The following is a 114,176-nucleotide window of genomic DNA, read 5'->3' as shown; positions in this document are numbered from 1 at the left end:
GTCATGTACATATGTGAGAGTTGGACCTTTATTTTTGGGGGCTCCAAAATCCCTGCAGATGGTGACTGCAGCCATGAAATTAAGACGCTTGATCCTTGGAAGGAAAGTTATGACCAACCTAGACAGCATATTAAGCAGAGACATTACTTTGCCAACAAAGGTCCATCTAGTCAAGGCTATGGTATTTCCAGTAGTCATGTATGGATGTGAGAGTTAGACTGTGAAGAAGGCTGAGTACCAAAGAATTGATGCTTTTGAACTGTGATGTTGGAGAAGACTCTTGAGAGTCCCTTGGACTGCAAGGAGATCCAACCAGTCCATCCTAAAGGAAATTAGTCTTGAATATTCATTGGAAGGACTGATGCTGAAGTTGAAACTCCAATACTTTGGCCATCTGATGCGAGGAACTGATTCATTTGAAAAGACCGTGATGCTGGGGAAGACTGAAGGCAGGAGGAGAAGGGTCAATAGAGGATGAGAAGGCTGGATGGCATCACTGACTCGATCGACATGAGTCTGAGTAAACTCTGGGAGTTGGTGATGGACAGGGAAGCCTGGAGTGCTGCAGTCCATGGGGTCACAAAGAGTCAGACACGACTGAGCGACTGAACTGAATTGAATATGCTCATCATATTAGAGAATCATAGCACTGACATTCCCTGTCTTTAGGGTATTTGAGAGCTAGACAAATTAGCCAGTCGCTCTATTTTTTCTTCTCTCTTAATAGATATATGAATGTTTTCATTTAGCCCTTATATCAAAATGTTGTCTATCAAGAAAGATAGACGTTTGACTGGATTTTGTCTTATTCACTTTAAATCTAAACTTATTAGTCATCGAAAGCAGGGACATCCGGCCCTGTAATGTCTGAGAACATCGACCTAATGGATCACTTCCTATTTATCATAAATTACAGATTCACCATCAGTCATCCCCAATTCTGAGATCCAAAGAGCTCTGAAAAGGAGAGCGTGCCATTGAGTGCACTTGATGGCAAAGGCTGGCCCCACGTGGGCTACTTTGGTAATCTATATTTATCCTACTGTGGTGTAAACAGCCCACATTTCACTGTGGGAATATTGATCTGTTTGCTTCCAGGAGTCACCCTGAACCCAGGTGGGCTGGCCTCATACATGTCATGTATACAAACCACCTTTCTAAAAATCAAACACCTCCTTCATTCTTAAACACACATGCTTAGTAAAGGACTGCCGAGCTTATTTTTCTTCTGGTTCTTTTCTAAACTATAGATATCTTGCCATCATTTAAAATGGATTTTATTTTTGGTTGCCCTGGGGTCTTTGTTTCTGGGTGGGCTATCCCTAGTTGCGGAGCACAGGTTCTAGGTGGACGGGTTTCGGTAGTTGCAGCGTGTGGGCGCAGGAGTTTCGGCTCTCAGGCTCTAGAGCATGGGCTTAAATGCTTCATGACACGTGGGATCTTCCTGCACCGGGGATTTAACCCGGGTCCCTGGCATTGGCAGGCAGCTTCTTACCCAGTGCACCACCTGGGAAGTCCTACCATAATTTTTAATTAGACATTATAGGTACAGATGAGTTAGTCTGTGCATGAATTTCATTTCCTGGTAATAAAAGGAATATATTTTAAAATCTATTATTTTTAAAGGGGGTACTGGATTGAATAGATTTTATATCTATTATTACAGTCAATTGAAATTATATCACTAAGCCAGTGATTCCCAAAGTATGGTCTGCAGACCCCTGGGAGTCTCTGAGCTCCTTTCATGAGCTCTGCAGGATCAAAACTGCTTGCATCAGAATATTAAGATGTGTTACTCTTTTAAAAATTTATTTGAAAAAAAAAAAAAACTTTATTTGGCTGTGCCAGGTCTTAGCAGCATGTGGGAGTCTAGTTGCCTGACCAGAGTTCAAACTCAGGTCCCCTGTATTGGGAGTGTGGAGCCTTAGCCACTGGATCACCAGGGAAGTCCCCTGGCCTTATGCTACTTCCCGCTATAAGGTAAAGTTTTCCAGAGGCTATGTGATACTTGATTATGTCATTGGTCTGATATTAACATGCAGTGTATTTATCACTGCTACTTTCCAATCAATAAATAAATCTTTAAAAAATTTATCAGTTTAGGGGCTTCCCTGGTCATCCAGTGACTGGGACTCTGTGCTCCCAGTGCAGTACAGGGGGCCCGGGTTCAACTCCTGGTTGGGGAACTAGATCCCACTTGTCACACTGAGACCCAGTGCAGCCAAATAAATAAATAAGAATGTTTAAGAATGATCAGCTTAGATTCATATATGGTAAATTGGAAGAGCTGTCCTGTAGTGTGCTGATGCCAGCTCTTACTGGCTCGGGAGAGTGAACTGTTTAATTTCTGATCGTATGTGCCAATTGTTAAATCTTTGGTAGCATGAAATGAGCCCGGGTTTGGAGAATTTACACCACAGAGACATTATATCACGGATTTTTTTTTTTTTCAGAGAGCTGGATGAACATCACACCATATTGTATATTACCCACACAAACAAAGACTCTTCAGGATCCTGGAGATTTCCCAGGCAATCCAGTGGTTAAGATTCCCATGCTCCCAATGCAGGGGGCACCCATTTGATCCCTGATCAGGGAACTGAAATCCTGTATATTGCCCAGTGTAGCTAAAATAAACAAATAAAGAGATGTTGTAAAAATGATTCTTCTTTCCTCAATAGTTTTTAAGAATATAAAGGCATTCTGAGACCAAATCATATTAGAACCAGTCCTCTCAGATCAGATCAAACGAAAAAGCAATCAAGCCCTAATCTAAGCCTGACGCGCCCCCTGGTGGATGTGATGATATACACACCCAAACATACACACCTAAAAAGTGTGTGTGTGTCTGCTTGGTTGTGAAATAGCAATGTACAGGTAAAGATCACACTGATAACGTATTTTAACGCTTTCCATTTATTTTTACAACTGTATTTATTATCTTTGGACGCTCTGGGTCTTCCTTGTGGTGCGCGTGCGTCTCGTTGCTGTGGTGTCTCGAGTTGCAGAGCATGTGCTGTAGGGTGCGCGGGTTTCAGTGGTTGCAGCTCGTGAGCTTTGTAGTTTCAGCTCCCAGGCTCAATAGTTGCCGCCCCCGGGCTTAGTTGCCCCGTGGCCGTGGCATCTTCCTGGACCAGGGATCCAACCCATGGTTCCTGCATTGGCAGGCAGATTCTTAACCACTGGACCACCAGGGAAATTCGGTCTTCACTCTTTTGAAGCTTACAGGCCAGTTATTTTGTAGAACATCCCTTGTTTTTGGGGTTGTCTGATGTTTGCTCATCATTCACTCCAGCATACATATCTCTGGTAGGAACACTACAGAAGGGATTGTTTTCTTATTGTGTCCTTTCCTGGGACACATGATTCTGATTTATATCATTATCCATGAAATTAACTTTGATTACTTTTAATGATTTGAGCCTGTCAATATCTCTTGTTCTTGTATTGTTTAGTCGCTAAGTTGTATCTGACTCTTTTGTGACCCCATGAGCTGTAGCCCACCAGGCTCCTCTGTCCATGGGATTTCCCAGGCAAGAATACTGGAGTGGATTGCCACTTCCTTCCCCTAGGGGATCTTCCTGACCCGGGGATGGAACCTGTGTCTTCTGCACTGACAGGCAGATTCTTTACCGCTGAGCCACCAGGGAAGCCCACCAGGGAAGAATGCTGCTGAGTCACTTCAGTCGTGTCAGACTCTGTGCGACCCCATAGATGGCAGCCCATCAGGCTCCCCTGTCCCTGGGATTCCCCAGGCAAGAACACTGGAATGGGTTGCCATTTCCTTCTCCAATGCATGAAAGTGAAAAGTGAAAGTGAAGTCGCTCAGTCGTGTCCGACCCTCAGCGACCCCATGGACTGCAGCCTACTAGGCTCCTCCGTCCATGGGATTCTCCAGGCAAGAGTACTGGAGTGGGGTGCCCCTTGTGTATAATAATGGCACTTTTCCCGCTGTGTTCTGTGCGTCCACCAGGTGGCGCATAGCATTCCTTCAAATTACAGTGTCGACAGCCATTCATCGCCCATACTGCTTAGATCCATCCATCCACGAGTCACAAAAATAGTAATCATGTAATCCTGCCCTTTATCCCAACCTTTTTTTGTTTGGATTACTTCTATGAAGAAAAAAATTCTTTCTCCACTAATTGTATGTCCTGAGGTCCAGGTCTTATGTGAAAGGCAAAACAAATACTTGATTTTTTTTTTTTTTGACCAATTCTCATAATACTGACCTGGTTCCCTGATCCTGTAACAGGAAGAGGGCTTGTCCTTTTCTTTCCTGTCCATGGAGGGAAAAAGTGTTAGAAGACAAAGTTCAACTGAGTTCATTTTAAAGATCTTATTGGTTTTATTCAAATACTCATGAGCTGGGTAGTATCCAGTTTAGCAGATGGAGAAGGGTACTGGGTGCTGTCATAAATCCTGTCTGTTCTCATAAGAGACACAAGTCCTTTACACCCCAAAGGCATAAGGGCTGTCAGTATAGATATTAACCTTCATTCCTCCGCCCTTAAGGCAATTTGAATGAAAGTCATTCATTCACCTTTCTGAACTCATTTATCAGGACCTACTATGGGGCTTCCCTGGTGGCACAGTGGTAAAGAATCCACCAGCCAGTGCAGGAGACGCTGGTTCAATCCCTGGGTTGGGAAGATTCCCTGGAGAAGGAAATGGCAACCCACTCCAGTATTCTTGCCTGGAGAATCCCATGAACAGAGGAGCCTGGGGGACTACAGTCCACGGGGTCGCAAAAGAGTCAGACATGACTAAGCGACTGAGCACAGCATCAGATCAGATCAGATCAGTTGCTCAGTTGTGTCCGACTCTTTGCGACCCCATGAATCGCAGCACGCCAGGCCTCCCTGTCCATCACCAACTCCTGGAGTTCACTGAGACTCACGTCCATCGAGTCAGTGATGCCATCCAGCCATCTCATCCTCTGTCATCCCCTTCTCCTCCTGCCCCCAATCCCTCCCAACGTCAGAGTCTTTTCCAATGAGTCAACTCTTCGAATCAGGTGGCCAAAGTACTGGAGTTTCAGCTTCAGCATCATTCCCTCCAAAGCAATCCCAGGGCTGATCTCCTTCAGAATGGACTGGTTGGATCTCCTTGCAGTCCAAGGGACTCTCAAGAGTCTTCTCCAACACCACAGTTCAAAAGCATCAATTCTTCAGCGCTCAGCCTTCTTCACAGTCCAACTCTCACATCCATACATGACCACAGGAAAAACCATAGCCTTGACTAGATGGACCTTTGTTGGCAAAATAATGTCTCTACTTTTGAATATGCTATCTAGGTTGGTCATAACTTTCCTTCCAAGGAGTAAGCGTCTTTTAATTTCATGGCTGCAGTCACCATCTGTAGTGATTTTGGAGCCCAGAAAAATAAAGTCTGACACTGTTTCCACTGTTTCCCCATCTATTTCCCATGAAGTGGTGGGACCGGATGCCATGATCTTCGTTTTCTGAATGTTGAGCTTTAAGCCAACTTTTTCACTCTCCACTTTCACTTTCATCAAGAGGCTTTTGAGTTCCTCTTCACTTTCTGCCATAAGGGTGGTGTCATCTGCATATCTGAGGTTATTGATATTTCTCCCGGCAATCTTGATTCCAACTTGTGTTTCTCCCAGTCCAGCGTTTCTCATGATGTACTCTGCATATAAGTTAAATAAACAGGGTGACAATATACAGCATTGATCAACTCCTTTTCCTATTCGGAACCAGTCTGTTGTTCCATGTCCAGTTCTAACTGTTGCTTCCTGACCTGCATACAAATTTCTCAAGAGGCAGATCAGGTGGTCTGGTATTCCCATCTCTTTCAGAATTTTCCACAGTTTATTGTGATCCACACAGTCAAAGGCTTTGCAGAGTCAATAAAACAGAAATAGATGTTTTTCTGGAACTCTCTTGCTTTTTCCATGATCCAGCGGATGTTGGCAATTTGATCTCTGGTTCCTCTGCCTTTTCTAAAACCATCTTGAACATCAGGAAGTTCACGGTTCACATATTGCTGAAGCCTGGCTTGGAGAATTTTGAGCGTTTCTTTACTATCGTGTGAGATGAGTGCAATTGTGCGGTAGTTTGAGCATTCTTTGGCATTGCCTTTCTTTGGCACTGCCCTACTTTGGGATTGGAGCACAGCATGGGGCTTACTATTCAAGCGGTTGTGTTAATTACGGGTAGGGTGTCCCGCCTAGAAAATCCCGTACTCTTCTTGGAGCTAAGAACATTGGACATGAAAAGTAAGATCAACTTGGAGAAGAGGGATTTCTGATCAATCTAATCTGGGACAAGATAATAATCTAATATCGCGGCACCATTTGGGGATGTCCAATCAGGGGGTAAAGGAAGCAGGGCATCAGGGTTAAGGTTTGACAGGGGTGTATGGTGATGTGAGCGGCAGACAGTAGGTCTGTAGAGACATGAGAGGTTCTGTGTGTTCTCATTAAACGATCGGTCTTCACAGCCTGAGGGACTCAAAACCAAATCATAGATGGCATAGAAGTTTGGGAGTTGCACACACAGCACGTAAGGAGCATGTGCTCAAGGACAGGAATCCCTCCCTCAGAAGCACGAATTCTGCTTCTAAAAATATGAACTGGTTGACATCATGAATTACTAGAGAAATGCAACTATAATGAGGTACCACCTCACACTGCTCAGAATGGCCATGATTTAGTCTAAAAACAATAAATCCTGGAGAGTGTGTGGGGAAAAGGGAACCCTTCTACACTGTTGGTGGGAATGTAAGCTGGTGCAGCCACTATGGAAAACAGCATGGAGGCTCCTCCGAAAATGAAAAATAGAACTACCATGTGATCCAGCAGTCGCACTCCTGGGCATATATATTCAGAGAAGACTACAATTCAAAAAGATGCAGGCACCCCTCTGTTCATAGCAGCACTATTCGCGATAGCCAAGAAATGGAAGCTATCTAAATGCCCATCAGGGGATGAAGGGATAAAGACGTGGCGCATACATACAATGGAGTACTACTCAGCCGTAAAATGGAATGAAATCATGCCACTTGCAGCAACATGGATGCAGCTAGAGATTATGGTACAAAGTGAAATAAATCAGAAAGAGAAACACAAATACTGTGTGATATCACTTATACATGGAGTCTAAAATTCGACACAAAGGAACCTATTTACATAACAGAAACAGACTCAGACGTGTGGTTGCTAAGTGGGAGAGGGGGCTGCGGAGGGATGGAATGGAGTTTGTGATGAACAGATGCAAACTGGTATATACAGACTGGACAAGCAACAGAGTCCTGCTGTAAATCACAGGGAAACATTCAATATCCTGTAATCAACCATCATGGGAAAGAATATATATGTGTGTGAATCACTTTGCTGTAGAGCAGAAATCAACACAACATTGTAAATCAACTCTACTGCAATAAAAATGATTAAAAATAGAAAATATACGGAAAAAAAAAAAAGAAGGAAATTTCTGGGTCATACATTGACACACAAACAGAAGTATTCAAAGGCCTTTGTAAGTCCTAAAAGCCAGGTGCCTTTCTCTGGGTCATGCTCCTCCCCCCAGTTTCTCCTCCTGCATATCTGACACTCTCTCTGTCCTCATGTAAGGCCACCTCCTGTAAGTTTCCTGGGAGACGTTCTCTGTGGCCAGATAAAAAACAACAGTAGATGCTGCCAGGAGGACGATTTAGTCCATTCATTCTTGGGGCAAAGGGAAATCCAGCGAGGAAGCAGGTGAAATGGGAACTGAGCATCATCCTGGCTTCCACATCCAGGAGCCCGGCTCTGCCATCCTGGACTTGGAGCTGGGGGAAGGACATGGTGGGGCTTATTCAGGGGTGGCTGTGACCAGGGCTGGCCTGCCTTTCCCAGATGGGCTGGGCCAGCGGGGTTGGAGGCTCTTGGAGGGATTCAGGGGGCCTGGGGACTGTTCCAGCCTGTATCACCGACTAGCATGGGACCTCACCTCAGTATCTTGCTTGAATCCAGGGATCAGGTTGAGAGAATTCAATAAATGGCCAATTGATTTCATATTTACCGTCCAGAAACCCAGCATCTTTTACACACAGCAGAGGCAGAGTCCCAACAGCTGAGCTAGCTTCCGTTCAGCATCCTCACAAAGCTGGGCTCAGGAGCAGAAGTCAGAGCCATCCGCACACAGAGAGGGTGGGCACCCAGGTGGGCAAGAGGCAGGAGACAGATGGACAGTGTGAACAGCTGGAGTTGGTTCCCTGTGAACAGAAACTCGACAGCAGCAGGAGCAAGAGAGTAGCAGGGCCCTGCCCAGATAAGAGACAAAAGACCTCGTATTCCTCATCCTCAAAGTCAATGACACATGCGCAGAAAGGCCAAAAGGGAGGGGGTGTCACCTATTAGTAAGTGATGTCCTCCTACCCACAGCCATTTTCACCAGAATCCGCATTGGCTAAGAGATGCACGTGAACACACGGGAGCAAGATGATTGGCCAAAGGAGACCCGGGAGAAACGCCCCACACTAGTGATTCAGACCACCCTGAGGGTGCAGCTGTCTTTGAGCCCTCCCACTTGTCTATCCACACACACTCTTAACTCCTCTCAGTAAACACGCGACTTGCTTCACATCTCTCTCTCTCTATGTGGAAATTTATTTCTACACAGCTGATGGTCCTGGGCCTTGTCACTGACCCCTGGTCCCTGGTGGGCTAGTGGTTGGGATTTGGTGCTCTCGTTGCGGTGGTCGGGTAAACTCCGGGACTTGGTGGTGGACAGGGAGGCCTGGCGTGCTGCAGTCCATGGGGTCGCGAAGAGTCGGACACGACTGAGTGACTGAACTGAACTGAACTGACTCCAGTCTCGGGCGGGGAACTGAAATCCTGCCTCAAGCCGCTGCAGATCAGGCAGAAGGAGGTGGGGGGTCTCTGAGGGAGCTGGCAGTGGCACTGGATAGCGCCACGTGTAATGGCTTTTACGACACTCGAGAAGGAACAGAAGCAGGATGCCAGCCCGAAGCCTCATCCCTGTCGAATCAGGGCTCTCAGAGTCCATCGAGCCCTGGCCTGGCCCCCCGCTGCCCTCCCAACAGCACAGCCTCTGAGTCTCCCCTGCGATGTCGGGGTCCCCCTCCTCTGTCCCACCGCAGGGCCTGACTCAGCGGCCCTGAGACACTAGACTCCAGGCCGGGGCGTGGGGGGCTGGGCTCCTCCCTCCTCAGTGATGCTAGCCTCGCTGGCCTCCGCGCGGGGCTCCTCTCCCTCACCTCCGCTGGGATCCGGGTCTGGCCTCACGCCCCTTTCTGATCGCGCTAACCAGGTTTGCATTGCTCCAGGAAACTCCTGGTAACACTGAGGACCAAAGAGAGGAACCCCTTCATGGGAACACGACATGACGGGGCAGGGATTCTCAGGAAAAGAGGAGGCGATTCCCCCAAACCTTCCCTATTCCCAAGTGTAATAACAACTCTGTGTAGTGACTCACGGAGGGAAATAGATATTACATCATTATGCGGCTCACATACAGCCACAGAGAAAAGTGCATGAACCAACATAGCAGAGGACTCTGCTCAGAGCATTTTCTCTGCTGTTCTAGTCTATTCTTATTCACGGAAAACATTAATACTGTTTATGCCCAAGTGAACCGGTTTTACATCCTACCCAAAACTGTCCCAGTTTTTCTTAATTGGGTCCGTCAGGTCTCAGTTGCGGCGCGTAGGATCTTCGTTGCGTTCCATGAGATCTTCCGCGGCAGCCACACGGACTCTCTAGTTGCGGCGTGTGGGCTCAGGAGTTGTGGCGCTGGGGCTTAGTTGCTCCCAAGTATGTGGGATCTTAGTTCCCCAACCAGGGATCAAACCTGATTCCCTACCTTACAAAGCGGATTCTTTTTTAAAAAATAATTTTATGTATTTATTTTTGGCTGTGCTGGGTCTTCGCTGCTGCGCGGGCTTTTTCCTAGTTGCAGAGAGCCTTGGAGCACTCTCTAGGTGTGGTGCAGGGGCTTCTCAATGCGGTGGATTGTCTTGTTGCAGAGCAGTTTCCAGGGCATGCGGATTTCAGCAGTTGCAGTTCGTGGCAACAACTTAGTAGTTGCTCTTCCCAGGCTCTAGAGCATAGGCTCAATAGTTGTGGCGCTCAGGCTTAGTTGCTCTGTGGCATGTGGGATCTTCCCGGATCAGGAATTGAACCCCGGGTCTCCTACATTGGTAGGTGGATTCTTTACCACTACCCCATCAGGGAAGTCCCTACCCCAATCTCTTCCTTGGGAAATAGAGTTCCCTGTTCACTTTGAAATGAACTAATCACACCTGAAACTAACACCACATGGTAAATCGATGATACTTCAATTAACATTTAAAAATTAAATTTTAAAAATGTTAATGAAAAAAAGTTAAAAGTTTCTAGTTCAGAGGTGTTGTTACAGGTCATCTCTGGGGGGGCGGGGGTCTGACATGAATTCAACACTTGCAGCCCTGCCAGAGATGAGTCGGATCCCATTCACTGTAAAAGTCCTATTTGTCATCATTTGTCACTTGAGTAGCTTTTTTTTTCTGTCGTTGTGACTGCTGCTTCTGCTGATTCACAATATCGGAAGGAGGAAGGGATCTGGCCTGACCATCAGGTGTGGTAAGTGGTCGCCTGTGTTACATGGAGCAGGGACCAGCCTGTGACAATGACATCTGCAGGGAGAATAAATAGCATGATCAGATATCAAAGGTTGGGGCCCTCTGGCCCTGGGGAGTCCCGGTCTCACCTCCTAACGGGCACGCTGCATACCTGACATTGTTTCAGAAAATATGTTCCACCAAGTTCCTGCCCGCTCCCTAGTAGGGGATCCCTGAGGCCAGATGGCGATAAAATTTCCTACAACCCAGGAGGAAGTTCAATCTTTTTACACTCAGGTACTGAGGGGAAGTCCCTGACTCTGCAGATTACTGGTACATTCCAGAAGCACTGCTGGGGTTTGTTCAGGAATCCCTGAACGCAGGGCCTCCTCGCAGTTTCCCAGGGGCTGGGCTTGAGGCTGATGGAGTTTCCCTGGTTGGTATTTGGGGTGTCTGGGACCAGTCTGGACTGTGTCTCTGACCTGCAGTGGGGCCTTATGCCAGGGTCTTCCTTACTTCCAGGGAACTGAGGTGAGAGATAACAACCAATGAGGCTTCCAGCATCTCTTGTTTCCCATGGTTTTCTGAGCATCCTTTGCCAGTGGGAGTACCTAAGACCATGGTGGTGATGAGGCAGCCGTGGTTCCTATCTTCCCGGAGCTCTGAGTCCAGTAGAGATCCCAGACTCATCCCCAGGTGACAGGCAACTTGTTTGGGGACTGTTGCTGTTTTTTTAAATGTAATTCATTTTATTTTTTAGTGCACTGGATCTTCGCTGCTCCCTGGACTTTCCTCTACTTGTGACGAGCGGGGGCTACTCTCCAGTTTCGGTGCGTGCCCTTCTCATTGCAGTGGCGTCTCTCGTTGTGGGGCATGGGCTCTAGGGCTTGCAGGCTCAGCAGATGTGGCACTCGGGCTCAGTTGCCTTGAGGTACATGGGATCTTAGATTCCAGACCAGAGATCAAACCTGTGTCCCCTGCATTGGCAGGTGAATTCTTAACCACTGGACCATCAGGGAAGTCCCTGTGTTTGGGGACTGTGGATGTGGGCTTTCAGTTGCCTCTGCTGCCCTCTGGGCCGATGACTGCCCAGGAATGGTCCTGGATGACAGAACAACACTCAGGCACCGCTGTATTTAAAATAGTGCTTATGTTTCCCCTAAACAACAGCAACAGGCCTCACCCAAGGAGGTTCAGTGCCATGTGAAGCGAGTATGAACAGTGACTTTGACTTTGTTCTTGGGTCCAGGAGCTGGGGTCAGAGTGAGGTTTGTTTGTTTTTTTAAATTTTTATTTGTTTTGGGTTGTGCTGGGTCTCTGTTCCTGTGCCAGCATTTCTCTTGTTGCAGAGCCCTAGCTCTAGGGCACTTGGGTTCAGTAGTTGAGACTTGCTGGCCCCTGAGCAGAGGCTCAATAGTTGCAGCCCACGGGTTCAGTTGCTCCCAGGCATGTGGAATCTTCCCGGATCAGAGATGGAACCGTGTCTACTGCATTAGCAGGTGGATTCTTTACCACTGAGCCACCAGAGAAGCTCCACAGTGAGGTTCTTGAATATGGGCTGGGGTCGAGGGTTTGACTTTCCTTCTGCCCCCAAGAAAAGGAGAGCATGGTCTCCCCAGAAATGCCTTGGAGGTGAAGCTCAAAAGCTGTCAGAGTCACACAAATATAGAGAACAGACTTGGGAGTTTGGGGTTACCAGATGCAAACTCGCACATACAGGATGGATAAGCAACAAGGTCCTGCTGTATAGCACAGGGAACTATATCCAATATCCTGCGATAAATCATAATGGAAAAAATATGAAAAAAAATGTTTATATATGTACAATGAATCACTTGGCTGTACAGCAGAAATGAACACAACATTGCAAATCAACTATACTTCAACAAAATAAAATAAAAATAAAAAGCTGCTTGGACTTCCCTGGTGGCTCAGTAGTAAAGAATCTGCCTGCCAATGCAGGAGACACAAGTTCGATCCCTGGATCACGAAGATCCCACAGGCCATGGAGCAACTAAGCCCGGGTGACGCAATTATTGAGCCTGTGCTCTGGAGCTGGGAATCACAACTACAGAAGCCCTCCCACGTTAGAGCCTGGGCTCCGAAACAGGAGAAGACACCGCAGTGAGAAGCCTGAGCACTGAAACTAGAGAGTAACCCCCGCTCGCCACAGCTAGAGAGGGGCCCACGCAGCAACAAAGAACCCAGCCCAACAAATAAATAAATAAAATCTTTTTTTTTTTTTAAAGCTGTCAGAGTCAAACATGAGAAACTGGGCCCTCCTCTCATGCAAGGTATTGCCTATAAATGGTCTATTTGGCCCTTTGAAAAAAGCGTAGAAGTTCAAACCCAGGGCTCTCTGACTCCAAAGCCTCAACACTTTGGGGGCTGGTGTCCTCCATGTCTATGGAGCCCTGGTCGGGCCCCCCACAGCCTCTCTGAGTACAGCCTCTCAGACCCACCCCTGCTGCCCTGATTTCCTCCCACTTGTCCACCCAGGAACTGACTCAGCCACCCGGAGAGACCAGGCTCTGAACTCCGGATGCCGGCAGGAGTGGCCCCTCAGTCTGAGAGACGCCAACTCCAAGCCCGCCCTGGGCAATTGGCTTCTCTTGGGAACTGGCCCGTGTCCACACCAACCTCAACCCTCCTTTTGGTAGAAACACCACGCTAGGTGCCAAGCCTACCAGGCTGGGTGCCAAACACCTGGGGTGGACGACGTGAGAGCTGAGCCCATTTTTCCGAAAGACACAACGGGACAGCAGGTCGCCGGAACTTTGGAAAGCAGCAGGCAAGCCTGTGCCTGGAGATTTCTGATCTCTTGTGTGTTTATTAATCTCTGTATGTGACTCACTGGGAAAAATAGATATTACTTCCTTTAGTTACACACAGTCCAAAAATATGTGATTACCAAGTATTTGTGAAGATTCTCTGCCATGCACACTCTCCTATCTTCCATGAATTTTGTCTTCATTTTATTTTATTTTTTTTTTTCAGTGCCATTCTCCCAAATCTTCCCACCCTCTCCCTCTCCCACAGAGTCCATAAGCCTGTTCTATACATCAGTGTCTCTTTTGCTGTCTCGTATACAGGGTTATCGTTACCATCTTTCTAAATTCCATATATATGCGTTAGTATACTGTATTGGTGTTTGTCCTTCTGGCTTACTTCACTCTGTATAATAGGCTCCAGTTTCATCCACCTCATTAAAACTGATTCAAATGTATTCTTTTTAATGGCTGTCTTCATTTTAAAAGCTTTTTAGCTTTCCTGGTGGCCCAGTGAATAAGAATGCGCCTGCCAATGCAGACGACACAAGTTCGATCCCTGGTCTGGGAAGATCCCACATATCATGGGACAATTAAGCCTGTTCACCACAGCTACTGAACCTGCGCTCTAGAGCCCATGTGCCGCAACTATGGAGCCCAGGTGCCCAAACTACCGAAGCTCGAACCCCGTAGAGCCTGCACACTGTACCTACCGTGGGCCTAGAGCCACCTCAGTGAGACACCCACATGCTGCAGAGAAGAGTAGCCCCGCTTGCCACAACTGAAGAAACAGCCCACGCAGCAGTGAAGCCCAGCACAACCAAAAGTAAATAATAAAATAAAAATTCTCTTTTAAAAAGCCCTAAATGGAAGAGTTAAAACTAGCCAAGTCTTAGAGAAAACAACGGAGTAAGTGTTGTTTTGGATTTGAAAATCGTTTCTTAGATATGACACCAAAAGCGAAGAGGCAAAGGGGAAAAAAAACATACAGGCTATACTGGACTTTCAAAAAAGTTTAAACTTCTGTGTATCAAAGGATACTGTCGAGAAAGTGAAAATGCAACTCACAGAATAGGAGAACATATTTGCACATCACAAATCTAATAAAGATCTGAAAGGTAATCTCTAGAATACATTCAGACTTGTAACTGAAAATCAAGGGCTTTCCTGGTGGCTCAGTGGTAAAGAATCCACCTGCCAATGCAGGAGACACAGGTTTGATCCCTAGTCTCGGAAGATCCCACTGCCTTGGAGCAACTAAGCCCATGCTCCACAATTATGGACCTGTGCTCTAGAAACCGGGAGCCACAACCGCTGAAGCCCAAGAGCCCTAAAGCCTGTGCTCTGCAACAAAAGAATCCACCGTGATGAGCAGCCCCTGCATGGCAACTAGAGAGTTGGCTTTCCACAGCTAGAGAAAAGCCCAAGCAGCAGTGAAGATCCAGCATGGCCAAAAATAAATACACTTAATTCTCTAAAAACCGAAAAGTAAAAAGATTTGAATGCAGATGTTGTCAGTCCAGGGAACACAAGGAACTGTCCACAACGCTGGTGCTGACCAATCTCTTTCATTGTTCTGTTGCTGGAACGATACTTTCCCTGAGTAGCTTCACTTTACAGTGTGATTTAGATTCCCACCTGCGCGTGCAGAGTGAAGGCTGGTGTGGTTTGCCTCAATCTGAAACCCTTGATCTGTTTGGTTCCAGACGAAACTCATTCCCTTCTCACTGAGAATCAAACGCACAACTAGGCCTGATTCTCAAGTGTCTTTCTTGACAACAAAGCCACAAAAAACTGTGAAAAGTGCTCAGGAGAAGATATCCAAGGTGCTATCAGGATGTCATGACGTTACAGACCTCATCCTCTGAATTGAGGGACATCTCAGGAGGGTGGCATTTAAACTGAAATCTGGGGGCCGAACGGAAGGCACGTGAAGAGAGTCGGGAGAGGGTCTGACAGAAACCATCATGTATGAACCCTGGAACTTGGGGATGTAGGGAACACATAGGAGGTGGGAAGAGAGTGGTGAGGCATACAACTGAGGAAATAGCTGTTGAGCCCTGGTAGACATCTGGGTTGTAATCAGGCTTCCCTGGTGGCTCTGACAGTAAAGCATCTGCCTGCAATTCAGGAGACTGGGGCTTGATCCCTGGATCGGGAAGATCCCTTGAAGGAGGGAATGGCAACCCACTCCAGTATTCTTGCCTGGAGAATCCTACCGGGGTCCAGCCCTGGTTGGATCCATGGATTCCCTCTGGAGGACGGCGTTGGCGAAAGGATAGATAAAAGGAGAAAGAGAGAATTTTGCAGTTAAGAAAATAGAGGAGAGAAAAGAGGCTGATATTCCTTGGTTTACGCAGAAAGCCAATAAAGCCCCAGCACAGGACTTGCTCTGTTCACGTAGGCCGCAGGCGTCCTCTTGAATCGCGGAAGGTGCCCCACCTTAGGCACCTTGTCGAGTGGGTCTTAGAAGCCCAGGCAGGAAAGTGAACGCAGAGAGCCCCTGCGCTCCATGGAATCAGCCTGAATAGGAAAAGGAAAGAGAAAGAACAACATGGGGAGACCAAGCTTCGGTGAGCAAGGCCCACACTTTATTTTCCAAAGTAGTTTTTATACCTTAAGTTGTGCATAGAGGATAACGGGGGAAGGGGTAGAGTCATGCAAGGTCAGCAGTCCTTGATCCTTATCGAAGCCAGGCTTTCTTTCTGCAAACTTATCATATGTAAAAGTTTTAGATGATTCACATCATCTTTTGGCCAGGAGGCCTGTTAACATTTTATGACCCTTTCTTCAGAAAACTTATTTTTCTCTAAAGGTGATTATTCTAAAGTCAGGCGCCACCCTCCGAAAGCATTAGATAAAGTTGCATTCCTACAGGGCAAAAGTGTGGTGGGCTACAACAAGAAAAGAATTAACTCAAGGGTCCAAGATTACAAACATTAAAGTTACTACTTACATTTCTATACACCAACTATATTAATCAATACACTCCCAGGGACACAGTAGGTAAGGGATATGGAAACTTTGCAGCAAGCATTAGCTCAACAAAGAAATCCTCTACTAGTTCTATTTTAACAATTTTAACTCTGAGAAGCTCTGCATTGTTAGAATATCTTAAGCTTCCTGTGCCTCTGGTGGTTGGGAGACTGTGAATCTGAACAAACCTGTCAGGCAAGCTAGAAAGTCATCAGAGGGGTTTGAATTGAAACACTCCTATTATGCCCAGGAGACTTATTAACCAGAGTTTTAAGTTGATTTTCTTACAGAGAAAGGTGGTCGGGGATAGCCCCCCCGTTAATGTCAGAGGAGTTGGTGAAAGTTGTGAAATAGTAAAACAGACAGATTTTGGTTTGGGGGTAGATGCTCAGGCAGGCCCAGAGGGGTACCCCTTGAGTTCTGGCTCGCCTTGCCCACCAGATCTCTCCCACATGACCTTGTCATGGGTGGAGACTCTCGTGCTGGCTCCCGGCAGAATCCCATGGACAGAGGAACCTGGCGGGCTACAGTCCATGGGGTTACAAAGAATCGGACCCAACTAAAAAACTAACACACACACACACACACACATGCACACACACACATGCGCACGCACGCACACACACACACAAGGAGTTATAATAAGCCGAGGGCAATGGGGAACCATGAGGAATGTGCAAGAAGGACACTTGGCACCTCCGCCCTTCACTGAGGGCCTCCTTGTCTGCAGAGGCTGGGAAGCATCAGTCCACCTTTCCCACAAGCCCTGGTGGCTGGGGTTCCTGATGTATCTGCAGCCCTGGGCATCACAGTCATGCAGTCATCAGGTGTTTCCCCAGCAGCAACCGTGAGTTTAGGCAACAGCTCTGAGATCTGGATCCTAGATCAATGCAAGGAGACACAGCCTAGAGCCTCTTCCTCCAGCCACTCCTAAGACACATAAGCTCTTAATCGACTATATCATTTGGAGGATCTAACCAGGGCTGGGTCAAGCCAAACCATCCATTCTTTGGTCACCTGAAGTCACGTTGCAGGGAGCAGGGATCTGTTTGTGTGATCCCAGGGATAGAGTTGTGTAAAGGAGGGACACAACCTCCCCATCAGCCAGCAGAGGAGGGACCTCGTGGATCTGGGGAGTCCCAGCCCCTCCTCCTGCATACCTGACATTCCTTCCACACACATGTAAGTCCACCTCATTCCTGCCTGTTTCCTGGGACGGGCTCCCTAAGGCCAGATGGAAATAACACCCAGATACTGCCAGGTAGAAGACCTAGTCTATTTATTCCTGGGGCAATCGGAAAGCCAGTGGGGAACCGGTGAGAGCAGGAACTGACAGCAAACCCCTGGTATCACACCCAGGGAGCCGGCTCTGCCAGCCGCAGCCAGGACACTTGGGAACCGTCACCTGGGGCTTCCCCAGGGTGGCCTATGAGCAGAGTCTGCTTGTCCTTCCTAGATGGGCTGGGCCAGGGGTGTTCAGAGGCCCCTGGGCTGGGGCTCAGGAGCCCTGGGATCTAGTCCAGTCTGAGTCACTGACCAACAGTTGGACCTTGGGTCAGTGTCTTGCTTGGCTTCAAGAAACAGAATGACAGAATGAGACAAATAGTTGTGTGAAGTCAGGATCTTACACTTGTTGCCAAGACAGCTAGAACTTTCTTTAGCCGTAAGTAGAGGCAGGTCCCAACACCTAGTGATGGCATCAGCCAACACAGGCCGGGTGCCCTCACAGTCACCTCCGACGTGGACGGTGACTTCCCGTGTGTCTTGGTGGCAAAGATTCTTCCTGCTAATGCAGGAGACACGGGTTCGATCCCTGGGTTGGGAAGATCCCCTGGAGAAGGAAATGGCAGCCCACTCCCATATTCTTGCCTGGAGAATCCCATGGACAGAGGAGCCTGGCAGGCTACGGTCCATGAGGCCACAAAGAGTCAAACATGACTGAGCGTGCACACACATGCAGGAGACACAGCCGTCCCAGACAGTGAGTTCTTATGGTGGGCACAGTAGGATGGGGTTCCCTGAGGAGGCTGGCGGTAGGATGGGACAGAAGTTTTTGCAAAGGCTTTTTTGGTACCTTGAGAAGGGGCCGAGGCAAAATGTGAACCCAGGGCTATCTTATCCCAAAGACTCAGCGCTGCTGAGTTAATGGCTGTGGATCCCCGGAGTTGGGAAGATCCCCTGGAGGAGGGCATGGCAACCCACTCCCGTATTCTTGCCTGGAGGACCCCATGGACAGAGGAGCCTGGCGGGCTGCAGTCCATGTGGTCGAGAAGAGTGGAACACGACTGAAGCGACTGAGGACGCACGCACGTGTCCACAGGTCTCAGAAGCGACACTGCTCTTTGGGCAGCATCCGGGCTCCGCACCTCTGTGCTGACCTCCTTTCACCCTCCTGTTCTTCAGTGACTCAGCTCCAGGCCCAGGAGTGAGGTCTGGGCTCGTCTCTCTTCAGAAACAGAACCCCAACCCTGCCCTAGAAAACATGCCTTCTGCCACATCCTGGCTGCTATCCAGGCATCGACAGCACCCCAGATACTCACAGAGGCAACTGTCCTCCTGGAGCGATTCCAGGAAGAGCATGGAATCAAGGTCAGGAGCAATGTGCTGCTCCAAACTCTAGAACATGACTTGACAACTAGCATTGGGCAAAGGAGGATCCACCCTTGCTTCAAGCCTCCTCCATTCATGACTTTATTAACCAACACCTGCAACTTGCCAGAAAACAGACATTACATCACTACATGGGTTCCAACATTCCTGAATGCGAGTTGCAGTACACAGCATTTAATTGTGAAATAATTAATAAGATTCTGTGTAATTAGCAGAGACGTGGATTGGTCTCAAGATCTTCATACAGATTGAAGTCAAAAGAGGAAAACAAGTATTGTGTATGTGTGGAATCTAGAAAAATGGTACAAGTGATCTTATTTGCAAAGCAGAAACAGAGACACAGAAAACCATGCATGGATGCCCAAGGGGAAAGAGGCGGGCATGGGATGAATCGGGAGATTGGGACTGGCATATATACACTATTGATACTGTGCTTAAAATAGACAGCTAATGAGAGCCTGATGTATAGCCCAGGAAACTCTGTGATGACCTAAATGGGAAAGAAATCCAAAAAAGAGGGGATATATGGAAACATATAGCTGATTCACTTTGCTGTACAGCAGAAACTAACATGACATTTTAAAATAATTTTTTTTAAAACCTGGAAAAAAGATTCTTTGCAGCACATACTAATCCATTCCTTAATCTATATTTTCTTCAATTAAAAAATGATGTAGCCGATGCCCAGCTTGAGTGGTTGTCTAACCTACTAAAATGTTGCAGTCCACAGTTGGGAAATACTCAGAGACTGCAGAAACCCCCAAACTCCAAGGGGCGACGTGGGGCTGGGAGGGGAGCATGCTGTACCCTGCCCCCTCTTCTGCTGTTGTTCAGTCGCTCAGTCTTGTCCGACTCTTTAAGACCCCAAGGACTGCAGCACCCCAGGCTTCCCTGTCCATCACCATCTCCTGGAGCTTGCTCAAACTGATGTCCATTGAGTCAGTGATGCCATCCAACCATCTCATCCTCTGTTACCCACTTCTCCTCCCACCTTCAATCTTTCCCAGCATCAGGGTCTTTTCCAATGAGTTGGCTCTTTGCAGCAGGTAGCCTAAGTATTGGAGCTTCAGCCTCAGCATCAGTCCCTCCAATAAATATTCAGCGTTGATTTCCTTTAGGATTGACTGGTGTGATCTCCTTGCTCTCCAAGGGACTCCCAAGAGTGCTCTCCAAGGGACTCCCAAGAGTCCTCTCCAGCACCACAGTTTGAAAGCATCAATGGGAAAAAGAAAACATTTAGAACTCTGGTCACTGCACAGGTATTTTTGCTGTAGCAGGATCTTCCCTGAGCTCCTAACTCCGGTCTCAACCTTCCTGTCCAGCCTCCCCAGAGCAGACCTGGGGAGACAGATATTCGTAGACACAGATCTGAATACTCTCCTTCCATGCTCAGGACATGGACATGGTGCTCAGTGCACTGAGGATAAAGTCCTGAGTCCTCAATGCTCACAAGGGACTGACCCTGCCCCTCTCCCACTCGCTCCAGCTCCCTCGTCTGTCTTCCACACTCTCTGGGGCTCAGCCTTCCTAAAATACAGTTCAGCCTCATCCTTGAAATATTAGCTCACATATCCCCTCTTCCAGGAATCCCTCCCTGAACACTCAAGGCATCTCATGACCTCCCACTCTAATCTGGGCTCCCACAGCCACTGAGTTTTTACCCAAACCTGACCTCTCTGAGTCATCATGGTCTTAAAGATGGTCTGTAGCCCTCTCTGATGCTACTGAGTAATCACTGCACCTGTAGCAGCCTCTAACTCAGGGCTTGCCACACAGCTCATTCTCAGTGAATCTTTATTGCCAGGCTCTTAAATGTGTCTGTCATCTATTTTAGACTAAAAAAATAAGGGTCGGGCTTCCCTGGTGGCTCAGTGACAAAGAGGCGGGAAGAAAAGCCACTGCGATGAGAAGCCTGTGTCCCGCAACTAGAGAGCAGCCCCTGCTCCCCTCAACTAGAGAAAAACCCGCACGTGGCAACGAAGACCCAGCATTGCCAAAAATAAATAAATAAATAAAATTATTTTTTTTAAAGTCCAGAAAGTAGAAGACTTAGAGGATCTGATGGGAAAGCTGGCGAGTGGATTCATCTTGGGAGAGTGGGAAGGACCCCAAGGATCCCTATTTGCAAAAGAGGCTGCAGTGTCCGGGGTGAGAGGGAGGCTCTGGTGGGGAGGGGGAGGAGGGGGCCCCATGGGTCTCCTCCTGGCTCTCAAAGAATTGACATCATGTTTGACAGTGACGTGACCAAGCTCACATCTGAAACCTGTTGCTGCCCCAGGGCCCCAGCGTGTCTCTGCAGGCCTGGCAGGAAGACAGGAGAGCTGATGAGAGCAGGAGCTTCTTTCTGGGGCAGGTGGGGGCGGGGCTTCGGCGGCATAGTATAAAACCAGCTGCTGGGATCTGCTACACTTCCTTCCACTCCACCGCAGCCAATCCAGAGCCATGACTCCACGACGCTGCATCCTGGGTAAGAAGGACCAAATCCCGACTCTCTTGGAGCCCAAATCCAAAATCAGCCTCAACACCATCCTCGCTTCAATCCATCACTCCTCGTCCCTAGCCCCCAGCCAGACAAGGGACTCCATCATGGCAGTACCCCTGCCACATCCCCAAGGGCGTGCTGCCTGCTCAGTCGCTCAGTCATGTCCAGCTCGTTGGGACCCCATGGACTGTAGCTCTCCAGGCTCCTCTGTTCATGGGATTCTCCAGGCAAGAATACAGGAGTGGGTTGCCATTTCCTTCTCCAGGGGATCTTCCTGACTTAGGGATTGAACCTGTGCCTCCTGCATTGGGTGCTGCTGCTGCTAAGTCGCTTCAGTGGTGTCCGACTCTGTGCGACCCCATAGATGGCAGCCCATCCCTGGGATTCTCCAGGCAAGAACACTGGAGTGGATTGCCATTTCCATCTCCAGTGCATGAAAGTGACAAGTGAAAGTGAAATCGCTCAGTCGTGTCTGACTCTTAGCGACCCCATGGACTGCAGCCCACCAGGCTCCTCCATCCATGGGATTTGGCAGGAGTGTTCTTTATCCCTGAACCACTTGGGAAGACCAAGAGCAGCCCCATCCATGTCCCTGATCAATTTCCAAACTCATGCCCAATGCTGTACATTATGACAGTCTCCCACCCCAAATCCTGGCATCTAAATTTTAATATTGGTCATGGACATAACACAACACCAGTGTTAGCTCAGCTGCCTTTAACGCTTGACTCCAGCTGAGCCTCCTGCTCTGAACTCTTCCCTCCCAGGGAACACCCACATCCCTCAGAACCCCAAACCCATTTCTCTGAGTCCTGCCTGCCTCCTCTCAACTTCCACAGACCCATAATCCGCAGACACCTAACACAGGTCTGTTCCTAAGCTTTCCCTGAGCCTTGGTCAGGACAGACACCCCCTCGGACCCCCCCTCCTCTAGGTTGGGCTCCAGTGGCTGCCCCATCCACTTTTGAGGCCAAGCATCATCCCTTTTTCTCCCACAGCTGTCTTGGCCGCTGTCTGCATCCTTTTGCTTCTCTGTTCACATGCTGCCCCAGGTGAGCCCAGGAGGGACGCGGACGCTGGGGGGTGGGGTGCCGCTCCCAGAAGACCCCAGCCCAGGACTTGCCCACCCCGCTGCCAGGGTGACACCACCTCTGTTTCCTCCAGTGTCCCCCACAGGCACTCAGCTGTTGCTGTGCCAGTCACAAGAGCGATGCGGGGACCAGTTCTACGACCCCCGGCAGGACTGTTGCTGTGACGATGCCGTGGTACCCTTGGGCAGGACCCGGAAGTGTGGGAACTGCACCTTTAGGGTCTGCTTCGAGCAGTGCTGCCCGTGGTTGGTCAACAGGCCCCAGGAGTCCTTCGTGGTGAAGGTGAAAGGTCAAAATTGTTACTCGGCTGTATCCTCAGACGATCGGGTTTGTGGCAGGTGAGGTTCTGTGCCTTCCAAGGGAGGAGGGGGCACGGAGGAAAGGGGGGCCTGCATACTGGTTCTATGACTCATCGCCCCCCACCGAGTGCTTTTCTGGGTCCTTCCGTCCCCATCCACCTACTCTATTCCATCCACCAAAGACCCTGATGCTGGGAGGGATTGAGGGCAGGAGGAGAAGGGGACGACAGAGGATGAGATGGCTGGATGGCATCCATCACCAACTCAATGGACATGGGTTTGGGTGGACTCTGGGAGTTGGTGATGGACAGGGAGGCCTGGCGTGCTGCAGTTCATGGGGTGGCAAAGAGTTGGACACGACTGAGCGACTGAACTGAACTGAACTCTCTGTTGCTTCTTTCTCCTTTCGTTTTTATTTCTATTTCATCCTCTTCGTTGGTCAGCTTGTGTTTCTCTTTTCTACTCCTCTGCCCATAATCTATCCATCCCTCCCTCTGCATCCATCTCTCTCTTGCTCCCCCGCTCTCTCTGTCTCTCTTCAGTGTTGGCTGATCAGAGGTCAGTTGGATGCTGTGTCCTGAATGAGCCTGGAGAGATGTGTTGTCCCCTTAGATCTGGGACATGGAGTGGGTTTTAGAGGGATAGGAGACACTCAGATTCAATCCCTCCCTCCTTATTCTGTCTCCTTTGTAACAGTCATCCTAAGTCTATCCTGAGTAGGGAGACTGGTCCCCTTTCTGTGACCATGGACAATCGTGAGAGGTTACTTTGCTGTTGGATGTCCCCAGGACCCTGACCTCTCACAATGACCCCTGTGACTAATACCGTGAGGGATGATCAATCCCCAGGCTGGACCTGGGGACCCTTAATGAGATCCGTGATTCCCCTTGGCATTTTCTCCACCAGGAGCAAACCAGGAGGCACTCTGTGAATTCTGCAACCTTACATATTCTATCATGGCGGGATCGATGCAAACGGAGTCCTTTCTCCACTTCCAAAGGTGGCAAGATAACACCCACTTTTCCACTTAAGAACAAGTTTCAAGTTACCATGACCTCCTGGTTGCACTGAATAAAAATTCCATTTCAATCACAAGTCTCCGCTTTCTTGCACTGATCTCGACAGGGTGTGGCACAAGGTGGGGGACGCGACTCACAGGCAGGGAGGGACGGGGTCTTCGGCGCGGAGCCCGAGTCTGGACTGGTCTCTCCCTCCCAACCCCCCAACCAAGGAGGGAGGGTGGGTCGGCGCGCCCCCTGGCGGGCACTGGGCCCAGCGCGGGGCGGGGCGCTTCTGAGGGTGGACCAGGAGGCAGAAAGAAAAGTCTCCCCTTTCTTGGAAATCCACCCCGGGGCTGGACTTTGTACCGGCCCAGAGATTGTGGTGTGGGGGTTGGAACTCTCAAAAAGGAAGAATTTGCTTGTCTCCAAAAAGGATTTCCTAGAAAGAAATCAAAATTTGCGCCTTTACAAGATTCTGGAAACGGAGGTATCTGAACTTAGTAAGGCAGAGCACAGGCAAAGGTCAGAGTGGTCGATTGGTAAGACATTCCTCCTCTGGAGTCAGCTCTGCTCAGAGAAGGGCCTGGAAACTTCTGGAATGTTTGGACCTTTAACCGAAGGTCATTTCAGCCCAGGCCTCTCTAACGGCCACAACCAGTGACACCAGCCTTCCACAAAGGTTTAGAACAGAAAGTTGGGGAGAGGGCTGATTGTCGGAGGCCCGTTTGGGGGCACACCCAATTCAGGGACAAAAGGTATCACTTTATTCTGTGTAATTCTGATATAAAATTGTTTTATATCAATATAAAATTAACACATAAGAAAATAATTTCCATGTCTTTCACAACTCAAAAAGTACACTACAGAAGTCTGGGTCCAGGAAGGGACGGGACTGGCCCGTGAAGTAAGTGCAAGGAGAGAGGAAGGAGTTTGGTTCCAGGGTGGGGAGGTGGGTTTGGACACCCTTTCAAGTCATTCTTCACCAGAACGTTCCAGAAGGGGGCTGGGTGCAGATGTGGCTGGGGCCTTCTCTGGTAGTCCAGTGGTGAAGACTCCACCATGTGTAAAATTGATAGCTAGTGGGAACCTGGTGTAGAGCCCAGGGAGCTCAGCTCTGTACTCTGTGATGACCCAGAGGGGTGGGATGGGGGGATGGAAGGGAAGGCCAGGAGAGAGGGGATACATGTATGCATAGAGCTGATTCACTTCTTTGTACAGCAGAAGATGACACAACATTATAAAGCAATTATACTCCAATAAAAATAAACAGAACAGAGACTAGAATAGAACTAAGCAGGCTTCCCTGATGGCTCAGAGGTTAAAGCGTCTACTTCCAATGCAGGAGGCCCAGGTTCGATCCCTGGGTCAGGAAGATCCCCTGGAGAAGGAAATGGCAACCCACTCCAGTATTCTTGTCTCGAGAATCCCATGGATGGAGGACCCTGGTAGGCTACAGTCCATGGGGTCGCAAAGAGTCGGACACGACTGAGGGACTTTACTTTCACTTTCTAAAAATAAATATAAATAAAATGAAGTGAAAAAAAAGAAAAAGACTCCTCCATGCTTCTACTGCAAGAGGCACCATGCCATCTCTGGTCAGGGAATAAGACACTGCTGCTGCTGTTGCTAAGTCGCTTCAGTCATGTCCGACTCTGTGTGACCCCATAGACAGCAGCCCACCAGGCTCCCCCATCCCTGGGATTCTCCAAGCAAGAACACTGGAGTGGGCTGCCATTTCCTTCTCCAATGCGTGAAAGTGAAAAGTGAAAGTGAAGACGCTCAGTTGTGTCCGACTCTTCGCAACCCCATGGACTGCAGCCTACCAGGCTCCTCCGTCCATGGGATTTTCCAGGCAAGAGTACTGGAGTGGGGTGCCATTGTCTTCTCCTGAATAAGACATTACACACCACAAAAAGTAATTAATTATGAAAATAAAAATAAAGAGAAGATCAGGAGGTGGGGCTGCAAATGAGGGGGTAGGAATGTGGGACAGGGCTGTGGGGGTGGGGCACTCAGAGTCTAGCCCTGTGAGTGGACCCCAGACTCCATTCAAACATGGGAACCAGAGCTCAGTCTAGGAGATCAAGGGCCAGGCAGCACAGGTTCGTAGGTGAGACGCTCTGGGAACTTCAGGTTGAAATCTTGCCTCCAAGTGTCCCTCAACTTTTCCTCTTTGTTCTACCCTTTCCCTGTCCTTCCCAGTTGCCTCTTTTCTCAGTCTATGGCCTCAGGATTCAGATCCACCCATTTTCTCCTCACCAGCAGACTCCAGTTTCACTTACTATAATGTTGACACAGAGCTTCCCAGGTGGCTCAGGGGTAAAGCATGCTCCCGCCAATGCAGGAGACGCAGGTGCAATCCCTGCATTTTGAAGGAATCAGGAAGATCCCCTGGAGAAGGAAATGGCAACCCATGCCAGTATTCTTGCCTGGGAAACCCCAGGGATGAGGAGCCTGGTGGGGTCGCAAAGAATTGGATATGACTTAGTGACTAAGCAATGGTGTTGACAATCCCTTCTGGGTGAGATTCTGGAGGAGGGAGCTGGGTGGGGAGACTGGTTCTAGATTCTCTTGCTCCTTTACTGGAGGAGGAGGCGGTAGAGGAGGGGCTTTGAAAATCGCCTCTGCTTGGGATAGGAGGACCGTCCCCATCATCTCTGAGGTGCCGTGGGACCCCCTCCACAGACACCACCAACTCAGCACAGAGACACTTGGCCCAGAATGAGAAAAGTTCTAGTGTCTGTGTGACCTCCAGTCCTGGCATGGGACTTGAAGCGGCCTTGGTTGGTGCATTTCTGGGTCTACTGGGGCCTTGACGAAGATTGCGGCAGAGTCACCCCCTTGGAGAGCTTGTGGAATGATGAGCTCATCATGTTTGAGGGAAGATTCCCATTTCTGGGAGATGGAGGTGACCATCGGAGAGATGGTGCAGGGAAAAAACTGACTATTCTCATCCTCCATTCTCTACCCGGTCACCATGACTGGATTGTTCATGGGCTCCTCTCACTAAACCTCTTGAAAAATGTCCATTGGTGTGGAAAGTGCCTTCCAATATATTAAGTATTTTATTAAAAATTCCACACCTGTAGGGGCTTCCCTGGTGGTCCAGTGGTTGAGTCCAAGCTTCCAATGCAGAGGTCCCAGGTTGGATCCCTGGTCAGGGAACTAGATCCCACATGCCGAAAGTAAAGATCCCGAGTGCTGCGACCAAGACCTGGTGCACCAAATAAATACAATTTTTTTTAATTAAAGGAAAAAACAAACAAAAAACACAAAAGCCTTTCCTGGCTCAAAGGAACAGAGCCCCTTGGAGAAATGACTGATCTGGGAGCTGAGGCAGGGAAAGCACAACCTAGGCTGAAACATTTGGGGCCAGAAAGTGTGAAAGGGAGTAGACAGAGAGTGACAGGGACTTGTCAAAAGGACCTTGCCCCACAGTTTCTCATCACACATGGCCCAAAGCTGGCTCCAGGTGCTTGCTCTTCACTCCGCACCCCATCAGGAGATGCGCGTGCGGCGGCCTTGGCGGGCTGGGCGATCCTCGGTACCCATCTCAGCAGACCAGCGCCTCCATTGCGCGAAGGTGGCTCTCATGCAAACCCCTGACTCACACACCTAGACTCCTTGTTCCGCATTTCCAGACGGGTCGGGTGTGTGGCCAGCCTCACCACTGACCTCACGCATTCGCTTCATATACTTTGGTCCTGGTCCAGCGCTTGGAATCCCCCAACCCACGTCCACTAGTACAACTCACGCGGGGTGCACGGGGCACACTCCACCCCAGTCCCGACCACATACCTGGTCGCTGTGGGGCAGAGCAGGGAGGGAGAGCAGTTATGTCACGGGAGAGACAGGCCCCCAGGGAAATCACAAAACAGGACTCCTTCGAGGCTAAGTGACCCACCTGAGACTAAGGGAGAAAACGCGCGGCGACGCGTGTGGACAAACAGGGTCGGCGCGCCCTCTGGCGGCGAAAGTGGGGACACGCGGGGAAGGATGCTCCATCTCCCACAATGCCAAGAACAATCCCCAGGTTAGAGCTGAAGGTGAAATGAAACTGTATTTCATCCAAGTGAAATACAGTGTACCAGGCTTTTCAGAAGTAGTTATTCGTTTCCTTACTTACTGTCTGTCTTCCCCACATGAACGTGAGTGCTGGAAAGTCCTGTTTTGCTCACAGCTGAATTCCTAGCACCTACAACAGGTAAGTGGGACACACAGCGGGTGCTTAGTAAGTTATATGGACTGGAATTAACAATTTTGCCCTTGGATTCAGGCTTGAGTCTGACTCCGCAGGGCAAGGCATCCCCAGGAGCTAAAATGTGCCCGAGTCCCCATTTCTGGACATGGTCTGGGACCTCGAAGCCCCCGAATTTGCTGAACAAGTAGCTCAGCCTTTTTCTGAAACTTGGGCATGGGCCTGTTCCCTGAGTCAGTGATGTTAGGGGATCGGGAGTGCACCTCTAAACCTGAGGAAACCGCTCTATCTCTGGGGCTGTGGACAGAGCAGGGGCAAGCTGGTGGGGTGCACAGGTGGCCCCCATGGTGGGATGGGGGAAGGGCATTTAGAAAAGAAGAGGGATGGTCTTCAAGTTAGGAGTGGAGGGGCCTCCTGTCTGAAAGTCTCCATGTTCCTGGGTAGAATTCCAAGCTGTCAGGGAATTCTAAATTCCAGTGGGATCTTCCAGCCTCCAGTTCCTCCCCATTCCTGCAGGATGGGGAGCTGGGAGCACCTGTGAATGGAGGTTGCTTGAATAGCCCAGGTAAGGGGAGAAGACGCATATAGGGAGTCCTGAATGGGGAGGAGGGAGGTGTGAAAGGAGAGAAGTCCCCTCCCCCAGTAAAAAGGAACTAAAAGCAAGTGTTTATCACATGAGTATCGCAAATTACTGGAAGACTGACAGGGGGTACCCTCACGATCCAATAAATGTGAGAGAAAGCTGCCCCCCTTCCCCCACCTTATCTCCCCAGAGTGAACCTAGGACTTTGGCAGAAAAGAAAGTCCACTTTGAAATCACACCACCCAGAGTCGTTTGATAGGGACTGTCACTTTGCACGTATCTTTCTGTTTTCTTTTTTGGAGGTGTCTTTGTGAAGAGGGTAGATCATATTTTGTTTAGCAGCTGTTTGCTTGGTGTAAAACTTTGAAAAACTATTTATTGGGACTTCCATGGTGGTCCAGTGGTTAAGAATCTGCCTTCCGATGTAAGAGACGTGGGTTTGATCCCTTGGTTGGGGGACTAAGATCCCACATGTTGTGGAGCAACTAAACCCTATACCACAATGAAGATCCCATGGAAGACCCAATGCAACCAAATAAATCAACATATTTTAAAATATTTATTTATTTTGGCTGCACCAGGTCTTGGCTGTGGCACCTAAGATCTTCACTGCAGCACCCATGTGGGATCTAGTTCCCTGACCAAGGATGGAACCCGGATCCCCTGCATTGGGATTGTGGAGTCTTACCCACTGGACCACCAGGGAAGTTCTGGGTGTATAACTTTTAAATCTTTAGCAATAGGGTGTGTAGGCCTCCATCTGTACTCTATTAACCATCGTGTGAGAGGCAGCCCCAGTGTTTACAACAGCCCTGTGAGGGAGGGACTGTTGTGAAGTCCATTTCACAGAGGGAGAAAGTGAGGGTGACTCAACCTGTGATATTCATATGCGTTTATTGCCAACTGTGTGCTTAGAACTTAGGATATAATGGTGTGTGAGAGGGGGAAATGATAGCCCATTTTTTACCTTTAAATGGGGCAAAAGTACATCCTGTACTTCTGGGGACAATCTCGTGTTTGCCCACTGATGCAACGTAAATATTAAGGGCTCCCTCATTCACTCTGAGGTGTCATGGTTTGGACAATAAATTATATGATGGCCCTTCTTAGAGACCGCACTGTATGGGAGAAACAAAGATTAAAGAATGAAACAGGGAGGTTTATAACTCCAGTTGTGACAAATACAGAGATGGAAATAGTGTGGGGAAAGTAAAATAGCAGGGTTTGTCTTCGTCCAAGATATCAGAAAGGCAGTGTCAGTCTGAGAAGGCGATGCTGAAGGACTAGTAAGTGACAATTAGGATGGAGCAGGTGAGCGGGGAACATTCCACGCTTGGGAACATCGAGGGAAACGTAAAGACGCTGCTTTGTGTTTTAATTTTTTTTTTCACATCTACACAGTGTTTTTATTTTTATTCAAACTATAAGCAAACAGCAAAATTAACACAATATTCACCAACTCCAGACCCGTTTTCTTTTTTAAACCAAAGTGTGATCAATTTAACAAGCACAGACTTTCAGATTCTGATAACCTCTTACCCAGCCCTGCTGCTCGTCTAGATGGCCAGGCTTTAACAGCAAAGCAATTTCTTCTACGGAGCTTTTTCCAGTATTGCTCTTTAAAGGAGCCACAGTGGGACACTGACACGCAGTAACCAGCCTGAGACGTGGGGGGTTAGTGGACATGCTGGCCCCTGGTTGTCTTGGTGAGACAGAGCCGTGAAAACACATGCCAGTAGGTACCTTCACACACAATTCTGTGCTCAGGCTCACAAAGGCAGAGACAGTCAATCTCTTTTTTGTTTTCAACCTCCCTTAAAGACTCTTTGAAGTTCTGTTCTAATACTGCAGACCTGGTCTTTTTACCAGAATTTTTTTTCTTCTTTAAAGTCTGGGTTGTTGTTCGTCTATTAACATTTGGATAAACTGCATCACAGTACCAAAGAATCCCCCACCAAAACGGAGTTCAAATTTGATCAAAACATAACCCCCCTAAAATTATACAATACAGGCAGAAGGAAAGAAAAGTCACCCTAAATCTAAATCTGACCACTCAGGGCTTAGGCAGAGAAATGGGGGAAAATCTACATGCATCACTAAACTGAAACACTGTCTGGGAACTCTGGGACAGTGTCCATCTCCTCTACTTCCCAGACAGCTGCTCGTAGAGCTTGGGCACATAATCATCCCATTTGGCCTGGTAACACGTGCCGGCCACTGGGGCCCCAAGCTCGTACTTTTTGCGGAAAGAGGCCACCTTGAATTTGCCACGGTGGTCTCCAGATCGGTTGCTGAGAATGGGCTCATCACACTTCAGTGGTCCTTTCTGCTCATAAACCAGCCAGACGTAGCAGTGCAGGCCTGTGCCCTTGGGAGGCCCAGAGCCCACATAATCGGAGAGAACCGTGCCACTGCTGATGTTGTTGCCCTTCATGTTGACCACCAGGAAATGGTGCCATTCCCTGTATTTGGGGTCCTTCCCGCTGGGAGCATCCGGATCTGTCAAGACCAAGGTGTACAATTTACCTAGATCAAGGCCATCCCATGTAGTGCTGGTGGGCCAGTTTTTAACCTGGGTGGGTGTCAGCACTTTGCCCAGTTCGTCGATCTCCGCCCCGCCATATTCGACCTGCAGCGGGTGCTGCGGCCGCTCATCCATTTCCTGCAGGCTCAGAGGCCCGGGCCACTTGCTGAGGTCCACCGGCATCACGGAGCCGAGCGGGTCAGATAGCAGAGAAAGTGGCTTGTGGACTCCTGCTTTGTGTTTTAAACTTGTTCTTGCTAGAATTACCATTTATTGGACTTCTATCATTGTTGCTATAACAAAAAAACAAGTATTTTTTATTAACTGCAAGAAAATCTCGAGGGGATTTCAGTTCAGTTCAGTCACTCAGTCGTGTCCGACTCTTTGCGACCCCATGAATCACAGCACGCCAGGCCTCCCTGTCCATCATCAACTCCCGGAGTTCACCCAAACTCACGTCCATCGAGTCGGTGATGCCATCCAGCCATCTCATCCTCTGTCATCCCCTTCTCCTTCTGCCCCCAATCCCTCCCAGCATCAGAATCTTTTCCAATGAGTCAACTCTTCGCATGAGGTGGCCAAAGTATTGGAGTTTCAGCTTCAGCATCAGTCCTTCCAAAGAAATCCCAGGACTGACTTCCTTCAGAATGGGCTGGTTGGATCTCCTTGCAGTCCAAGGGACTCTCAAGAGTCTTCTCCAACACCACAGTTCAAAAGCATCAATTCTTCGGCGCTCAGCTTTCTTCTCAGTCCAACTCTCACATCCATACAGGAGCACTGGAAAAACCATAGCCTTGACTAGACAGACCTTTGTTGGCAAAGTAATGTCTCTGCTTTTGAATATGCTATCTAGGTTGGTCATAACTTTCCTTCCAAGGAGTAAGCGTCTTTTCATTTCATGGCTGCAATCACTATCTGCAGTGATTTTGGAGCCCACAAAAATAAAGTCTGACACTGTTTCCACTGCTTCTCCATCTATTTCCCATGAAGTGATGGGACCAGATGCCGTGATCTTAGTTTTCTGAATGTTGAGCTTTAAGCCAACTTTTTCACTCTCCTCTTTCACTTTCATCAAGAGGCTTTTTAGTGCCTCTTCATTTTCTGCCATAAGGGTGGTGTCATCTGCATATCTGAGGTTATTGATATTTCTCTCGGCAATCTTGATTGCAGCTTGTACTTCTTCCAGCCCAGCATTTCTCATGATGTACTCTGCATAGAAGTTAAATAAGCAAGGTAACAATATACAGCCTTGACGAACTCCTTTTCCCATTTGGAACCAGTCTGTTGTTCCATATCCAGTTCGAGGGGGTTTATACCAGCTGAATTAAGTATTTTAAAAAATTAAACAACAGCTGATGAATTAAATATTTTAAAAATTCAGCTTCCTAAAACATAGCGAATAAATCTAATTTCAGCCTATCAAAAAAGTACTCAAGTAATACTTTATATAAAATAGGTAACCAACAAAGCCCTACTGTGTTGTACAGGGAACTATACTCAATATTTTGTAATAATTTATAAGGGAAAAGAATCTGAAAAAGAATATCAATACATATATATGTAAATATGTGTGTGACTGAATCACTTTGCTGCACACCTGAAACTAATACAATATTGTAAATCACCTATACTTCAATTGAAAACTTACATGCGACTTCCCTGGTGATCCAGCGGCTAAGACTCTGAGCTCCCAATGCATGGGGTAGGGGTTTGATCCCTGGCCAGGGAACTAGATCCCACATACTGCAGCTAAGAGTTCACACCTGATGCAGCCAGATATTTAAATAAATAAATATTTTTAAATTACATTAAAAACATTTAAAAGACTCAAGTAATACAGTCCCAACTGTTATGGGCAATATAACAATTACCCATTGTTATAAATTGCTCTAAATGTTCGCAGGGGCATGTCTCATTTTTAGGCTGACAAGACACAGAATAAATAAAATTCTAACAAGGGAAGTCTTCATCCCACCTAGCTAATGACTGCACCCTAAGTTCCGTTAAGGAATATGTGTAAATATTTCTGTCTTTTTTACAAAAGGTTAGTTGAGTGTTTTGTAATCCGAAAGTTAAATTACAAGGTTGCTGAATTTCTTCAAATTCCTCTTTGTACAGAGTCCCCTGGGGGCAAGGTAGTCAAAGTTTCTTCATGGACAGCAAAAGGGCAGGGTGGCTGGGCAACTCCGGAAGAAGGTCTTGGCCATGATCGTGGTGAGGCTGGGGTGGAAGCAGCCCATTCTGTAGGCCATGGTGAGGAGCATAGGTCTCATCCTGAGTCATGAGGAGCCATGGAAAAAATAAGTCTGGGTTTTTGATTTGAGCCTGGGCCTCACAGGGGCCAGGGTGCATGATGCAAGGTCATTGAGAAGGTAGGAGCAAAATCCAGGTTCGAGAAGATGGTAACTGAATCGGAGTGGAGAGAGCAGAAATAGACAGGAGTATCCTGATTTATCAGATATTTAGGAGACGGACTTCCCTGGTGGTCCAGTTGTTAAGAATCTACCTTGCCAACGCACGGGACACAGATTTGATCCCTGGTCCTGGGAGATCCCATATGCTGTGGAGCAACTAAGCCCGTGTGCCACAACTACTGAGCCGCACACTCTAGAGCTCGTGCTCTGCAACAAGAGAAGCCCCTGCTCACAGCAACCAGTAGAAGTCCATGCTGAGCAATGAAGACCCAGTGCAACCAAAAAAAAAAGTGGGGGGGTAGTATTTAGGAGATAGCAGCATCATGACTTGGGGATGGACTAAACAGGCATCCAGTCATTCAGTAACTATCTATCGAGCATCTGCTTGGTGCTGGGCATCATTTTGGGTGCTGTTTTGGGGAGAGGGTAGGAGATGGTCAAGGATGGTGCTCAGATTTATGGCTTTTGTAACTGGAAGATGATCATATCATTCGCTCAGACAGGGACTCCCAGAAGAGGGCCAGTTCTGGAGGAGGAAATCCTCCATTTTGGAAATCCTGTGTTTGAGGTGCCTCTGGAGCACCCCAGTGGAGATGTCAAGTAGGCAGGTGGATACGCAGATCCAGGATTCAGCTGAGAGCTCAGACATAAAAATAGGAAAATTGTCTGCCTTTTGGTGTGACTGAAGCTATTGTCTGGATATGGTCACCTGGCAGAAGAGTATACTGATCAGGAAGGGAATAATGAGTCTGAAAGTGAGAACAAAAGACCAGCCAGAGAAGGAGAAGGAAAATCAAGAAAGTCTTAGGACACAAAAGCTAGAGGAAGTGCGCATTCTGAGGAGGAGGAAGCATTCAGCTCTGTCCAATGCTGTCCAGTTGCTCAAGGTTATTCAGTGGCAGAGCTAAAATGTAAAGCTAGGTTCACACCATACACAATTATAAATTTTAGCCCAGGTAAAGGTCTAAAAGTCACACACACAGTAACGTCTTTTTAATAGAAAATGTTTTATAATCTTATTTGTGGAAAGATCTTCTTAAGGTAAGACAGAAAACAAACTATTTTTTAAAAATTTTAATAGACTGGAGGAAAAGATTTGCAGTACATAGGGTTAAATCCTCATATGCAAAAACCCAACAGGAAAATGATTAAAGAAATAAGCAAACAGTTCCCAGAAGATGGACACAAACATCCATTAATATGTAAAAAGATATGTAAAATATGTCTAAGGTTGAGGAAATGCAAGTAAGACAATAATGAGATACCATTCCTTGGACTGATCACATGGCTGGAGAAACGAAACACTAAAACTTCTTTAGGAATGCCATTAAGCAATACCTAATAAAATCTAAAACGTAGCTTTTTCCTGACCAGGATATTTGTCCATGGTGTCCTCATGGTATGCAAAGTAACAGAGCTCTCCACTATTCACTCTATTAACTATCAATTCTATTAATTGTATTAAGTCTATAAAAAGTGCATTTGTACCCTTTTCTATATGTACCTGATTCTTTAATGCTCTATAAAGAACCGAGACACAAAATATACATACTCAACAACTCAGCAACCCTAGTAATGGGGTTGTTTTCTTTACTTTGCAACTTGATAAGAAAAGGCAATCCAATTTTTTTTTAATGGTCAATGGAAAATTAAAGACAACTGACCAAAGACACATCCGAAATGGGCAGCAAACAGAGAAATACAAAGTCCCTCAAGTGGTTATAAAATCACCAATTAATGTTCCAAAAGATTCCACTTTATACCCATAAATTTAAGAAGTGATAACACCCACTTTTGGGGTGAGTGGGGGCTCCAATACATTAGTAGTAGAAATATGAACTGTTAACAGTCTTCTGGGAAAAACAATCTGGTAATATCTATTAAATACGTATACCCTTCGACCTAGCAAGTCTATATGTATGATTTATAAACACTCCACTGTGTAAGGCTGCTATGTCTGACAATAATATTTTGTGCAGCACTGGGGGTAGGGGGTGAAGAGGGACTGAAAAATCTTCAAAGAAGAAATTCTATCCGACTTCCCTGGTGGTCCAGTTGTTTAAGAATCTGCCTACAAGTGCAGGGGACACGGGTTGGATCCCTGATCCAGGAAGATTTCACATGCTGAAGGGCAACCGAGCCCGAACACCACAACTACTGAGCCTGCGCTTTAGAGCCCGTGAGCTGCAACTACTCAGCCTGCCTGCCTACAGCCCGGGCTCTGCAACGAGAGAAGCCACTGCAGTGAGGAGCCCGTGCACTCGAGAGTGGGCCCTGCTCGCCAGAGAAAGTCTGAGCGCAGCAAGGAAGACCCAGCACAGCCAAAAATAAAATTTTAAAAAGAAATATTATGTAACTTTTATGAAAGACAGATTAGAACTATGTAGATGTTGCCCTGGAGAGATGCCAATGAAATATTAGGTGACAAAAGGCAAATCGATGCTATGGTTTTGATTTTACTTTTGTCCATACATGTATGTTTGTAGGAAGCAGAATGTGGTTTGGAGCTTAATCTCTGGAGTCTGGAACTTGTGGCAACATCCAGGCATCACCATCTTCTCCCTGAATGTAATAACCCTTTTGTGCCTCAGCTTCCTTGATTATAGAAAAGGCAGGGTTAATAATATCTGCCTCACACACCTTGCCGGGAGCATGCACTGAGATCATTCATGAACATGCTTGAGGATGCCTGGTGAGCCATTTAGCGATATCATGAGGTATAAGCATGATCCACATAAGCTTGGAGGATACGGTGGAAGAAAATATACCACACTCGTCTCATTGGTGACCTCGGGTGGGTGGGGCTGGACAGAGGGGGACACAGCTGATTAAAATTTGTGTCAATTCAACTTGTTACAGCCAGCATACATTATTTTTAATTTTTTCCATTTATTTACTTTTGGTTGCACTGGGTCTTTTTGTGGCGAGCAGGCTTTCTCCAGTTACGACCAGCAAAGGCTACTCTCTAGTTTTGGTGCACAGGCTTCTCATTGCGATGGCTTCTCTTGTTGCAGAACCCGGGCTCTAGGCACATGGGCTTCAGTCGTTGCGGCCCATGGGCCCTAGAATATGGGCTCAGTAGTTGTACGTGGGCTTAGCTGCCCCTCGGCATGTGGAATCTGCCTGCACCAGGCATCAAACCCGTGTCTCCTGTATTGGCAGGTGATTTCTCAACCACAGGACCACCAGGGAAGTCCTTTAAAATTTTCTCATTAGAGCATGGTTGATCTACAATGTTAATGTAGCGTCTGCTATACAGCAAAGTGTAGCATATGTTATCTTGTTAAAAAAACACAAAACCCTACCAAAGTAGAAGGAAAAGCAAACCAGGCAGTCTTCCCTGAACTCAGCAAGTGCCTCTAGGAGGTAATGGGAAAGGAGACCTGCGCAAGGCAGAGTCCCCAGGGGAGTCTTCTGCCCCACCTGTGATCCCAAGCAGCTGAGTGGTGCTAGGTAATGGCTGTTCCTCTCTGGACCTCAGGATCCCTCCTGTGGAGCTTACCTCCAAGGGAAGATCTGAGGTCAAATCCCGGTGAAGCTTATGTGGCACTCTGAGTCAGACATCTTCTAAGCAATCATCCCATGAATTAGATACTTTATAGGATCAGGCCCATTTTGCAGGTGGGGAAAACTGAGTCACAGAAAGGTTAGAGTCACTTGCGCAAGTTCACACACTGGAATGTCACCAGATTTAAACACAGGCAGCCTGGCTCTGAATGGGGGTTCTGGACCACCAGGCTCTCCTATCTTCCATGTGTCAGCAAAGTGATCAGCCCGCTTCTGGCCTCAGTTTACTCAACTGTGAAATGGGCTTTCCATATCAGGCTTAGGCCCAGGAGAAGTGCTTTCAAAAATGGGCGCCTGTGTTTCTTCAGTTCCTTGCAGGAAGAAGGCAGAAGAGGCCTCAGGGCCTCCCTGTTTTCTCTCCTCCTGGTTTTAAGCTCCTGGTGAGTTGTCCAATGGCTCACCGAGGGCAGAGACAAAGCAGGGCAGAGATCCAGACACTGGGTCTTCCAGAAACCACGGTTTCGCCCAGGGGCCTGTGTGCCTCTCCCCACCCCCGACTCCCAGCTGGATGAGCGGGCTCCCCTCTCCCTACCCCGCCCAGACCTGACCATACCACATCCTGTTGGGGCCCCGCCAGAGCAGGAAGAGGAGTCCCTCCGGTTGTGAGGCAAGACCTTTACCGCATGGCTCCCTCCACCCCACTGCCCCCACCGAGTCCCCGTAGATAAAGGCCCAGGGCCGCCGCGCGTCCTAGGAATCTCCGCGTGTCCTTTCCTGCCTGCCATGTCTCGCCGCTACACACCGCTCGCCTGGGTCCTCCTCGCCCTCCTGGGCCTCGGGGCGGCTCAAGACTGCGGCAGCATCGTGTCCCGCGGAAAGTGGGGGGCCCTGGCATCCAAGTGCAGCCAGAGGCTAAGACAGCCTGTGCGCTACGTGGTGGTGTCGCACACGGCGGGCAGCGTCTGCAACACTCCGGCCTCGTGCCAGAGGCAGGCCCAAAACGTGCAGTACTACCACGTGCGGGAGCGGGGCTGGTGCGACGTGGGCTACAAGTGAGTGCACAGGGGAGGCCGGGGCTGGAGCCGGGGATATAGGCGAGAGGAGCGCGCGGGGCGACGGGAGACCGCGGGCACCAATTCTGGAGCCGCCTGCAACGTCTGTTTCTCCCCCAGCGTCGCCGCTTAGGGCTGGGCTTGTGCAGGCAGTGCAGACGTGCAAGGGGGAGGGGAAGGGGCTGCAGTCCTGGCTCTGACCCCAGAGGAAGGGACAGCTTTTGCAGGTGCACAGGAACAAGCCCTGTGCACTGGATTCGCTTGGTAAAGTCTAGTGCCTGGTGAAGCCGGGGTTGGGGCTACAGTCCCAGCTCCATTTACCGCTGCTTGAGCCCTGGGGCAGGCAGTCCCCTCTCTCAGCTTCAGGGTCATCTCCCTCGTCTGCAAAGTCAACCGGGTCGTGGGCCACTCTATTGCTGAGCCAGCCAGTACTCCTTAGAACGATGCCTGGCTGTGTGACCTCGGGCAGGTGTTGCCACCTCTCTGAGTAGCTATCGGATGGGGGCAGTGGCAACTCATGGGGTTAGGGATGCGAAAAGGTGCACTAGAGCTGTGCTTGACAAATAGCAAGGGCGAGGGTCATTGTTTTTATTGTGGAAGATCAGGGGATAAGGAGGAGGGTTGTTGGGGAAATTGTGAGTGGCAGGGGCAGGGACAGGGGTGGGGTGAGCAGAGGAGGGAGGAGTCCTCCTTCAGGAAGCCCTCCATCATTTTCCCACCCACAGTTTCCTGATCGGAGAAGATGGGCTCGTGTATGAGGGCCGGGGCTGGAACACCTTAGGTGCTCACTCTGGGCCCACGTGGAACCCCATAGCCATCGGCATCTCCTTCATGGGCAACTACATGCGTAAGTGTCCAGCCATCAGCGAGGGGGCTGACATGGGTTCTGGGGGATGGCACTTCGTGCTGCGTCCTGGCTGGGAGGCTCTGCCACCTACAACCTCTCTGACCTCAGGCGTGATTCTGTTTCTGAGCCTCGTTTCCTCTTTTGGATAAAGTCCATTTCCAACTACACGGTTTCAGATGAGTTCATCTCTATAAAAGTTCTTAGGTCAGTCCATGAACTGGAGGGTTAGGGTTAACCTGAGAAGTGCTTGGAGTGAATTGCCATTTCCTCCTCCAGGGGAATCTTCCCGACCCAGGGATCGAACCCGGGTCTCCTGCATTGCGGGTAGATTCTTTACCGTCTGAGCTACCAGGGAAGCCCCAGAAGTGCTTGATAAGTGGCAGCTACAGCTGTGGATCGGATGGGAAGGTCTGGGGGCAGAGGAGGGTGAATAAATGATCATCTTGAAGGCCGACACTTGTGGAGGGCTTGCTCTATACACAGTCACTCATCTTATCCCCCAGCCCTGTGGGCAGGTGCTGTCATTCTCCCCTTTCACAGATGAGAAAACTTAGGCACAGAGAGCAGTGGCAGGCCGGGTTCTGGGCCCAAGTGGGCCTCCCTCGGCCCTTGGAGGAAGCCCCAGCCTAACTCCTGCCTCTCCTCCCCCAGATCGGGTGCCCCCGGCCTCTGCTCTCAGGGCGGCCCAGAGTCTGCTGGCTTGTGGCGCAGCTCGGGGATACCTGACTCCTAACTACGAGGTCAAAGGACACCGCGATGTGCAGCAGACGCTCTCTCCAGGGGACGAGCTCTATAAAATCATCCAGCAGTGGCCGCACTACCGCCGCGTGTGAGGGCCTGTCCGTCTTCTCACACCCCACCCATCCCATCAGAAACCCCACCGCCTTCCCCTGCCCCAATAAAGGCGAAGCTTAAACTGTATTCCTGTGTCCTGCCATATGCCTCTTCTCTCTTCCTCCCACAGACCTCAGCCACACACCCCGCCCCTACCCCTAACCTCCCAGCACTCTGACCTTGCTGGTGCTCAGAACCCAGAGGTCCCGACCCTGAACCGAGACCCCAGAGATCCCAGCTGGGAAGCAACATCACAGCTCAGAACCCGGAGGTCTCAGGTCAGAGCGCCGGGAATCAGCACCAAGTCCGCTGAGACGTCACCACCAGCAGCTCAGGAGTCCTCACCTCCTGGACAGTGAGCCATGCTACAAGACACCCCCTCTCTACCTCACCACCAAAGACATTCAGTGCAGCATCTCTGCTCGGATCGCTGTGGGGATGAGCTGCTCACTCCCAACCCTCGGGTCCCCCTCTTTCATCGCTTTAGAAAGTGCGGGAGTCTTTCCTGAGCCTGTAGCCCCATCTGCCTCCCAAGTCACAGCCAGAAATACACACAGGTCCCAGTTAAACACCCTGCCATCCCAGCCACCAGATCTTCATTTCTCCCCACTCCACCCCAACCCTTCAGTCATAAACTGAGGGATCCCAAAGGCAAATATGTTTATTTACAAAACTCACTTACCCTCCCTCCCAGCAGGCCATGCCTGCGGGAGGGGGTGGGGCCTCACACGCCTGAGACCCCCCCCCAAGAGCACCAGGAGGGGCGGGGCTGGGGCGGGGCCAGGACGCACCGGCCCCGCCCCCACGCCGAATCCAGCGGTGGGTGGGGTTGGAGGTCCAGTCAGCATCCGAGGTCACGACCGCATGTCCAGTCGGTTCATGTATTCCTGCAAGGCCTTCAGGCGGGCATCTATTTCGGCCATGTCAGCCGCCTGGTGGTCCGAGCTGTACTCTGTGAGAGCAGGCGTGGGTGTGGGGGTCTGTAAGGGGCCCAAAATCCTGCCCTCGGTACCATCCCAGTGGGCTCTGGGGCAGGAGAGGGGGAGGTGTTGAGTCCCAGGCTCACCTTTGATGGGAACCCAGCCCCCTGAACTGGCCAGGCGTCTCTGATGGCGACCGCGTTCAAGGGGGGTGGACTTCTGCTGCTGGGGATGGCGGGAAAGGGGGTCAGGCACCCTCTATTCCGGCACCCCCCAAATCCCACCAGAAATTCTAAACCAAAGGACCTCATAAAAATAAGGGGTGACATCTGCTGAGCACTTATGCAAAACAAGCTCCTTGTATCTTCACCAGAATCTTCTGAGGTGAATACTATTACAATTCCCATTTAGCTGATATAGAAACTATTGATAGCTACAGAAGCTAAGTAACTCCCTGAATCACACAGGTTATAGCAAGCGGAGGCAGGTTTTAAGACCTGGCAATTTGAGGCCAGAGCCTTGCTGCTAATCGGCATCCCCTGCTCTTCCGGTGGGCTTCCCCTGTGACTAAGCGGTAAAGAACCTGCTGGCCAATGCAGGAGGTGCGGGTTCGTTCCCTGAGTCGGGAAGATCCCCTTGGAGAAGGGAATGGCAACCCACTCCAGTATTCTTGCCTGCGAAATCCCACGGACAGAGGAGCCTGGCAGGCTACAATCCATGGGGTCACAAAGAGTTGGACACGACTTAGTGACTAAACAACAACCACCCTCCACCGCACCGTCATTCTCCCCTCCAACCCAAAGGTATCAAAACACTGCCTCCAGAGGAATTCCGAATCGCCCTTTACAACCCGACCCACTAGAATGGAATCACGGGAGAAAAAGAGCGCGAGCTTCTGGTGGTTTAATGCTGCCCCGCCTTCTCCAAAGCCCGAGGAAAGACACTCACCGTATTGAACCCACTCCACGTGGTGGGGCTGGGCGCCTTCCCCCGGCGGCGAACGCTGAGAGGAGGGAGTGATCAGGGCCAATGGGAAAAGTCTGGGGCACCTCCCATCTCGCACTCTTCGTCGGTTTCAAGGCTCCAGCCTCCATCACCCAATCTCCCCTCAAAAGAGTGTTTTGAATCTCCCCAGACATCCGTTTGGAGGCGGTCCTTTCCCCCAGCCCAAGTTTTACCCTCTAGGGAGGGACTCAGAGAAATCCTCTAACTCGCTGCAGGAGCTGGCGGACGAGTAGCGGCTGCGGAAACTGTCCACTAGGGGGAGACGGAGAGTGTGAGCCTCCCGCACGGGCCACAATCCCGCCCAGCCCGCTCGCCAGCCCAGTTACCCGAGGAGCTGCGGTTTCGGGAGCGGTTAGCCGCGTCTCCTCGACCGGTCACCGCTGCCGGCGGCCGAGTCTGGCGAGACCAGGAGACGGATGGGCCGTCCCCGCTTCCTCCGCTGCCCAATCGGTTCCGCTGCTGCCTGGGGAACGAGAAATAAGACGTCCACCTGTGTGCCCAGTCCCGGGAAGGGCGTAGCTGCGCCCCTGCGGGTCACAGCTAAATAGGTGAAAACAATGCGGAGACACAGACCAGGAAGGGGTGTGAGAGACAAGCCATGGGGAGAGGGGAGGCTGGCAATCAGGAGAGGAGAAGGTCGGGCGGGAAGCAGGAGCAGGCGACAGGTGATGGAGATGGGAGAAGGGGCTGGATGAGGGCACGCTTCAGAGCGGCAGGGAAAGGGGCAGGGCTACGGGCAGGTGAGGAGGAAACATGCTCTAACTTCATCTTGATCTCTCTCTGCTTCTTCTCCTTGGCTTTCACAAAGGCTGTTGGGTCGAAACGGGGCACGCGACCACCTAGGACCGGGTGGGGGTGGGTATGGAGAGAAGAGGAGGCTGGGGTCACCGGATCACGCCCCCACAGTTCTAGTCCCACACACCTCCTCCCACGGGCAGGGAGGGCCATCACGGACCTGTGGGCGAGGGCGAGGGGCGGGCAGGGCGGCCTCGACCCCGGCCTCCGCGGCCGCTCTCCCGGGATGAGGAGCGGGCGGCGCCACGGCCACGCGACGTCGAGCGCTCCCGGGACGTGGAAGCCCGATCTTCCCGCGCCGAGGGCGGCACCACCGGCGGGGTCCGTCTCCTGGGAGCACGAACCCACTGTAAGTTTCCCACCGGTGACAACACTCTTCCCGGACTGCACCATCTCCGAACCTTCTATCCCAACCCCCACCCCCCCACCGTCAACTCCTAACATTCACTTCTTACACACGGTCCTCACAGACCTCTTTCCCCAGGCTTCACCCGCTCAGAACCCCCCAACCAACCCCCTAAAAAAAACCATCTGTCAGTTCCCTACATTCTAACACATCCTCTCAGTAGACCCTTCTCCCAGAGGTCTCCCAAGCTCCCTGGAAATCATTCCCAATTTTTCAACACGCACCCCAATACATGCCAGCAAACATAACCCGGATCCCCACCTGCTTAGCCACGCCCTCTCACTCAACTAGCCTTCAGGCTCCGCCCCTCTTCGGTCCCTAGCTCCAGGCCGGCCTCCCGAATGCCGCCTCAGGCCTGCCCATCTCTCTACAGACCCCGCCCATCGTTTTCAACTACTGACTCCTTTCCTAAGCCGCTGGCAGCCCATTAGGTCCCTCCCACCCTCCATCCCCGCCCACTCAGGCCCGACCGGTCCTCTCCAACCTCTCTGGGCCCCGCCCCGTCACCCATGCCCCGCCCAGTCACGTGGGCTCCGCCCCGCCCATCTCGCCCCGGAGCCCACCCGCAGGCGGGTCCGCAGCGCCGAGGCCCCGCCCCGGGCGCGCCCCTCACCCCCTCTTGTACAGGGCCAGCTCGGTGTTCAGCGCCTTCAGCCGCGCACGCAGGCTCCGCTCCGACGCCTTCACCTCTTCGAGCTGCAGGGAGAGAAGAGGGGCGTGGAGGTCCAGACTAAAGCCAAAGTCCGGGCCCCGCCGGCCGCCCCGCCCCCTCACCTCCTTGGCGAGGCGGCGGCAATCCTGGCTTCGACGGCCCGACCCGCGGTGCCCGAGGCCGCGCTCCTGCCGCAGCTCCAGCTCCAGGCCGCGCACGAGCCCGCGCAGAGACTCGACCTCCTGGCGCGCCGCCCGCCCGGTCACCGCCTCCTCGCGCAACCTGCCCAGCTGGGCCTCCAGCTCGCGCTTCTCAGACACCAAGCGCGACACCCTGGGAGAAGGAGGTAGAAGGCGAATGCCGGGGCCGGGTGAGGGGCACGGTTCCATACTCTGCCCTCCTCCACCCGGGTGGGCACGCTCCGCTTGCGTTAGAGAAATGCAAATAAAAACCACCAAGAGATGCTGGGTTGACAGGACCTTTTTAAGACAGGGATCCAGCGCTCAACATCCACACCCACCAGTCCCAACATCACCTGACTGTAGGCAGATACACAGCACCACGGGGGAAGGCGTCCCAGAAACCTGCATCTCATTAGCCTATCGGTTTAACCACCACTTCACGGGAAATACAGAGGTCTGGTCAAGGCTATGGTTTTTCCAGTAGTCATGTATGGATGTGAGAGTTGGACTGTGAAGAAAGCTGAGCGCCGAAGAATTGATGCTTTTGAACTGTGGTGTTGGAGAAGACTCTTGAGTCCCTTGGACTGCAAGGAGATCCAACCAGTCCATTCTGAAGGAGATCAGCCCTGGGATTTCTTTGGAAGGACTGATGCTAAAGCTGAAACTCCAATACTTTGGCCACCTCATGCGAAGAGTTCACTCATTGGGAAAGACTCGGATGCTGGGAGGGATTGGGGGCAGAAGAAGGGGACGACAGAGGATGAGACGGCTGGATGGCATCACTGACTCGATGGATGTGAGTCTGAGTGAACTCTAGGAGTTGGTGATGGACAGGGAGGCCTGGCGTGCTGTGATTCATGGGGTCGCAAAGAGTTGGACACGACTAATCGACTGAACTGAACATGAATCACAGTGATAAAATCAACAAGAACCCTGGTGGTCCAGTGGTTAAGACTTTGCCCTTGCTTCCACTGCAGAGGGGAAGGGGTTGGATCCCTGGCTGGGGAACTAAGATCCCACAAGCCATGTGGCAAAAAAGAGAAAAAATCCAGAATGTGGGAAACTGTATTAATAACCTGGCTTCTTCCACAAAGCAGCAGCATGAAAAAGTAAAGGGGGCTGTAATAAATTAAGAGACTTAAGAAACACAACAAACTGTAATGTGGGGCCATATCTGAATACTTATTCACACAAGCAAATTACAAAAAGACATTTGCACACCCTGGGTATCAGATGACATTAAGGTATTTTTGTTAGTTTTGTTGGATGTCATAATACCGCTTATGTTTGTTGCTTTTATCAAAAATAACCTTATATGTTAAAAGATACATATTGAAATGTTTACAGAGGAGATCCAATATCTGGGATTTGCTTCTCAGAGGACAGGAAAGGGTGTAGATCATAGAAGATGGGCAAAATGTGTTAGATAACCATTGAAGCTGGGGCACAAGCACCTGTGTGTTATACTACTAGTTCTGTGCATGCTTGGAATTTTTCCTAATTAAACGTTTTCTAAAAATCTGTGGCTCCCCTACACTCTCCAAGGAGCTTCTTCATCTGGTCCCTTCCAGCTGACTTCCCCTCTCCCCTCCTCTCCTCCCACCTCCCTCTCCCACGATGCTCTTTGCAAATGCAGTTCCCTCCTCCTAAACCATCTCTCCTCCTCCTGGCAGGAATGACTCTACTCATCCTCCAAACATCAAGACCCCAGTGAAGCCTGCCTGGCCCCCCACCCCAGCCAGGGGTGAGGTCAGGTCCCTCTAGTCTCTGCCCCCCGGATCTCTGTACACTTCCTTCCCAACACCAATCACTGATCAGTGTGATTATCTGTTTTCTATCTGTATCCTTCCTCCAGCTCTCCGGTCAAACCCGGTGTCGGGATCCGGGTTTTGTGGCCAGGCTGACTGTACCCAACTCTATTCCAGCTCCTACGAGCTGTGTGACCTGGGGCAGTTTCACTTCACATCTCTGTGAAGTTGGATTATAATAATAACACCTACTGATAAGGTTGTAGGAATCTATAAAGAGTGCTTAGACTGTGTACAGTACTGAGTGATGGCTCAATAAACATCAAGTAGTGCCGGGAAGTGTACGTGGCACACCGTAGGAACTCATTAAATGTTAGATGAGTGAATTAATGAATCTTGGCCTCTTTCCAAACTCCCTAACTTCAAGTTGGGAAGAGGAAGGTAAGAATTGCCTGGCTCTGGCTCTCAGAGCAGAGAGCGCCGTCTTGTGGCCATTCTGGGAAACACATGCACACACGAGGAAGAATCACAGGGTTCTCCAGCCCAAAGAGCTCCCGCCGCTCAAAGGGGAGAGGTCTGGTCCTTCCTGAGCGCTCAGTCCTGCCACCGGCGCACAGTGGCTGAGGAAGGAAAAGGGGCTTGAGCTGACTGCTTGGATACAAGGTTGAGCCTGGCCATAGTACTTTACTGTGTATGGAACAAATTCTCTAACCTCTCTGGGCCTCAGTTTTCCTCCATAAAATGATAGTAGTGCCTACTCTGGGAGGATTAAATGAATTAAATCATATGGCACTGAACAGAGTTCCTGGCACACAGTTAAGTGCTCAATAAACATTGCTGCTGCTGCTGCTAAGTCGCTTCAGTCGTGTCCGACTCTTAGCGACCCCTTGGACTGCAGCCCACCAGGCTCCTCTTTCCATGAGATTTTCCAGGCAAGAGTAGTGGAGTGGGTTGCCATTGCCTTCTCCAATGCATGAAAGTGAAAAGTGAAAGTGAAGTTGCTCAGACATGTCCAACTCTTAGCAACCCCATGGACTGCAGCCCACCAGGCTCCTCCATCCATGAGATTTTCCAGGCAAGAGTACTAGAGTGGGGTGCCACTGCCTTCTCCACAATAAACATTAGATACTGCTATTATTATTAATACTAAAAATAGTATTAGCCCTCCCCAATGTGTACCAAATAGGAAAAGGAGTACGTCAAGGCTGTATATTGTCACCCTGTTTATTTAACTTATATGCAGAGTACATCATGGGTAACGCTGGCCTGGAAGAAGCACAAGCTGGAATCAAGATTGCCGGGAGAAATATCAATAACCTCAGATATGCAGATGACACCACCCTTAAGGCAGAAAGTGAAGAGGAACTAAAAAGCCTCTTGATGAAAGTGAAAGAGGAGAGTGAAAAAGTTGGCTTAAAGCTCAGCATTCAGAAAACGAAGATCATAGCATCTGGTCCCATAACTTCATGGCAAATAGATGAGGCAACAGTGGAAACAGTGTCAGACTTTATTTTTCTGGGCTCCAAAATCACTGCAGATGGTGACTGCAGCCATGAAATTAAAAGGTGCTTACTCCTTGGAAGGAAAGTTATGACCAACCTAGATAGCATATTCAAAAGCAGAGACATTACTTTTCCAACAAAGGTCTATCTAGTCAAGGCTATGGTTTTTCCAGTGATCATGTATGGATGTGAGAGTTGGACTGTGAAGAAAGCTGAGCGCTGAAGAATTGATGCTTTTGAACTGTGGTGTTGGAGAAGACTCTTGAGAGTCCCTTGGACTGCAAGGAGATCCAACCAGTCCATCCTAAAGGAGATCAGTCCTGGGTGTTCTTTGGAAGGACTGATGCTAAAGCTGAAGCTCCAATACTTTGGCCACCTCATGCGAAGAGCTGACTCATTGGGAAAGACTCTGATGCTGGGAGGGATTGGGGGCAGAAGGAGAAGGGGACGACAGAGGATGAGATGGCTGGATGGCATCACCGACTCGATGGACCTGAGTTTGAGTGAACTCCAGGAGTTGGTGATGGACAGGGAAGCCTGGCGTGCTGCAATTCATGGGGTCGCAAAGCGCTGGACATGACTGAGCAACTGAACTGAACTGAACTGAATGTGTAGGACCCCTACCAGATGGAGACCAAGTCCCAAGCATACAGCAGGCACTCAGTAAATATGCTAGGAGCCTTTGCTTTCCTCACTTCACTCTTTAAGTCCCCTTGTTTTCAAAACATTCCCACCTTTGCACATGCTGTTCCCTCTGCTAAAACACTCTTCCCCACCCCAAGAACCTATCAGGTTCCTGTTACAGCCTCCCAAAGCAGAGGCTCCCTTTCCTGTCTCACCCCATCTCTATTTGCAATATACTCAGGTGGGTATGTGATCAAAGTCTCTGCCCCCTGGGCTGGCACTACATCATGGTTAGGGAAAGGTCAGCAAAAAAGAGGTACTCGGGGAAGGTGGATTCAACTGAATAGAGCCCTGCCTCACACCCTGCCTTTGCACCTGCCTTGCCCTTTGTCTGGAACACCCCACCCTCGCCAGGCAGGGTCAGGTCTCCCTCTGCACTCCCTCATCCATGGTGAATCTTCTCTGACTGCAGACATTGTCTCCCCCACTGGACTGGGAGCCCCAGGATAGGACCAGGACTGTCTCAGTCATTGCTGTGTCCCCAGCACCATTAACACACGGCGGGCACAAAAGAGTGGCTCAGAATAAATATTTGGGGAATGAGGGAGGGCCATCTTTCCAACACTGCTAAGCAGTGGGTCCTGCAGTGCACGATGGGATGTGTCCCCTCCCCCAGCCCCCACTGCCCACCCACCCCCAAGACTCACTGCTCCCGCAGGTGCCAGATCTCAGTTTCCCGGCCGTCCCGAGTGTCCTGGCCATCCAGCCCTCGAAGGCGGCTCAGCTCCTCCTTTAGTGAGCGAATGATGCCCTGCAGGACCACAGGGTCCGGCTTGCCCTGGTACGGGAGGGGCAGCGGGTAGTGAATCCTGAGAAGGATTAGAACCATGGCATCTCAGAGGCCAAGAATCCACCTGGGAAAGGACAGGTGACCATTTCTGGCTAAACACTACTACATGAAATTGGTTGAGAGTCTTCTGGGAACACTTGTTTTCCTGATGAAAACAGCAGATACAATTAGCAAGCACAGTTCTGTTCCATTTCCTTCTGCTTTGATACAGATGCAATGTCTGGAGGTCCGGCAGCTCTTTTGTGACCATGAAGAGATAATGATGAGGTCAAAAAGCCAATATGTCAAAGATGACAAAAGAAAAACAAAAAGAGAAGGAGGCTGAGTCCCTAATGAAGCTGTTGAGTAGCAGCCACCTACCTAGACATCTTGTTATGTGATAAACTATTGTTCAAGGCCCTGGTAATGGTTATCCTGATACTTGCAGCCAAACACAATACTAAACGACATAAACCTCAACACTGAAGATTCCAAAGGCAAGGCTTAAGCAACATGCCCACCTTGCCTTGGGTACCAGCGGTTCCTAAGTCCTAGCCACATCCTCTTCCACCTGACCACCAGCTACCAGCCTGGTGGGTACCCTTGTACCCACCTGTCAAACTCCACAGAGTAGATGAGGATCAGGTAGCGCTTGGAGTTGAGCTGGGCAGACCTCGAGGCCAAGGGGCCTGGGCGGCCCCCCATCTTTTGGTTCCGCAGGGACTCCAGATCTGTGTAGGTCAGCAGGTCAAGGGTGACCGACTCACTGCTCTGTTGGAGAGAATGGAGGAGTTGCCAAAAAACTCAACATGGCCACACCCAGAGCACACAACCCACACGCCCAGGCCATGCCCTGATCATCTGTTGGGCTAGCTGGGCTTGCCTACCCAGCCGTGGTAGGCTGTGGGTCAAGATGGCCCTCTGGTGCAGGAAATCATCAGAGGGACAAACTGGAAAGAACCGCAACTCTCAGCCACAGGAGACAGCTTAGTGGTGTGACTTCCAAGTGTTGTCTGCGCACCCCTGGGGGTCCCCAAGACCCTTTTAGGGGAGTACATGCAGTCAAAACAACTTGCGGAATAATAACTAAGATGTCATCTGCCTTTTCTTTCTGTGCTGACATGCGCACTGATGGTACAAAAGTCATGGTGGGTAAAACTGCTGGTGCCCATTAGCAGAATTCAAGCCAGGGGCGTCGAATGTACTAGCAACTGCTATATATTCCACGGCTGCTATACAGTCTCCACGGGGGAGGGGAGGCAGGGAGAAACACACAAAGAAATAGATAAATAAAAACAAAATGAAACCTATGAATGTCCCTGATGAACCTGCAAAACTTATTAATTTTTTTGAATCTTGACCCTTGAGCACACAGATGTTTACTACTCTGTGTGACAAAACAGAAAGTCCACATTTGGCTGCATATCCAAGTATGACACTTTCTAAGAAAAGCACTTGTGGGGCTGAATTTGGAGCTAAATTAGCCACTTTTTCATGGAACACTACTTTTACTTGAAAAGGTACTGACAGACAAAACCATGGTTATTTAGTCTTTGATATTTGGCAAGCATTTTCTCAAAAATGAACAAAGTGAGCCTGTCACTTGAAGAAAAACAGCTAACAGTATTTGTTGGCAACGATAAAATTCAACCTTTAAAGTGAAAATTCAAATTTTAGAAAACTTGGGCCTGCCACTGCGGGCTTGACAGTTTCTCAATGTTGAAAGATTTTCCTGGCCAGATCAGTGAGGATATTAACAAATGTGACTTCCTAATACTGTATAATGAAATGTGGCAACCTCTGAAAGATCTGCACAATTCCATGAAGCAATATTTCCCAAATGACCAACTCCTGATGTTACAAGTGATATTACAAACCCATGATGTTACAAAATAGGTAAAAGATACTTGCAAAGTACAAGATATGCCAATAGATTTTAATATGACAGCATAGGAAAAATTCATTGATATGGTCTCAGATTCCACATTGCAAGAAACCTTTCAGAAACTACCATGTATCCAATTTTAATGTGTGAGCAGAATTATCCGAAAAAACTATTAAAGGACTACCTTTGCCAGCTACATAGCCTCCTGAGGATTTTTTTTTTTTTCTGCATGTATGTCAACCAGGACACATCACAACAGACTGAAGAAGCACATGATAACCTAGCAGTTATCTATTAACCCAGATAGTAAAGAGATTTCAATAATGTTTTTTTAAAAAAACTACATTTCTTTCTAAATAATTTTGGTTTTGAGACTACTATTCATAAAAATATTACTTAGGTCAATAACAGGTTTGTTATTGTTATTAAATGAGTTCATAAATATCTTTATATTTTTCTCAGTTTTAATTTATGACATGGCGAACAAATACTGCTAGATGAAACAGGCATAAACAAAAGCTCTTTGGTATCCTCGGTAATTTTTAAGCATATAAAAGGGTCCTAAGACCAAAAAGTTTGAGAACCTCTGGGTTAAATAAATCATGATGCATGGGTACACTTGAATGCTAAGCAACCACTAACAAGGATGACAAACTCAAAAGTTACAATAATAATAAAAACAGGCAACATCTGTTTAGTGCTTATTGTGAGTCAGGCACTATTCTAAGCTTTTTACATATAACTCATTTAACCTGCATAACCCTCTGAAAAGGGGACTATCACCCCCACATTACAGATAGGGAAACTAAGACACGGAGGGGAAGTAATTGGCCCCGGGCACCCAAGTAGTAAGCGGTAGTGATGAGTCTGACTTTTAGCATCCATAATCTTGGCCATTATGCTATACTGCTTATAGACACCAAAATGTTAACAGTCTAAGGTGGGGGATAGAAAGGGAATTAAGACTCTCACTTTCTAAGTCACACACATTAATATCATCACAATTTTATGAGTGTAATTTTATCCATAATCAGAGAAATAATGCAGTTCATAGTTTTCAAACGATGTCTGAATAGTATCTACGTTCCAACCTGCTTCTTTTTTTCATATTAATACTTTCAACTACTTGACATATATTTTTTTTTCAACTGTCTGTCTAGTGGGAGCACTGAATGTCAGGTTCGTGAGGGCAGATTTTGTCTCTTTTGTTCAGTGTTGTATTTCCAGTGCCTGGCACACAACAGATTCCCAGTAGATGAAATGATTAGCTACATCCACTGATATGACTAAATTTTTTATGAAATACTGTTGGATCTTTTTTAAAGGTTACAGAATACCTTGGGAAATTTATCAACTCTGTAAAATTAGAGATCTGCAAATATACACACCACACATGTTCACAAGTGAATAGAGAAATGGAGAGATGGCTGGAGTGATTTTCATCAAAATACTAACAAAATATTACCAGGAGTGAACATGAGGAATGCAGTGATTTTTACTTTCTTCTTTACATTTCTCTGTGACTTGAATTTTCTCCATGAGAACCACTGTCATCACAATTACAATGACAATACGCCATGTACATTTGGGAAAGAAGAAAAGACAGCCCTATTTCCTCAATGAAAGAGAAGTAGAAGGTCTTGCATACATCAGACGGGCATCTACCCTCCCAGGGACCCAGAGGACAAAAACCTCCCCCAACCCTGGCCCCTACCTGGGTGAGGGCCGACTCCAGCATGTTACAGAAGATGCTGAACTGTTTGAAGTTCCCTGTCTTGTGAGTCAAATCTTCGATGACTAGGTAGAGAGAAAAGTCCTTCCTGAGCTCCGACCACGTGCCCAGCCCAAGGGCAATGCACCCAAGCTGTCTACCTTTCCCCAGCACCAGTGCCTCTGGCCCGAGGGATGAGTCCTACACACCCTCCCCCTTAGAGAGCTCTGGTCAGGTAGAAGGGGCAGGTGAGCAGGATCCAGACTGGCCTCATCTTCTGGGAGACACTGACTCTGGGGAAGGACAGGCGAGCCCACCCAGGCAGGCACACTCACAGTTGGCATCGAACTCGCCCCGCCACTGGTCGGCCGTCATCCGATCCTCCACCTCCAGCTCTAGCACCTGCCCAGACACCATCACCCGCACAGCATGCTCCACACCCCGGAAGACGTAGTCCACCTGCAGGCCAGCAGGCTGGTCCATGGCCAGAGTCGCTGGAGAGGTGGATGAGACAGAGACCCAGAGGGGCTGAGAGCCCAGGCTCAGGAGCTGGAAGGCCAGAATCCTGGTCCCACCATGCACCACCTTAGGAAGAGACTCTGCCTCTCTGTGCTTCAGTTTCCTCATCTGGAATATGGGTACAGAACAGCACCTACCTCATAGAGCTGTCATGAGGATTAAACTGAACAATACACGTAAAGGCCCTGGGAACTGTGTTCTGCACGTTATTAGGCCTAATATATGCTGATTAATAGAATATATGATTTCCAATAAGAGAATCATGATTAATACTATTATTAATTTATTAATCCCTATATGCATTATATATTTATTACTTATTCATTTATTCAAACGTTTGTGAAGAAAAGTCAAGCTGGAAAGAAAGATGGAGCATTGAGATCAGGCTGGACAGGGATTTTAAATAGGGGGTCAAGGGCAGGCCTTCTGTGGAGGTGACATTTGGGCAGAGAACTGAAGGAGGTGAGGGAACAAACCATGTGGCTACCCCTAAGGAGAGTGCCCCAAGTCTAGAGAAGAGCCAGTGCATGGCTAACAGATTCTCCATGAGACACCTGAAGCATTTAAACTGAAGTAATCATTGATCTTCTTCATTAGTCCATTGCAAGTATAAGTACTTTCTCTTAGCCAACATGACTACTACTCACTGTTAGTGCTAGAGAAGCTGGAGGAGGGGGTCAGGCCGCCATCCTCAGCCTGAGTTCTAGGGAGTCATTCAGAATGCCAGCCCCGGGCTGCCTGAGTTCATAACCAGGTTCAGCTCTGGGCATGTACGTGGGCGAGAAACTTAACCTCTCCTGGAGCCAGATTCCTTACCTTTAAAGCACATGCCCTGCCATACAGAGTGAAGTAAGTCGGAAAGAGAAAAACAAATATTGTATATTAACACATATATATGGCATCTAGAAAAATGGTAAGGATTGGGAACCATTTGGTACGGAATGGAACTTACCTGCAGGGCAGGAATACAGATGCAGATTTAGGAAATGGTCTTAAGGACACAGGCAGGGGGAAGGAGGGAGTGGGACGAATTGAGACAGTAGCACTGATATATATACACTCTAACTCGTGAAATAGATATAGCATGGGGAGCTCAGCTTGGTGCTCCGTGTTGACCTAGAGGGGTGGGGTGGAGGGTGGGTGGGAGGGAGGCGCAAGATGAGGGGGATATATGTACATTTATAGCTGATTCACATTGTACAGCAGAAACTAACACAACATTGTAAAGCAATTGTACTCCAGTTTAAAAATAAAAAAATAAAGCACATGCTATCCTGGGTGCTGGGGATATGATGAGAAACCATATTCTATCCCTACCCTCAAGAAGGCGGCAATAGAGACATAAAAATGTCAAGAAGAGGAGAAAGAGGATGCTAGTGGGTGGGGGTTGCTCTTTTTAGCTAAGGGGGCCACGGAAGGGCCACCCCCTCCCCACTGAGCAGAGGCCTGGATGGAAGAGAGGAGATGGGTGAATATCTGGGGAATAAGCTCCATGTAGAGGGAACAGCCAGGCAAAGGCTCCAAGGTGGGATGTTCCTAGTTTGTTCTGAAAACAGCAAGGTCAGCGTGAGGGAGGGAGAGGGGAAAGTGAGGAGATCAGAGACGTAACGGGCCAGATGATGTTCCTGCAGGCCTTTGTAAGCCCATAGGAGGATAACAGCATTCATCTCCCTGGACTGGCGTACAGATTAAATGAATTAACCATGTAAAAATCCTCAGCAAAATTGAGCCACGTGTGACACACACCAAGCATTCAATATGGATTGGCATCATCATCATTTTTTACTGAAATGTAATTGATGGACATTATGTGAGTTTCAGGTGTACTACATGGTGACTTGACATCTGCACACATGATGGAATGATCACCACAATAAGTCGAGGAAACATCTGTCCCTGTACAAAGTTACTTCAATATTATTGACTATATGATGTGGCTTGCTTTATAACTGGAGGTTTGTACCTCTTAATCCTCTTCATCTATTTCATCCCCACACCTGACCGTCATTATTCTTGTTATTACTACTTTGTGGCTGTTTCTGAGCTTGAAAGGGACTAGAAAGACAAGGCAAGCCCATTCTCTCCCCAGTGTACAGATGGGGAAACTGTGGCTCCGTGAGAAAAAGAGCTCTGTCCAGAGTCCCAGAGGTGCTCCAAAGACAGAGCCACCAACAGCTGTCCCCCACTCAGATCACAGGAACCCCTCCTGTGCTTAACTTCCTTCTCTTTAGTCCTTCCTTCTCTTTAGTCTCTTTAGTCCTCACACTTTCCCCAGTTTAGTCCTTCCTGAAGTCTGATATTAGAAAATCTAATATTTTGAGAAAAAGACGAGCCCTGGGAATTCACTGTTTATCCAGTGGTTAGGACTCCTTGCTTTCACTGCAGAGGGCCTGAGTTCAATCCCTGGTTGGGGAACTAAGATCCTGCAAGCCAGGCACAGTGGAGCCAAAAAATAAATAAATAAAATTAAGTGCCACTATTAAAAAAAAAAAAATGAGCCCTGAATCTCTTAGGTCAGTGATTTTTAATCTTTTTAGAGTCCTAGAGTCTTTGCAAATCTAATGAGATCTCTCAAGTCTCCCCAGATAAATTAATAGATCCAAAAACCTTTGCCAAGTAATTTCAGGGCCTCCCAGAATACCACTCTTGAAGCCCATCCACAGATCCCCTTTCTCAAAGGCCCAAAGACAATTGCCTGAGCCCCAGACATCTTGAGAGGCTTCTCTGACCCTAGGTCCAGGCTCTTAACTTTATTTGGGGAAGGCGTCTCTGGTGCTTTGGAGGTGCTGATGAAATCTGGAGACCACTTTGCCTCGGAAAATTCACACTCTCACAACTGTACTTTCATTCTCCGGAGTTTCAGAAATGGGGGTTAATAATTCCTGACCTACTGGCAAACAAACAGCTACACATTTCAACATATCCCTCAGTCCCCGGCCCTCAATACGGGTGCCAGGCAGCGCTGGCCCCGCCCCACCGGGTGTTCTAAACCCCGCCCACCCACTCTGCCCCTCCCACGCCGCAAGCCAATCAGCGGCCGCGCCGTCCAGGTTACCAAGGAGTCAAAAACAGCTGCGGAACACCTGCTGAACCACGCAGCCTAACCGCCCCTAATTCACCAAGGTACTCGTGGTACCCGATCCGGGAGACGGAGGAGGAAGAGGGCCTGCCCCACCCCATCCCGGCTGCTAACCCGGCCCCGCCCTCCTCCTTACCCACTCCCGCACAAAAGCCCCCCATTCATAGCCCTTCAGTTGCTAACAGGGATTTTCTCATCCAATTGTCCTGATGACAAACCCGCCCACCTCAGTCCCCAGATATTAAGCCCCTGAATATTTTGCCCGAATTCAATCCTCTCCTTACACCTGCCTCCTTCACCTGCACAAACTTTACCCGCTCCCCTCCCTCCATTCCCTCTTCTAGACAGAATAATCTCCACACTCGCCATCCCCACAGTTCGACTCTCCCCCTCCTGACACCAGCTCCCCAACACTCATTCCCTATATTCTGGCCACTACCCCCTCTCCAAGTCCCCCATGTTCTACTGGGGCTCCCCCTAACATTCTATTTGAATTTTGTCCCCCCTACGCTGTTCCGCCTGGATTCTATCCGCATATCAGCCCAAGGTTCTACTCCACACACACCCCATTTTTCAGCCTGTATTCCATAACCCTTGTATTTCATCTGGATTCCGTCCCCTCTCAAATTCTATGTATACTCCCTCTCTCGCCCGCCCCCCGCATTTTCCATTTCTCTTCCCTTGATCACCACGCCCGGACCCTGCGATCCTCCAGACCCTGAGCCCCTCCTCCCTCCTTCACGCCCGACCCCACCCCCACTGTCCTTCTACCTGCATCCCCCATCCGTGCTCTGTGACCGCCGACCAGTGGCCCATCCTGGTTGCTGGTTTTGTTCCAGTACCAGGTCTCTCCACCTCAGCTTTCTGACACGTCCCCCCTCCCCAACCCAGCGGGGATGCCTTGCCTTTGAAGCGCCGCCCCCCGACCCCACCCCCGTCAACCCGTGACGTCAGAACCTCCACTTCGTGCACTAAGTGTGGACTCTCCAGCGCCCCACTCTGGGCCACACACCTAACCCCATTTCTCTGGCCTCATGACATCATGGTTTTAGTGCATGAGTGCACGCGCGCATACACACACACACTCATTTTCCAACTCCCAGCCCTCCCGTCTTTCGCTAAAGTGACCCGCCTGTGCATTTTCAATGTTGCATTACCACCCCAGCTCCTCTTCCCAAACTGTGCTCCCTGGATATTTCAGATTTCACAGGACCGACCAGAGCTGACAATCCTTACGCTGGGCTCCCCCAAAACAAATCCAAATCACCACCTCCCACACCAGATATGAGTAAATCCCCGCCCCTGGCAGTCCCCACCCTTGATGGTTGTTTCCCCACTATCTGCCACCCCCAAACAGTCCAGCCAGTCATGACCTAGTGCGCACATGCATGCACATGTGCACATGTGTGTGCGTGCGCGCGCGCACACACACACACACACACACACACACACACACACACGGCCTGGCCTAAGTAACTCCTCCTAGCCCCATTCCAAGCTCATGGCCCCTGGCCCCCACCCCCAGCCATCACATGGTTGAATTAGGGCTGAACAGAGCCCCCTCTCCCTTAGCCCTGCACTCCAAAATACAGACCAAGGTCTTCCACACTATCCCCTTGGAATATAGACCCCAAAACCCTTTAAGACACCCCACCATCCAGACCTCCATAGTGCACACTGAAGCCCATCACCACCCCCTGGGGTATCAGACTCTCCCTCCCCTGCCATCCTTCAAATGTGTTTTGCCTTAGATAAACACCATGCCCACTTAACAACCAATGATTCACCATTAGTTCCACTCTCTGGTAGGTACGTAACCATCCCCCATTTTGTAGATGAAACTGAGACTTGCCTGGAATCCTGCAGTGAGGGACTGGCACATTCACCCTCTACTCATTCCTCAGCGGCCCTTCCCTGACTACCACCTTCCAGTTCCTCCCCTAACCCTCTGCTCCTTTCCCTCCCAGAACAAATCCAAATGGGGCCTCACACCTTAAGCACTCCAGGGTTCAGATCCTAACCCGCAGTGTGACCCCAGGCAAGTCATTTAGCCTCTCCCAACCTCTCTCCATTGGTGAAGCAGGGATAATAAGAACTCCCGCCTCACATAGGATTATTGTGGGAACTGAATTAGTCAGTATATATAAGATGCTTCAAATAGTGCCTGGCACTTGGTCAGCTATTACCATCTGTACAACTAGCTGATGATAAGTTGGCAAGCCAGATGCCCATGAAGGCACAGCCCATTTTGACCATTCTTGTATCTTCAGCTCCCCGGGCCTGGCACAGATCAGCAGCTGCTTGTGAATTCATGCTCGATACCAGGAGACAGGGTTCAGGGCACTGGAGATACAAGCAAGGTCTTCTCCTCTCAGCTCACTCCTCTGTCATCTTCCAGGTCTCAGCTCCAGTGTCCCCCCTGCTGCAGGAAGCCCTCCCTGACTCCCAAGCTGGGTAAGGACTGCCTCAATCACTTCAGGGTTCCCAACACCGGCCAGCACCAGGCCAACAACAAAGGGGAGTTGACTGATGAAGAGTTCAACCCCGAGCTCTGAACTGACCTGTTTCTCAAAGTAAGGAATGCAGACCTTCAGCTTCAACATGGGAGTTGGTGACAAGGCAGTGTTCTGGGCGTGGTCCCAAAGCTAGAGGCAGAATCTCTGGAGGTGGGCCCAGGAATCTGCATTTCCCACAAGCTTCCCCAGCACAAACTAGAGCTGAGATCTTCTGCTACTGGCCACCACATTCTGCTCAGTTTATGACCCCATCTAGACCCCAACACACAACCCAACACCCTCCCAAAGCTTAACAGTCCTGCCCTATATCACAGGGAGACCTCTCAAGAAATGTAATGGTGAAACAGTACAAATAACACCTTTAAGTGGAGAAGGCAATGGCACCCTACTCCAGTACTCTTGCCTGGAAAATCCCATGGACGGAGCCTGGTAGGCTCAAGTCCATGGGGTTGCTAAGAGTCGGGCACGACTGAGCGACTTCACTTTCACTTTTCACTTTCATGCATTGGAGAAGGAAATGGCAACCCACTCCAGTATTCTTGCCTGGAGAATCCCAGGGATGGGAGCCTCGTGGGCTGCTGTCTATGGGGTCGCACAGTCAGACACGACTGAAGCAACTTAGCAGCAGCAGCAGCAGCAATACCTTTAAGTACTATGCACGTTTCCAGTTGCTGAGTTCTAGATCCACTTGGAGCCCACACTCTGAGGGACGTCGAAGTAGCCCAGTGGATATAAACAAACACTAATCTACGTGAAGTAGTGGTGAGTGTTATGAAAAAAAATAAAGCCAGAGGGTGACAGAAGCTATTTTGGTTTTGGGTTGTCAGTGAGAGCCTGGGGGAATTCATTGCAGACAGAGGGGACAGCAAGTACATTTCCCAAGTGGAGATTTTATTGCTGTTTGATGGACAGCAAACGGGTTGGGGCAACTGAAGCAGGATGAACAAGTGGGATTGGTGGGATTTGAGAGCATGGAAGAGGGGGAGCTGGATCAGGTGGGGCCTCGTAGGCTTGGCGAAGACTTCTACTGCATGAGATGGGAGCCATGGGGGGGTTATGAACAGCAGAGCAACATGATCTGACTTTTTTTTTTTTTTTTGATCTGACTTTTGAACTAACTTGACCGTGGGGTCAAGGGTAGAGGCAGGGAAGTCAGTGAGAAGGCCACTGCAGCAGACCAGGTAAGAACAGGTGATGGCTTAGGCCAAATGTAGCAAAGGAGGTGGTGGGATATGACTGGATTCTGGATGTGGTGTTTTTCTTTTTTTTAAGCTATGCTGTGCAACATGTGGGATTTTAGTTTCCTAACCAGGGATCGAACCGGCACCCACTACATTGGAAGCGCAGAGTCTTAACATTGAACCACTAGGGAAGTCCCATGTGTTCTGAAGGTTGATCATGAGATTTGCTGACTGATGGACAGTACGTGGGTGAGAGAACAGGAAGGAGTGAAGGCCGACTCCAAGGTTTCTGTCCTGAGTACCTGGAAGGATGGAACTGTCATCAACTAGGTTTGGAGGCTGAAGGGGAAAACTCCAAGTTTAGTTTGGGACACGTTTTTGAAGTCTGTGTGTCAGCTGGACTTCCAAGTAGAGAACAGTAGTGCCAGCCACTGCACATATGAGCCTTGAGTTCAGGGTAGAGACTCCAAATGGAGATACACACTTAGAAACATCATTACATAAAGAGTATATGAAACCAAGAGGCTGGGTGAGTCCACCAGGTGAATGGTATAGCCAGAGAAGAGAGAAGGTCATTCTTCTGGTGATGAAGCTGAGGCACAGAGGATTAAACAACTCACCCAGTGGCAGGGCCAACGTTCAAACTAAAGCAACCCAATGCCAGAGCCCACACTCTTAACCACCCGTGGCATTATTAAGAAGTCTGAGTTAATTCACATGCAACATTTGGTAGGTGCCTGTCACACAGCCCTCAGTAAACGTTACGTGTATCAAAAGCCTTCACAAGTCGTCAAAACACACTCTCATCCCTGGAGTCTTCACACATTCCTTCCCACAATATTGTTCTTCATCTGCCCTCCACCCAAATCAAAGCTTGTTAACAGATGGCAGGGACCTCCACCACTCCACATCGCGCTGTAATAATCCTCTGTCTTAAAACCTCCCAATAAATTGCAAGTCTGTCCTACAAGGGCATTTCTACGTTTCACCATCTGCTGTATCCTACTTTACACACTTTCCCCGTTCAAGAGCCTCATGCGAAACAGAAAGCAGCCCCCGACTCACATACTACCCTCTGTCTCACAACCTCTCACGAAAGCGCCTACCCGTGTTAAAGGCAACCCCTCCCGATTCTCACACTACTAGGTCAGATGCCTGCTCAGCCCATTCTCCCCCCAGAGCACCCCCTCGCCCCCAGGATCGCTACTCCGACCCACGCACCCGCAACCCTAGCCGTCTCTCACCTTCTCCAGGGACGCCCCTCCTCGCGAGCGGTTCAACTGCCGAAGCTCCAACCCCGCCCCAGGATCCGGCCTTCTCGCTGCTGATTGGTTCTGGCTTACTCGCAGCCAAGTTCTCATTAGTCAAAACAGACGCCCGTCACTTCAGTCCCCTCCAGAGCTTGCAATTGGTCAACTCGGAAGAGAAGTTCCAAAATGTGTCGGAGCGTCAGTTTCCTCTCCAATCACTATTGGCTGGAAACTACTGCCAATCATAGAAAGAAGGTTGCACCTCGGAGAGGGAGGAAATCCCGGAAGTAGCTCTTTGACTCCGCCCACAACCCCCTGCGGCAGAGCAGACCACGCCCATATGGAGGGACGGGGGCGGGACGGGAAAGTGTCCGACGCACATGCGCAGAGCGAGGTCTTCGCCTCGGGTTAAGACGCTAAGGAAATGTTCTTAGCGTGAAGACTGGTTGAGATTTATCGTCGGTCGGTGTGTTCCAAGCCTGCACTTAGCAGTTTGCAGGCCTTGGCTTATTTAAAATTAGCAAAAACCCTGCACTGTGGGAGCTATTATAATTCCCATCTTGTCACTAAGGAAATAGGTTCAGAGAAGTACAGCCACTGGCCCGGGATCACACAGCTTGAAAACTACCCCTATTTTGGTTTAAGAGTTATCAACAGGGTGATATAGCTTACAGAATTTAATAGGGGAGTAAGGGAGGGGAGCGTTCTTTAAGAAAAGGAATACAAAATCGCTAACACAAAATTCAGTATGGGTATGAAAATTTACTTAGAATGTGAAATAATAACATATTACATATTTAAAAGAGCTGGCAAATACCACAAACATTGCAAAATCCCAGAAGATAATTGTCACGCGAGTGTATGTTCCTCGGTTCTTTGTCTCATCACAACAGATTTGGAGCAACGGACATTAAAGCCCTCGGCGCATCACAGCTCTCGGGTCTTGGACAAACTGTGTTACAGCTCTTAGGCAATTCAGTGTTACAGCTCCATTTTATTTAGAAGAGAGAGAGAGAGAGATATAAAGAAAAGAGCGCAGGCACGTGGGAGAGAGAGTCTGAAAGAAAGCGCTTTGGCTCCTCCTTTTATATGTTTTTTCCTCCACCTGGGCCTGCCCTATGCAAATTGGGCTTAGCCAGGAGTTTGTTCTGTTTGTTCTGCCTGAAGTCTTCACTCTGGTCCTCGGACCTTCCTTGTCTTTTAGCCACCGCCATTTTGGACTCCTTTTCCCTATTCTACCTACCTAACATTCCCCTCTCAAGAGATGGGAAGCCCAATTCTTTGGGAATAGGGGCGTCGAGGTCTTTCTGGCTACTTCCTGCTGAACTGGGGCGGCGAGCGGTATTGGGCCTCCCCCTCTTGCTAGTCTCAATCTTCAGAGTCCTTATAGCGGTGTCCAAGGGCGTGTGATATTTTCCGTGGTCAGCTGTAGTTTTATATCTTTGTTGAACTGGCACTGCATGTTGTAGCTGGTTGACCTGGTCAGAGACAAAACAGGTTAGACAATTGACAGTATATGGAATAATCATAGGCATCATCAATATAGCATAACGAGGACTAGTAGGGACATTGGTCAATTTTAAATTCACATCGCCAGGATAGCTCAAGTCCCTCCTTGTTCAGGGATCAGAAGATCTATCTCCTGTCTGTTTTGGAGTACAGTCTCTGTCAAGCTGTGTTGGCTCCTTAGAGTTATCCTGAGAAATCTTATCCCCAGAAACCAGATTTTGGGGGTGTTCATTAGAACGGCACTCATTGGTAGTTCTGAATAGGTATCTGAGAGCTCTCAGGGGCTCACAGGTGTATTGAGTGTCCTCTTCGGTTTTCTTCCATGGCTTGACTCGTGAGTAGTGAATCCAGGAGTCATGTCCTGGTACCTTGACTGCTGTGGGGGTAGAAAGTATTACAGGGCAGGGGCCCTTCCATGTGGGCTGGAGTTGAGCCTTTGGGAACCCATCTTTCCAGACTTTAATTAGGACTTGAGTTCCTGGAGCATATAGTGGTGACTCTTTAGAATCTTTTGGGGCCTGGTTCATACCCCACAAGCGTATATCCTGTTGGAATTGCCCAATGGCTATGGTATAAGACTGGAGGGTCTGAACCTCTGGATCTAGGAAGAGGTCATTGACATAAACAAAAGGTCTCCCATATAGCATCTCATAAGGACTAAGACCAACCTGTTCCTTAGGGGCAATGCGGGTGCAGAGGAGAGCTATTGATAAAGCCTCCTTCCATCCCAGGGAGGTCTCCTGGGTTATCTTTTTTATCGCTGATTTTAAGAATTGATTGGCTCTTTCTACTTTTCCTGAAGATTGAGGCCTCCAGGCACAATGGAGATAATAAGTAATGCCCAATGCTTTCGAGACTCCTTGGGTGACCTTAGAAGTAAATGATGTCCCATTGTCACTTTGTAATGACCTGGGCAGACCAAATCTTGAAATGATTTCATGGACCAGTTTTTTTTTACCACCTCCTCAGCCTTCTCAGTCCGGGTGGGAAAGCCTTCAATCCATCCTGTGAATATATCTATCATAACTAATAGGTATTTATACCCTTGAGAAACTGGCATCTGGGTGAAGTCCATCTGCCAGTCCTCTCCTGGGTAGACCCCACGTCGTTGGATGGGCTGGGCCAGCTGGGGTCTTCGAGCTCCTTGAGAGTTGTTTAATTGGCAAGTGGGACAAGAGGAGACCACCTGTCTTATAGTTGTTTGGAGGCCTGTTCCTCTGAAGGACCTTCCTAGTAATATTTGGAGGGCCTTTTCTCCTAAATGAGTAGTGGCATGTAAGAAGTTAACCAACTTCCATTGGAGGTTTCCAGGAAGAAAAAGGAGTCCCTCCTTTTGGAACCACCCCATATGATCTTCTTGAAAGCCCTTGCTCTTAGCTTTAAGAATCTCGCCTTCAGTATATGAAGGAGTTCCTGGCAAATTAGTCTGTGGAACTAAGGTGGCAGTCCCTATTAGGTCATGGTTCTGTAATGCTGCTCTCCTAGCTGCCTGATCAGCTGCTTGGTTCCCTCGTGCCACTTCTGTGTTCCCTTTTTGGTGTCCTTTACAGTGGGAGACTGAAAACTCAGTAGGCAGATGGACCGCCTCCAAGAGTCGAAGAATCTGATCACCATATTTGATTGGGGACCCTCGGGTGGTCAAGTGGCCCCTTTCTTTCCAAACAGCCTCATGTGCATGTAGCACCAGAAAGGCATACTTGGAGTCAGTGTAAATGGCTATTCTTTTTCCTTTTCCCAGCTCTAAAGCTTGAGTCAGGGCTATGAGCTCAGCTAATTGGGCTGAAGTACCTGGTGGCAGAGGCTTAGCCTCTATAGTCTCAAAATTGGAGACTACTGCATACCCGGCTCTTCTTTTTCCATCCAAGACAAAGCTGCTTCCATCAGTGTACCAGATTTCCTCAGGATTGGTCAGAGGATCTTCTGACAATCCCTCTCGGGGTTTTGTCCAGTGGTCCAAGGTTTCTAGACAAGAGTGAAAGAGGAGAGAGCCCTCGGAGGTAGGGAGGAGGGTGACTGGGTTAAGAACCTCACAAGGGGATATAGTGAGGCCTCGATTTTCCATCAGCATTACTTGATATCTGAGGATTCTTTAATCAGACATCCATAAATGGCCTCTCCCATTTAGGAGTTGTTTTACTTGGTGGCTGGTAAAAATAGTTAATTTGCCCCCAAAGGAGAGTTTTAAAGCATCTTCTATCATGATTGCAATAGCTGCAATATTTCGAAGGCAGGGGGGCCAGCCTCGGGCACTTAGATCGAGCCTCTTGGATAAGTAAGCTACAGGCTGGGGCTCAGATCCCAACCTTTGAGTTAACACTCCCAAGGCTATTCCCTCTCTTTCATGGACATAAAGTTGGAATGCTTTTTCTGGGTCTGGCAACCTCAAGGCAGGTGCCTGAGTTAAGGCCTGTTTTAGTGTAGCCTCTGCCTCCTTTTGAGGAGTTCCCCACATCAGTGGGATTGACTCATCTCGTCTCTTTAAGCTTTCATATAAGGGCTGGGCAATTAGACCATAGTTGGGTATCCAGATTCTACAATAACCAGTTAGCCCCAGGAAAGCTCGCAATTGTTTTCAAGTAGTGGGGGAGGGCAACTGGAGGATTCCTTGTACCCGATCAGAGGACAGCCTCCTGGACCCGTGTGTAATCTGAACTCCCAGGTAAGTGACCTTTGTCTCGACCATCTGTGCCTTAGCACCGGAGACTTTATATCCCCTTTCTGCCAAGAAGTTTAGAACCTGAATTGCATGTTGTTGGGCGCTTTTCTCATCTGGAGAGCAGATTAGTAGGTCATCTACATATTGTAATATTTTCCCATTAGGTCCCAGGTCCAGATCTAGGAGATCTCGGCTAAGGGCCTGTCCAAACAGGTGGGGGCTATCTCTGAACCCCTGAGGTAATACTGTCTAAGTCCTCTGTTGGTGTTTTTCTCCTGGGGCCTCCCACTCAAAGGCAAAAAGGTTTTGGGATTCTTTAGCCAGTGGTATGCAAAAAAATGCATCTTTGAGATCCAAGACTGTAAACCACTTGGCACTGGGTGGGATTTCTCCCAAGATTACATAGGGATTGGGTACTGTGGGATGGAGGGGGACTACAGCTTCATTTATAATCCGGAGATCTTGAACCATTCACAAGGTTCCGTCTTTTTTCTTTACTGAGAGGATTGGGGTGTTACATGGCGAACTGGTAGGGACCAATAGCCCACAAGCAAGGAATTTATTTATTAGAGGCTGTAGTCCCTCCTGAGCCTCTCTTTTGAGAGGATATTGTTTCCGGTTAGGAAACCGAGTGGGATCTTGGAGGACAATGATGACCGGTTCAGCTTGGTGTGCTCATCCAGGAATCCCCTGGTCCCACACCTGGGGGTTAATTTTGTCTTCCCATAGTTTTTGGTCCCTCTCTATTGAAGGTGTAATGGGTTCTTCAGTAGTAACCAGGAGCTGTAGAGCTCTAGGGGCTGAAAAACTTCCCATCACAAGGGTGGTCCCCAGTTTAGTGAGTATATCTCTTCCCAATAAGGGGGTAGGACACTCAGGGACCACCAGAAACTGGTGGGAAAATATTTGTCCATCCCAGCAACAAAGAAGTGCTCGGGTGAATCTTTTAGTAGTTGCTTTTCCTGTAGCACCCAAAATGGTACAGGTTTGGGAGGAGAAGGCTCCGGAGTATGAGATCAAGACAGAGTAGGTAGCCCCTGTGTCAACCAAGAAATTCTCGGACCTACCTGCCACATCCAGTTGCACCCTTGGCTCCAGCCCCGTGATGGTTATCTGTGACAGGCGGGCTGGCTGGAGTGGGCCGCTTCAGTCCTCTTGAACCATCATGAGGGTAGGCTTGGCGCTTGACCTTGAGGCTCTTGGGTCCCAAGGGCAGAGTGCCGCCCAATGTCCCAGTTGATGGCATTTGTGGCAAGCCGTTCTAGGAGACTTGTCACAGTTTGGACACTCTTTGGCCCAATGCCCCACCTGTCTACAGATCAGGCATCTGTCTCGTGCCTTGTCCCTCAAGGACTCGGGGTTTGCCATAGGGCTTCTCTGGAGGGTGGCCAGCATCTGGGCATGCCTTGTCTCTTTCTTTCTCTCCTTCTCCCGGGCCTTGGCCTCCTTCTCCTGTTCTGTTTTAAAAGGTATTGGTGGCTGTCTGGACCATCTCATCTAAAGAGGCAGCAGGGTTCTGCTGTTGTAGCTGCTGTAACTTAATTCTGATATCTGATGCGCATTGGGACAGGAATTTGTCCTTTAAAATCACCCATCCCTCGTAAGAGTCTAAGTCCAGATTGGTAAACTTTTGGAGGGCCTCTTTTAGCCTCTCCAGAAAGGCAATGGGGTTCTCATTGGGCTCCTGAGTTATTGCTGAGACTGGGCAAAGTCCCACAAGTAATAGGCTTCTTTATGTTTCCATGGGTGGACTTCCTTAGGGGTGAGTCTTTCTAAAGCTTATCCTACCCAGAACTGTTGCAACCTGAGAGCCAGGCATCCCCGGATCAGGGTGCAGATCCCCAGGCAGGCTGAGGCGTGACAGCCTCCTAGAGATCGAATCCCCGGGCAGGTCGAATTGGTCCCTGGGCAGGTCGAGGCGTGACGACCTCCTGGGACCCCTGGGACTAAAGGATCCCCGAACAGGTTGAGGCGTGACAACCTTTCGAGGACCAATCCCTAGGCAGGTCAAGGCGTGATGACCTCCTGGGACCCCCCGGACTGGAGTTTGGGCGTCCCCAAGATCTCCGGTGTGACCAATGCTGGGTAGAATTAAGAGGTTTGTATTGCCCACTGTGGACGGGAATAGATATGATGTAAGTTCATCCTACCCAGAACTGTTGCAACCTGAGAGCCAGGCGTCCCCGGGTCAGGGTGCAGATCCCCAGGCAGACTGAGGCGTGACAGCCTCCTAGAGATCGACTCCCCGGGCAGGTTGAGGCGTGATGACCTCCTGGGACCCCTGGGACTAAAGGATCCCCGAACAGGTTGAGGCGTGACAACCTTTCGAAGACCGATCCCTAGGCAGGTCAAGGTGTGATGACCTCCTGGGACCCCCCGGACTGGAGTTTGGGCGTCCCCAAATCTCCAGTGTGACCAGTATTGGGTAGGATTAGGGGGTTGGATATTATAGAGTATTTCCCTCCCAAGGCCAACTATTTTCTGGTTGTCTCTCCAGAAGATTGTAGAAACCTTGTGGGTCTGGATGGGGCTCAAGAAAAGAGCATGAAACAGGAGGGAAGGGGGGGCAGAGCACAACTTTTGAAAGAATTACATAGCACAAGGGTATAATGTAAACCAATTAAAATCAATTGGGTCCAAGATGACAAGTCAAATTCAAGTAAACCTTAATCCCCAGTCTATAAGCCAACAGACACACCCAGAGGTGGCAAGACAGCTCCAAGGCACAAGGTCAGAAGAGGGAGAAGTGGGTGGTTTCCCAATGGCTGGGATGATCTTCTCACTCATTAGCATATGAATTCCTTCCCCTCACAAAACCTAGCCAGGCCTAATTCCGTGGCCGCAGCCCTTGCCCTCGGCAATGGTTCACACCGTGAAGGGTGGCTTCTCTCTGGATCCTAACAAATCTACCTCTTATCGCTTTGTCTCTCAATGAATTTTTGCAATGAGACATCAGAGCCTGAGTTTCATTAGTTTTGGCCGGGCTTGAGTCCCGGGAGAGAGCTGAAGGACCGGAGGAAAAAGCAGTGGGAAAAACATGCCAAGGAATCCCCTTCATAGCCCGCCAGAAAATTTGCTAAATATCTGACCGGTGCTCACAGCTTCATTGGTCTGATCTTTGGCACAGAGAAGAGAAAGGACAGAAGAACCCCCACCGGCTTGTGTAACAAATACTGGGGCTCAGCAGATAGCGCCTTTGGGACACGCTGAGGAGTAGCCTCTCCAGAGTCCCTCAGTTGTGCCCCTGACACCCGCCTGTTCGTGGGAGGTTGTTAAGGTCCCTCCAGCCTTGGGAGCGAGGACCTTTTACCTTAACCGGAGGTCTTCTGGAATCTGAGACTGGGCCCTGTGAGCTTTCTGCTGAGTTCGTTTCTCGCTGTCCCGGTTTCCAGCATGATGGGCCTTCCCCTGCGCTGGGTTTCTTCGCCTTCCGCTTCTAGCGCTGGAGCTTCGCTGAGTTGGGCTCCTGTTGTGCTTGGCCTCTTCCACATAGAGGTTGTTTCAGCCAGGTTAAATCCGAGTCACGGCACCATAGATGTCACGCGAGTGTATGTTCCTCGGTTCTTTGTCTCCTCACAACAAAGATTTGGAGCAACGGACATTAGAGCCCTGGGCGCATCACAGCTCTCGGGTCTTGGACAAACTGTGTTACAGCTCTTAGGCAATTCAGTGTTACAGCTCCATTTTATTTAGAATATAGCAAGAGGGAGAGAGAGAGAGATAAAGAAAAGAGCGTAGGCACATGGGAGAGAGTCCGAGAGAAAGCCCTTTGGCCCTCCTTTTATATGTTTTTTCCTCCACCTGGGCCTGCCCTATGCAAATTGGGCTTAGCCAGGAGTTTGTTCTGTTTGTTCTGCCTGAAGTCTTCACTCTGGTCCTCGGACCTTCCTTGTCTTTTAGCCACCGCCATTTTGGACTCCTTTTCCCTATTCTACCTATCTAACAATAATGTAATGTTTTTTATTAATTTACTGCCTGACACACCTCTCTGGTTATGTTTCCTACTTTTTTGGCTGCATGTCCCTATTTCATAATATCCTTACCTCATAATATCCTCATTTACAGAGAGAGAAAAGTAAATTATCTTTCCTCTAGCATACTTGATGGAACTTTTTTTTAGTCATTGTCATTTAGAAAAAGTTCACAAGACAGTATTGGTGATGTCATCTAAGTATTTTGGAAACATGGGGAAAGTTTCATGAATTTTGTGGTTCAGAGGGTAAAGTGTCTGCCTGTAATGTGGGAAACCCAGGTTCGGTGCCTGGGTCGGGAAGATCCTCTGGAGAAGGAAATGGCAACCCACTCTGGTACTCTTGCTTGGAAAATCCCATGGATGGAGAAGCCTGGTAGGCTACAGTCCACGGGGTTGCAAAGAGTTGGACACGACTGAGCCAACTTCACTTTCAACTCATCTTAGCTACACATTTGGGAAAATACTTCTACATTCTAACTTCTGGCTCAGTCCTTTTAATTCCTGATTCACTTTCATTATTCAGGTGCTTCTGGAGTAGATCTCTTGAGGACCATTAATACAACAACAAACTGGCCTTGTACCTAGTGAGTTAGCACCTTGGACAATAGGATCATTCTGGAAGCCATTCGAGACACCAGGACAATTGGTTAGGTAATTCAGTTCAGTTCAGTTCAGTCGCTCAGTCCTGTCCGACTCTTTGCGACCCCGTGAATTGCAGCACGCCAGGCCTCCCTGTCCATCACCAACTCCCGGAGTTCACCCAAACCCACACCCATCGAGTTGGTGATGCCATCCAGCCATCTCATCCTCTGTCGTCCCCTTTTCCTCCTGCCCCCAACCCCTCCCAGCATCAGAGTCTTTTCTAATGAGTCAACTCTTCACATGAGGTGGCCAAAGTACTGGAGTTTCAGCTTTAGCACCATTCCTTCCAAAGAACACCCAGGACTGATCTCCTTTAGAATGGACCAGTTGGATCTCCTTGCAGTCCATGGGTAATTCAAGTATAGATCAAAATGTCTATGAACTATGGGTTTCCCAGGTGGCGCTAGTGGTTAAAGAGCCTGTCTGTTAATGCAGGAGACATAAGAGATACAGGTTCAATCCCTGGGTCAGGGATTCTTGCCTGGAGAATTCCATGGACGGAGGAGCCTGGCGGGCTACACAGTCCATAAGGTCACAAAGAGTCAGATATGACTGAAGCAACTTAGCATGCATGCACATCTATGAACCATATCAAAATATCCCACAGAACCCAACCTAAAAGTACCTTCAACTCACCTTCCCCTCACCTAGATCTTATCAGTAACCAAGGTGACTCCAACACCATGCATGGTAGAGAGAAATGCCACACAGGGACACAGAACAAGGAGAAGTCAATCATCTTAACCAATTGCATTAAAAAAATTTTTTTTAAATTTATTTTGGCTGCCCCAGGTGTTAGTTGTAGCATGCAGGATCTTTAGTTGTGGCACAAGTAATATTCATTGCAACATTCGGGATCTAGTTCCCTGACCAGGGATCAAACCCGGGCTCCCTGCATCAAGAGCATGAAATCTTAACCACTGGACCACCAGCTGTTGTTTAGTCTTTGAGTCATGTCTGACTCTTTGCAACTCCATGGACTGTAGTCCTCTGTCCAGGTTCCTCTGCCCACGGGATTTCCCAGGAAAGAATACTGGAGTGGGTTGCCATTTCCTTCAACAGAGGATCTTCCCTACTCAGGGATCAAACCCATGTTTCCTGCATCGGCAGGCAGGTTCTTTACCACTGAGCCACCAGGGAAGCCCCTGAACTATCAGGAAAGTCTCTTAACCAACTGCACTTTAAATATCTTGCTGCTGCTGCTAAGTCGCTTCAGTCGTGTCCGACTCTGTGCGACCTCATAGACGGCAGCCCACCAGGCTCCCCCGTCCCTGGGATTCTCCAGGCAAGAACACTGGAGTGGATTGCCATTTCCTTCTCCAGTGCATGAAAGTGAAAAGTCAAAGTGAAGTCGCTCAGTCATGTCCGACCCTTAGCGACCCCATGGACTGCAGTCTACCAGGCTCCTCCGCCCATGGGATTTTCCAGGCAAGAGTACTGGAGTGGGTTGCCATTGCCTTCTCCATTAAATATCTTACTTTTGCAAAATTTTCAAAAACATCAGACCGCAGGGACACCTTACTGGAGCCATGGAAAGGCCTATGTAAACCAGGGGCCCTGAAGCTTATGTGAGCTTTATGATAAATCCACTCTTAATACCAGTCTTCATGCATCTATTGAATTGAATATTCACTGTGTGCCAGAGGCTTGTGCCAGAAATCCTGCCCTGAAGCATCATAGCTAGTCTTGACACAGCCACCAACTGCTTGTGAGGGCCCCTTCCCTTGCTGGGTGTGAGTTTTTCCACCTGTAGACTGAGTATTGCTAAAAAATAACATTTTGGGTTATTATGCCCAGACATAAAGTTCACTAGACAGTCCAGTTAAGAACTTGGGAGTGTTGCAGTCAGAAAGACCTGGATTAGAATCCCAAAGTATATGAAAAAAAGAGAAAAATCTCAAGACTTCATCTTACCATCTTGGGACTACCAAAATAAGCCATGCATCTTTCCTGAGCTTCACTGGCTTCATCTATAATGGAGTTCAATGCATTCACTCATTCATTCATTCATCACCCATTTACTAAGAACCTGCTGTGTTTGGGGCACTTTTCTATAATCCAGGCACTATGTGCTGAGCATAGGAACCTCAGTGAACAGACAGAAAAAGCCTATGCCCTAGTGAAAAGAAAACATATAAATAAAATATAATAAATATTTATTTATATAAATATATTTATAAAATATAAATAGGGACTTCCCCAGTGGTCCAGTGGTTAAGACTTCACCTTCCAATGCAGGGGGTGTGGGTTTGATCCCTAGTCAGGGAACTAAGATCTCACATGCCACAGGTGGCCAAAAGTTAAAATAAATAATAAATAATATTTTAAAAAACTTGCAAGGAAAAAGAGAAAGAGGTGTCTGTCTCTTAAAAAAATATGAATAAATAAATGTTAGGTGGTGAAAAGTGCTATGGAGAAAAACAAAAAGCAGAGTAAAGTGGACAGGATGGGCAGAGATGTTATCTCTGAGAAGCTGGCTGAGATCAGAGACCCAAAGTAAGTGTAGGAGCCATCCCTGTGGCCCAGAGGTAGAGCATTGCAGGAAAAAGAACAGTGAGTCCAAAGGCCCTGAGGTTGAGAGCTTGCCTGATGCATTTAAAGAACAGTGAGGAGGTCAATACTGAGTGAGTGGGAATGTAGTAGATAATGTCTGGGAGAGAGCCAGACGTCAAGTGGTGTAGGGTCTTAAAAGTCATTGTGAGGTCTTTGGGTTTGGCTCTGAGTGAGGAGGGATCTGTCGAAGGGAGAGGGCAGCAGGGTCATAATTTTACTCACATCTTGAGTGGTCTCACTGTGTTGAGAATAGGCTGTTAAGGGACTCACCTAATGGTCCAGTGACTAAGACTGGTCCTGCTCCCAACGCAGGGGACCCGGGTTCAATCCCTGGTCAGGGGAACTAGATCCCACATGCCACAGCTAAGAGTTCTCATGCTGGAACTAAGAGTTCTCATGCCACAACCAAAAAAAAAAAAAAATCCTGCGTTCCACAACGAAGACTCAGCACAGCCAAATAAATAAGTAAATATTTTTTAAAAAGAGAGAGAGAGAATAGTCTGTTAAAATAATTCCAATGAGATAAAGTGGTACAAGTGGAAAACATGTTGGTGGTTCTACATAAAGTTAAACATAGAATTCTCAGGCAACCCAATGATTCCACTTCTAGGTATATATACCCAAGAGAATTGAAAACTTGTGTTCAGATACTTTACAAGAATCTTTATAGCAGTATCATTCATGATAGCCAAAAGGTGGCAACAATCCAAATGTGTATCAATAGATGAAAAGATAAATAAAATGAGGTCTGTCCATACGGTGGAATATGATTCAGCAGTGTAAAGGAATGGGGTACGGATCTGTGCTGCAATCATGGATGAACCCTGAAAACATTGTGCTGAGTAAAAGAAGTCAGACACAAAGGGTCCCATATTGCATGATTCCATTCACAGGAAACATCCAGAACAGGCATATCCATAGAGACAGAAAGCAGACTAGTGGAGGCAGGGACTGGAGCTGGGGCGTGGGGGTGGGAATGGGGAGTCACTTTCATGGGTGTGAGGTCTCTTTGGGGGATGATGAAAATGCTTTGGAACTAAATAGAGATGATGCTTTCACCACACTGTGAATGTATGAAAAGCCTCTTGTCTGTGCCTTTTTAAGTGGTTAATTTAATGGTATGTGGCTTTCATCTCAATAAAACAATTTTTAACAATTTTTAAGCAAAAGATTACAAAAAAATCATTCACATGAGAGGTGGCTTTTCCGAGGGTGGTAGCAGTGGAGGTGGAAAGATGTGGTTAGAATCTGCATCTATTCTAAAGGTAGAGCTGACAGAATTTGCTGATGGATTGGGTGTTGGGAGAGAGATAAAGAGGAGTCAGAAATGATTGCAAGGTTTTTGAGCAGAGAAGCTGCCAAGATGAAGTTCCCATTTATTGAGTTTAGATGAATAACAGGTGGGGGAGACAGGGGGGCGAACGGGGATCGGGAGTTTGGCTTTAGATGTGTTGAGGTACCTAATAGATTTCCAAGTTAAAGTGTTGAGAGGGTAGCTGAACTGATGAGTCTGAATTCAAGGATGAGGTCTAACCTAAATAGATAGATAGATAAAATAAAATAGATAAGCAGGATAGATACAGATAGATAGTTGATAAGATGATCAATAGATAGTATAGGTGGATAGTTGATAGATGAATGATCAATAGCTAGATAAATAGGATAAATATGAGATAGAAATATAGATAGATGAAAGAGCAACAGTTGATAAATAGATAATCAATAGATAGATGGATGGATGAATGAATTTGGGAAGCCATCCCCAAAGGAGTAAGTGGAAAGAAAAAAAAAGAACAGAACCAAGGACTGAGCCCCCAAGACCCTCCAATGTTTAAAGACCCCAAAGATGAGGAAGAAACAACAGAGACGTCTGAAAAGGAGCAGCCGCTGAGCTAGGAGAGAATTCATGAGAGTGGGGTGTCTTAGAAGTCAAGGGAAGAAAATCAACCTAGGAAGAGGGTGTGACTGTCCACAAGAAGGCTCAAGTAATATGCAGGCATGTCACTTAACTATTGGGTTGAATCACAGAGAGAGGTTCCTGGTAACCTCAAGAGTTGATCTGGCCAACTGGTGGAGCCAGACCCTAACTGGAATGATTCAAGGATTGGAGAAAAGGAATTGGAGACATTGGTACAGATGACTTTTTTGGAGGGTTTTTTTGTTGTAAAAGGCAGCAGAACACTGGAGCTATAGCTGAATGGGGTTTAAAAAGCTTGTCTGTGTTAGAGAGTGTTTTTATGCCAATGAGATGATCTGGAAGAGAAGGGAGAATTGATGATGCAGGAGAGGAAAGAATTGCTTGATTTACAGCCCTGAGTAGCAAGAGGTGGAGAAAGCAATGGCAACCCACTCCATTACTCTTGCCTGGGAAATCCCATGGACGGAGGAGCCTGGTAGGCTACAGTCCATGGAGTCGCTAAGAGTCTGGACACAAATGAGCAACTTCACTTTGACTTTTCACTTTCATGCACTGGAGAAGGAAATGGCAACCCACTCCAGTGTTCTTGCCTGGAGAATCCCAGGGACGGGGGAGCCTGGTGGGCTGCTGTCTGTGGGGTCGCACAGAGTTGGACACATCTGACGTGACTTAGCAGCAGCAGCAGTAGCAAGAGGGGATGGGAAGTGTTCTTGGCAAGGAGGGTTTCCCAGCTTTAGCAAGAGGGAAGGGAGAGAACAGGGTCCCTGGTGCTGGTAGCTGTGACACCAGCTTCCTAGCTGGTAGTTGCTAGGAATATGCAGAAATTCTTTTCTGATGGATTTAAAACAAGAACGGGGTCAAGGGTGAGAGTGATGCCAGGGAAGAGATGTTGAGGTTGAAGGAAGGAGGAGAATATATGAAATATGCTTCCAGGATTGTGGGAGAGTGAATGGATATAAGCAGGGCTTCCCGGAGGAAATTACGGTAAATCCAGATTCAATGAAGTGTGTGTTTTTGTCCAGGCATGTTCAGCAGGTGCAAATACACGGCAGATGAGAACCAGAGTTAGGTGAGAATTGCCTGCCGATCTCATTCACATAAAAGCTGGGGACAGGAGCTGGTACCTGGTGAGTGCTGGGAAGGAAGGCGTCTGTGATCGTTGTAAGTGCTTTGATTTTGGAAAACTGAGGGGCTGTGAAAAGAACAGGGATCAGGATTTTGTCAAACTTTATCCCTTTACAATTGGGGAACAGAGGTCCCTGTGAGTCTCTTTCAAGTTTCACACACTCTAACATGATTTTTTTATGTGAGATGCTATTATTACTATACTTGTAAAATGTCCCAAAAGCTGAATCCATTATCCAATTTGCCAAGGCAATTAGCAAACATCCCTCAACCCCCTCTGGATTGTCCTGTGTGATGATTACAGCTGTGATAATTCAGAGCCTTCATTAAGCCCTAGGTGTCTTTCCTGCATCAACTCATTCAGAGGCAATGAGGTGGTGAATGAGTGTGTCTGCCTGGGTTTGAATTCAGCTCTACTCCTTTGAGTCAATTTCTCTGTGTGTCAGTTTTCTCATCTGTAAAATGAGAGTGATACCAGGAGTATGTGTCTTGTAGTGTTTTTGTGAGGAATGCATGAGTTACTACAGGTAAAATCCTGAGCACAGTGCTATGTAGTTGCTGCTGCTGCTGCTGCTAAATCGCTTCAGTCGTGTCCGACTCTGTGCGACCCCATAGACAGCAGCCCACCAGGCTCCCCTGTCCCTGGGATTCTCCAGGCAAGAACACTGGAATGGGTTGCCATTTCCTTCTCCAATGCATGAAAGTAAAAAGTGAAAGTGAAGTCGTGTCCGACTCTTGGCGACCCCATGGACTGCAGCCCACCAGGCTCCTCTGCCCATGGGATTTTCCAGGCAAGAGTACTGGAGTGGGCTGCCATTGCCTTCTCCTGCTATGTAGTTAACACATAATAAAGAGTGGCTGTTATCATCACCCTGAATCCTCTTAATGATACTAAAAAGGAGGTACTATTCTTCTTCTTTGGGGCCATGGCGTGTGGTATGTGGGATTCCAGTTCCCTCACCAGGGATCAAACCTGCACATCCTGCATTGGAAGCTTGGAGTCTTGGCCCGTGGACCACCAGGGAAGTCGCAGGAGGTACTATTATGCTGCCTTGTGGTTGTGACAGTGGCTGAAACCTTAAAGTGTTAATACTCAGAGACACACACATGCACACGCACAGAGGTGAGTTTGTAGTTATTCTAGGTAGAGATGAAAACTAAAGCAACCCAGAGAGGCTTAACTGATCTACATAAGAAAGTACATAAAGCCATACTTTCAAATCCATTAGATTGAAAATAAGACAGTCTAAGAACACCAAGCTCTGGAGAAGTATGTGGAAGAATAGGTCATTGGGCACTGAAGTATTAATAGGTGTATCCTTTCTAGAGAATAATCTGGCAATACTTTGAGAAATTGAATCTGAGAATGCCAGACAATCTGATTTCCCTAACGTCCAAATGAGGTGGGTATGAGTATGAGCCTTGAGTGGACTTTAGGTAGCAAAGAGTTGGAAGGAATTTCATGTCCCATCATTAAGTCTCAAGAGTGTTAGTCACTCAGTCGAGTCTGACTCTTTCCGACCCCTTGGACTATAGCCTGCCAAGCTCCTCTGTCCGTGGGATTTCCCAGGCAAGAATACTGGAGCAGGTTGCCATTTCCTTCTCCAGGGGATCTTCCCAACTCAGGGATCAAAGCTGGGTCTCCCACATTGCAGGCAGATTCTCCACTATCTGAGCCACCAAGGAAATCTCAAGCAGTGGAGTGTAAATCATTTATAATTCAATAAAATAATTTTTTAAAGTAGAATATAAAATATATCCTGGGACAGCCCATAAAAAGAGGTAGAAGTTGACATTGATGCCATTCCTAGTAATGCTTTAAGATGTCAGCTTGCAACAATCTAGTGAGAAAGGTACCATGATTTGTGCATAGTCACTCAGTCATGTCTGACTCTTTGCAACACCATGGACTATAGCCTGCCAGGCTCCTCTGTCCATGGGGATTCTCCAGGCAAGAATACCGGAGTGGATTGCCATGCCCTCCTCCAGGGGATTTTCCCAACCCAGGGATCAAACCCAGGTCTCCCATATTGCAGATGGATTCTTTCCTGTCTGAGCCACCAAGGAAGCCTACCACGATTTAACAACCCTCATTTTACAAGCACAGAGAGGTTCATAACTTGCCCCAGGTCATTCAGCTAGTGGGCTCCTGGGCTGGGACTTGAACATGGACAGCCCCTTCAGAGTCTGTAAGACTCATTCCTGGGACTTCTCTGGTGGTGCAGTGGTTAAGATTCCACGCTTCCAGTGCAGGGGATGTGGGTTCCATCCCTGGTGAGGGACCTGAGATCCCACATGCTGCACAGCCAAAAAAAATTTTTTTTAATAATAATAATAAAAAAAAGACTCACTCCACAGGAGCTGGAAATAAGCACAGCCACATTAGAGCGCTCAGAAAAGAAAGATAATGAGGTTCGTCACTAAGTGATATTTTGCAAATTTAAAACACAGACAACAAAACTGACCTTAAGGATACACAGGGATCTTTGTAAAAGAGTAGAAGAAAGATTGGAGGCCAAAAATTAAGCACACTAGAGTGGGTGCTTACAGGAGGAGGAAGACCAAGGAAGGGAAATGACTAAAATTAAATCCCACCAAAGATGATTGTGCAGAAATCAGCTTCAGTCTTTGCACTTGTGGTTTTAAGCCTGAGAATCGTAGATGTTCCCAGGGAGGGGAGAGATGATGGAGGGGGTGGGCGTGTACCTAGAAAATTTGACTGAGAAGAGAAGGACTCGAGAGGGAGAGAAGTAGTAGAGTAGAGTGAAGCGGTAGTTGGGGGGGTGCGGGTGACTTCAGCAGCCAGGCTGCCAGGGTTCAATTCCTAGCTCTGCAGCAAGTGACTTCATTTCTCGGTTTCCCTATCCACAGCATGTGAGAGATGGCACAAAAGCTTCACCTCCCTCCACCAAGCTTAAGGCAAGAATTCTATATTACTCCTCAGTGTTCTTACAGAGACCCCAGTTTTATTTCTCTTGCATACAACACAGTGTGTGATCTGATTTGCCTTTAATTTTGGGTGCTTAGCACATGGCATCTTAGTTCCCAGACCAGGGATCCAACCTGCATGCACCTCCTAAAGTGGAAACCACCGGACCCCCAGGGAAGTCCCTGACTTGCCTTTTTAAAGGTTGGCTCCAGCTGCTGTCAAAAGGAGAGGCGAGGATGGGCAGAAGTGAGGAGCTCAGGACAGGGGCTCCCGTTGAGAACCCAGACGGGGGGGTGTGGACCTTGGTCGTGTTGATAGAGGCAGCGAGACGGAGGTCAGATTTGAAATCTAAAGGTGCCACAGCCAAGGTTTGCTGACAGATTGGATGTGGGTGTGAGGGAAAGAGGGGACGCCAAGGGCGAATGCAAGGTTTTGGCCCGAGAGACTGGGAGAGTTTGGAATTTATCCCACAGGCAGTCGGAAGTCCCAGGAAGATGTTGAGGCTGGGGCAGAGGGGGAGGGAGAGATGTGGTCAGAAGGCGTGATCACCAGAGAGGCACCCAGGATGGGGAACACAGGTGGGGATGGACTCTAGCCCTGGCTCAGCCTCCAGCTAACCGTGGGCTCCCAGCAAGATAAAGCTGTTCTCTGGATCTTCACTTCCTCATCCTACACACACACACACACACACACACACACACACAGCTATGAGGAATAAAAGACCTTCAAGTCTCTCTCAGCACAAGAATTTTTGCTCTAAGGTTCTCTGACTCAGGTAAACACAAATCCCACAAGATCAGACTTCCTCTCTTCATCCCACCTCCCAAAGCCCATCCTTGCTCCACTGGACAGGACACAGATCCTCCCTGGTCCGGGAACCTTGCAGATAATGTCGGTGACAATGGCAGGCCACGTTTGTGGTGCTGTGCTAACGGCTGTCCACACTCTATCACACAGAGACCAGACAGGAGCCCTGAGAGGTAGGTGCTTTATTATCACTCCCATCCGAAAACCAGGAAACAGAGGTTCTGGAGAGATGTAATGATCAGTCGAAAGTCACACGGGTGAACAGGGACTCCAGCGTTATCTCCCCAGCTGCGCTATCTACCGCCCCGGTCCAGCCATCAGCACCTCTCACCTGGATGGTCACCATCGTCTCCTCCCTGGGCTCCTTACTTCTTCCCCAGCCCCCCACATAGTGTCCTTCATGTACAGCCAGAAAGAGCTTGTGATAAAACCTAACTCAGGGACCTCCCTGGGTGTTCAGTGGCTAAGACTTGTGCTTCCCAATGCAAGGGGCCCAGGTTTGATCCCTAGTCAGGGAAGTAGATCCCACAAGCTGCAATTGAGTTCACATGCTGCAACTAAGACCCAGCACAGCCAAATAAATAAATTTTTAGAAAAAGAAAGTCATTGCTAGTATTAAATTAAAAAAAAAAACAAAACTGTAGGTTGACTCAAATCCTTCCTCCAAATCCTCCCACTGTGCCCATCTAACTCGAAGTCAAAGCCAAGTCTTTACAATGGTCCTCAAAGCAGACACAGTGTTCCCTTTCTAACTCCTCTCGGCCTTGACCCCTCCTGCTCTCCCCTCCCCAACTCTTCTCTAGCTTCCCTGGGAGCCTCCTTTTTCCTCCAACAAGCCAGGTGCACTCCAGCCTCAGGGCCTTTGCACCCTGTCTTCCTCCAGAGACCCACATGGCTCGCTGTCTCACCTTCTTCCTCTTCTGCTCCAAGGTCACCTCCTTGGCGAGGTCTTCCTTGTCACTCACTCAATTTAAAATTGTAGAGAATTCCCTGGCAGTCTCAGGGTTAGGGCTCTGCCCTTTCACTGACAAGGGCCCGGGTTCAATTCCTGGTCAGAGAACTAAGATCCCATAAGCTGCTTGGCTCATTCAAAAGAAAAAAAACAAAACAAAACTTCAGCCTCCCTCCCATTCCCTGCACCCCAATCCCTCATCTCTCCTTGGTGTTATTTTTCTCCGTGGCACTTACCATCATCCAACAGACTGTATGTTACTTCTTTTGCTTTTTATCCTCTACCTCCCTGAAACATGAGCTTGTGAGGTCAGGAATTGGTGTCTGTTTTGTTCACTGCCCCACCTCCAGTGCCTAGAACAATGTCCAACATGTAGTAAGTGCTCAAAAATTTCTTTGTTGGATGGACTGAGTGAAGATTTGCCTTTCGGTTTGATGCTCATAACCACAATACACTGTGTTCAATCCACCACATTAACTATTCTATGTACCCTGACAGTGCTCCCGGTGTGGCCGAGAGTCCAAGATCAAAACAGGTAAAATCACTTGGCATGTGTCCCTGCAAAGAGATCACACCCCTCCACCTCCCCTGCCCCTACTGGCATTCAGGCAAAAAGCCCCTCCTGTCTAGGGTCTGTTGGGCTCAAACAGACCCCAGGCTGGCCCCTTCCCCTCCACTAGCCTTTTAATTCCCATGTTACTCCGCTGCTTAAAATCCTCCAATGACTCCAGGATTTCCACCTTGAAACCTCCCCACCAGGGTCTTTCATACTGTGAGCAGACCGTAGAATCAACCAGCATTTTTCAATAGTCTAAAATGGATCAGAGTCTGGGCACCATAGTATAGACATAGTATGGATGAAGGTACAGGAGAAGTATGATTTCAAGAAACTTTTGTCTCAGTGTTTCATGCATTGGAATCACGATGGAAATGTGTTTCTTACTGTGGGTCAAAATATTTTGCCAAACCCTGCACTACACAGACTGCCTCTCGTAAATCCCATGCACAGACTGGATGGATAATGTTAATATCAGCTTAGATTTCTCTCTTTGCTGGGACCCACGCCAAGTGATTTTACCTGCTTTCGTCTTGGACTCTGAGCCACACTGGGAGCACTGTTAAGACTCGCAGTTGACCGATGGCGAGACTGAGGCTCATACTGGAGAACGCTCAAGTCTGAGGTCCCCAGGCTGGGAAGAAGGAGAGCAGGGCTCAGGTCCCAGCCAACCTCCCTCTTGAGCCTGCCCACTTGCCCTCTTACCCTGCCCCTCCCAGTCTCTTCCCCACCAAACCGAAGAACAACTTATCTCCAGAGCCCATCAAATTCTTCAACACCCCATCCAGCCGTACTGTTTGAACCCCCATTTTTCAGGTTAGAAAACTGAGGCTAGAAAGCATTTCCAAGAATCCACTCTTTTTGAGTCAAGAGAGATAAATGGCTAAGGAAGCATCTTTGACTGCCTGGCTTCAAATAACCTGCTTCAAAACTTTGTAGCTGTGTGATCCCAGGCAAGCTCGCTGAGCCTCAATTTCCTTTTTTGCAAAATAGGAATGATAATAATACCTACCCATGAAGCCATGCTTAAGACTTAAATACATTGGGATTTGTGCAAAGTTCTTAGATCAGTGGCCACACTCCTTGATTGGGAATTTCCCAATTGCCCTGTGAAATTTGACTGCTATTTGCCCCCCAACTTTGTCACAGAGAAGAGGAGGTTCTTGCCTGAGTTAGCACAGCTAGGAAGTGGGAGAGTCAGAATGTGGATGCAAATTTGCCTGAGCTTCTAACCACTAAGTCAGAATAGTCCTTCAGGATGTGAGCATCAGCAGCAAGAACATTTTCCAAATTAAGAAAAACTGACTCAGAGAGGGTAAGGACATGCCCAAGCCACACAGCAGGTAAATGGCAGAGCTAGGTTTCAAAGCTAGGCTTGTGTGTGTCCAGCCCAGGTTGACCTTTGTCCCATGAGCCCTTCCATAAAGTTCTGATGGGGCAGGAGGACAAAGCTAGTTGAGACCTGCCCTCACCTGCAGCTCTGTCCAGGGGTCTTATAGCCCTCCTTCTACAGCCTAGGGTGAGTGCTTCCCTAAAGGGTCTAAGGTGAGGTTACTGGGGTGGCACAGATGATGGCAGAGGGTGCAACAACCCCCTCCACCAGCCTCTGACTGGGGCCCTGCAATCCCCCAGGATTTGGTGCTTGGAAAGCTGACGTTAGGTTGCTATGGCGATGGGTTTGGGGCGGTTGCCATAGCAGCAGAACTAGCCTGGGTTTAAAAATATCTAGGAGGAGGTTTGTGTTTGTGTGTGAGTGTGAGTGCGTGACCGACCGTGCTGTTGTATGTGTCCAAACGGGAGAGCTTGTGGGGGGGTGCGGTGTGGAGCTGGGACTGCAGGCATGACTTGAGGGTGGGGGCTGAGCTGCACACAGAACTCGTGTGTGTTACAAGTGTCGCTGAGTAGCCTGTGAAGTCCCGTGCATTTTGTGCTTTAGTCTACATGGGCTACGTATCTAAATGTGTGTGATTCCCCAATTAGTGTAGAAGACATAAGTGAGCCTGTCAGTCTGTACATCACATGTCCCTAGCATGTATGCCTTATGTAACATAGGCTGTGTATGTCTTGTGGTTTTGATCATATACTTGTAACTTCTCAGTGTGTGTGTGGCCAAGTGTGGAGTTGTTTTGGCTCTGAACAGGGGCACCAGGGACACACTCAGATATCAGATATGTATCTTTTTGTGCATGAGAGCCTGTGGTGTGGCTTTGGGTCCACATGAGTGAATGCACATTATGTATTATGGGCATCTGTGTGTCCGTGTGTTAGTGTATGCCTATTTCCTGTGAGTCTTCATATATCAGAGTGTGCCTGTGTCAAACTATTGAGTGTGCACCTGTGTATCTGCAGAGGGGCCCCGTGTGACTCTGTGTTGGGGGGACCTTCACATCTGACTCCATGGATGTTTGGGTATATATACCTGTGTGATGTGAGTATATGTGGCCTGAGTGGTCGAAAGTGTGGATCTCTGCCTGACCCCAGTATCTCCCTACATCCCCCTGCCTCTTCCCTGTCTCCATGGCAACCAGCTCCTCAGCTCCCTCCAAGAAGATGGAAGGGGAGGATCCAGACTGCAGTGGACCACGACCCCCTCCCATCCCCCTTGGCTCTGGGGACAATGCAGGGGGAGGGGACAGATGGGCAGCCACCCCATCCACCCCAGGCCATCTGCTACCTTCCCCATCTCATCCTGGGGACCTGAGAGCGTGGAAGAGGAGGACAGGAGTGGGACGGAGCAGAAGGAGGAGGCCCCCAGCTGCCACAGTTACCCCCATTCAAGCCCCCTCTGAGCCAAATCTTACCTCTGGCTGACCTAGGAAGAAAAAAAAAATCCTTGGAGACCAGAAATTCAGGAAGAAGAAAATCTTCATGTATCAGACAAAATCGAATATTAGCAATGATCCATTCTCAGGAAGGGCCCTCTACTTATAGTGACTTTGGGCTCTGAAATTAAGCTTGTCCTGTGCTTTAATCCCAGTTTTCCCTCTATCTACCTGTGTGCCCTCGGACAAGACACACTCCAAGTTCCTGGGCCTCCATCTTGTCATCTGAAAATCAGGTTTTCTTAATGCCATGTATAGTAATACTTACTCTTTAAGGGCCAAAACTGTTTCGTTCCCTGTTGTATCCCAGTGTTCGGGACAGTGCCTGGCATTTGGAAGGTTTGTTAAGTGCTACCGACTGAACTGTCAGCTGGGTACTAGGATCAGCGCTCCATGTTTTGAGTCAGGTGTCCATTGAGTCAATTCCCTGAGCCCTTGCAGTTAACTTTGTTGATTCTTCAAGTGAGAGAAGAAAGATTTGAGGAACAATTTCCTGCTGTCAGGGGTGGGAGATATGTGAAGCAGGCTTTCTTATCGCGACCAAGTGATGTCCGGTGACTGAGGCTCAGTTTCCTCATCAGTAAAATGGAGATAACAGGAATACCTCACAGAGTGGGTTGCTGTAAGGTTAAATGTTTGTGACGTGCTTACTGAGAACCGGACCTGGCACACGGTAAGTGCTCAATAAACGCTCATTACGGCGAGGGGTGGGGAACGTGCGAAGGAGCTTAGGGTCCTTACTGTAGCCTGGTCCCTCTAGTGCCTGAGGGGAGGGGCGTGGTCAGCCCAGGGGGCGTGGTCCAGGCTTCAAGGGCAGACCAATGGGGCGCCGAAGGGCGTGGCCCTGACCTGCATGGGCGTGACCTTGCGCTGGTGGGAGGGGCCAGGCCGCTGTGGGAGTCTCCGGGAAGAAGATGCTCGGGCCAGCAACCACCGCCAGCCCAGCCGCTGCTGCCGCCCGCGCTCGCCGCCCCCCGGGTCCCCACTAGCGGCCGCCTCCGCCTCCTACCTCCGGCCCCGTTCCTCCGGCCCCCCGCCCCGGGCAGGGTCTGGGGGGCTCGGCCCTCTGCCCGGGGAGCAAAGAAGGGGGTCCCGTCCCCTCCAGCGGCGTGGCCAGTCCCCGGCCTCTGTGATCTTGCGACAGACCCCACCCCTCAGTTCTCTCTGGGTCCTCTCCGAGACCCCCTTTTCCCTCCTGTCCCGCTCACATCCGCTCTCCGGGCTCTGTCAGCCCCCCAGAACCAGCTCCCTCCCTCCTCCCCTCTCCGGGGTTCCCCCTCCCCCATCCCGCCGCCGCCGCCCCCTCCCCCTCCCACATCCCCTCCCCTCCCCCTCCCCCGTCCCCCCGCCCCCCCCCCCCACCATGAGGATGATGGCCGCCGGCGCGGTGCACGGCCTCTTCACGGCCTCCGCGGCCCCGCAGCCGCCGCCGCCCCCGCCGCCGCCGCCGCCGCAGCCCCAGCCTCCCCAGCAGCCGCCGCCGTCGCCGCCGCAGCCGCCGCAGCAGCAGCAGCCGCCGCCCCAGGCCCCCCCCATGGAGCCCGAGGCCCCGGATTCCCGCAAGAGGCCCCTCGAAACGCCCCCCGAGGTGGTCTGCACCAAGCGCAGCAACACGGGAGGTGAGAAGGGGCCGCGGTTCGGCGCGGGGGAACGGGCGGGGGCCTCGCCTTTCTCCACCGCCCTCCCCCGCAAACGGCAGGTGCAAGGGCTCAGGGGAGGGGAAGGGCGCCCCTCCCTAGACTGGAAAGGAGAGGGGAGTTGGGGAGGGAACCGGCCCCCTTCCCCCTCTCGCCGCGGGCCCGGGGCCGGGAGCTTTGTCTGCGATGAGAGGGGCTGAGGGGGAGGGGGTGGTAAGTGTCCTTGGGGGCGCGCAAAGGATGGGGGGCGTGGGTCCCTCCGAGCGGGTGTCTCTGTGTCCTTGAGGGGTGTGTGATGTGACCGTTTCGGGGCAGGGGTGTTCCCAAGCTGGCGTGTCCTGGCGGGGGGAGGGGAAGGAGCTGAGGAGGCCTGTGGACCCGGAGCCTCCCTGGGGATGTCCTGAGCCAGGGTTGCGCCCGAGGGAGGCATGTGTGGGCCACGGGCGGGATTGTGCTGGGGACAAGCTGGGTGGGTGTGTTGGGTGACATGGGGGAAAGGGTGGGTGTGGAAAGCTCAGTGAGAGAATGTGTGGTTGGGACAGGTGTGTGTGTGTGTTCATGTGTTAGCCCTGTAAGGCCTGGATGTGTGACATTAGGGATCATGGATATGACAGGAAGAAGGGTGTGTGTGTGTGTGTGTGTGTGTGTGTGTGTGTGTGTAAGAAATGAAAGGGGCTGGGCTTCATGTTTGAGACCCTCGGAAGGGTATGTGTGACAAGTGTGTGCATGTCACCCCAGAGGGGACTGTGGAAGAGTGTGACACATGAGAGAGAGGGTCTGTGTGACATGCAAGGGGGTGTGTGTGGGCTGCCTGCCGAATGGGCCGGCTCTGGGTATGAGCCATGAGAGGCCTTGTGGATGAGAAGAAGGCAGTTCAGTGTGTGTGACACAGGCGTGTCCCGGGTGGGGTGGGACCAGGAGAAGCTGGTGAGGGTATATGACAAGAAAAGAGTGTGGGTGTGACTCCAGAGAGGCTGTGGCTGGGTGTGACACATGGAGGTGTGCAACGGTGACATCAGAGGGGGTGTGTGCAACAGGGAAGGTGGGTGTATGGCGGGGGAGAGGCTGGGTGAAATTCAGGAGGGTGTGTAACAAGGAGAGGGAAGGATGGGGCCCATGTGACAGGGAGCAGGAATGTGTGCATGTGACACCTAAGGGGTGTGAAAAGGGAAGGTCTGTGTGTGACACCTGAGTGTGTATATATGTGTAACAAGGGGTTGTGTGTGAAATGGTTGGTGTGGGGATGATTCTCTGTACGTATGACAAGGGAGAGAGTGTGTGTATGTATGTGCGTGATGGCTGAATGTTTGACAACACATAAAGGGTGTGTTTAGAAGACAAGAGGGACCCTCACAGTGTGTGTGTGAAGAGGTATGTGGACCAGAGAATAAAAGCCGAGCTGGAAACTCTAGGTGTATGTCTGCCCGTGGGGTAGGGTTTGTCAGGGGACTCAGAGAGCCCAGCCTATTAACTCCCCGGAAGGAGGGAGACCCCAGAGCAGACATGCCCCTCCCAGCGGTCACCTTGGCCAAAATCTTAACGCTTCCTCTGGCCTCTTCCTCCGGATGGGAAAGGGGTGGCCTGGGGCAGAGCGAAACTCTTCTAGTGGGTGCGGTGGGGACCTCCCACCTCCTCTCCTTGGATGACGGGGAGCTGAATCTCTTCTTCCCATCCCAGCCCCCTGCCACCCCTGTCCAGGTGAGATAGGAATCGGGGAACCCCTGGCTGCCTTTGAGGGTGTCCAGCAGAAATTGAAGGAAAGGGAAGTTGGGGGAGGGGTGGGAGGGAGTTTCCTGTCCTTCTTCCTGCTCCCCCACCCCCAGCACACGCATGAATGTGTCCCGGCCACTTCCTCGCCTCCTTCCTGCCTCACTGCCATTCCCAGTCCTGGAGAGGGTCTGGGGACCCAGGCGGTCAGTCCTGAGCCCAGTCCGGTGGTCCAGCCCCGCCCCTGCTGGGGGGAGGGAAGAGATCTCATCCCTGTCTTCTCTTAAAGGGGCTGAGATGTTCAAAATCTGAGCAGTCAGAGCAAAACGGCACCATTTAACAGTGATGCTGCCAAGGACAGTAAAGTCCTAGCGTTTGGCACCTACTACGACTCAGGCTCTGAAACATGGAGTAATCTCCCAATTCAATCCTCAGGGGAGATGATTTGAGCTGCTTTTTCAGATGAGGAAAACTGAGGCTCAGCAAAATGAAGCCACTTGCCTGAAGTCACACAGCTCATAAGTGGGGGAACTGGGATCTCTCCAACCCTGGGCTGCCCGGTTCCCATGTGCTCAGCCCTCCTCCAGCAGGGGGGAAACAGATGAAGCCTTAGAGACCCTGTCCTCCCGACTGGTCCACCTCCCGTCTGTTGGCCCAGGGGAAACTGAGGCCAGGAGATACAAAAGGACGGTCCTCCGTTTACAGAAATGCTCAGGGGCAGAGCTGGGCAAGCGTCCAGGACTTTTCATCTCAAAATTGAGGGCTCCTTCCAATAATTCTTTCATGTCTGTGGGATGCTGGGTCAACCTCACTCCTTTTCTGAGCTTCAGTGTCACCATCTGCCAAATGGGGAAATAAAAATAATCAGAATGATGATAGTAGCTACCAATTTTATTGCTTAATACCTTACATGCAGTATTTCATTTAATTCTCCCAACACTCTGTGATCTGATGATAATAATAATAGTAAATTGTAACAATGACATTTATGGCGCCACAGTACATCAGAAGTATTATGGAAAACACTTGGCACTCAATCATTTAATAATCCTTACAATTCTGTTATGTTACCCATCTTATAGGTGACACATTGAGGCACAGAGAGGTTAATTAACTTGCCCAAGGTTAGTTAGTGAATAAGAGGCAGAGCCGGGATTTGAACTCGGGAGGCTGGGTCCATTGGATGAGTAGACACTATAGTGAACCCCATTTTCCGTCGAGGAAACTGAGGGTCGGGGGTAAGAAATTTTTGTAGTAAGTCCCAGCAGACTGAACTCCTGCCCATGGGGCCAGCTTAGGGGCTTGTAGAGGAGATGGTGGCTGTTAAAAGCGGCTTCTGGGCACTACGGACAGGCAGGCGTGAACGAGGAGGCTGAGTGGAGGCTCCAGTTGGGAATTCACCAGAGAAACATAGTCCTGGTCTGGTGGCACAGTAACAAAGAATGTCCGCCTTGAGTACAGACGATAACTCTTTTTTTTTTTTTGGCCATACCATGAGGCATGTGGGATCTTGGTTCCCTAACCAGGGATCGAACTCAGACCCTGCCAGTGAAAGCACGGAATCCTAACCACTGGGCCACTAGAGAAGTCCCACAGATGATAATTCTTAAGGTGCCACTGGACTGCCCCCTATACACCTGACTGTATTCCCATCCCTGTCACCCCTACATTTACAGAAACATCAACTCCCCCATACACACGCACACAGACCTCACACCCCAGTCATAGCTGACACCAGCCAGGCCTTGCTCCTGAGATCCTCGATCTTTAACACAGTTATCACCAAGGTTACTAGCCCTAGAGTGAGAGCCTCCGGGGTTCCTCTCGTCACTGCCGTGTGCTTGGTGTGTGACCCTTGGGCACATTCTTTCACTGCTCCGAGCCTCAGTCTCCTCATTTGGAAAATGGGAACTGTAATATCCACCTCTACCACTCCAGGCTGTCGTGTGGGTTCAGTGAGATTGTGTATGTGGGTTCAGTGCCGTTGTGTGAATTCAGCAAGATGCTTGATACACAGTATCAGGTCTGGCAGACTGAGTAAGCTCTCAATAAACAATAGCCATCGTTATTATTATTACTGCTCTGGAGAATGTCACGTTCCTGATTCACCATCCACTGGTGATTTGCCCAAAGGAAATCACGCCCTGTCCATCTATCTGTCGGAGAGAGTGTCACAGCTCAAAGACAGCATCGCACCTCTCAGCATCTCATCCCTTCAGAAGCATGTCTTGGTTGTATTATATCTCTCGCAAGGACGGGCAGCACCATCATTCACAGAAAGACATCACCCACCAATGTCCCGCCCCTCCTCAGTGGTACCGACCACACCCCAGCATCTTTTCCACCACCAGCTTTTCCTCACACACTCCAGTGACAATATCAGCATCCCACCCCAGCCTCCTCAGACCTCACAGAACACATTGATGCTTCCACCCCTACCCCCACACAAGAGCAGGTACCATAAGTACAACACCCCTACTTTGGTTCCCCCCAAACATACAGTCGCCAAAAACCCCACCTCTGCTGCATTCACTTCTGTCCTACCTGTGTAGTGAACAGCCCTGTCCTGCATCCATACCATCTTTCCGTGTCAATGCTGAGTAAAAAGTGCCACTCTTGGGAATTCCCTGGTGGTCCAGTGGTTAGGAATCTGTGCTTTCACTGCCAAGGGCGTGGGTTCAATCCCTGGTCAGGGGACTAAGATCCTACAAGCCATACAACACAGCCAAAAAAATACAGAAAAAGAGGGCCACTCTCCCCATACATAGCACCCCAAATGTCTTGGGTAAGTCAACATTATTTATGGAGGTAGAGGAGTATTGGTTCCTTGTTGGAAGCCTTTATAAGCTTTTCTGAGGATCAGGTACATGGGAGTGGAGGAGACCAGAAACCCAGAATGACTAGAAGAAGGAAAGACAGCCCGATCCCAAGGTGGAAATATTGAAACTGCAGTAGAGGGGAACCAGGAGAGCTGAAATTGGCATCTTTAGTCGCCGTCCTGTGTAGAGGGAGCAACTATCTGGACCCCAAGGGAAAAGCTTAAGGGGGTTGGGGAACGGTGGGTGGGTGGAAAGTTCTGGCATTTTGCTTCAGTAGAAAGAACTTTTTCACAGGCAGAACCTTGGTGGTTCAAACAGGGTGGGATATGTGAGATCCAGGGGCTTCTGGGTTCAGCTGATGTCTCGTGTCTGCCCTTTGCTTTGAGGCAGGCTGGTAGATAGAAGCCTGGCTCCTTCCTGGAGGAGGTGAGCGTCCCACGATGGGAAATGAAGAAGAATCTGAAGAGCACTAGAGCAGACTGTGGGCTGCCATGGGAACTCCAGGACCTTAGAATTCTGAGCTTCTACAGGTGGGAGGTCTCGGCTGGTCACTCTCTGTAGGACCCTGATCTCTGAGGAGGGGCCTCCAAACTTCCACTAGTCTCATATAGGGACCACCAGGCACCCACAAGGTGGTTTAAGCAGGGATTCCGTGGACAGACTTTTTCAGGGGAATCATTTTGGGTTTAGATGAATGTGCTTTGGGAGGAAAAAAATATAACCAGTCCTTCAAACTCTATTAGCAATAATTTTTTTCAATGTCCTCTTTAAATAGATGCATTTACATTTTAAGAGGGAAGGGACTTAAAAGGCATGGACTGTCTGTCTTGTTCTCTGCTATGTCCCCAGGATCTAAAACAAGGCCTGGCACGTAGTGGATGCTCAGGAAGGATTTGTTGGAGGGAGGGAGGGAGAAAGGAAGGGAGGGAGAGAAAGAGCAAGGAAATAATAGTACAGAGGGATGTAACAATTCAGGAAGAGAGGTAGATGCTGGAAGGCGAGTGGAAGCAGAGCCTAGTTTCTTATCAATGAGAACACGTTCCTCCTCCAAAAAGCAGGGAGAAGCCTGAGGAGAGGTGATGAAGGAAGTGGCATCCCCTCATCCTTCTATTTCCTAACAAAACCCAAACCTTCGAGGCGCATTTCTACATTGATAGAGCACTTAGTGTGTGCCAGATGCTGTGATAAGAGCTTTGCCTGTGTTCATGAAATAGGTAATAGTAAAAATGATGATTATGATGATGATGACACCTGACATTTCTAAAGTGGTCTACGTGCCTGAGACCATCCTAAGTACTCCACGAATGAGCATTGAATGAATGACAGTTAACCCCAGAAGACAGCGCTATCCTGTCCCCATTTTAGAGATGAAAAAAACAGAGGCCCAAAGAAGTGAGGTGACTCACCCAAGGCCACACCACCCGTCAGTGACAGAAGTCGGCGCTCAGTTGAGGGCTGTTTCTGTCATTTCATTCAGGGCTTCTCAGACGAAACCTGAGGAAGTGTGAGCGAGGGGAGTGAGGGGGTCCCCAGTTTTCTGTGGAACAGTCTTCAAGAGGGAAGGTGAGGAAGTGGCCCTGGCTGGAGAAAAGATGGGGAATGAAATCAAAGAAGGAAAGAGGATGGAGTTCTTGTGAGAAACCCTCCCCGTGCTTCTAAACCTGCCAAAGATGGAGAACTGGCCCCATCTCTGTGTCAGGTTGAGGGGCAGGGCAGGCAAGGGGCCACCTCTGTGAGCTCAGGGAAGGAAGTCATTTGTTGGGGGGGTGCTTAGGAAGATGGATGGAGAGGCACCCTGGGGGGCTAATTACCTAATAGGCTTAATGATCTGATTAGGCACATTTAAGAGGATTGCCTTGGGCTAAAGGAAACCCCTTAATTCTGGACCTCCTTCCCTTGCCTGAAAAGCCACATCTAGCCCCTCGCCCCCATGGCTCCGTGTTCACACAGCAGGGAACCCAGAATTTTCTTTCTCCTTTTTTTTTTTTTGGTCATGCCGTGCAACAATGCACGAGTTCTTATTTCCCAGACCAAGGATCAAACCTGTGCCCCCTTCCGTGGAAATAGAGAGTCCTAACCAGTGGACCACCAGGGAATTGCGGGGAACCCAGAACTTTCAATCTTAAGGGACCAAGTGGAGATGGGCAGGGCTCCCAGCCCCCAGGACCCTGCCCCATGCTTCTAACAGAGCAGTTTCTCTTTTATCTGCTCTGGATGTTGGAGTTTCACTGGAGATGTTGAAACTACATTTCCGTCGCTTAAAAGAAAAAGTTGAAAGCCACTGGGGGATGATGTTCCGAGACCTTAAGCTTCGGAAACCAAATGGCCTGGCTTGTCCCTTCTCTTTCCCAGGATTTGTGTGAGCTCAGTCGCATCTCACTGTTTGCAGCCCTGTGGACTATAGCGCACCAAGCTCCTCTACCCATGAAGTTTTCCAGGCAAGAATACTGTAGTGGGGTGTCGTTTTTTCTTCCAGGGGGTTTTCCTGACCCAGAGATTGAACCTGTGTCTCTTGCATCTCCTGCATTGGCAGCAGATTCTTTACCACTCGTGTTAACAGGGAAGCCCTTCCCAAGGTTTATTATATGCCTACTATGGGCTGGGTGCTTTGTGAGTTCCTGGACATGAGGAAGAGCTTCAGTGACGTGGCCCACACTGGACCATGGTACATCCTTCTGAAGCCTTGAAACAGAGATCCATCCCCTCCCTAGGGTTCCAGGGAAAGTTCCAAGATGGGACATTTGAGGGGAGACTTGAAGCACAAAAGGAATTCTCTGGGGGAGGGGCATTCTTTGTGACCCTGCAGACTGTAGCCCACCAGTCTCCTCTGTCCATGGAATTCTTCAGACAAGAATACTGTAGCGGGTTGCCATTTCCTCCTCCAGGGAATCTTCCCAACCCAGGGACGAACCCGTGTCTCCTGTGCCTCCTGCACTGGCAGGTGGATTCTTTACCACTGAGCCACCTGGGGGAGCGGAGTTCTAGGCAAAGAGAATGTGCAAAGGCCCTGAGATGGGAGGGAGAAGGGAAGTTTGAGGAGCAAAAAGGAAGGTGGATCTAGTGTGCCAGGATAAAGATAAGAATGTGAAGCTGGAAAACAGGGCGGGGCCAAATCACAAATCAGACTTAGAAGGTTCCTGACTTTTTCCCTGGGAGGACACGGGGGCAACAGTTTGATTAGAAGATTGCAGAGGTTAGGCAGTTGCCTTGAGACTGCATTAACAAAGCGCTTTGCACATGACCAAGAAAATTGGTTTATAACAAAGAATGACCAAAGCCTTATTAAGGACTCTTGGTGCCGCCTCCCACCTCAGGGTCTTGGAGACTGTCCTGGTGCATACTGGTCTTCAGCTGCCAGCAGGGAAAAGTGTTAAGCATGGGTGGACCAAGAATGAATCAGAATTGCATTTGAATCTCAACCCAGCAACTGTCTTGGTGCCCTTGGGCTGGTACCTTAACTTCTTTGTGCCCCTCTGTGTCTCCGTTTCCCCTTATGTAAAAATGGAGGGGACTTCCCTGGCGGTCCAGTGGTTAAGAATTAGCCTTCTAATGGAGGGGGTGTGGGTTCAATTCCTGGTTGGGGAGCTAAACCAGGGAAAAAACAAACTTAAAGTGGAAACAGTATTGTAACAAATTCTATGAAGACCTTAAAAAATGGCCCATATCAAAACATAAAAATAAAAAATAAGTAAAACATAATAATAAAAAAAATAATAGAGAAGGAAATGGCAACACACTCCAGTATTCTTGCCTGGGATATGCCATGGACAGAGGAGCCTGGCAGGCTTCAGTCCATGGGGTCACAAAGAGTCCGACTCCACTTAGTGACTAAACAAAAACATATATATAAACTATGTTGCAATGAGGGAGCTTCCCCGGTAGCTCAGCTGGTAAAGAATCCACCTGCAATGCAGGAGACCCCAGTCCGATTCAGATTCCTGGGTTGGGAAGATCTCCTAGAGAAGGGATAGGCTACCCACTCCAGTGTTCTTGGGCTTCCCTGGTGGCTCAGACAGTAAAGAATCTGTCTGCACTGTGGTAGACCTGGGTTTGATCCCTGGGTTGGAAAGATTCCCTGGAGGAGGGTATGGCAACCCACTCCAGTATTCTTGCCTGGAGATTCCCCATGGACCGAGGAGCCTGGCGGGCTTCATGGGGTTGCAAAGAGTCAGACACGACTGAGCAACTAAGCACATGTTGCAATGGAAAAATTAAAAAAATAAATAAAATGGAGCGCATTTTCCCTCCCTCACTGGGAGGTTGTGAGGAATGGGTGAGATCAAGCTGGCAAAGCTCTCAACACAGCACCAGGTCAGTAATGAGTGTCAGAGCCTCTCCAGAGTCCAGCCTTCTGCTCCCCTCCCGCCTCATTGCTTCTACCAGTCAGACCACCGTCACTTCCTGCCTGGACTATTGCAGTTGCTTCTTTACTGGGGTCTTCCACCTGTGCTTGTCACAGTCTGCTCCCTTCATGGGCCTCAGGGGGATCTTTTTAAAACCTAAGACATCACACATGGGGCTTCCCTGGTGGCTCAGCGGTAAAGAATCTGCCTGCAATGCAGGAGACTTGCAGGAGACGCGGGTTTGATCCCTGGGTTGGGAAGATTGCCTGGAGAAGAAAATGGCAACCCACTCCAGTACTCTTGCCTAGAAAATCCCATGGACAGAGGAGCCTGATGGGCTATGGTCCACGGAGTCACGAAAGAGTCGGACACAACTGAACTCCTCTGCTCAGAGCCTTCCCGAAGCTCCCGTCTCACCTGGAAGAAAAACCACCTTGGTCCACAAGCTTGAACACCCCACCACCATCCCCACCTCTCTCAGCCCTCATTTCCTCCCCGTCCTGTCTCACTCAGCCCCAGCCACACTAGACATCTCACCCTCACAGCCCAGGCACACCATCACCCCAGGGCCTTTGCACTTGCCCTTCCTCCACATGGCCACGTGGTTCTGGTCTGTTCCCTCCTCCACAGACGGGGAAACAGTGTATTTTAATGGTTCAGAGCAGGGACTCTGGAGCCAGGTGGGACTCAAATCTCAGCTCTACCACTTCCCAGGTGGCACTACCCAGGCGGTACCTGATGGGTACCCAGATGTTGCTAATGGTAATGAATCCACCTGCCAGTGCAGGAGATGCAAGAGATGTGAGTTCGATCCCTGGGTTGGGAAGATCCCCTGGAGGAGGGCATGGCAACCCACTCCAGTATTCTTGCCTGGAGAATCCCATGGACAGAGGAGCCTGGCAGGCTACAGTCCACGGGGTCGCAAAGAGTCGGACACAACTGAAGCGACTGAGCACACACGTGACACCATCTACTAGCTGTGTGAGTGGGAGAAATCCCTTCACCTTTGTTTCCTCGTCTCTGGAACGTTTTTGGTTTTTTTTTTAAGTACCTCCCTCTTAGCATCAGTGTGAAAATGATATTTGTAAATTACTCGGAACAGAGTCTAGTATGTATTAGGTACTATGGAAGTGTCTGTTCAACAAAGAATGCTGTATCCTTGGGATGGGCTTTCCTAGCCACCGGATCTGACAGTCCAGCACCCCATCCTCTTTCTGCCTCTTTTTGTTTCCTCGGTACTTACCGCCATCCGACAACATGAAATGCACTGTCTTGTCTCCCCTGCTCTAGAAGAATGTGTGCTCTTGGCTGAATCACTAAAACTCTTTTGACCTTATTTGCGAAATCAGGGATCTTTGTCTGTTTTCTTCATGGCTGTTTCTCTAGAATAGTGCCAAGCACAGAGCAGGTGCTCAGGAATTCTTGGTGGAATGACTGAATGAATGAGTGAATGAGGATCATTACGTGTATTGTTTCCCTATTGCTGTTCTCTTGAGTCCTTGCTCCTGTATGTTACTGTGATCACAGTGGGTTTTCCAGCCCAGCCCATGCCAGTGCCTCCTAGGAGGTACTATCCAAAGGTGAAGACCCCTCTCTCCTGACTCCCCTCCCTGCTGTGTGCCCCTGCAGAGGAAGGTGAATACTTCCTGAAGGTGCTGATCCCCAGCTACGCTGCGGGCTCTATCATCGGCAAGGGTGGGCAGACCATCGTGCAGCTGCAGAAGGAGACGGGAGCCACCATCAAGCTCTCCAAGTCCAAAGACTTCTATCCGGGTGAGCCCCAACCCCGGGGCACGCTTGCTCCAGCCTCCCATCCCTCCCATCTGGGCCCTCCAGGAGTGGGGAAGGCTCCCCTAGGGGCAGTGAGAGTGGTAGGGGGCCTCTCCTCCTCCCCCTAAGGGGACTGAGCAGCCCTGGGCCCCAGGGGCCAGGCCTGAGCAGATGGGGGTGGGGGCAGGGCAAGACAATGGACTGCTGCATATTCATGAGCTCATTTGCATGATGTGGCAGATGTACCCATTCCCACACACCTGCCCCGTTGGGTCTGTTGGAGGAGCTGGGGGGGTGGCCAAGGAGACAGGTGTTGGGGTGTCCCTCAAGGCTTGGGAGTTCAGCCATCCGTGTTACACAGACCCTCAGTCTTTCCCTTTGGATTTCTCTGTCACCCCATCTCACCCGATCTGAGTCACACTGGTTCTCCATCTGTGTGGTTCTTTCCATGTCTCTCATTCTGTCTCTGTCATCTTTCTTTCTTGCCCGTTGGCTGAGCCACACGGCATGTGGGATCTTAGTTCCCCAACCACGGGTGGAAGCCGCGCCTCCTGCATTGGAAGCGCGGGGTCTTGACCACTGGGCCACCAGGGCAGTCCCTTTCCCATTGTTTCTGACTTTCTCATCTCTTGTTCCCTGAGTCTCCACTCCCATCGGCTTCTCTCTGTCTCCCCATGCCCTCTTTCTCCTCTGCCTCTCTGGTTCCCTTTGGAGGTCCCCCATCTCTGTTCTCTTAGCCGCCCAGCCGGTCTGTCCGTCTCTGCTTCTCCCTTTCTGTCACCTCCTCTTCCCTTCCCTTTCTGTCATCCCATCTCTCTCCCCATATTTTCCTTTTCCTCTACCTCTTAGTCTCACTTTTTTTTCTCCAACTATGTGTTTCCAGTCACCCATTCAACCAGTATTTAGTTGCACCCCTCAATGGGTTCATTCTCTGCAGGGGGTTGCTCCTCATTTCTTTCACACCTGCTTGCCCATCTCTCCCCTTACAGTCCTCTTTTTCTCCTAAGTCTCAGCTTCCTCGTTTCTTTTTTCCTCTCTCTCCACAATCAGCCCATTTTCTGCCTCTTCTCCAGCTCTATCTCAATTCCTCCAATCATAAATTGTCCAGGCCCCTCCCCTCTCGCTAATCCCCCTCAATATCTCTCACCCCCTTCATAATTCTCTCCCAAGACCAATGCCTGAGCTTCAACATCTAGGAATCCAGGGAAGGTCCCCTGAATTGCGTCTTTGGTCCAGCGCTGGTTCTAGTTCATCCTTAATCCCCTTGGATTTTTTAGGTCAAACACCAGAGCTGAAGCCCAGGGTCAGGACAATTTCATATTCTCTCTCCCTGTCTCTCTGTCTCCTCTCTCCACCCCGCCCTCTGCCTCCCATCTCACTAAGCAGCTTTGGCAAGAGGTTTAGAGAACAGTCCAGGGAACCTGGCTCAACCCCCTTTTCTCTTCCACCCTGGCCCAGTTTTCCCCTCACCCTTCTAGCCCACAAGGTACAGATGAGACCTCTGCTTAGGACACCCATCCAAGGACACTTGGTTCCTTGCCCCTGGATCTCATTCTGTGACATAACATACGTCATCCCCTCCCAACACAGTGACACGCCCCACTGGCCAGGCAGCTGAGAACCCCAAAGGATGGGCCAGTCATTGACTCGCTCCTGGGCCAGATACTGTTCAAACAAGCACCGTGAGCTAAGCATCTCTCCCCAGCCCCTGGATGTGCAGCCAGTCCTGCTCCCCACCCCCACCCCCATTGGGAACTTCCAGGTCATACAGCATGTGCTGGCTCCTGGCTCAGAGATGCAGGAATAGCCCTACATCCCAGTCCTATCCCTGGGACTTCCCAGGACCCAGAGGAACATAGGAAATGGAGATGCTACTGCTCTCACATGTGTTTCTCTGCTTCTGGTTGATACCCTCCATTCATTCATATTCTCTGAGCATCTTCTCCAGGTCAGCCCCATGCCAGACAGAGATGGGGACACAGCAGTGACTGAGACACCCCAGCTTAACCCTCATGGATCTCACATCCCAGTAGGGAAGATAAACTGAATACCAATCATGACTTAGGGTGGTCAGGGCTGGGACGGGGGAAGCCCAAAGAATGGAGAGAGCCCAGACAGAGCACCTGACCCAGACTGAGATGATCAGGAAGGGCTTCCTGGAGGAGGAAGCCAGAATAATAAAAGAGTGGGCTAGGTAAAGAGCAGTAAAGTGTGATGAGGGGAGATGAAAGAGCATGTTCAAAGGCTGTGGGGTGGGGGTTAGTTGTTCAGTGTGGCAGGTGAGAAATGACAATGGAGAAATTGAAAGGGTCCTCTGGGCCTAGTTAGCTCACACACACACACACGCACACACACACGTATGTCTGCACTTATGTATCTACTCCATGAAACAAAAATCTGTGTGGCCCTTAACCCAAAACGGGGGGCAGAACACACGAAGGGTGCCCCCTCCTTGGTACAGGAACCCCCAAGCTCCAGATTCAAGTCTTCCGAGTCATACATGAAGAAACTTAGACCCTGAAGGAAGCAGGTACCTGCCCCAAGCCGCGCAGTCTTCTGTGTCGCTTACCCAGACCTCTCCTGATTCTAAAATTCCTTCAGATTTTAAACAACTGCCTGGAGCCCTGGACCCTAACCCCAGAAGAAAAACAGATACAGACACTTTTTTTTTTAATGTATTGATTTATCACATCTTTGTGGCCGAGTTTAACATCTTATGTATTCTTTTTTACCATCAAAAATACAAAAGCAAAATTGCAATCATTGTATGCCTCCCCCCAGCACATACACACGCACAGACTCCACCCACACCAAGTTTAGCACTGGGTGGCTAAATGTTTAAAAGCCCAGACTTGAAGCCAGACCCATGGGTTCAAAACCCTGATTTTTCACTACTGGCTGAATGAATTTGGACAAAACCCAGGTGCCTTAATGTCCTTAGCAATAAATCAAGAATAATAATATCACCTGCCTCATATATTAAAGTGAACAAATATATATATATATACATATAAAGTGCTTAGAATGATGCCCAGCAATTGGTGTTATGTAAGCACCAGCTGTTATTATTAGATATTCTTTCAGGGTTTAACTGAGTCCCCCAAAGCCCCTGTGGATCCTGGTTAAGAATTACAAGGGGGTGTGAGATCACAGACTCCCTGAGCTGGAAGGAAGCCTCACAGAGATGGAGAGCAGGGCCACTTCAGCCAGGCTCTCCCTGGGGCCACCCCACCCCCCAAGTTCCCACCCTGACCCACACCCTTTCCTATTTACACCCAGACGGAGGCAGCCTATGCGCTGACTCACGCTTGGCTCAGACCAAGCCATTGTTCTGGGGTGGAGGGGAGTAAGAGTGAGGAACAGAGGCCCAGAGGACATGGAGGATGTCAGCTACACCAGTGACCCAGGACGGGGACACCCAGACACATGGTGAGACTGGCATGCCAGGCTGAGCGACGGCAAGCGAGGGATCGGGGTGTAACACCAGCATGCTGCATTGGTATACCCACAGGACACTGGACACTCACCCCCAAGTGTCCCAGACATGCAGGCACATGGAGCCTGGTGCACTCAGGACCCAATTTAGATCCAGGGAGCTAACTGGTCCTGCAAACGGAGTCCTTCCCAGGGAGACACACACACCACACCTAGCTTGCCTGTATCATCCAGGCACTCACAGCTTCACCCCAGCCAGTCCTGGTGGAGTCTTCTTTGTCTGGCTGTAATTCAGACCCTCACACATACACACAAATACATGAATTCTCCAAATATCAATTCTTACATACTGACATCTGGGTCTGCCTGTCGGTTTCTTTCTCTTCCTCATGTTCACCCTCATCATTCACAGTGTCTTGCCTGTTACTTGTACATGCGCCTTTGCACGTATATATGCAGTCCACACACCATTTGTCCAGGTAGTCTTTTGAACACCCAGAGGTGTCCGGATATCTTTTTCCCTTACGTAAACACACACACACACAGACACGCACACACACAGGCGCACTGTCATACAATCTCCAAGTGCTATGCATTTATCGTACAACGTCAACGCCACTTCCTTGGATTCTTTGTTTCTTACTCTCAAACCCTCATGCACACCCAGCTCAGTCTTATAAATAGTGTACATAACCTTGAACATCACAGCGACATCCAAAGTCTTTCCCCCACACAAACGTCTTTACTGATATCACTATGTCATGCAGTCTGTTTGTATCCTGGTCTCTCCTGCTCTTTCTTTTACACACATACACAGATATTTGAGCCAGTCCTGCCCAAGAAAATACAGGCACACAAACACACACACACCACTCACCCAAACAGCCTCACAGATGTATTTGCATTGGTCAGTGTCACCCAGAGTCTCTCTCTCATACGTATATATCCCAACATCACCTAGAGTTAGCACCTCTTCTCTCTGCTACCCATCCCAGTACACACACACACACACGCACACACACACACACACACCCCAAGGATGCCCAGGTCAGAACCGCCACAAATATCTGGAGAATCGCCAGCAGAGGCACCCTGCCGTCCTTTCTGCATCCCCATCTCCACTCTTCCATGAGTTGTCTTTGACCCACTCTGCTCTCCCCTCTCCCCACCCTTGCCCTCCCCCACCCCTCAGCCCTCCATCTGGTGGGTCCAGGCAGGCACTCAGGCCTCTCTGCTGTCTCCCCCATCCCCCAGCCCTTCCCCATCCTCTCCAAAAGCCCAGAGGCCGTCGCTGCAGGCTTTCAGGGGTTGCCAAGGCAACGGGGCCTCGTCCCTCATCCCCCTGGGGGTGGGCTGAGGACCCGGCCAGCCACACCGATAAGGGGGTTCCAGTTACTGTGGCAACCGTTGCAGGCCTGAGCTCTCGGCTTCTAGAAGGTGGCGGGGCGGGGGGGGGGGGCAGTGAGTGAATGGTTGCCAAAGCAACCGAGAGCCAGCAAGGACTGGGAAGAGGCAGCTGAGCCCTGTCTCCCTTGCCCAGGGCTGTTGTGGGCATAGCAAAGCACTTAAGCATCATTCTTCCATTCCCTGGGTTTGTTTTAAGGGAGGGAGAGGAAGTGAAGATAATAAAACAGGAATTCCACTCACTCTCCTTCTGATGAGTGTGACCCCTCTCTTCCTTGCTCAACAGGAACCACAGAGAGAGTTTGCCTGGTACAGGGCACAGCAGAGGCCTTGAATGCTGTGCACAGCTTTATTGCCGAGAAGGTCCGAGAAATCCCACAAGCAATGACCAAGCCTGAGGTGGTCAATATCCTTCAACCCCAAACCACAATGAATCCTGACAGAGCCAAGCAGGTTAGCAGGGATAGAGGCTGGGTTTTCGTAAAGCCGGTGGGATTTGAGAGAAAGCACTTCTTCCATGTAACCGGATTGTGATGAGGGTTCAATGGCATGGTGGTGGTGTTCTGGCTGTTAAGTCCTGTCCGATTCTTTGCAACCCCATGGACTGTAGCCCGTCAGGCTCCTCTGTCCAGGAGATTTCCCAGGCAAGAATATCAAAGTGAGTTGCCATTTCTTCTCCAGGGATCTTCCCGATCCAGAGATTGAACCTGCATCTCCTATTTGGCAGGCCGATTCTTTACCACTGAGCCACCTGGGAAGCCTGCTTCAATGGCATAATAGCTAAAAAACATTTGTCAATCAAATACACAGTAGTGGTTCATAAAGAGAGCCTAAGGACGCCAGACCTCTTATTGGAGTGATTTGATTCAGAGGGAGAATGAAGGTCTGGGAGAATCTGACCGAGAGCCCCTTATTTATCCCTCCCTCCTAGGATTCACCAGATCCCCTTCTCTCTTCCACCTCATCCCATTGTCTCTCAAAACCACCTGCTTCCCACTTCCTGTTCTCACCGGAAGTAACCACCCCACCCATAGGCAACACAGCACTAGTACCTGCTCTGTTCATAGCTACTGGATAGGAGTTTAGCCACCATTTTGGGAAAATGGTGCTTCCTTAGGAAGCGAGGAGGCGGGTCTTTCTCCTACACAGCCCTCTTGAGGAGGGATGGAAGGAGGGCAGAGCCTTTCGGTTGCCTGCATTATCAGAAGCCGTGGTGTAGGGATGTGGCAAGAGTGGATCAATTGCTTCCTGGGCCTCGCGGGACTGTGCACACCGGGCAGCTGGGCTTCCTGTAAAGCCCCTGGCAACATGGCCCTGACTGGGTAGGGGGCCGAGCAGAAGCAGAGCTCGGGGTTGGCGGCGGTAAACTCCCCATTTGCTCTCCCTCTCTCCACTCCCGTATACGTGTGCACACAATGCAAAAGGGCAGAAGCCCTGAGCAGGCGGACAGGCCACTTGTGAGGGTTCCTGAACAGACGTCTGCCTGGAAGCAAAGATAAGAGAGAGAGCCTCGGTAAAAGGAATCTGGGATTCCTGGGAAATCCTATTACCCTGAGATGGGAGAGACCACGGGTCTGAGTTTCTACGAGTTCGTGGGGAAACGGTGGGCAGCAAACCCTGGTAGAATACTGCGGATCAGAGTGATCCCCCCAAAACCTGCGAGTTTGAGGCTTGGAGCGCGGCTGCTGTCCTTGGTGCTGAAGCAACTCCGCCCCTCGCTCCCAGCCGGCCCTTTCCTAAATCCCTTCCCACCAGCAGGCCACAGCTTCCCCACAGTTTGCAAGGAAGCAAAGGTACTGCCTCTTCTCTCCGGCTTCGTCGTGGCCACTAGGGGCTCAGGGTTCATCAAAAGTTTGTACATGTTGCAGGGAAAATGGGGTCAGCACCTGACCCTGAGCGTCTTACTCCACTCCCTAAGCCACAGGAACTCTGAAATAGTGGAGTCTAACAGTTATAGAACCAGGATTTTTTTCTCTGCCTTGTTACTCAGGGGCTTCAAAGAATGAAAGAGATAATGGCTAAAGGTTCAGACTCTGGAGTCAGATGTTGAGTTGAACTCTATTCTGATAGTTCCTACCTGCAGGACCTTGAGCAAGTGACTTGATTTCTCCATGTAAAATGAGATTCATAATGGTACCTATTTAAGGGTAGTGGCTAGTGTTTATTAATGTTTGAAATGTTTGCTATTGTTGTTACTATGAGATTTTTGAGTCAGGAGGCAAGTCTGTTCCCTTTTTGCCTTGGACTTGCTGTGTTGCCCTGTGTCTTATTCCATTATGTATGCTCAGCTTCCCTTTCTTTACAGTGGGGAAGCGGGGTCAAACTGGGGATTATAAATTGAAATGCTTCTGGAATTCAGAAAGGGAACATAAAGGACTGAGGATGTACCCTTATCATAGAGGTATCATGGTATCCCTAAAGTGGGTAGTTTCTGCTCAGCTCCACTTGATTCTTACCCTTTGGGAATGAGGATGGAGCATTATTGGGTTGACCCAAAAGTTTGTTCGAGTTTTCCTATAACATCTTCTACATTTTTCAAATGAAGTCAAACATATCTGAAATCAACTGATTTTTCAAGGTTGGCTCAGTTTTTAAAACACTATGTGGCTGTGGGCTGGCTGTGGCCTGAGCACCACCAGTTTGCCACCTCTGGGTTAGACGGGTGGTTCTCAGCCCTGGCTGGTATCTGAATCATCTAGGTTAACACACAGATGCCTGAGTCCCAGCCTGGGACCACTGAATCCAAATTTCTGGGGAGAAGTCCTGGGAATCTGAACTTGAACTCTGGCCTGAGGTCAGATCCTGGCTTTACTAGTCACTATCTGTGTGACCTTAAGCAAGTTATTTAACTTCTCTGTGCCTCCCTTTCCCAATCTATGTGTTAGTCACTCAGCTGTATCTGACTTTTTGTGACCCCATGGACCGTAACCCACCAGGCTCCTCTGTCCATGGGATTTCCCAAGCAAGAATCCTGGAGTGGGTTGTCATTTCCTTCTCCAGGAGATCTTCCCGACCCAGGGATCAAACCTGGGTCTTCTGCATTGTGGGCAGATTCTTTACCATCTGAACCACCCAATCTATAAAATGTGCTAATAATAGTACCTACTTTATACAGTTGTTAGTGGCTGCTGCTGCTGCTGTTATTGTTACTGTTGTTTTTAAATCTCCAGACTTGCAAACATCTGAGGCAGATGGTCTCTGAGGTCCTTCTGGCTCTGAGACACTTACAATTCTACGGCTCTGTGATTCCAAGATTCGAGGAATATATTATTCTAACATTCTACTGTTCTAACATTCAGGATTCTATAGAACTGCATCTGCAGATCTAAGGTGCTGTGGTCTTGCAATCTGGGCCTATTGTGAGGACAGCTACTGTTTTCTGAGGGCTTCCCTGTGCCAACCACCATGGAATAACCTTAGTCATTGAATATCCGCAAGACCTGAATAGAGCAGCTGTGGTAATGTCAATGTCAACAGTGAGGAAACGGAGGCACAGAGAGGTGAAGGCTTTTGCTTTCACCATTCCTTGGTGGGCACAGTTTCTTGGATGGAAAGTTTTGATCCTTCTCCTGTTGCTCTGCAATGCTGTATCACATACTAAATCCCTCTTTACTCTTAGGCCTGGTTTTGCACATTCTTCTGTTCTATCCCCTTGACTTGTCAGACTTCTCTTTTTCCAGTGATCTCTTTAAAATCTGTATTGAGAGATAATCCACATACTGTAGAGTTCACCATTTTAAAGTGTTTAATTCAGTGGTTTCAGTATAATCACAAAGTCATGTGTTGATCAACACTGTCTAATTTCAAAACATTTTCACCACCCCCAAAAAAGCCCCATACCCATTAATAGTCATTTTCTATTCCCCAATGCCTCTGCCCCAGCCCCTTTCACCAGTGATCTGCTTTTAGTGCCTATAGATTTGCCTATTCTGAATAGCTTATGTAAATTGAAAGATACATAATGATATATAATGTGGCACGCTGAGTCGTGCTTTCCTTCCCCTAACATAATGTCATTAAGATTCATCCATACTGTGCGTGCATGCATGCTAAGTCGCTTCAGTCGTGTCCTACTCTTTGTGATCCTATGGACTGTAGCCCGCCAGGCTCCTCTGTTCATGGGGATTCTTCAGGCAAGAATACTAGAGTGAGTTGCCATTCCCTCCTCCAGGGGATCTTTCTGACCAGGGATCAAACCCACAACTCCTATATCTCCTGCATTGATGGCAGGTTCTTTACCACTAGGGCCACCTGGGAAGCTCAAATCCTTACTGTGGTGTGTATCAAAACTTCATTCCTTTCTGTGGCCAAATAGTACTTCATTGTATGGATGTACCACATTTTGTTTATTTATTCATCAATTGATAGAAATGTAGGATGTTTCTACTTTTTAGCTATTAAGAATTATGCTGCTAATGAACAAATGTGTGGAAATTTTTTTCAGTCCTCTTGGGTAAATACGTAGGGTGGAATTTCTGGGTCATATGATAAAACCTACGTTTAACTTTTTGAAGAACTGCAAGACTGTTTTCCTAGGTGGCTGTGCCACAGATGTGGGATTTAAATACAGGTCTGCCCCTGGGGATAACAATCATTGCATGTGTACATTCACCCACCCTTGGTTAAGTATGTGCCAGGCATTTGTTTAGGCACTGAGAACCCAGCAGTAAGCAATAAAGACAAAAATTTCTACCCTTGTGGACCTTAAATTCTCCCCTGGGAAATCAGAAAAGAAGCAAATAAATAAAATGTATAGGATGTCAGAGAGGGAAAAGTACTATGAAGACAAGATGGAGAAAAAGGAAAAGAAGTATGGGTACCTTTTTTCTCTTTATATTTGGAAAATGTTTAAAGAACAGTATGACGAACTCCCTATACACTGCACTTAGACTCACCAATTATTAACATTTGCTTTATCTCTACACACAGACACACAGACATACACATTGACTTTGGGGTTCTTTTTGTTGTTGATCAATTTGACTTTTTTTTTTTTTGGCTGAACTGAGAGGCATGCAGGATCTTAGTTCCCCAACCAGGGATCAAACCTGTGCCCCCTGTATTGGAAGCATGCAGTCTTAACCACTGGACCACCAGGGAAGTCCCTGTTGTTGATCTATTTGAAAATAAGTTGTAGATCTTATGACTCTTCACCCCTAAATACTTCAGTGTCTAGCTCCCCAAAACAAAGATAGTCTCCTATATTATTATATTACTTTTATCACACTTACAAAAATTAACACTGGATTCATAATATTGCTAAATAAAAAGTCCGCGTTCAGATTGTCGAAAATGTCTTTTACATGTATACAGTATTTTTATTAAAGATTCAGTCAATGTTCATGCGCTGCATTTGGCTGTTATACCTCCTTAATCGCTTTTAATCTAGCATAATCTAGGATATATTTTTGAAGGCAGAGCCAACAAAATTGCTGATTGGATGTTGAAAGGGAGGGAAAGGGAGGACTCCAAAAGGAAAGGGAGGAAGGAGGAAAGAGAGGACTCCAAAAGGTTGGGACCAAGTAGTGGTAGCACGCATTTTCCGTGTGCTGAAATGAAGAAGACTGTGGCAGAAACACAGTTGAGGAGGAAGGTGAGTTTCGTTTTGGACTTTTGAGGGATCCACTCAACATCATACGAGAGATGTGAAATTAGCAGTTACGAATCTGAAGGTATCCATGATGGAGACGTAAAATAAACACACATGAATGAGCTTTGATAATCTGGGTGGGCAGGGAAGGGCTTTCTGGGGAGGGTGCATCTGTGCAATGAATGAAGAGAGTGGGAAGCCCTCTTTTCCGAGGAAAAGCACTCCAGGTAAGGGAACAGCGGTGCAAAGGCCCTGAGTCTGGGCACAGCTGGGCCAGTTGGAGGGACTGCAGGGAGTCTGGTGTGTCTGCAACGAAGTTAGCGAGAGGGAGGAAAGACTGAAGTCAGAGAGATCAACAGGGAGCACAGTATGTAGAGCATCAGTTCTCAGCCCTGTTTGATTGTTTGAAGGACCCAATGTCCGCTTTCTCCTGGATATATTAGGTTGGCCAAAAAGTTCGTTTGGGTTTTTCCATTGCATTTTATGGAAAACCTGGAACGAACTTATTGGCCAACCCAATATTTTACCATGCCCACTTTACTCTCTGAAATTATATATACAATGAGCCTATTTATATAAAGAGAAAGCATATCTATATCTCTAAGATCTTTAACACTTGTATTGAGATATAATCCACAAAAATACGTTGGACCCATTTAAAGTATGCAATTCAGTGGCTTTATTGTATTCAGAGTCGGGCATCCATCACCGCAATCAATTTTAGAAGTTTCATTTCCTCAAAAGGAAATCTTGATCCCTTTAGCCACCACCCCTCAATCCTCCTAGCTCTTCCCCACCCCAGCCCTAAGCCACCACTAATCTCCTTTGTCTCTATAGATTTGCCTGTTCTGAACATTCATATAAGTGGAATTATACAATATATGGTCTTCTGTGCCTGGTTTTGTTCACACAGCATAACATTTTCTAGGCTCATCCATGTTGTAGCAAGCATCAGTCCTTCAACTGGTTTAAATTGACTGTTATTTTCCATTGTACAGATGTACATTTCCTATATCCCTAAATATTTTTTCCTAAAGGAGAAATGAAAGGAAGGTGATTTGTTATAAAATGAGTTTTAATATGGTGGCTCAGACAGTAAAAAATCCACCTGCAATGCAGGAGACCTGGGTTTGATCCCTGGGTGGGGAAGATCCCTGGAGAAGGGAATGGCAACTCCAATATTCTTGCCTGGAGAATTCCATGGACAGAGGCGCCTGGTGGGCTACAGTCCATGGGGTTGCAGAGACTCAGATATGACTGAGCAGCTAACACTTAACAAGATGAATTTTAATATGTAAATGCTCAGGCAGGGCCACAGTAGAAGAAATAACGAAATAGCTGCTCACACCTAACATGGCCTGAGTGACACAGCAAGAAACACGGTGATCCAGAGCGTAGTAACGGAGATTTAAATGATACAGATGGCGTTACTACCAATGTCATGGTTTGTTTTTTTTTTTTTAATTGAAGTATAGTTGATTTACATTGTTATGTTAATTTCTGCTCTATGGCAGAATGATTCAGTTATTCATATATATATACCTTCTTTTTCATATTATTTTCCATTATGGTTTATCACAGAGTATTGAATATAGTTCCCTGTGCTATTCAGTAGGAACTTGTTGTTTATCCGTTCTATATATAATAGTTTGCATGATGTCATAGTTTTCTAAAATGATGAATGACTCTTGGTAAATTCAGAACAAAACAAAATACAGCCTTATCTTGACTTACTGATACTGTAGTTACATTCCTGAAAATTTCAATAGATCTTAAAACTGTGGAAAAGAAAAAACTACTTGGTACTTAACATGTAGCATGAAGTTCAGTTCTGGGTTGGGAGATTTATAAACAGGCTTTTCACCAACATGAATGTCCAGGGGGACATTCAAAAGTCATATAGAACCTGTGACAGTTCTTCATTTCGAGGAACTGACTCTCACATTACTGTGTGCAAACATCTTTGGGCCTGCCCACTGAATGCCCGCATCTGCCCCCAGTTGTTTGGGCAACCAAAACCACTCCCACAATTTCCCAGACACCACTGGGGTCAGGTTTAGGGGTTAAAACAAAGAGGCAGAGATGAGAGCTTCCAAGGATTGAACCCACAGGTCTGGGGGGATGTGAGAAGCACTGGAAAGGAGAAGCACTGTAGAAATGCTCTGGGAGATGTGAAAGGAGACATTTGGTTTCGAAATATACCCACTGGTGTTAAGATTGATCCTATTTGTAGCTGCAAAGGATGGGCTGCTCTACAGCTGAGAAGGGGGACCATCATATAACATGACCAGTTTTCTCCATCTTCTCTGATGTAAGCTTTGTTACCTTCATTTCACAGATAAGACAACTGTATAAGATTGCTAAGGCTGTAATAACAAGGTTCCACGAAGTAGGTGGCTTAAACAACAGAATTCATTCTCTCACGATTCTGGGGGCTAGAATTCTGAGCTGTAGGTGTTGGCAGTGTTGGTTTCTTCTGAGGCCTCTGTCTTTGACTTGTGAATGGCTTTTTATTCTCTCTCTCTCCCTTTTTTTTTTTTTTTTTTGCCATACCTCATGGCTTGCAGGATCTCAGTTCCCCAGCCATGGATTGAACCTGGGCCATGGCAATGAAAGCCCAGAGGGCCTTGGCAGTGAAAGCCAGGAATTCTAACCACTAGGCCACCAGAGAACTCCTCCTGTCTTCACATGGCCCTCCCCCTTTGTGTGTCTGTGTCCTAGTCTCTTCTTATAAGGACACCAACCATATTGGATTAGGGTCCATCCTAATGACCTCTCTTAACCTTCAAGGCCTGTTTAAAGACCCCATCTCCAAATCCAGTCATATTCTGAGGTACTAGGGGTTAGGACTTCAAGAGGTGAATTAGGATCGATGGGAGCAACAATTCAATCCATAACAACAGAAAGGTTAATCCAGGTGACCACATCATGGGGTGGAAAGCACAATGGAACAGTAATCCATGAGGCTGCACTTCAGTTCCTTCCGGGTAACCTTGGGGCAAGTCCCTTCACCTCTTAGGCCTCAGGTGGCTCATCTGTAAAGTGAAACTAATGATGCCCTTTCTGAGGCTGGGAGTCAGAGTACTTAATGATATAGAAGGACATGGGCACCAATGCAAGCTTGGGGCGGGGTCCTGGTGGGTTCCCACTTGGTCAGCCATTAAACTTTTAGGTGCTGGATGTAAGGAGGACCCAGGGGTCCCAAGGACAGGGTGGCTGAGAGGCTACCGAGGGGAGTTGGAGTACTAGCTCCTTTTTTCTTTTAACTAATAAATATGGAAATATTTCAGTATTTCTGCACTATTATTTTTACTTATTTTCTTTTAGCTGTGCTCCACAGTGTGCAGGATCTTAGTTCCTCCATCACTAATCAAACCTGTACCCCCTGCAGTGGAAGTGCAGAGTCCTAACCATGGACCACCAAGAAAGTCAATATTTCTAACCAAGGACTTCCCTGGTGGTCTAGGGTTAAGAATCCATGCTTCCACTGGAGGGGACACAAGTCCGATTCCTGATGGAGGAGCTAAGATCCTGTATGCTGTGTGGCCAAAAAAATAAATTTGAATTAAAAAAAATTTTTTTCCTAACCCGTAGGACCATACTGGTGCATATCCAGGGGGCTTGCTGGGTCTGATTTTGGACACTTGAGAGCCAGGGGTGGGAAGTACCTTGAGACGGCCAGTCTTAGACGAATATTGCCATTCAGTCTTCGATGACCCCGCCCCTAAAGACCCTCCCTCTGGCTCCCCACGCAGGCCAAGCTGATCGTCCCCAACAGCACGGCGGGTCTGATCATCGGCAAGGGGGGCGCGACCGTGAAGGCCGTGATGGAACAGTCGGGGGCTTGGGTGCAGCTGTCCCAGAAGCCGGAGGGCATCAACCTGCAGGAGCGCGTGGTGACGGTCAGCGGCGAACCTGAGCAGGTGCACAAGGCCGTGAGCGCCATAGTGCAGAAGGTACAGGAAGATCCCCAGAGCAGCAGCTGCCTGAATATCAGCTACGCCAACGTGGCTGGGCCAGTGGCCAACTCCAACCCCACCGGCTCGCCGTACGCCAGCCCCGCCGACGTGCTGCCTGCCGCCGCCGCCGCCTCGGCCGCCGCCGCCTCGGGCCTGCTTGGCCCGGCGGGGTTGGCGGGCGTGGGGGCCTTTCCGGCCGCTCTGCCTGCCTTCTCGGGCACCGACCTGCTGGCCATCAGCACGGCACTCAACACGCTGGCCAGTTACGGCTACAACACCAACTCCCTCGGCCTGGGGCTCAACTCGGCCGCAGCCTCCGGGGTCCTGGCCGCCGTGGCCGCCGGTGCCAACCCTGCCGCCGCCGCGGCCGCCAACCTCCTGGCGTCCTACGCCGGTGAAGCAGGGGCCGGGCCAGCCGGAGGGGCTGCTCCGCCTCCACCGCCGCCGCCGGGAGCCCTGGGGTCCTTCGCTTTGGCCGCGGCCGCCAACGGCTACCTCGGGGCCGGGGCGGGCGGTGGGGCCGGTGGAGGGGGCGGCCCGCTGGTGGCCGCTGCGGCCGCAGCGGGGGCGGCTGGGGGCTTCCTGACGGCGGAGAAGTTAGCCGCCGAGAGTGCCAAGGAGCTGGTGGAGATTGCGGTGCCTGAGAACCTGGTGGGAGCCATCCTGGGCAAGGGGGGCAAGACGTTGGTGGAGTACCAGGAGCTGACAGGCGCCCGCATCCAGATCTCCAAGAAGGGCGAGTTCCTGCCAGGCACGCGGAACCGGCGGGTCACCATCACGGGCAGCCCCGCGGCCACGCAAGCCGCTCAATACCTCATCAGCCAGCGGGTCACCTACGAGCAGGGAGTGAGGGCCTCAAACCCCCAGAAAGTGGGATGAGGCCTGCGGTGTGTGCTCCCACCTGGCTCCCTGCCCCTCCTCCTCCTCCTCTTCCTTCTCCTCCTCCCCCTCCCCATCTCCTGACCTCAGCTCGGTATAGTCCTGCTCCTCTTGGGATGGGGCTGGGGTAGGCCTGACTGCACTCCCCCCCACCCCTTTTCTGGTAGTCATAGGCAGGATTGAGTGATGGCTGGGGATGAGGCCAAGAAGCTCCCTCCCCAGCCCTGAACTGACCCCTTCTTTCCTTCCTCCCTATGCTTGACTGGGCCTGACCCTCCTCTCCCAGGGCCCAGGTCTGTGTGATATCTGTATATATTGCATTTTGTTGATTTTAATAGAAAACAAAGCGTTATTTTCTCTTTTCTTTCCCTCCTTTTTTTCCCCTCCTTTGATAAGGATTTCCCCTCCCCCCTTTATAAACTTTTTGTTTCCATATGGGAGGAGGGGAGGAGCCTCTGGGTCACCTAGAATGAGGGGCCTCCCCAAAACAACACCTGCCTCTCCTGCTTTCAGCTCCGGATCTGAGGGACATGATGGAAGCAGAGGTAGCAGAGGAGTGTGAGTTGAAATGGGGTATTTGGAGCAAGGACCCCAGAGTTCTAGATTTTCTCAGCTACTCTCCCTCCCTGCTGGAGTTGCCCCTCCTAGGTGGGACTTTTCAACTCTTTTGTTGTCAGGTTGTATGGGGGGGTGGGGGAGGGGTGCGGTGCTGCTGGGAATAAGGCCGGCTCTGGGATTGGGCCAGTCTCGTGGGCAAGACTGGCACTGGCAAGAGGCTGGAACAACTTCCTGTGGCATCTCCTATGGCTTTTCCTAGAATAATGGGTATGAGGTCTTTGTTGTGATGTCACTGAGTCAAGTACTTTCCTGGGGTGCTTCTGGCACTTTGTATGATGTCCCAGGAAGTAGTTCCCCAGAGGTTACTTCCTGTGATGATAGGAGAGACAGGTACTTCCTGTGATGTCTCAATGAGCCTTCCTTGAAGGTTACTTCCAAGATGTCATAGGGGCATGCACTTACTGTGGTGTCTCTAGGTTACTTCCTGTGACATCATCGGGATGAAGCATGTACTTCCTGTATCAGGCCATGGCCAGTCACTGATCCTCCTCTACCCACACCCCTCCGTGGTGGGTTTTGGCCTGAGGGTCTTCCTAGAAGAAGAATAAGGCGTGGGACTTGGATCTAATCTGGAGGACTATAAGGAAAAAGACCCACTATTTTCGGGGTCACCTCCATCCAAACACACCAAGTCAGAACTCACCTGGCAGGGAGGGGTGGGAGATGGAGCTGGTGAAAACTGTTAAAGACCCTCTTTCCCACCCCCGCCTTCTGTGTGCATGCTTGTGTCTGCGTGGCTTTGTTTCATTAAGTCTGGTGAGCCAAATGTATGGTGGCTCTGTCAGGCCACGGTGGCCCAGGAGAATGCAATGAGCCATGGTAGGGTCCCTTGAGCTGGAATGCTTTGTGTGGTCTAATGCATTAGATTGACTCGTGGTTTCCGGCAAACTGGAGTACTTTGGTGGTCTCTGATGGATCGGAATGTTTTGGTGCTCTCACCATAGGCTCTGAGGATCTAGAATGTTCTGATGAAGTCTGCCAAGCCAGGCAGCCCTGAGAGTTGGTTTGAGAGTGGCTCCCTGGGCACTGCGGCTGTGGTCAGCTCTAAGGCCTTGTTGGCAGGCTGAGATGTCAGGGCCTGACAACCCTATGGACTTAGGAGAGCTGAGACCCATCTCTACCCCATCCATCTCCCCCTCCCTCATGGAGACCACCTCCACTTCCTCCAGCCCAAAGCAGGGACCCTGGTGCCCTGGTTCCATCATCAGCATCTCTGGGGGAGGGGCACCCCCTGCCCACCCTCTCCCCCAATTGTCCCCCTCACAGGTCTTCCAGACCCTTCTCTTCTCCATGGCTTTGGGGGAATCCGGCCTCCTCGTCTGTCTCCCAAAACAGGAGAGGAGAAAAGCCAGAGACAATTCCTACCCCTAAAGCCTGGAAGGCCCCTGCCCCTTGCTAGAGAGCCACCCCCAAATCAAAATGTGAAAATCCCTAGAAAGCAATAGCCTTCAAGGTACCTTGCACTGAATTTCCCACCACAGCCCTGATGGGAGGCTGTAGCTTGGGCACTAGGGTGACTTTTTCCATGCCCTCTTCATCTCCAGGGTAGGGGGCAGGCCCCATTTCCTCATCCTTCACCTCCCATCGCTGCTGCCGTCACCCCTAATCTCCAGACTAAACCCGGATGGAGATTTGAGTGCCAAAACAATTCTTGATGTAACCTTGTACATATCTTCTGCAGTTGGGGGCTCTTGGGGTAGGAGGTGGAGGTGGTCCTACGGGCCACTGCTTCCCTCCACCTCTCAAAAGACCTTACAGTATTTCACAGCATCTCCACCCACATGTGGAGACTGCAGTATCGAGCTGGAATATCCCCCCCTACAACTCCCCAGGCCCCCATAAGCAGGGGAAGGAGCCAGGAAGAGGTGAAGTAAGGTCTGGGAGTGGGGAGGTGGGATTTGAAAGCACTCGTTTGCATATCATTTGCATCCTCAGTTGCCCTTCTAGTTTGTTAGATGCTTTCTGTAGACCTATTTCTGGGTCCCAGTCAGTGGGATCCAGTACTCCTCTCACACAGACACATCTCTGGAGGCTGGGCCTCCTGAAAAGTGTTCCCTTGGGGTATCTGTGTGACAGCCCCCTCCCTGTTCACATTTTTCGGGGACCCCCTACCCCGCCAGCCAGGGCTATCTGAAAGGTAGTTTGCTAGCTCAGTCAGCTAGTTCACTCACTGTGTTGGTGAGTGGAGAGCCACACATCTTTCTCCATTTTACCACTCCACTGTCTTCCCCATCCCTGGAAAGTCCCTTCTGCAATCTGACCTCAATCTTTTGTGCTGCAGTTTGTCTAGAGGGGACGCAGATGTGGGGTCAACGATGGGGAATCATTGAAAAACCCATCACCTTTCCCCTCCCCCACCTTCCCTGTTAGCCAATCAGATCTGAGAGACTCTGAGTGGCCTCCCTGCACCCTGCTCTTCAGCACCCAACCGGTGCTTAGTAAGTGTTTGCTGCATTGAATTGTTTCCTTGTTCTTCCCTATTTGCCCTCCAGCCCCCAACACCCATCCCACCCAGCATTTTCCTCCTGCTCTGGTTCCCTAAGTCTTTCACTTTCTCTCCCCGTGGTTCCCATTGTTACCTGTCTTGTCTCTATCTTTGTCTATGTCTGTCTTTTTCCTCAACTCTCAACCCTCTCCTTTCCTCTGTTTCCCATTAATTAAAAAAAAGTGCCAAACTTCCTTGGAACTGAGCCGCTCTGGGGGGAGGGAACCTCAGATAGAGGGGAGGAAATGGGACCATCTCTCTTTGAGGAGGCCCCTAAGAGGCATTGAAAAAAAGTCTGTGGACACTTAGCTCAACTGGGTCTCCCTTCTTCACCCCTCCCACCCCCAAGTTTTCTTAGAATCTTTTGTAAGAAAAAACAAAAGAGAGGAAAAAAAAAAAAAAAAAAAACTTCCCTTCATTTAACTCCTAATCTTTTGGATCCCCCAATTTCCACCAGCCGGGGAGAACCCCACTCACCTCCTTCAGACAAATCCGTAGAAATTGGGGAGGGGGAGACAAGCTCAACCCCTCT

General features: G+C 49.3%; 5 protein-coding genes, 1 long non-coding RNA gene and 2 other non-coding genes across 12 annotated transcripts; 4 read left to right on the top strand and 4 right to left on the bottom strand.

Moving 5' to 3' along the window:
- The first annotated feature begins 21,015 nt into the window (after positions 1 to 21,015).
- IGFL1 (IGF like family member 1) lies at positions 21,016 to 23,887 on the top strand. The gene is made up of 4 exons (XM_002695176.6): positions 21,016 to 21,387; positions 22,401 to 22,454; positions 22,567 to 22,831; positions 23,699 to 23,887. The coding sequence occupies exons 1-4, from the start codon at positions 21,363 to 21,365 to the stop codon at positions 23,721 to 23,723; spliced, it is 369 nt and encodes a 122-aa protein (XP_002695222.1). The 5' UTR covers positions 21,016 to 21,362; the 3' UTR covers positions 23,724 to 23,887.
- Positions 23,888 to 25,093: 1,206 nt separating this feature from the next.
- Positions 25,094 to 25,166, top strand: TRNAW-CCA (transfer RNA tryptophan (anticodon CCA)). The gene has a single exon. It is a non-coding gene; the product is annotated as a tRNA-Trp (tRNA).
- A 5,267-nt stretch (positions 25,167 to 30,433) lies between these two features.
- Positions 30,434 to 31,296, bottom strand: LOC101906366 (phosphatidylethanolamine-binding protein 1-like). Its single transcript, XM_059877577.1, has one exon. It carries the CDS (start codon positions 31,279 to 31,281, stop codon positions 30,718 to 30,720), a length of 564 nt encoding a protein of 187 aa, XP_059733560.1. The 5' UTR covers positions 31,282 to 31,296; the 3' UTR covers positions 30,434 to 30,717.
- A 6,480-nt stretch (positions 31,297 to 37,776) lies between these two features.
- On the top strand, positions 37,777 to 39,838 carry PGLYRP1 (peptidoglycan recognition protein 1). The gene is given in 3 exon segments (NM_174573.3): positions 37,777 to 38,071; positions 38,797 to 38,918; positions 39,570 to 39,838. Coding segments are annotated over 3 exon segments (573 nt in total). The 5' UTR covers positions 37,777 to 37,802; the 3' UTR covers positions 39,752 to 39,838.
- Positions 39,839 to 39,940: 102 nt separating this feature from the next.
- On the bottom strand, positions 39,941 to 40,059 carry MIR769 (microRNA mir-769). The gene has a single exon (NR_031228.1). It is a non-coding gene; the product is annotated as a microRNA mir-769 (primary transcript).
- A 336-nt stretch (positions 40,060 to 40,395) lies between these two features.
- CCDC61 (coiled-coil domain containing 61) lies at positions 40,396 to 60,599 on the bottom strand. Of its 4 annotated transcripts, none has more exons than XM_005219444.5 (14): positions 56,381 to 60,599; positions 52,347 to 52,505; positions 52,015 to 52,097; positions 49,029 to 49,186; positions 48,294 to 48,455; positions 43,653 to 43,863; positions 43,492 to 43,574; positions 42,633 to 42,802; positions 42,441 to 42,516; positions 42,004 to 42,140; positions 41,851 to 41,929; positions 41,621 to 41,675; positions 40,819 to 40,897; positions 40,396 to 40,704 (listed from the first exon to the last, which is right to left on the bottom strand). In XM_005219444.5, exons 1-14 carry the CDS (start codon positions 56,391 to 56,393, stop codon positions 40,607 to 40,609), a joined length of 1,563 nt encoding a protein of 520 aa, XP_005219501.2. In that variant the 5' UTR covers positions 56,394 to 60,599; the 3' UTR covers positions 40,396 to 40,606. The 4 variants fall into 4 exon arrangements, with proteins under 4 accessions (XP_005219501.2, XP_005219502.2, XP_002695221.4 ...); XM_005219445.5 differs by having other exon boundaries at positions 40,819 to 40,894; XM_002695175.7 differs by having other exon boundaries at positions 60,551 to 60,599.
- Positions 60,600 to 84,532: 23,933 nt separating this feature from the next.
- NOVA2 (NOVA alternative splicing regulator 2) lies at positions 84,533 to 110,706 on the top strand. Its single transcript, NM_001206109.2, has 4 exons — positions 84,533 to 84,617; positions 95,134 to 95,277; positions 100,400 to 100,566; positions 109,459 to 110,706. Exons 1-4 carry the CDS (start codon positions 84,533 to 84,535, stop codon positions 110,539 to 110,541), a joined length of 1,479 nt encoding a protein of 492 aa, NP_001193038.2. The 3' UTR covers positions 110,542 to 110,706.
- On the bottom strand, positions 87,029 to 97,271 carry LOC112442342 (uncharacterized). 2 transcript variants are annotated; one of them, XR_009491438.1, is made up of 4 exons: positions 96,745 to 97,271; positions 95,680 to 95,825; positions 90,568 to 90,742; positions 87,029 to 87,181 (listed from the first exon to the last, which is right to left on the bottom strand). It is a non-coding gene; the product is annotated as an uncharacterized lncRNA (long non-coding RNA). The 2 variants fall into 2 exon arrangements; XR_009491437.1 differs by lacking the exon at positions 90,568 to 90,742 and having other exon boundaries at positions 96,745 to 97,259.
- Positions 110,707 to 114,176: the final 3,470 nt, after the last annotated feature.

The sequence above is a fragment of the Bos taurus genome, chromosome 18 (genome assembly GCF_002263795.3).
Source record: "Bos taurus isolate L1 Dominette 01449 registration number 42190680 breed Hereford chromosome 18, ARS-UCD2.0, whole genome shotgun sequence".
NCBI lineage: Eukaryota > Metazoa > Chordata > Mammalia > Artiodactyla > Bovidae > Bos > Bos taurus.
This window is presented reverse-complemented; position numbering and strand designations above follow the sequence as displayed.

Bases quoted from the DNA above. Each gene is read 5' to 3' on its own strand.
- CCDC61 (XM_005219444.5), bottom strand. The intron at 43,864-48,293 runs GTGAGTCTTGGG...TCCTTCTCCCAG, and splicing joins ATCTGGCACCTGCGGGAGCA to GGTGTCGCGCTTGGTGTCTG. The intron at 41,676-41,850 runs GTAAAACTTGGG...CCCTCCTCTCAG, and splicing joins TCTGAGTCCCTCCCTAGAGG to CGTTCGCCGCCGGGGGAAGG.
- LOC101906366 (XM_059877577.1), bottom strand. From the start codon at position 31,281: ATGCCGGTGGACCTCAGCAAGTGGCCCGGGCCTCTGAGCCTGCAGGAA.
- NOVA2 (NM_001206109.2), top strand. From the start codon at position 84,533: ATGGAGCCCGAGGCCCCGGATTCCCGCAAGAGGCCCCTCGAAACGCCC. The intron at 84,618-95,133 runs GTGAGAAGGGGC...GTGCCCCTGCAG, and splicing joins CAAGCGCAGCAACACGGGAG to AGGAAGGTGAATACTTCCTG. The intron at 95,278-100,399 runs GTGAGCCCCAAC...CTTGCTCAACAG, and splicing joins GTCCAAAGACTTCTATCCGG to GAACCACAGAGAGAGTTTGC.
- IGFL1 (XM_002695176.6), top strand. From the start codon at position 21,363: ATGACTCCACGACGCTGCATCCTGG. The intron at 22,455-22,566 runs GTGAGCCCAGGA...TGTTTCCTCCAG, and splicing joins CTGTTCACATGCTGCCCCAG to TGTCCCCCACAGGCACTCAG. The intron at 22,832-23,698 runs GTGAGGTTCTGT...TTTCTCCACCAG, and splicing joins GACGATCGGGTTTGTGGCAG to GAGCAAACCAGGAGGCACTC.